General features: G+C 38.7%; 7 protein-coding genes across 20 annotated transcripts in view; 5 read left to right on the top strand and 2 right to left on the bottom strand.

Annotated features, from left to right (window-relative positions):
- Positions 1-11,471, top strand: part of nadka (NAD kinase a) — a 32,103-nt gene extending 20,632 nt beyond the window's left edge. For 2 of the 4 annotated variants that reach the window (XM_053624643.1, XM_053624644.1), the window contains exons 4-12: positions 672-801; positions 1,022-1,130; positions 1,218-1,303; positions 2,794-2,896; positions 3,986-4,116; positions 4,646-4,745; positions 4,873-5,030; positions 6,261-6,343; positions 9,013-10,893. In XM_053624643.1, the coding sequence (XP_053480618.1) occupies positions 672-801; positions 1,022-1,130; positions 1,218-1,303; positions 2,794-2,896; positions 3,986-4,116; positions 4,646-4,745; positions 4,873-5,030; positions 6,261-6,343; positions 9,013-9,160 (1,048 nt within the window). In that variant the 3' untranslated portion in view covers positions 9,161-10,893. Of the gene's footprint in view, positions 1-671; positions 802-1,021; positions 1,131-1,217; positions 1,304-2,793; positions 2,897-3,985; positions 4,117-4,645; positions 4,746-4,872; positions 5,031-6,260; positions 6,344-9,012 lie in introns of all 4 variants that reach the window. The other 2 variants (XM_053624642.1, XM_053624645.1) reach the window with 2 other exon arrangements.
- Positions 11,472-14,527: 3,056 nt separating this feature from the next.
- Positions 14,528-26,620, bottom strand: LOC128607628 (uncharacterized). 2 transcript variants are annotated; one of them, XM_053624641.1, is made up of 9 exons: positions 26,399-26,620; positions 24,716-24,809; positions 24,461-24,629; positions 23,515-23,657; positions 22,788-22,964; positions 19,634-19,750; positions 19,261-19,347; positions 18,915-19,062; positions 14,528-16,335 (listed from the first exon to the last, which is right to left on the bottom strand). In XM_053624641.1, exons 1-9 carry the CDS (start codon positions 26,428-26,430, stop codon positions 16,313-16,315), a joined length of 990 nt encoding a protein of 329 aa, XP_053480616.1. In that variant the 5' UTR covers positions 26,431-26,620; the 3' UTR covers positions 14,528-16,312. The 2 variants fall into 2 exon arrangements, with proteins under 2 accessions (XP_053480616.1, XP_053480615.1); XM_053624640.1 differs by lacking the exon at positions 26,399-26,620 and adding an exon at positions 26,058-26,331.
- Positions 26,621-26,859: 239 nt separating this feature from the next.
- On the top strand, positions 26,860-52,679 carry LOC128607627 (solute carrier family 35 member E2A-like). 3 transcript variants are annotated; one of them, XM_053624638.1, is made up of 10 exons: positions 26,860-27,219; positions 29,782-29,865; positions 33,309-33,753; positions 38,293-38,428; positions 39,548-39,675; positions 40,458-40,578; positions 40,695-40,748; positions 42,714-42,786; positions 45,762-45,907; positions 49,635-52,679. In XM_053624638.1, exons 3-10 carry the CDS (start codon positions 33,462-33,464, stop codon positions 49,861-49,863), a joined length of 1,179 nt encoding a protein of 392 aa, XP_053480613.1. In that variant the 5' UTR covers positions 26,860-27,219; positions 29,782-29,865; positions 33,309-33,461; the 3' UTR covers positions 49,864-52,679. The 3 variants fall into 3 exon arrangements, with proteins under 3 accessions (XP_053480613.1, XP_053480614.1, XP_053480612.1); XM_053624639.1 differs by lacking the exon at positions 29,782-29,865 and having other exon boundaries at positions 26,860-27,086; XM_053624637.1 differs by lacking the exon at positions 29,782-29,865.
- A 3,656-nt stretch (positions 52,680-56,335) lies between these two features.
- Positions 56,336-81,360, top strand: cdk11b (cyclin-dependent kinase 11B). 7 transcript variants are annotated; one of them, XM_053624629.1, is made up of 20 exons: positions 56,344-57,311; positions 58,981-59,111; positions 59,698-59,813; positions 60,005-60,132; positions 60,210-60,357; positions 61,603-61,751; positions 61,926-62,063; positions 65,183-65,272; positions 65,373-65,507; positions 65,765-65,842; positions 66,438-66,634; positions 68,160-68,372; positions 68,510-68,615; positions 68,731-68,852; positions 69,176-69,283; positions 69,438-69,554; positions 70,591-70,739; positions 74,637-74,826; positions 75,172-75,265; positions 80,148-81,360. In XM_053624629.1, the coding sequence occupies exons 2-19, from the start codon at positions 59,001-59,003 to the stop codon at positions 75,262-75,264; spliced, it is 2,388 nt and encodes a 795-aa protein (XP_053480604.1). In that variant the 5' UTR covers positions 56,344-57,311; positions 58,981-59,000; the 3' UTR covers position 75,265; positions 80,148-81,360. The 7 variants fall into 7 exon arrangements, with proteins under 7 accessions (XP_053480608.1, XP_053480604.1, XP_053480605.1 ...); XM_053624630.1 differs by lacking the exon at positions 80,148-81,360 and adding an exon at positions 75,852-76,512; XM_053624633.1 differs by lacking the exon at positions 80,148-81,360 and having other exon boundaries at positions 56,336-57,311; positions 58,981-59,027; positions 75,172-76,512.
- Positions 77,104-95,613, bottom strand: mmp23ba (matrix metallopeptidase 23ba). 2 transcript variants are annotated; one of them, XM_053624635.1, is made up of 8 exons: positions 95,322-95,613; positions 87,437-87,576; positions 87,042-87,181; positions 83,068-83,235; positions 81,435-81,599; positions 81,007-81,117; positions 77,809-77,935; positions 77,104-77,611 (listed from the first exon to the last, which is right to left on the bottom strand). In XM_053624635.1, the coding sequence occupies exons 1-8, from the start codon at positions 95,427-95,429 to the stop codon at positions 77,437-77,439; spliced, it is 1,134 nt and encodes a 377-aa protein (XP_053480610.1). In that variant the 5' UTR covers positions 95,430-95,613; the 3' UTR covers positions 77,104-77,436. The 2 variants fall into 2 exon arrangements, with proteins under 2 accessions (XP_053480610.1, XP_053480611.1); XM_053624636.1 differs by having other exon boundaries at positions 87,437-87,572; positions 95,322-95,415.
- A 7,048-nt stretch (positions 95,614-102,661) lies between these two features.
- Positions 102,662-107,498, top strand: ubiad1 (UbiA prenyltransferase domain containing 1). The gene is made up of 3 exons (XM_053624627.1): positions 102,662-103,108; positions 103,616-104,183; positions 105,742-107,498. The coding sequence occupies exons 2-3, from the start codon at positions 103,631-103,633 to the stop codon at positions 106,227-106,229; spliced, it is 1,041 nt and encodes a 346-aa protein (XP_053480602.1). The 5' UTR covers positions 102,662-103,108; positions 103,616-103,630; the 3' UTR covers positions 106,230-107,498.
- A 7,105-nt stretch (positions 107,499-114,603) lies between these two features.
- The window catches only part of mib2 (MIB E3 ubiquitin protein ligase 2), a 92,106-nt gene continuing 71,001 nt past the window's right edge, over positions 114,604-135,708 (top strand). The window contains exon 1 of the mRNA XM_053624623.1: positions 114,604-115,316. Coding sequence (XP_053480598.1) covers positions 115,304-115,316 — 13 coding nt within the window. The 5' untranslated portion in view covers positions 114,604-115,303. The remainder of the gene's footprint in view (positions 115,317-135,708) is intronic.

The raw sequence follows: 135,708 nt of genomic DNA, 5'->3' as shown, positions 1-135,708 counted from the left end.
CATATTTAGGGATATTTTCACATTTTGCATTAATCCATATTTTTATATTATTTTATATTTTCATATTTGCATTAATCCAGTCTGTTGTAAAGTTATTGCTGAAATCAAGTGCTGAACATTTTCACTCAGTCTGAGGTAGTGACTTCTAGGCTGCTTCTAAGGGCTTAGGCGTGCTAAATTATTTACTAAAAGATACAATGGACAACGTGCTAGATTCTTTAATTATGTCTTGTAATCAGTAAGAGCTGGTGGTTATAGAATGTTCTTGCTTGAATTAAAACTATCATGAATTCAGAAATGACTCTGATTCTCATATTCATAAGTTGTTTGGTTCCTGGTTACACAACAGCACTTTTTGACTGTATAGTATACAGTTATAGAAGGGAAATGATTTATAATCACACTGTCTGGTTTCCCCCAGATGAGGATGGGTTCCTTTTGAGTCTCGTTCCTCTCTAGGTTTCTTCCTGAGGTCCTCTCAGGGAGTTTTTCTTTACCACCCTCGAATCTGGCTCGCTCATTAGGGATACATTTATAAATTTAAAATTGATATCAGGAACGTTATACGTTTATATAAAGCTGCTTTGGTAATGTCCATTTGTTTTAAAAGCGCTATACAAATAAAAATTTTATTGAATCGAAGTGTGTGTGTGTGTGTGTGTGTTTCACAGGCATATCCAGGACCCAGCGAGTCAAAGGTTAACCTGGAACAAGCCACCCAAAAGTGTCCTTGTAATTAAAAAGATTCAGGATGTTAGTCTTCTGCAGCCTTTTAAAGAGCTTTGCATCTTCCTCACAGAGGTCTGAATCCTTCCTCACACTCCATAGATATGCAAAGCTGTTTGTGATTCTGAAAATGCAGTGTGTGAAGTCCTACATGTTGAAGTCCTTTTAAGTAATTTCTTATATCTGTAGAGACATCATATGCCATTGGAACTGGCATGTATTGTGCTGCTGCTGTTTTTTTTTTAATTCATCATAAACTAATTTGTTGTTCTGGTCATGTATTGATGCATTTTAGGAGAAAAACATGATCGTTTACGTGGAGAGGAAAGTCCTGGAGGACCCCGCCATTGCTAACGACGAGAGCTTTGTGGCCGTGAAAAAGAGTTTTTGCACTTTTAGAGAAGGTACACCATAGTTATTGGTTTGTTTGTTTTTTGTGTTGTTGTTTTTTCAGTGGTTATGTAATGCCTGACCTGCTTTACTTGTCGCAGATTATGACGACATCTCCAATCGGGTAGACTTCATCATTTGTTTGGGAGGAGATGGAACTTTGCTGTATGCTTCCTCCCTCTTCCAGGTACAGATGTAGGACTTGATTTATAAAGCAAAAGGAAACAAGCTCAGGTTCATATGTTATGACAGAAAGATTGCTCTACAGGAACATTGCAGATTCAGATTTGAGCTCGTGCCTGTAAATGTTGTGTGTGTTTAAGGATGGACAAATTACTACATTGCAAAAAAAAAAAAAGATAACACTTCAAAATATCTTGAATATATGCAAATTTGATATTTCTTATGAGATCAATATCAAGTAAATATAATAATAATAATAATAATAATAATATTAAATCACAGCCTGCTTTTTAGATGCTTTTACACATTTCGAGCTTTTTCTCATTCTAGTGGGAGACGATTTATAGAAATAAGTGCTTAAAATTAGGAAACGTCTGCCATTAGAACAAAACTATTTATTTTAAGCTTGAAATTCGTATACAAAACTTCTAGAAATAGGTTTAATAGTCATATGTTTAGTTTATTGTAATAAATAAAGTAGACTATTTTCAAGATATATTTTCACTTGGTAATGTTGTAATGTTTTGCAGTGTAGCCTGGATGCCCAGGACAAGCAGATTCCAGCTATCAGTTTTATTAAGTATAAAATTGAAGTAATATAGTATGCTGTCAATATGGGTTCTCCCCCTCTTTTTCGCTCATTAGCCAGAGGACAGTTACTGTCTTTTGGCTTTTGCAACTAAGCAAATGTTTTCATTTTATGCCAAATTCTGCAAAAGTATAAACCTATTTCATCATGGTTTACACAACATACAGTGCTGTGAAAAAGCATTTGCCCCATCCTGATTTCTTCTGTTTTTGTTTATCTCATACTAAATGAAAACAAAATGAGATAAAACAAAGGCATCCTGAGTAAACACAAAATGCATTTGCCCCCGTAATTACTAATTCCCCTAAATCTATGAAACTGCATTCGTAATGGAGTTCAGCTGGACTAGACGTCACAATAACACTATTGTGCATGTTGAACAATGCACAGTGTATGTGTAACTTCCTGGGTACTGCTATCAAACTGTTGTGTACATAGGGCTGGGCAATATGACAAATTTCATAATATGTATGATGATTGTATCATTTAGCTAAAAAACTGCTGGCAGAAGAGAAGCACTGGATTAAGATGTTGAAAATTAGTAACCGTGAAAACTGAGTAATGGCTTGCACTGACAAGGGGGAAATTTGTTATTTAAAACGTCACAATTAATTAAAAACATTGAACAAGAACAGCTTTTATATAGTTCCATTTAATTTGTAATAATAATTTTAAAAGAACTAAAGCTTTTTACTACATTTATATCATATTAGCATATCATAGCTTTATATGTCAGAGTGAGGGTCATATTATGATGTGGTGCCTTGGATATTTTTGCTAACACTCAAACAGATTTGCTGCCGAATTTACTGTACCTACATCAATGTAAAGAAATACTACAGGGCAAAATCTGAACGTATCGCTTCTCCAACATTTGCATTGCTGTGTTTTTGTGTTCATTCTAGGAGAGCGTTCCTCCAGTTATGCCCTTTCATTTGGGCTCTCTGGGCTTTCTGACACCTTTTAACTTCGACACCTACCAATCTCAGGTTACACAGGTTATTGAAGGTGAGTGTATAAGGATGTTGCAGTTTTTAATATTAACAGGAACTGACTTTATCTGTTCCAATTTTACACACTTTGCTTCCCTGTTTGTTTTAAGTCCAGGAAATTTTTTTGTTTTTGTTCCTTTTGCAGCTCCTTTCCCATCAGCCAAGCCCTGATGTGTGCACTCGTTTATATTATATTACACTTTTACAGAGAAGTGGAGATGTTATTGAGAAGTCTAGTCCTGAAGTGACCTCAGCCGGGGAACTTTCCCACTTGATTGTGTCATAGTCTTAGGGCCAGGATTAATCTGTGTGTGTGTGTGTGTGTGTGTGTGTGTGTGTGTGTGTGTGTGTGTGTGTGTGTGTGTGTGTATATATATATATATATATATATATATATATATATATATATATATATATATATATATATATATATATATATATATATATATATATATGTGTGTGTGTGTGTGTATATGTGTGTGTGTGTATATATATATATATATATATATATATATATATATATATATATATATATATATATATATACACACACACACATATAATATATAAGTATGTATGTACGTATGTATATGCATGTCATTTAAAACAACATCCATCAAATATTCTGTAATTGAGAGAAAGTCTTGTAGAATCACTAACTTAAAACCTTATTTTTTATATAGTCCAGTTTTCCCCCACAACTTTCTTCTTTTGTTTTGTTTTTTTGTTGTTGTTGTTTTGGGGTTTTTTGTTTTTTTTTTGCATCTGTGATGGTGTCAATTCATTTCTGATTACCACACATGAAATGGCATATGGTCGGAGCATGCAAACACAGTATCTATGATTCTATGACCGTTTTAATCAGTATATTGTGCTGCAAATATGTTTTCTCATGAGGTCCAGTAGCTGTTTCTAGCAAGCAGCCAGAAAGAATTATGGGTGGCTCAAAGAATCAAAGTGTCACAAAATAAATAGTGTAGCATATTCCAAATGTGTTACCTTTTGACAGCCCTCAGTTAAAAAAAAATATATTATTATTGTCTGCTAGGGGTTTTACTCATTTGCTTGGAATCCAATTTTTACTGGTCTGTAAATGTTTCTGCAGGCAACGCAGCCATAATCCTGCGGAGTCGACTGAAGGTAAAGGTGGTGAAAGAGAACTGGGAGAAAACCAGACCAAAAGAGAAAAATACAATCGTCGCAAACGAGTCAGGCCGCAGAACTATGCAATATCAAGTGAGTGATCGAGCATTGAGAGTCTCAGGGCAGAGGGTTGTCTGTGTATGTGTTTGTATGAAAGAGGATACTTTGTTAAATTTCCTGTTGGTTGGGTTTCTAAAAACGAATGTCACAATGCCTGATTACACTTATTTGAGACATATTTGAGATGTGTGTGAAGAAATGTATATTCACAAACGTGTGTGTGTGTGTGTGTGGTTATACCTAGCCACCATTGTGCTTTTCTGGTTAGTTAATGTGTACCTGCATTTTTAAAAGGCCAGTGTTTGCCCCACATAGGTGATCTGTTCATGTGGTTTGTTAGCATTAGCCACAAAATGTTGTATGTAGCACTAACCACAAATTCCCTGTGGGTATGTGACTGGATGTGTTATTGTGTGCAGTCATTTAGTAAAGCCATGTAAGAATTATGCCTAACCTACAGTGTCTCTCTCTCTCTCGCTCTCTTTCTTTCTCTCTTTCTCTCTCGCGCTCTCTCTCTCTTTCTTTCTCTCTCGCGCTCTCTCTCTCTCTCTCTCTCTCTCAGGTGCTAAATGAGGTTGTTGTGGACCGAGGTCCCTCCTCCTACCTCTCTAACGTTGATCTTTTCCTGGATGGTCACCTGATCACTACTGTACAAGGCGATGGTCAGTACTCATATTAATAGCTGAATTCTGTTATTGAATATTATTTCTGCTATAAAACCTGAATGTGCCACTATTTCAAAGCTCAGCAACAATTTCCCTAATCTCCAAATTATCTCCACCTTGTCAGGCGTGATCGTGTCCACGCCGACAGGCAGTACTGCGTACGCCGTAGCAGCAGGAGCCTCCATGATCCACCCCAACGTCCCAGCCATCATGATCACCCCCATCTGTCCTCACTCGCTCTCTTTCAGACCCATAGTAGTCCCTGCTGGCGTCGAGCTCAAGGTAACGCAAGACGCCCGAGACAAATGTAAAGCACTTTACCAGAGTTTCACTAATAATGGATGAGTAATAATCTACCAGTATGCAAAGGGAACTGAAATATAAACACCTCTATATAGCAAGGCTTGACTAATGGGAAAGCAGTGGCAAAAGGAAAGAAACTTCCAGGAACAGGAAAGGATAGTGTATAAACGAAGGAAATCAATTCATGTGATTAGATTCATGCACGTAGCTGTAGAACAGAGTAAGAATAAACTCCCTGTTTTTGTGTGTTATATGCTTGGTATTGTGCCATGCAGCCTGATTATAGTGAAATTTAGGACCTTACTCCTGTAGTGTTTACTGTAAAACCCAAAGTTTATGTACCTGTCCTTTACTTGTTACAACTTCACTATTTAGCATATTTCATACTGTATAATATTATGTCATATTCATGATTATATACACAGCACTGTTGGATTCTCAATTCTGATTGGTCAGAAGGAGTTGATTAATTTTCTCGAACAGCAGCTCTGACGATAGTTCTGACTGTAATTCACCTAAACATTCTCATTCACTTGTATTTGCGGATGCGTTGTTATTTTACAAAGAAGAACGTCTATTTGTTGATATGGTGACATTTTCAGTGAGGACACGTTCGTTTAACATTTCTGGAAAGTGTCTCCGGTGTCACTGTCTTATATGTATCAGTATTACGTTTTTGGACACAGGAGAGTTTCAGGATTCTGCACTTCCTTGTTCTCTAACCTGACAAGCTGCTTTTTTTGTGTTGTATCTAACTTCAAGAAAGAGAGGGGGAATAAAAGAGACAGATGAGGACATAACAGGGTCGAACAAGTTGTTTGACAAGATTAAATATACATTTTTCCCCATTTATATTCATGACGTTGTTCTTTAATAAATAAGAATGGTCATCCTGGCTTAAGTGCTGTTGCAGAAGAGGAGTCTCTGAACTTAACTCCGCTTTACATCACACCACCCCATCATTGATTATTTTCTTACAATGGCACACCTTGTTGCATTTTATTCCTTATATAATTTACCTTTGACCTTTTATATATGTGATAAACAGTTTATTGTATATGTAGTAAAGCGTAGCGTCATGTCTTTGTCTCCACCATCATGTTACCTGCCTTTAGTTCACAGCAAGCCATGATGGTACATTTGAATGTAATATTTCTTGAGATCTGGTTGAAATATGACTGACAATGCACCATGATATTCTGCCTTTAGATTATGCTATCATGTGAGGCCAGAAACAATGCATGGGTTTCCTTTGATGGGAGGAAACGGCAGGAGATTGGACATGGAGACAGGTGAGCGTTTAAGATCCTTGCAGTTACTGACTAAACCCCACTGGTAAAATGAACAGTACAAGTCCATATGAAACTCTCCATACAATGGTGCTTGAACGTTTGTGAACCCTTTCGAATTTTCTATACCCACCGAAATACACACCTGATTGTCGTCCCATTGACTGAAAACACCCGGCTCTAATTTCACCTTCAGATGAACTGCTAATCCTAGAGCTTCACATGCTTTTGCCACTCACAGATATGCAATATTGGATCATTTTCCTCAATAAATAAATGACCAAGTATAATAATTTTGTTTCATTTGTTTAATTAGGTTCTCTTTGTCTACTTTTAGGACCTGTGTGAAAATCTTATGATGTTTTAGGTCATATTTATTCAGAAATATAGAAAATTTCTAAAACAAACTTTCAAGCACCAATGTATGTGTATATATATATGGATGGATGGATGGATGGATGGATCTCATGATGGACACGTATAACAACTGAAAAGCAGAACGGTGTGTAATTATAATCACATTCTGTCTGGTACCCAAAAACGTACATACATCCCTGGCCCCCAGGAATACCAGTGTCAGATTTGGGATACAATGGAGCCAGAACGTTTATGTTGCCAAAAAAGGTCAGGGTAAACGACAATTGATCAGGTGTTGCACCAGATCCTAGAACATGAGCATTTGAGACGTGAAACTGATCCTGTAGTCATAAAGGATGTGAATAATTCAAATAGGAACATGGCTTACTTATTCTTACACTAGCCTTGTAGCTCCCATGCCAATCTAAAGAAGCAATGTTCACAATGGACATGTGTTGGCTAATTGACTGCATTTGAACTAAGAGGAGGGGAAATATTTAATTTTTTTCACCGAACAAGTTCTTTACAGCCTAAAGTAGTTTAGCAAAACAGTGTAGACATTTTCACTGCCAGTCTTGAGACATACTGCCCTTGAAATACTGGGTTTAGGAGTTTTTCTTTCTTCACATATACAGATCAAGTACATTCCTGTATAGTAACTTCAGCTTTCCTGAGCTCTGTACTGTTCCACCCTGAATGCTGAAAGAATGCATTGTAAACAGGGGGGAGAAATGATAAACTCATTAGTTAGCCCACAGGGGAAATGGAAGCTCCAGTGTGCTGGCCAGTCCCATGTTCTGGTTGCCTGGACACCTAATTAACTAGGCGAAAAAATGAAGACTGGAGGAAATGAACGAGTATATGATGATGAAGCACATCGTATTTTCTCTAGACCTGCCACAATATACTGTTCACACCGGTACGGTATCCCTAGTTCAAACCGGTAATACATTTGTATTAGCACTGGTTAGACACTAGATGACGCTATGGGGTAATGTTCGCTACGCAATGGCCTACAGTACACAATAACGCAAGGCAGCTTTGATTTTTATTTTTAACAAAATATGAAACTGGAAAAAAAAAATTTAATCAAATTAAAATTCTGTTGTTTACCAAACCTCTACCAACACACCAAACAACAAATATATACACGTTTGTGCTGCCCCTCTGACCTCGCACAGTTGTTCCTGTCAGTTAAATATAACGTCTTCTGTCCGTGCGCATGCTATGCTCCTCTGTAATTTTGATGCGTCGGTAAATAACTTTCGATGCGTTCATTTAATTTATTTCATCACACACACTCTTCATTGTGTGACTATACATTATCTAATGCTGTTCTATTTGCTAAGATATTGATTTTATAGGAACTGTTGTTATGTAAGTTTCATTCAGAATGTTTTTCCTCCATTTTAACCGGTGTAAAATTTCATACCGGTATCGTCCCTCATGACTGGTATGACCGTATACCCAGTCTTTCCACATTCCTCTGTTCCCCTGGCTCTGAAAAGATTGTCTTGTCATCTGTGCAAGCTAGTTAATCTGACCAGTGAAAATCCTTCTACGGTTAAGCAGATTGGCTGATATTTGTATCGTAGCAGGCGTCGGGATTCAGAACAGGTTGGTTCCGAGGTTCCCAAATGTTTTGGACAAATGACCCCAAATGGACATTATGAATTTTCTCTGACCCTAAGCCTTGACATTTTTAGCTTCTCCTTTTTAGGACATTGTCATGTTTGTTTTCTTGTGTTGATCCACCAAGTCAGTCACGCGGTGGATCGATGGAGAAATTCTTTTTTGTTTTTTTTTTTTGTTTTTTTTAATATATATAAACTGCAGAACTCCTACACTAGTACAGCGCATCAATTGCACTAGCGTAGGAGTTCTGCAATAAAACTAGTTGAATACACAATCTGTTTAGATAGGTAGAGTGATCAGTTGTAATATTAATTTGTAAAATAAATGAAATATAAGGGGACTGCGTTTGTCTTATGACCCCATTTGTAAATCAACCCCTGGTTTGAGAACCGCTGAGTTGTTTATAGTTCCAGCATCAAGGTGCATCGCATCACCATGAAGTGCATTAAGCTTACCGTAACGTACCAAATGCCTACATACTGTACCAAAGGAAACATTTTTCTGGCTGTTCAACCTACCTGCCTTTTGTGGGGTTTTTTAAGAATATCCTGGACTGCTTGCACCGGACACCTGGGCTACTGAGTGGTCCGTCCCTGTTTAAAGTTTTCCAATGTTTAGACTGAAATTTGGGTTGCATGTTATAGAATTAATGATTTACAATTCTCCTCTTCTTTCTCCAGCATCACCATCACCACGTCGTGCTTCCCCGTCCCATCCATCTGTTTCCGGGACCCAGTGAACGACTGGTTTGAAAGTCTGGCTGAGTGTTTGCATTGGAACGTGCGCAAGAAGCAGAGCCACCTGAGCTCAGAGGAAGAGGAGTTTTGAGCATTTCCTCAGAAGCACTTTTGTTTCGTTTTTCTTCTTTTCTTTTTTTTTTTTATGCCTCTCTGGGACATGACATCCCACTTTTGACCACAGACTTTTGTGAAGCTGTTGCTTCTTGGTCAATTTTGTGTGCTAGTAACCATTTTAAAAAAAAATAATAATAATTAAAATATACAATTCTAATTTGTAGATGGTGTATGACATAACGGTCATAAAGTGCCAGGAATATTTCAAAGTAGTTTCATGATGACGCACTATGAGGAGTTCGAGTGAAACATCAGGTCTTGTTAGCTCGTGCATGAGGAGCATTTAAGCACCACAGCAATAACTGGATATCAATCAGAATCGTGCCTTAAATTACATAGAATGTTAGAAATCCTTCATGGGGTGTGTAACGACGTTTTACATTTGTGTATCATAGTTATAGATATTCTATAAATAAATGTCAGGCCAGAGGGACTCATTTGTGCAGAGCCCTGCACAAACATAAAAGCTAGTACATTCATATTTTAGTATATTTTGATCTAAGAAACTACTGTTTAATTTTACGAGTCTTTCAGGTAAACATCCACCATGAAGTATTTGATTCCTAAGATCATAGTTCATTCCAGGTCTGTTGGGACCACTGTTTCTTTTTTTTCTTTTTTTCCCCCCAGATTTAAGGTTTTGAGCAATATTTTATTAAGGAATTCTGGCTATCGGTTATTGTTGTCCCATTCCATCACCTTTTTGAGTTTCTAGTTATTTATGTATATTGAGTGTTCAGCAGCGTGCCGTTTCAAGTGTCCTTCTCACTGAACTTTAGCTTTACGTGTCAGAATATTTAACAGGCTTCTTTACCACCGAAAGACTTCTCGAAAGGACTTATTTCATGTTACTATGTTGCTCTTCGTGCAGTCATGTGCACTTGGTCCAGTTTACTACAATATTATGGCTATCGGAGGTCAATTCAGCCACTTGTGCCCTGGTATAAAAGACGAGAAAACGAGGAAAAATCTGTTTACATTCATTCTCCCTCTCGGACACGACTGATCTTTTTTTATTTAATCATCGTTCAGATAATGTAAGAAGAAACTTGCATTGTCATTAATAATGTCATATTTATGTCCTCTACCTGTTAAATAGCTTCGGTAAGTAATGTGTTGTCCTGGTATATGTTACTTTGGAGCCACCATCTTTATTATCATGAATTCATGTTCTCTTACCTTTTTTGACCCACTGTATAACCAGGTGAAGTAAAGCAAAATGTCCAGTCTTAATTACTCTCAGTGACATAATTTATACAGTTGATCATCTGTGAGTGAGTAGATACAACGCTCAGGAGAGAATTCATTCGGCAAAGCCGAGGTGGCAGCGTAATGAGGGGTCTTATTCTTTCTTTCAAATCTGCTTAAGACGTGACTAATTAAAACATTACGTGTGTTTTTGTTGGAATTGTCTAAATCCTTTCACGCAACCCTTTTCATCAGGTTAATTTTTTTTATTTTACACACTTTTTTGTAATGTATCTTTTCAGAACGTATTCTAAATGGGTCTTGAATTTTTTTTTTTTTGTATAGCACTTTAATAAATGATCTACAGCTGATCAAACTCTCAGTAAGATAAAGGTTTGTGTACTGTTGTTTTATGACCTCGACATTTATTACTAAAGCACACTACAGTTGTGGATTTTATTTAAGGTTATATTTTGTTTTAAAAAAAAAACAAAAATTAATATTACATGGATTGAACTGATTAGTAATGATAACTGAGATCTGTTGGAGATGCACAGAAGAAAGTCTTATTTGTCTCACAATTTTTATTTTTGTAAAAATGTTTGGGGACGGTGTGGAGATTATGTGCACGTTCTCCCTGTGTTAACATGGGTTTCCTCTGGGTTCTCCGGTTTCCTTTCACCTCCCAACAATATGCCAGTAGGTGGTTTGGTTATCCTACAGGTGGGAACAGATCCACCATGACTAGGATAAAGGAGTTACTGAAAGTGAGTAAAAGAAATGACACATTGGGGGTTTTTTGAGGGCGAGAGAGGGAAAAAATGTTTATCACGGCTATAACATAAGTGATCAACTAACTTGTCTCTTGAACCTTCAACAAAGTCCCTGTGAAGTGTCTTAAAACATGTAGCATTATTTGATATGTTGGGGTTATTTCCACTGAAACAGGGTGGGACATATCGGGTGGTCCCGCCCCCTTTTTTTAAATAGCCAATAGCATTTAACTTGCCTCACAACCAGGAAACTTACAACTGTTGGGGCAGGACACTTCAGATTCTGATGAGAAGTAGAAATGCAGAATATCAAAATTGTCGATCCGTATTGGTGGTAAAGAGAGACGGTACATAAATTTGAATGTGTGTGTGTAATAGCTATATCTCTATCTCTCTCTCTCTCTCTCTCTCTCTCTCTCTCTCTCTCTGTGTGTGTGTGTGTATATGTGTATGTGTGTGTGTGTGTGTGTGTGTGTGTATATGTGTATATGTGTGTGTGTGTGTGTGTGTGTATATATATATATATATATATATATATATATATATATATATATATATATATATATATATATATATAGAGAGAGAGAGAGAGAGAGAGAGAGAGAGAGAGAGAGATATATAGAGAGAGAGATATATATATATATAGAGAGAGAGAGATATATATAGAGAGAGAGAGAGAGAGATATATATATATATATATAGAGAGAGAGAGAGAGAGATATAGAGAGAGATATATATATATATATATATAGAGATAGATATATATAGAGATATATATATAGAGATATATATAGAGATATATATAGAGATATATATATATAGATATATATATATAGAGAGAGAGAGATATATATATAGAGAGAGAGAGAGAGAGAGAGAGAGAGATATAGAGATATATATATATATATATATATATATATATATATATACATACACACACATACACACACACACACACACACACACACATACACACACACACACTCTAAATGTGAATTTTGTCACTGTTTTGGAGCACAATATATTCATACTAAAAGCCACAAAACTTCAATTTTGATTTCATGGGGACTTTGAATTGAATTAATAATCCATTAAAATATGTCATGTGTCCTTCATTAATCGATTAAACAATGCAATCAGTGGTAAATCGCTGTATTATGAACAGTAACACACTCCAGAACCAAAACAGCCACTGGTTTCAGAATAAAGTTGTTACTGACAGTGCCACCTCTTGGCCAAATGGCCACAGTATGGTTATGAAATAATGTGAAAAAATCAGAACGTTGCTGAATAATGTGGGAAAATCAGATCATTGTAAAAAGATTAATTGTTAAAACATAATGTGGAAAATGAGAATTGTCGATAATTTATGCAACGTTTTATGAACAGGCAAAATCTTGTTGGTTTGGGCCTGTTTTGCTGCATCTTGGTCTGGTCGGCTTGCCATCATTGATGGAACAAATAATTCTGAATTATACCAGCAAATACTAAAGGAAAATATCAGAATATCTGTCCTGAATCTGAATCTCAAGAGAAAGTGGGTCATGTAGCAAGGCAACGACTCTAAGCACACAAGTCATTCTACCAAAGAATGATTAATAAAGGATAAAGTTAATGTTCTGAAATGGCCAAGTCAAAGTCCTGACCTTAATCCAATAGAAATGTTGTGGAAGAACCTGAAGCAAGCAGTTCATGTGAGGAAACTCACCAACATCCCAGAGCTGAAGCTGTACTGAGCAATGGGCTAAAATTCCTCCAAGCCGATGTGCAGGACTGATCAACAGTTGCCAGATATGTTTAGTTAGTTATTGCTGCACAAGGGGGTCACACCAGATACTGAAACCAAAGGTTCACATACTTCTGCCACTCACAGATATGTAATATTGGATCATTTTCCCCAATAAATAATATTATTGTCTCATTTGTTTAATTGGGTTCTCTTCATCTACTTCTTCCGATGATGTTTTAGGTCACATTTATGCAGAAATATAGAAAATTCAAAAGGGTTCACAACCTTTCAAGCACCACTGTATGTGTGACCCTGTTACTGAAACCCATTTACCTGACTAAAAGAAGAGTAAAACCAGTAAGTCACATTTTTCATCAAGACCCTCTCTACCAGGAGAAAAGTATGTCCCCTCAACTCATATTATTCAAATATTATTATTACTTGACTTTGTCCAGCTCAGCAGCTCAACTCTGTTACTAAGATTGAAGCTACAAATGCTGACAACTCTGTTACCCAACTGTACTGAAAGTAAATTGAATGTCCTTGATGTCCTCATGCTACTAGCTTGGATGCTACTTCACCACATGTTCTTTATTTGCCAATTTTATGCTTAAAAAAACCCTAAACCATTAATCATTTAATTGCAACATGCCGTTACTGTTAGCAAAGAAACCTTATATAAAAAATTAGATATTGCTGCCAGAGATGAGTCAATACATTTTAAAATAAAACACTTTTAAAGGCTAAATCCTGAAGTACCCTTCATATTTTGGTGTGTTTTCCTTCTCTAACTCTGTTCAACCTAGTTTCTGGTTTATTGAGTGGCTGAGGAGTTGAATCATGTGAGCTGGGAGAAGAGAGAACACTTATATGTGCATTGTCTCACTCCATGGTTGAGAAACACTGACTCCACTACTTCTTTTGAAAATGTGGAATATTACTTCTCATTTTTTACACATGACTGAAAATGTTTTTCTTCCCTCAGCTGAACACTATCTGTTTAGTGAAGTGAATAACATTGATTATCTCGTTACAATCCCACCTGTCAAGAGCAGCAAGTGAACAGACAGTTTTCGAAGATGATGTGTTGGAAGCGGGAAAAATGGATCTGCAGCATCTTTAAAACATCAGGTCTTGTGAGCTGTTCCCAGTATGCAGTGGTTAGTACCAACCAAAAGTGGTCCAAGGAAGGACAACCAGGGAACCGGTGACAGGGCATTGGCTTACAGGACTTAAAGGATCTGCTGCTAAGGTCTTGGTGCCAGGTACCACAGCACACCTTCAGAGGTCTTGTGGAGTCAGAACTGTTTTGGTGGCACAAGGGGGACCTACACAGTATTAGGCAGGTGGTTTTAATGTTATAGCTGATCGGTATATTTTATTCATGCTCATAAAAAGCAGTACTTGTTCAATTGAGGATCTTGCGCAGTTTAAGAGTTTCCAAACCAAAAGAGAAGAAAGTGCTTGCCTTGCAATAGCTTCTTAATTTGATACACCGCAAACACCCTATAAAGTTCCCAGTCTTTACCAACCGTTCTTAAAAAAAATATATATATATATTCTGACACTGAGTTTGACACATTGCATACGGCAACTTCAAACACAAAGAGCATCTAAACATTCAGGATCAGTTTTGAGCCTACAAGAGAAGATTGTTTAAAATATATTTATAAAAATTTTGTATCACAAATACATGTTTATGAAAGTAATAAATCCATGATATCAAAAAACAGACAACAATACATATTTTTGTACAACTCTTACAAGTGCTCTGACGATTACAGCATAAAGTAGAAATAGTGCTGGAATCTAAAAACAAAACAAAACAAAACAAAAAACATTGGTTATCCAAGTAAAAGAAGGATATTATTTTTACATAGTCAATGAACTTTGGTTTCCCTACATGGGGAGTGGAATTAACTTTTGTTCCCCTTTGTTCAAAACACCTCCTTAACAATGAGCTCATTGTCTGTGTGACATTAAAAGATAAAGCATTCTGAGGTTAGTGTATAAAATCATAAATCAAAAAGCATGTAATATTCATTGGAAAAATGTGCTTTCAAAAGAATAACAGTGGGGGGGAATCACAAACCTGCTTAAACTTAAAGTGACTTAGAAATTGTACAACAATGTCAATACTGAATCGTCAAGATAGTGCGCACACACATTATAGATCATACATACATACACATTCACACACGGACACTATGGACATGCCAATCAGCCTACCATGCATGTCTTTGGACTTGGGGAGGAAACCGGAGTAACCAGAGGAAACCTCCGCAGCACGGGGAGAACATGCAAACTCCGCACACACAGGGCCACGGTGGGAATCGAATCCCAGACCCTGGAGGTGTGAGGCGAACGTGCTAACCACTAAGCCACCGTGTGCCCCAAATGTACCTTCATTAGGTATCTTTTTCCTAGAATTGTGCATTTAGCTACCTTCAAAGCTTTCCTCTAAAAAGGTCATTACGGTCCAATTACATACTCGTATATATCTACGGTTCCAGGTGATGAATATATGTTGAAACTAAAAAAGATAAGGCTACCAACCCAATGACAGTTTAGTGCCCTTTCTTCCGAGAGTGAAATCTACCTCAAACGAGTGGCGCGACATTCAGGAAACGAAACCACAAATCAGAATGCCTTGTTGTTACTACTACACAGCTGGATTATTAATATAAAAGAATGACAGCTAACACACACACACACACCTCTGATTTGTTGGAACCCTGTTATCTGACGTTAAAACTTTATGATAGTGATTGTAAGTTCTTCCTATTCCAAAATAGGATGCATCCTCATCGTTTGTTCAAGATATTAGATTGATATTATATAATATAATATAATCGGAAACTGTATACATGTTTCGACTACACAACATTTTAAAATGGAGTGGCTGAATCACGTTTTGCATGGGCACAGTGACTGCTGCTGAAATAGATAAGACATGCAGTTTGGTACATACTGACACTTTCTGATATGTATCCAAACTTAAAATAACATTTAAAAGAAGCACGGAGAATAATCATGAACAAATACTTCAAACATTTTGCAAAGCAAACATTTTAAAGCATATATAAAAAAAAAATAATAATAAAACAAACAAATAAAGATGTAACGTATGAATGTCTAATCACTACATGAATAACTTGGCATTTCCATGTACAAAATAAAATCAATCTTGTCCAAAGCAAGAACTGGATTTCAGATGACTTTCAAATAAGCTAAACGGCAACGATGGCTTGCCGCACTCACTTTATGTCCGAAATTGATTTACGGACATCTCTTCCGGGTCGATGAACCTGCTTGACTGAAGTTTTGTTCAGCTGTAAGTGCATATTTAAACACTGAATTGAAGTTGCATTATTGTACCCCTTGCTGACTCTCCACAATGCAGCGCGTCTCATGCTGCTCCTCTTCATAAAGACCTTTACTGCACATCTGTAGCAAACACTTTGAAGAGAACGGAGAGAAAGAAAAACAAACGTAGACACTCAGACACAGCAATATAACAAAAGGCAACATGTGGGTTTTAGTCAAAAGTAGAACTGTACAGAATTATACAAATGATATAGAACAGAAGCAAAGTTCAATTCTGAGCTGAAAAGGACAACTCTCACCCTACTGTAGCACTCGCGGTTATCCAAACCTTTAGTGGCATGCAAGCATGCTTTCACACCAGTCTCTTTGTTTGCTTCGGTTTCACGCTGTACATAATTAAACCAAAGACAAACAAAGATTGCCTGATGGGTATGCGCTTGTAAGTTTGTTTTCATTCAATAACTATTTGGGCACGTGTGCGTACTAGAAATCACTGCCATCAGTCAAATGTGCAGAACGTAGAGCTGCAGCTAAACAAAGGATTCGATAATTACAGTTTAAAACATTTTGTGAATCACATCCACTGTTTATTTACTTCTTGTTTGTTAAATAAGTATTCAGACAACACCGCAACATTCTACAGCACCGCAGCTCTGCCCTTTGTATCGGTTTACATTTTGCAGGTCATTTTTGCTTCACTTCCTACAGTTGGATTGATTCAGAGTTTAATTTATTTACCACTGCAATCAATCCACCATCTGAAAACGTTATTTATTTTTTTTTAGGCCTACATGCGCTTCAGGCAATTTTTTTGTTTGTTTGTTTTTGGCTCATTTAATTATGTGCAGTGTAAAACTAATCCAAACCAAAGAACAAATGGATTCAGGCTCCGAGTCAGACTCTGCCAAAGGTGTCAAATCACTCTTAAAACAACTCGTTGTCATTGCTGGGTTGAGAAAAGCCCGCCAACCAAAAATACGTAGCTGACAACTGTGCTGTGGACTAAATCGGGCACCGAGTTAGGAAAGGATGAGCACACAGTGTGTATGGGAAATTTAGCTGTACTGTATATATATCAGTGGTCACCAACCCTCTTCCTGCAGGTTTCATCTCCAACCAAAATCTAACACACCTGTTTTAGTTGACCAAGAAGTTCTTAAAGCAATGATTACATGGTCAGATGGGCACGATTATGGTTGGAGCTGAAGTCTTCAGGAAGGTAGATCTCCAGTACCAGGTTTAGTGACCTCTGATCTACAGTATCCTGTGTATCTATTAGCTGACCAGCAAGGACGATGTGCCTAATAAAAGTAGCCACTAAGTATACACACACTGGCCAAAAATCCCAGCTTTGCCTTTGCTGATTCACTCGTACTGTGTACCTGCTGGGTTTATAATGGGTCATAAAGGTGGTTGTAAAGAAATCAGTCAATATAAACCAGCAATACGGTAGATATATCTAATAAACTGGCAACTGTGTTAAACATTAATAGAACGTTTAATGTTTACTTCACAAATATTTTATGATAATATATGTTTGGGTAAAAAAAAAAAAAAAAGTGAGCCTTTTTTAAATTTTTTTTTTTAAAACTCTGCAACTGTAACATGATCATTAAAATCAACCAGGCTACCAAGAGGATGCTGCTGGTTACTATGGCAACCAGGCTTCTCATCAGTTCAGTTCAAAACGTAAACATCCTGGTTTGTTTCCCTACACATGTACGCAAAGCGATGTAGGCAAGTGTCACTACAGCTTTTTTTAATCAGTAGATTAACTAAAATAACTCAAACATTGTCAGGAAGATAACTCGGAGTAATTTCAACGAGGCAGCTAAGAGTAATGCAGGAATACAAGAGGTTTTTTTAAAAAATTTTTTATAAATGTTAACACTTTTACTGGGACCACTTTTCCTTTACAGTTTTATTTTATTTTCTGTTTGAGTTTGGAACAAGGACGAAAGATGACAAAACACAGTCTATAAATAGTTAGTAAGCTAACCTCCTTGTGTTATAATGTCACAAGGCTTTTCACTACAGTGTTATAGTGTTGTGGTGTCATATACTCGCTGTCCAATTTCTGAGAAATACCCGTGCACCTGCGTATTCATCAATCCATCCAGACAGCTAATCATGGGTGCAGTGCATAATCATGCAGATACAGGTCAAGCGCTTCAGTTAATGATCACATCAAATATAACAATGAGGGAAAAAATGTGATCTCAGTGACTTTGACCGTGGCATGGGTTGTTAATCCCGGACAGGCTGGATGGAGATTTTTAGTTTCTAGAGTTTACTCAAAATGGTGCAAAAAGAAAAACAAAGCATCCTCTGACCGGTGGTTCTGTGGGCAGAAATGTGTTGCTGATGAAAGAAGTCAGAAGAGAATGGTCAGAGTGGTTCCAGCTACGGGGACTCAGCCACTCTTTACAACCGTGTTGAGCAGAAAAGAAACTCACAGTGGGCAAACTGGACAACTAAAGATTGAGCCAGGTGCCGTTTTTCTAATCTCTAATGATTGCATCCGTTGCTCTGCTGCCACATGATTGGCGGAGTTGATAACAGCATGAGCATGCACAGGGGTACCTATTAAAGTGCCCAGCGGGGGCAAGTGATAGCACTTTTTTTAACCATCCTGTAGTACAGTAAATCAAAATATGTTGTTTTCAGTGATAAGTTTTCTTTCTTACGAAAACAAAAACAGCAGCCCTTACATCTCTCCCGCAGACCCTGGCCGAAGCTGCGGTACAGACGGAACAAGCCCCAGAACAGCACACTTTTGATGGTCACCGAGATCACGCAGCCCGTTATGGAAGCAGCCTCTAGGATGTATGTTTTACTCTGGCCCCACTGAGTAATGATCTATGAGGAAAGCAAAATGGGTTTCAAATCCTCCAGTAGGCTTGTGATTGTTCACTCGCATCCAGATTTCTACCAAGATGTATTTTCTGTCTTAGCTGCAGCTGGACCATATCCAATGATGTACAGTGTTTAACAGAATCATGTACATGATGTAAACAAGACTGTAAATAATAAAAAAAGGTGCGTTTCCAGACTTACCGTGTATAGGAGGTAAATGAAATAGGCCAGCTGAGGTAAGTTCTGGAGAACAAAAATCCAGACCAGTGGCTTCACTTCTTTTAAAACCTGAAAAACAGATTGCATATAATCAAATCAGATCTTTAAACGAGCATACAGCAATCCCACCGTTTCCTTATTTATTGACTTCATGTTGCCATATCTAAACAATTAAACCAAAGTGCACAGGGATTCGTCCAGGGTCTCTTGGAGGTCTGCAGTCCACCACAGTTTAGTATAATACTTACCATAACATACATACTTTACTTCTCAGTTAAGAATTACATGTAGGAGGTGCATTAGAACAAAGAAAATCACAAATCCTGTGAAACAGCTCTGATTTATAGTGACTTACAGAAATGGCTCCAGTCACAGCAGTGATTATTGCCCAAACGAGTCCAATTCCCAAAATGATGGAGTGAGCGAAGGACACAGTGGGGCCTGACGTCAGGATTAGGATGCACAAGCACAGCTGGTCAACAGGGCAAAACACATCTGAACAGTCAAAAGGAGCCCCAACCAAGTACTGAATGCATAAATGAACATACTTTTCAGAAGGTTGACATTTATGTACTATAAACTCTTTATTCTAATATATTTTGAGATACTGGATGTTTGATTTCCATGAGCTGTAAGCCGCAATCATCAAGATAAAAAAAAAAAAGGCTTGAAATATTTCACTTTATGTGTAATGAATCTAGAATATATGAAAGTTCCACTTTTTGAATTAAATTACAGAACAAAAATGAACTTTTCCATGATATTCTAATTTTTTGAGATGCACCTGTATAATATAAACTTTTGTCTTCAACTGAATCTCAATTATTCACTGTTCCCATTAACCAGATGCCTATAGCCAGGAGAGATTTTTTTCACATTAAACAACTTCCTTTATTCTATTTAACACTGCTGTTCAAAGCAGACATAAGTACAAAAATCTCCAGCATTCTCTGTAGTAATAATGTTATCCAGCCATCAGTAACTTTATGTAACTATGATGAACCCATTATGGTTGAGCCTTATAGCGTGGGATCTCATCACAGGTACACAACATCTGCCATTTCTCCCTTCCTGTGATTTGTACTTTGACTTGACTATGCTTGCTTAAACTATTTACTTCTAGTTTCTCTATAAGCATTTTGAATCCTTCTCAGTCGCTGTTGAGAACATTTTACTGGTCAGGAAAGCAGGCTTAAATAAATTAGCCCCAATGTAAAATCAACCTATGGGGTGTTTTACCAAGTGTAGTTGACAATAATATTGTCTAATTCTGGGGTAGAAATAAATCAGACCTAGCCTCTACTTTATAGCATGCTGTTGTTCTCCTCGCTGCAGAACTGAAAGTCCAGGGGGTGGAGGCAGGACCTGTTCCAACTCGTCCTATAAGCCTAACCCGAAGCCCTAACCCACACAACAATGTACAATGCAAAACATCACACTTAAAACACTTATCCAGCTTGAAACACACCGAGCTGTCACAACCTCCTGGACTTTTGTCTTGACTCAGCCCAGGTAGGAAGAGCTAGATCAGGTCCAATTCCACCCCACTGACTCTATATTCTTCAGGGAGATACTGCTTGCTCTTGGTATCACAAAAGTAAAAAAAAAAAAAATCCACTTTAAGGCTTTTTTTTTTTTAACAGAAAATACATTGATGTGGATGGCAAAAATTGAGCCTTATGATTATGTGATTTTTTCCTTGAAAGAGAGTAAAGGATCATCTCTGCTAGTCCATTTACACTAGCCAGGCCTGATCTTATCTCACAACTAGCAAATTACTTTCTATCCCAATAAAAAGGTGTTTATAAAATTTTTACCACTGTAATACAGGAAGTGAACAGATATGAACTTACAACCAAGGTCAAAGGTTTACAGTGGTTGTAAAAAGTCTACACACTCCTTGTTAAAAAGGCAGGTTTTTGTGATGTAAAATAATGAAACCAAGATAAATCATGTCAGAACTTTTCTACCCTCAAGGTGAAATTACAATGTATAAAAATTAAGTGAAAAGCAATCAAAAACATTCTGATTGTGAAGGTCATTCCAAAATCTTAATTTTAGCCTAGTTTAATCATTCCCCAACAAGTTTTGAAGTGTGTTTTGGATCACTGTCCTCTAGGGACAGTAATCTTCATTCTTCATTATTCCGTCCACATCAGTCTGTGTGCTGAGTGGAAACTGGTCATGCTGTGTCACGGGGCAATGCAAATTGAAAGGGGAGAACTGACTGGTGAGTCCAGAGAGCTCTCAGAGAGCACAGCCTGCTTTATTTTGCTCTATTGGACTCCCAGCCACGGATGGCTGTGGCATCGTTGAGATACAAATCTCTGGACAAAAGGGTGAACACTTTTCTGTTGTCCGCTTCATGCAGTATGTCAGTTCTACTGGCAGCAAAACAGCCCCAAAGCTTAATACTACCACCAGCATGCTTCTCCTTTTCTCCTAGAAACACAAATCTATTCATTGTGGCCAGTGTCACGTCGCGAAACGTAAGGGAGCAGAATACGGAAGCAAGCGCAGGTAAAGACGTTCTTATTTAAAGGAGACACGCAGATAACTCCAAATCGTGAAACAGATGCATAGTCAAAAACAGGCGGTGGGTCGGGCTATTGGCAAAAAGGCATAAACGGGGCAAAGCAGGAATCGAAGCCGCGGCCATAGAAAACAGGGTCAAAACACAAAACAGGAAACATAAAGCTATGACACGGAACTGAGAGCGGAAACACCAGCGTGGTCTAAATGAACTAATCTATCGTGGTAAACGAACTAAATCTATCAAGGTACGTAAAAATGAACTAAGACGATGAACTATACTATATCTAATACCCCGCGAGGTGTACAGGGAAGCGAGCGGTATATATCCCAAACATAATCAGAGCTAAGCGCTGGCAGCTGAGAACAATAAAGCCACCCCCCCAAACAACAACCAGTAACAGAATGGGGAGGAGACAGAACAGAAACAACACAAATGCACGTGTCCATAGTAAACAATGTTACAGTTGTCCACATTCGAAGAGCGGGTGCTCGCGCACCTTGCTCGTGCACGCGCTTGCCCTCCGGCTCGACAAGTGCACTGCCTAAAGGGGAGACCGTGACAGCCAGGTAATGTCTCCTCTCCAAAAGGCTTTTTCTTTGTTAATGTGATGAGCAAAAGCGCAAAAAACAAAAAAATAAAATAAAAATAAAACAGTCAAGCCTGATGGTGGTGATTTTGGAGCAGGGGCTTCTTTCTCGTTTCCACAGTGCTCACAGTAACGCCTGTGTTCCAGCAGGTTTTAATTCATGGCAGACCTGACAGTTGGATTACATGTGACAATTTCCTTTGAACCCACATTTGTATGGATTTTTTTTTTTTAGTTATGATGTCACAGTTGCAGAAATCACTGAAATCCAGGGATTACCATGTCCTACACATCCCTTATAAGTGTATGTAAACCTTTGGCCTCAGTTATACATAGACTTTAGTGCTTCACTTGATTGTTACATCCACAATTAAAGGAAGAACTCACCTGTGCCTGAAGATCAAAAGTCACCATTGAGAAGCAGAGATTGAGCAGGAAATACTGTTCCTGCAGGCTTTCCAACGCTCCACCCACCCTGAAGGCCATCATGTTGGGTCTTAGAATGAGCAGCAAGGCACAGATCAGGTGCACCACACCCACACATATGATGCACACAAACCGCACCTGCAAAACAAATAGTCATAACCTGCGGAGATTCAGATTCATAAGATGTCAAATATCTGCTGACACTCTAGATTAGATTCCTATTGCATCAATCACACTTGTAAACAAATTGAAATCTCTCGAATATCCGGAGAAACAAATTTTTACTAATTCACCCAAACAAACTTCCTCGCTTGGTTAATCCTCCTTGTCATCGTGAATCCTTAAGGTAATTTTATGCAACACCAATCTGTGCTTCGCATTAGAGGACGATTAAGGTCTTGTAATCTTGTACTGTGTGTAACCATGCCATATGATTTGTTCTTAAGTAACGGACCTCCTTTTGTGTAATCTCATGTATCAGTGTTTCTCAGTATGTTCCTGTTTTAACTTCTGCATTTGGAAAGCCCCAGATGCTTTGGTTGAGAAGCTTGCCAAAAAAAAGATCTTGTGCAAATTCCATCTTAGCTGCAAAATCTGTGGCGTTTACATGCCTACAACTAGACCATGCCAAACAGCTACACCCAAGGTGTACTGTGGTTTGTTGATGTTGAAATAACGGCTAGCATACCATCAGCAGCATTCCTTTCTCTTCGAGTACGCTGAAGTTGACGATAGAGCGCACCATGACCACGAGCACACACACCGCAAAGATAATCAGCTCCTGCCTGTTTTCCTGCAGCACGCCTCGCATGATGTAGTAAACACAGAACACTGGGGAAACATCACGGACACATCGTATTTTATAATAATAATAATAATAATAATAATAATAATAATAATAATAATACACTGGCTGATTTGTACACGATTCATCTGTATAAAGCAGAGGAAGCACAATGCCTTATTATTCAATCTCAGTTGTTGTTTTTTCCCCTCAAAAAGCATCACTTAGCAGGAGAAGTTGTAATTGTATGTGAGATCTGTCTACACTGTGTCTTTTGACCGTAATCCACAGCACACCACAAATTAAAAGATATCGACCATGGCCTATTACATGAGTACTGCAAAACACCAAAAAGGGTCAAACATTCTCTCGTGTACAACAGTTTGGAATTTGTGCCATACGGTCATGTATATTCGAGTGTACCAACTGCTGAATGTTTACAACTGCCCTTAGACCTTTACTGTAAGTGAGATTTGAATGAACATTTGCCATTCTTTTTTTCAGTACAAGAAAACTCATTTTTGTCAGTGGAATATTCCTTTACGTTTGTTGCTGTTCGCGTTTCAGTTTTCCTAAATCACTGCCGCAGCATGTTTCCAGGACTTGCACAAACTTCTCGTAACAGACCAGATTAACTTGTCAAAACAATGTGAAACTGAAACAGAAAAAAAAAGTGAAAATGAACTTTTAGGATGGTTATATCGGGCCAATGACGGAGACTAGTAATACTGAGTCTAAATCATTATAAATGGCACAGAACTGCATCCTGGTTAGTGTGTGTGTGGGGGGGACGGGGCTTGGCCCTTACCATTTTAAAAGATATATATTTGTTGCATATATTGTTCCTTACCGATGCCCACAAGCTGGATGATAGAGACACTGAGGTCATCATCGTCGTCCACTTTCCTGATCTCTTCCGTGATGTTGACTATAGTGAGAATGAAGAGCACCACCAGGGAGATGATTGTGAGGCAGAAGTAAGCCTTCACAAAGCACTGGAGCTCTGACAACCTCTTTATCTAGACAGAAGAAATGAGACAGAGTGCTGAATGGGATGTGAGAGAGTGAGTTTAAATGAATCATGCCCCAGAGGCAGACGACCTACTGGTCCACATGGTGTGGGTATCAGCTCCCCGTGCCTCGGCCTCAGGTTTGGTGAGCGACCCTCTACACTCTCCTGGCGCTGAGGCAGCAATGGACTGCAAAGTCAAGAACGAACACACATTTTATATATATATATATATATTACACACACACACACACACACACATACTACCATTCAAAAGTTTGGAGACACTTGACTGAAATGTTTCTCATGATCTTAAAAACCTTTTGATTTGAAGGTGTATGATTAAATTTGAAGATTCCTTTAATACTGTTTAAAAAGCATTTCAGGGAGTTTCGTCAAGAAATTGGATGAAAATGCCAAAAATACATTTCTGGAAATCCTAGGCAAAAGGTGTCTACTTTGAAGATGCTAAAATACTAAATTATTTTGACATATTTTTGATCACAACATAATTCCCATAGTTCCATATGTGTTACTCCTGAGTTTTGATGACTTTATTATTATTATTCTAAAGTGTGGAGAAAAGAAAAAAAAGAAACAGTGTGTCTAAACTTTCGACTGGTAGTGTGTGTGTGTGTGTCTGTATATATATATATATATATATATATATATGTACACACACACAGTCAGTACTGTGCAAGTCGTAGGGACATGCAAAGAAATTCTGTAGAGCAAAAATGCCTTCAAAAACAATTCAATTAAATGTTTCTCCATTAAAAATACTATAAAGGGCAGTAAATAGTAATAAAAATGAAACAAAGGCAATATTTGGTGTGATGACCCTTTGCTTTAAAAAAAAAAAAAAAAAAAGAGTAGTCTCAGGTAGAATTAGTGCAGTTTTATGAGGAGCATCTTGCAGAACCAGCCACGGTTCTTAAAGAGACTTTGACTGTCGCACTTGTTTCTTATTTTTGCAGCAAACCGCAGCAGCCTTCATTGTGTTTTTGTTTTGTTTTTTTGTCTGAAAAGTGTCTCATCACTTAATATGCTGCTTTCTTTACTGACATACAAACATTTTTCTCTAACATTTAATTTTGTGCTAGAAAACTAATGTTTGTGAATCGAAAATGTTTTTGTACCGACTCGATAATGTAGAAGTCATAAACAAAAATAGACTTTTGAACAGTACTGTATATGTATTATTATTAAGTCAATGGATGACGTACAGTCCTTTTTATTCTTTTATACATACATACATACATACATACACATTTTTATATTTATATATATATATTATATATATATATATATATTATATATATATATATATATATATATATATATATATATATATATATATATATATATATATATATACACATTTTTATATATAGGTATACACACACACACACACACACACACACACACACACACAAACCTCACGCTCTGCATCCTGATTATCCCACATGTTTCACCACTCATCATAACTGATGTCCACTAGCTAGACCACTATTTAAAAATATTTTTTTTAAATGCTATGATGATAATCGGTTATTTACTATTTAGTTATCAGTTTTTCCCCCAGTACCCAAAAACTTCTTCCGAAGAATCGAATCCAAATGGCTCCCACATAAAACTGGTGTCAAATACCACCATCTGACACCCTACGTAGTGCACTACGTCTAAAAGGGAGGTATTTGTAACTAGACCCTAGTTGTTTTTAGCTTACTGCTAACATCGACAATCGTAACAAGTGGATTTAGCTAAGTGAGCCCTTACCGAATCTCGTCCATTGCGCCAAATTCAGCCATAACACGGATGCCTTTAATTGTACATGAGTTATGTACTTTCGGGTGTTACTGCACTGTCTCTACATTAAAAAAAAAAAAAAAACATTTCAAGTAGTAGGAGGGGCTGAGTGATGACAATACGCCCACTTCCGCTTTTACATCTTAGCGGTTTTCTTTCCATCAGTAACGCGTGCTAAAAGTGCAATACATTTATATTCATCTACTTGTTTGTTTTTTCTTAGTCTCGCATTTGTTCTGTATACACGCTACATAATATAGCAGAATATTCTTCATAATTAATGTCACACAATATCATATTTATACATCAATTTAAATAACATTTACTAGGAAAGCAGTCTGAAGGTGTACTGCGCGATTTTACGCAGTTAGGAACCAAACAACACTTTTTTCTAACGGGCCAACCACGGCTAAAAAGGTGGGTTAAATCCCAAAATAACTTCACAGAGTATACGTAGGGCACTAGAAGCAGTTGTTTTGCACAATTTGGAGTGCACTTATGTAGGAAGTAGGAAGACATTTGGCATTGGGGACTTGATAGGACTATCGACACGTTGTGGCGGAGCAGAGGGAAGTCTTGCGGCGTAAATTTTCAGGATCCGTGTTGAATAACAACAAACCCACGAGAGGTTATCTGGATTCAGGGTTTTGGTGGACGTGTAAGTGTGTAGTTTACAGGCTCCGATGTTCTGATGTCAAGCTGCTCTGGTATTGTAGGCGTCTTAGTGTTGGTGAAGTGGTGCGGTTTGTTGTTGGAGAGCTAATTTCAAGAAGAAAAGCACTATGTGGCAGGTAACGTGCTCTTCTCTTCTCTACTATGTGCGGTTAATACACTGGAGTTTGCATTAATGGACAATTATGATGGATGTGGGGTTTATGGTCAGATCGTAAACAGTAAATTGTCGCCTCTTTGTTGTGTTGTCGAAGTATAATGAAACTACCTGGCTATGCTGTTGAATTAGAGCTGAACCTAAGTGCTGTAGCTCAGGACTGCTGATCATTACTCACCTCCTTTTAAATGCTTTATAGTTTCCCTCCACACTAAACTGTACGTCTTTACGACACTTGAGGAAACTACTTTTGTTCAGGTTTGCTATTCTCCTGGTTACAGAGTACTGTGTCAGCTCCAGAGGGATATTTCACAAAAGCCAGCTAACTCAAAAAGGCAGGGGTTTTATTTCAACAAAAACAAGGCTAATTTCCCTCCATGTCGTTTCCACGAAGGAAGCTAATCTTAAACCCCGCTCAGTTGCTATGGCGACATGTAGGACATAGCTCATTATTTATTAAAGAAAGAAAGAAGAATAAAATAGGCTACTTTTAGCCTATTAGCACCCTGAAGTTAAACGTTTTCCTGTAAACACATGTCCTGAAGTGTTTTATTCCTCTTATACTACAAATTAACAAATATTAGCTTTAATGAATGTCATGTATTTGAAAAAGGTATAGTTATACTTATTGTTGTAGTACCTCTTATTACCTCTCTCTCTCTCTCTCCCCTGAATTCAACACAACTTAAAGTGCAAACTCCTCTGTCCTGAAGGCTTTATCTGGCACAAAATCTGCCAGCTGCCACTGGAGACTCCTTCCATGAATGCTAGTTTTTTGTTTTATAATGCCACATGTGAACACATCTGTTTATTATTGGTCTTGTGCTGCGTTCAACTTGAGTTTGCAACTTGTAATGCCACATCCCGACTAGCACAAGCCAAAGAAAGCGTCCCCCTCAACTCGAAATTCTTCTGGAAGTCTCCTCGACCGCTGGTGCGTTCAAGTCATGTCGGAAAGATCGTATTTTACGAGTCAAACGCACAAGAACGCCACTACAATGTCGTGTTTATGAGTGGGGAAACTCTGGATTTTGTTTGAGCTTGGATTTTCCAAGTCAGGGGGCGATTCAGTAAGAAAACACAGTGGAATCAATGGATGCAACGTCTGTAGTTGACTGTAAATTTGTAGAAAATTGAACGTTTACTCGTCTCAGAAGCTGATTTCCATTAGTACGTGTCTGCTTTTTAAATTTACATTAAAACAAGCTAATTGTCTACACAAAATATGATAGAACTGTACAATTACTGTATAATAGGTAATGATAATATAAAGCCACTGTAAACTTTGATTAAAACCATAAAAAAAAAGCAAACCACACACCTGATGCACGTTATTTTTGTTCTTCATTTTCTAGAAGTAGAGTTTTTAAAAAAAAAAACATGGTTGCTGTTTGTTTTTGTTTTTTTATGGAGTTAATTAAGGCAAGGTACACCGCCATCTTGCTCCAACCAAAGTGACTTGAACACACCTGACGTCGTAAATACGAATTTCCCAGGAGCACTTGAACGCACAATACGAGTTCCTTTCCTCTTTACAGAGTGACGTCAAATCAACACAGCCGCTCACAGCTTTAACAGTAAACATATTAGCACTTTCCCCCTTTAATGAGTTTCACTTTAATTGAGTCTATATACTTGGAAGTGTTTGCTTTAGATCAGTGGTCACCAAAACTGTTCCTGGAGATCTACCTTCCTGAAGACTTCCGCTCCAACCATAATCGTGCCCACCTGACCATGTAATTTTGCCTTAAGAAGTTCTTGATGGTGCAGGTGTGTTAGATTTTGGTTGGAGATGAAACCTGCAGGAAGGTAGAGCTCAAGGAAGAGGGTTGGAGACCACTGCTTTAAGCCTTTATAGACCTTTGCGACTGTTGCTTGTCAGACCGTACGAGCATGATCCCCGCTGTAAGCCATGTCCCACTGTAGGATCTCAGTTGTCATTAATGTCAGACTGTACGACAGTCAAGACGCGAAAAACGGACGCACGCAAGAAGACTCGTACGGAGTAGGAGAAGCCACATTACAGGACTGGGCCTCAGATCTTAGGAAAAATTTGATCGCAACGGCCATTAATCGGCTGTCGGGGAACACGTCAAACTAGCAAACAAAGACTACAGATTTTGGCCTAGGATTATAGGAAACTTTTAAATTCTCAAAATTTGTCTGAAACGACCAAATCATGGCCAAAATTGTACAGTGTGAACCCAACTTTAGATCAATCAGTATATACTCTTGAGATTACAAATACTGCGCTTTTACAATAGTAGTTCCCAGAGTGGGTTTTATGATCGAAAACGTAAGTGGTTTTGCGTGGAATCGTATAGATTGGAGTTGATTTTAGACAAGCATTTTTGTCAGTTATCTTGGAGGGTGCCAACATATCTGGAGATGACTGTAGCTCGTTAATTAAGAAAGAAATCCATCTATTTTGTTTTATTGTATTTTAGTCTTTAGTCTGGGGTCATGTTTATTTTCTTTTATTTTATTCTACTTTGCTTAGGCTAGTGCTTTCCAATGCTTTCAGGTCTCCTTTGTGAAAATTTTCATGAACAGATGCGTTTGGAGACAAGACTGGATATTTAGATTTTTCCTTATGACTTCACAGAAGGTCAGTACAGCATCATAGCTCGTCATTTGTCTCGGGTATAATGCAGCACCATCATCATGTGTGTCTATACACGGTATAACTGGACATGGTGATAAATGAAGGTTCTTGTTCTAGAACAAACATGCAACAACATGGGCAGGGTCGTTTAAATTTTTTTATTAAGTAAACTGAACAAGCCTGAACAGAGCTGGCACATACACAAAGAACTTTAGTCAGGAAACCTTAAACATTAATAAGAAAACCAATTAACATGGTGAAGATTATTTTGTTTTGTTTTGTTTTAAAAAGAGAGCCATTTTTAGAGCCAGGTGACTCTACATTCCTTTCTTTAATTGACATGAACAATGTGCATCACTTATCTAACATTCAGTCAGACACATGTGTTAATCATTATAATTGTGATGATTACACAGCTTCAAGCTGTCTCAGTTCTTTTCCCAGATTAGACTGGGCAAGTACTGTAGCAAGCTGGAGTCTGCCTTCATTGTTGAGACTTGCTTGTGTAGTTTCGTCAGATCATGTGATATTTTTGAACACGTGTAATTTGGGTCTGGCACATCTACACGTGTACCAAGAAGTAAGGTTGTTATTTTGTGTAAGGATAGTGCAGAAGTCTTGATAAGGTTCGTACCTTGTACCAAGGCCTAATTAACTGTCCATATGAATATGGTGTTCAGGGCCAGATTAAGCGATTTTAAGACAGGCCATGACAGCTTTGCCCTGAATAAGTTATTTCACATAACAGATGTTTGCATGTAGTCCACAAGACACAATACTAACTGAATTTGCAGGACCTGGAGGATTTTTCTGAAGAGCAGTGGGCAGTTTAACTGCTCAGGTCAAACAAGGGACTCATGAACAACTATCACAAAACATAAAAATAGTCGTGGATCATCCAGGTAACGACACAGAGTATTAAGAATCAAGGGGATGTAAACTTCTGAACTGGTTCTTTTGTGTCAGTTCAGTTATTATTGTGACTTGTGGACTAGATGTAAACATCTGTTATGAGAAATAGCTTATTCAGGGCAGTACTAAATAAAAAAAACACCATGCAATTTTAATGGTCCCTCTTTTTTTTTTTTTCTTTTTAAAAAAAAATATATGAACATTTTGCAGATTCTGCAAGGCGTACAGTGCATCTGGAAAGTATTCACAGCGCTTGACTTTTTCCACATTTTGTTATGTTACAGCCTTATTCCAAAATGGATTAAATTCATTATTTTCCTCTAAATTCTACAAACAATACCCCATAATGATAACGTGAAAGAAGTTTGTTTGAAATCTTTGCAAATTTATTAAAAATAAAAAACAAAAAAAGCAGTGAAGCGCTGTGAATACTTTCTGCATGCACTGTATGAGCTTTTGACCTAAACTGTATATTAAATATATCTGAGAGACAAGTTAGTCTTTTTTTTTTCTCCCTTTTTTTTTTGATCATAGAATTTTTATTGGAAATTTGCATTTTACACATTATAACACCACACCCAACAACCACAGCCAAAACCAAAAGAAAGGGGGAAACAAAAACAATAACAAACAAACATTCAAAGAAAAAAAAAAAAAAAGGTAAGATGATGACCGTCTGCCTCTCCTCAAGCCACCTCCAGGGTGCGTTCATCATTGAAATAGGTAATAAATTGTTGCCATTTTCCCAAAAATGAGTCACCCCTGCCTCTGATGTTGTACTTGATTTTTTTCAAGTTTCAAAAAGAACATTAAGTCTTTAAGCCAGACTGATATAGAGGGGGGTTGTGGAGAGGTCCAAGACAACAGTATTCTGCGCCGAGCAAGTAACGATGCAAAGGCCACAACACTAGCTTGTTTATGGTTCAGAGGTTGACGCTGAGATGGAACACGAAAGATGGCAATTAAAGGACAGACATCTAATTTGATTTTAAGAACGTCGGACATAGTTTCAAAGAAAGAGTTCCAAAAGTTCTGCGGTTTAGGACAGAGTGCAAACATATGACCCAGGTTACAGGGCGAAAGTTTGCATTTTTCACACATGTCAGGAACATTGGGATATATTTTAGACCGTTTACTCCTAGAGAGGTGAGCTCTGCCCTTTTTTTTTTTAACCCATTTGTACAGTGGTGGTAATTCAGACCATGCATTTGTTAACTCAGAACATGTTTATTTATCATTTGCATAGTATGTCAGGAAATCTTTGCATTAAAATACTTGTGGTGGGGCTTAGGTAAAATGTGTCAATTGTGATGCACAAAACACACACCACACAAGAGCAACATTTTCACCACTGAATAGAATAGAATACAAAGTAGGTCTCCAGCCAGCATGCACCTATCATTGTAGGAGTCTGGCACAACAAGTTTAAACTTGATAACAGGTTGTCGCTGTCTGACAGCAGCACTAGCTCTATTAGCTGCTCTATTTATTTTCTGATTTTTTTGTAAGTTTCACCTAATTGGGTAATTCTCTCATACCAGTTAGGTCTCCCTTATCATACGACAGCTACCTTCTGGGGAGAGCGAACGCTTTCATGTGTGACCTTTCATATCGAGTCAGTGGCTTGTGGTTTTTTGTGTTTTTTTGCTTCTAGTCAGCATATCTTGCAGTTTGAATGTTGAATACGTGTTGTTTTGTTTTGAGCTGTACTGCTATGTGCTTGTAGAGCTGCACTGTCCATTTCTTGTGTTTCATGTTTGTGTCTACTGTTCTGAGGTTGAAATATTTCCTCTTTGTAAGTTTCATGTATTTGTTCCATGTACTAGTGGTTCTAGTACTAGTGGAAATCACAACCCACCATTATCAAAGTTGTCTTATAGTTATTAGCTGGTTTGTGCGGTCACTTGAATTGGAATTACAACCCACAGAAAAACCCTCAATAACTCCCAAAAAAAAAAAAAAAAAAAAGACGGCTTGTAAGTAATGTCATGGTGTACCTAATGTGCTCTGTTGGTGGAAAGTTCAGGGATCAAACACTCCGATAAATAACCAATATATTCCACACATTTGAATAGTGAACGTAATATTTAAATACATGGATTGTTTATAATAAGAAAATATTTCTCAGCTCCTGTCAGACAAACCTTATTAATAGCATAATCCAGCCCTGGGATTCTAGACAGATGGAAAACAAGAGTGTTGAAAAGTGTATTGAAATCTTGAGAAATCTTTCACTTTTCCCTTTCATTAGTCATGGTGAGGTGACTGGATCCAGCCTAGTAACAGCTACAGAAGCTAGCTGAAAAACAGTAATTAGCATACACCAAGTGTACGCAGATGATAGAACATAGAGCACAACTCCTGCTTTGTAAGACTTCAACATAGGCAAGGAATCTCAGCATGATAGAATAGTATAATTGTTTCTGCTCATTAGTGTTACTGACCTGTCTCAGAGCAAAAACGTCCTTGTTCTAACTGTACTAATGATCTCACGCTGTTTACCTGAATGCACCAATTTCTGCTCTTTATTACAGAGAACGTCCGACTTCTACTACTAGACTCTTCAACATGCTCCTCTACACCCACTGAGTGACATTATACCCTTTACGATGGAGTAGAGACGTCTCTTCACTTTCTCCCCCCTGCTTCCCAAAGAGCGGGTGCTCCTTGTAAGCCCCGCGCTCACTATGTGCGCCCTGCCGAGCAATGGTCGAGCGGGGAGATCCGTGTTCTCGAAGCTTCTTTTGCCATTCAGGAGGCCGCGTCAGGAGCGGGTGATCTTGGCGCGCAGCGAGAGCGTACCCAGTGAGCACGTCTTGAAAGTCACCATTACCGAGACGACAGTGATCGAGGCCGACTCGGGCGTGTGGAATTCCAGAGCGTTGGTATACCTCGGCCTGTGGTACTTCTTCAGCTTCTGCACGCTCTTTCTGAACAAGTACATCCTATCCCTGCTTGAGGGAGAGCCAAGTGTACTGGGTGAGTGGTCGGCACATATGTAGAATTCTTGTACGCATGAATGAAGTTATTGTCAGCTTTGTTTTGAATCACCAAGACCACTGCACTTTGTCGCTACAGCATGTTGATGTCAAGTTTCTTTTATTTGTGTACACGAGCTGTTAAAGCCGGCAGAGCTTAAGGCAAACGACTGAGGCTCTATTCATAACCTGACATTTATCAATTACATGTGGGTCAAAAACTGGGTGTGTTGTTTCAGCAGGGCTTAAGTATTCAATTATTCCACACCTACTTCCTTGGTGTCTTGAAAAAATGTGTTTACAGGTGGGAAAATATATATATATATATATATATATATATATATATATATATATATATATATATATATAAGAATGACACACAGCACTGTTGAATTCTCAAACCTGATTGTCCAAAGGATGTTGAAACCTTTGAGGTCACCTTTGAACCATTTGAGGTCATTTGTCTAAAAGTGATTTATTCGTCTTATACCACATGTATATTTATTCATCATATATATATATATATATATAATATTGCACACAGTATCTCACAAAAGTGAGTACATCCCTCACATTTTTGTAAATATTTGATTTATACCTTTTCATGTGACAACACTGAAGAAATGACACTTTGCTACAATGTAAAGTAGTGAGTGTACAGCATGTGTAACAGTGTAAATTTGCTGTCCCCTCAAAATAACTCAACACACAGCCATTAATGTCTAAACCGCTGGCAACAAAAGTGAGTACACCCCTAAGTGAAAATGTCCAAATTGGGCCCAAAGTGTCAATATTTTGTGTGGCCATCCTTATCTTCCAGCACTGCCTTAACCCTCTTGGGCATGGAGTTCACCAGAGCTTCACAGGTTGCCACTGGAGTCCTCTTCCACTCCTCCATGACAACAACACGGAGCTGGTGGATGTTAGAGACCTTGTGCTCCTCCACCTTCCGTTTGAGGATGCCCTACAGATGCTCAATAGGGTTTAGGTCTGGAGACATGCTTGGCCAGTCCATCACCTTCACCCTCAGCTTCTTTAGTAAGGCAGTGGTCGTCTTGGAGGTGTGTTTGGGGTCGTTATCATGCTGGAATACTGCCCTGCAGCCCACTCTCCGAAGGGAGGGGATCATGTTCTGCTTCAGTATGTCACAGTATATGTTGGCATTCATGGTTCCCTCAATGAACTGTAGCTCCCCAGTGCCGGCAGCACTCATGCAACCCCAGACCATGACACTTCCACCACCATGCTTGACTGTAGGCAAGACACACTTGTCTTTGTACTCCTCACCTGCTTGCAGCCAAACACGCTTGACACCATCTGAACCAAATAAGTTTATCTTGGTTCCAGTAATCCATGTCCTTAGTTATTTTGAGGGGACAGCAAATTTACACTGTTACACAAGCTGTACACTCACTACTTAACATTGTAGCAAAGTGTCATTTCTTCAGTGTTGTCACATGAAAAGATATAATCAAATATTTACAAAAATGTGAAGGGTGTACTCACTTTTGTGAGATACTGTGTTGTATACACACACACACACACACACACACACACACACACACACACATATATATATATATATATATAACACGTACACGTGTGTGTGTGTGTGTGTGTGTTTATATACGTCCAGGGTGTCCCCCGCGTTGTGCCCCGAGTCTCCTGAGATACACTCCAGGGTGTCCTCTGCGACCCTGTGTAGAATAAGCGGTACAGAAAATTGATGGAAAAGAGACTTCATAGCATTTTGCGGGAAAACTGTTCCTTTATGTTTTAGCATGATGTTTATTACCGATTTTCCCACAAGTGGATTTGTCGGTTACACAGTTTGTCTGTGCACACTTCCACTTATCGCACTCCCACTTACCCGCATTTGCAGCACCATGCTAAAGTTGTGGCATATTCTCCAGTGTGTGTCCCTTGCGTATCAGTGATTAACAAGGTATTGTTACTGTTATTGTACTGTCTCTTTATACAGCTATGATTAATTTAGAGGTGAATAATGTCAAGCTTTAAAAAAAAAAAAAAACAGAACCGCTCTCTGGGGTTGTATGTATCCAATTTCACCAAATAATGGAGTGTATATCCAGTGCTACTTCTTATTCCAGTAAAATGGATAGTATGGGGTTAAGAATGCTAATCTATGGACTAGGGCTGCACGATTATGGCCAAAATGATAATCCCGGTTATTTTGATCAATATTGAGATCTCAATTATTTCTCACGATTATTCATTGATTTTAGGGACAACATATTTTTATTGTACTTTCACATTTAAATAAAAAGACCGCTGCTTTCACCTCCATGTTTTGCTACATTCCTGCTAATGTACAAATCTTTGCATCAAATTAGACTGATCCTTAAAGTGCATCATCTCGTAGAAGCAAAATATAAATAAAATTCTATCCAAAATATAGGTTAAGTACAAATAAAAATGCCATCAACCAAATGAAAATATGCATCAAATATAACAATATGTAACCAAATGAAAACAATTCAGGCGTATGCAGAAAAGGCAATAACAATGTTTACAGGAGGAGAGACGCAAGACAATTTCTTTTAATTACAAAAATTTAGGAGCACAGTTTGTTTATTTTTTAAAAATTTATTTATTTATTTATTTAATTATTTGGTAACATTAATGTGCCGCAATATAACACACAAGTAGGCATGAGAAAACTTGAGCTGGTCAATTATGACAGAATTTAGGAACATAGTGTGAGTCATGACAAAATAATTTACCTTCTGATAAACTAAATGTAACTGTCATGGTTCTGGGCTGGAGTCAGTTCTCGAACCGCTCTGTGTATATTGTGTATATATCTGAATAATCTCATATAGGATGTGATTGGGTGAGTTCATTTACCTGTCAGATGCAAAACCCTTTAGTTTAATGGTGTTCATTACTGATGCTCCGATCAGGATTTTTACGACCGAAACCGATCCAGATACCAATCTTTTCTTGTTTAAACTTTAATCAGGAGGTCATAAACAGTTAAAAGTAAGCTCTCTGCTCATGGTCACTGTTAATTGAATTAAAATAATAGCAATGAGATACTGTTGGTTAATTGATAAATAAACAAGCATAAAATATTTATTTTTAAATATCTTAAACAATAGTCCTAATTAAAAGTAGATTAACACAGGCATGCTCCATATTAGGAAAAAGGCTAATAGCCTTCTAAGGAGATAGCTTACTAAGCTTAATGTCAAATTGATATTAAATGCAACCCATAGTAATGAAACATTATTTCATTTCTCATTTTATTTATATTTTATGAAGTTATTGTAATATCTATTTTTTATATTAAATGATTTATTTATAACTAAGCACATTTTCTGTCTTTACATTTTATTAGTTTTCTGTTTGTTTATCAGTTATTCCTTTTAGATCGGTTCCCCAGTACAGTGTTGCCATGTCTGCTGATAATATTATTTTTGGGGGGATTAAATCAAAACATGGAAACTTGTGCTGACTTTTCTAGTGATATCTGGCAACCCTAAGTTTAAATGAAGTGAATACGCTATGTATTTCAGTTAGTGAAGAGTGTGAAGGAGAGCAGCAGTGTACTCCTTCTGAACAGTTGCTAATCTTGATTATGATTTGTGAGTAATTATTTAATAAAGAAGTTTGAATTATACCCACCTTGTAGCGTTAGCATTATTATTAATTTACTCCGCCCGACATCGCTGTGTCTAAACGAGCAGGTGAAAGTTCGGGTCATTTTGGATCCAGGATCAATAAAAGAAGGCGGTCTGTGAGATCGGGAAGTTGAGAGAAGCAGATGATGTTCAGTGTTACTCTTGTCATCATAATGGCTTCTCTGCAGTATTTAAACACTTGTTTGGTTCACTGAGGAGATTAAAAGCAGTGTGAAAGTAACTGTTGCGTGGTGTAGATGCATTTTGGACTTCCTGTAGCTTTTAATCTGATTGTATTAAACAACTCCGAACAGGTCACTTGCCAGTGCGATTAAATATTTATTCATAGTCGCACAAAGTACTTTTTCCCGTTCGGCATGATGAGGTTTAATGTCCGACAACCTCTGTAGTGCCATTTAGAATCATGTTAGTATCATGATTTCCCCTCGCGCTGGAGCTCGCAGCGAAACTGGCCGCTCGAGGGCTAAAATGCTAACACCGTTTCCGGTTTTGGCATTATAAAACGATGTCATCACTGCACCGCTCTATGTGATTGACTGCAAGTTTAGGAAGTGCTTGATTTGATCTGCAGCGGCGTTTTCTATGAGCAGAGGACGAAAACGTCAATATTGCAGTCGATCATGTTCATTTAATCGTGGGCAGTCAAAATCGTAATTGCAATCGATATCCGATTAATTGTGCAGCCCTAGTATGGACCCTTTAACGTTCATAAACAACGCACCTGTGTGAACCTAGTCATTTGTGCTTTCTGTTCTCTTTTCCTTGACAATTGTTGAGTAAATTTCAACAGAAGCTCTTTAGCGCTATGCAAAAAGCTGTCTCAAATACTCTAGTGCATGTTCTTTGCTTTATTCCCAGCTCATCTTATGTTTCAGGTGCTGTACAGATGCTCTCCACCACAGTGATTGGCTGCATCAAGATGTTTGTGCCTTGTTGCCTGTACCAGCACAAATCCCGTGTTGAATACCCTCCCAACTTTATCATGATCATGCTCTTCGTGGGATTAATGAGGTGTGCCTCGCTGTTGCCCTTTGTTTTTTTCTGTCCATCAGTTTTATGAGGCCTTATCGCCCAGCAGTTGACCTGGAAACTCGTATGATGAGCGCCAGTGTGTGCTATTAGAAGGTTCCATCTGCTTTGCTTATGAAGCTTCATGTGCATAGATTCAAAACAAAGCTGTACTGTACTGAAAACTCCTTACAAATCACGTTTTGAAATGATCCATGTACCTTCCATACTGAAAAAAATATTCGATTCGATTTCACGATTGTGAAATTATAGAAATTTATAAATTTATTTAAAAATTTATTTATAAATTTATTTAAATTTATTTATTTTATTTATTTAAATTATAGAAATTAGTAGATTGCGCTAGACACGGCACAGATTTCTTTTATGGACATAATCCAACTGTTCAAATATAAAGCTCATTATGCAAATGTGTACATTGGAAATTCAGCTGTTTAGCAGTCCTTCCAGGATTTTGAGATTTTTGCGATCACAGAAATGAACGCAAAATCAAGCAAACGCTGCAGTATTCAGAGGAGCTTGCATGAGTACAGTTAATGTTTACCAACAAACATCACTGCTAAAGACCAGGCAGAACAATTTTGTGCAATTGCAACTTCGCAAATTCAAGTAGTTTTCTGAAAAAGGCACACAAAAAAACTCTGCAAGTTGCATCGGAAATTTTGAAGAAAATAATCGGCAGCAAAATCGAGCATTTTTGGCCGAAATAATCACAAACTCTGCAAAATTCTGTACGGAATGATATATTAGCGCCAAAGAGCATTTTATTGTTTATTAAGTCTCTGCCATCAGGACACGTTAGGTCCTGGATTACAATATCAATGCAGGCCTATTGTTTGTGAGTTACAGAGATTTGAATTAAACCCATTCAATTAACACGTACAATACATTCACTAAAAATTAGATTAGTTCAGTTGTACTCTAGACAGTAGAATCCAATTTGGTACTATAAACTGAAAAAGCATTAGGTTAAATTAGCAGTTTGTGTTCTGTTGTGATAATAACATGCAAAATATTAAACCTCTTTCCTAGAATAGTAAGTCCTGGAATATGATTATGGTGATTATTTTGTTCATCTTTTCCTCTTTGCTTTCCTGTCAGGTTCACCACTGTGGTGTTGGGGCTGGTTAGCCTGAAAAGCATAGCCGTGTCGTTTGCTGAGACGGTGAAAAGCTCCGCACCCATCTTCACCGTCATAATGTCCAGACTGATATTGGGGGAATACACAGGTATCATACAGACTTGAATCATCCTGGAATCAGTCATGATGCTCACGACACCGAACAGGGTGTTTACTGATTGTTTATTCATTTCATACTGCAGTTGTCTGTCATATCAGCATTGCTGATAAGTCCTGCATTAAAGATTAACAGGATATTGTGCAGTAACTTTTAATGTTCTGATTTCTATTTTCATTTCAAGGCTAGTCGTTGAGTCAATAGGACTTCCATAGGTCCAGAGAGAAATTTCTGGAGTATTTGTACAGCTACTTTCAATAGAATCTATTAAGCTCTTAAAGTAAATTTTGTGTGTTTTTGTTTTTCGAGAGAGAAGAATTATAATGCGAATGATTACAGGAACTCGTCTTGAGGACATTACACAACACTGAGTGTAATTATCAACAGCGTGAATAAGTAAATAATTGGAATTGTTGCAAATTGCTGTAGTATAAGAGGAATAAAACACTTCAGGATGTTCTTTCATAAGAAAATATGAAACTTCCGGGTGGAGTCAGTTAACTCCCATTCATGTCTGACTGCACCACACCACCCCGGCTGTGATTGTTTTCCTCTAACAGCATACCCGAGTGTTTTATTCTTTACGTTTTGTTCTGAATCGATACTTTTCTTTACACGCCTAAGCTGGGTTAGTGAGGAAGCCAGAGACAGCAGTATCTCAATAGATCTCGGACCTTAATGGCACAGTGGACTTTCAGGAACGTAGCAAATAATCATCATGGCATGCATTTGAACTCATCCATTAACAGCACGTTGTGTGTTTTGATCAACAGGTCTTTGGGTGAACTTGTCTCTGTTCCCAGTAATGGCCGGTCTTGCTCTCTGTACAGCCACTGAAATCAGTTTCAACATGCTGGGCTTCTCTGCTGCTCTCTCCACGAACATCATGGACTGGTACATGTCATTAATACACATTTATGTTTATTGCACTTGCTTCCAGTAGCTTGTTATCTAATTAACATTTAATATTTGATTTACTGTTGATTTTTCTTTTCTGTTTTGCGTTGTAGCTTACAGAATGTATTTTCTAAGAAGCTGCTAAGTGGGGACAAATATAAATTCAGGTGAGTGTTTTGTGTTCTCCGTGGTGCATCCTTTAGGGCTTTTCACACTTGAAATCATTAAACCTGGGTCGTTGTAAACCCCGGCGATACGGAATCCTGGGTTATCTTGTTTCACGCTGCTCATACTTTTAACAGTTAATCCTGGGTATTCATAATCTGAAGTTTCACCCTGTACATTCCTAAACCCTGGGTTAACCACCTTCTTTGCATATTTGCAGTGTCAACAACCATGATGGATAAATACAGCACGCGAGTGTTGTTTAAATAAGAGCTTGTCTCACGCTTTCGCCTCAGTGAGGAAAAAAATCTCGCCACGTAAATCCTTCATGGGTGTTTTTAAGCCTCCCGAGACGCGCAAAGTCGGAAAGACAAACGAAAGAAAACAGAGGAGTGTATTATTTGAATTTTTTTTTTTTGGGATTCCTTTTAAGCGTGGAGAGTCCTGTGTTTACTTTACAGTAGCGGCATTGTTATCTTTTTGTCGCGTCGTTGACCAGGCGTTTGTTCCTATCCAGCTTCAACGTCAGTTCCTTAAATACACTGTTATTTCTGACTGTGCCGTCCATTTTGTCCTGAAGAGACTTTTCTGAACATAGCTGTAGAAAATAAAATCGTCTCCTATTTTCTCCAATTTGACGTCACCATTTGATTCCCCCCCCACCTTCCCTCAAACGCTGCCAGTATTGTCTACACACCCTGCACGGTTTCTGTATACGTACAAAGCACGTGATATGAGACATGCGCTGTTCAATTTCTGATTGGGTGTCTGTTGCTTAGCATCTACATTCTAACAAGGCATCGCTTCACACTGTACACGTTTGGCACCGCAGTGCTTCGGATCAGGTTTTCATAACCCCGGGTAGAAAGCAGTGCTAACCCCGCTTCTAAATTTCAGGTGTGAAACATTCCTCTACCCGGGGTTAAAATCGGGGTTTCGAGTGACAGTAACCCGGGGTTAAGCACAGTGTGAAAAGCCCTTATACTAGAATTATCCAAATGTCATTCTGTATGGGAATTTCAGCCATGGAGTCATCTAATCTATTTGGGCAGAAGATGTTCATTTTCTCTAACAACGGCTCTGTCAGTAGTGTCGGCTCCAGGTTTACATTAACGAGCTCGTTCTAACATGTTCCCTTTTCTGTAGTAAGAAGTGCAGTATTAACAGTATTATCCTCTCCACACACTATTTCACTTCCACAATATCCAGTGACGTTTATCACCAAGTATATTAAGACCTATATAGACCTGCTAACTGTTATGCATTTTGCGTAGGTGCTCCACAAACTCATCGGAGTACACTCGTACAAATTTCTGCCAAAGAGCATTCTTTTTCTCTCCAATAAAATGAAGGAAATTAGATATACTATCTGGAATGATTTGTGCAGGTGATTTTGAACTCTCCAACATTAACAGACATTTCCTGCTTGTGTGGGTTCTCAGATTACAAGCTGAACGCGCGTGTGTATGCATATTTTTTCCTTCCAACTCTGTGCCTTATGAGGATACATCTAGTTTTACAGAAGTGTAAACCAATATGAAGCAAACAGAGATTACTTAAACAAATTTAGTCACAGTAATATGAGTAAATAATGTGCCATATAATATATTTGCTTTCATAACGAGGCGGAATGACTTTTGGACTGTAAAGTATGTTGTCAAACATGTCTTTAAAACCTCGGTCATTATCATGTCTTAACTACGTCTTAAGTTGCACTGAACTTTTAAGCAACAACTCCCTGAATGCCAGTTTGAAGATATTAATCAGATGTGCTTTCTTTTGTCTAATTCTCTTTACTCTACAATGTTCCACAAGCCTTGTCTTCTCAAATATATCGGTTAAAAAAAAGGTATTCTGCTAAATATGCAGTGACGTGTTATTAAACGTGAATGTAGCATGGAATTGGAAGTTGGAATTGCTCTGAAAGTGACTCATAATTTGTAAATGTGTATTTTTCTCCTATGTAGCCCTCCAGAACTGCAGTTCTTCACTAGTGCAGCTGCGGTGGTCATGCTCATTCCTGCCTGGGCCTTCCTCATGGTCAGTCAGTGCTTTTGATGAACTATAAAAGTATTCTGTATATAGGGTGTGTGGGTAATTGGGGTTTTTTTTTTTTGGTTTTGGGGGTTTTTTTGGACTCAGCATGCGATTTTTCCTCACAGACACTCTTGTCTCCACTCTTACTCTTTCATTTTATAATGACAACATGGTAAACATTGACAATGTAAGAGATTTTATGGAAGCACCGCTCTCAAAAATATATTATTTCTAGTCACATCTCTCTCTCTCTTTCTCTCTCTCTATAGAGAGAGAGAGAGAGAGCGCCTTACTGGCTTGAATGTGAGCGTTAATTGAGACTGAAAGATCATCTTATTTCTCTCAGGCTATTGTAAACAATCAAAGAAATCCCAGACACTTGTTCCAAACCATAAACAGATTGCTTCAAGTTAATGCTGTTAACACCTTACCTGTTTCTCAGCAGCTATTTAATTCTTTTCAGTTTTTTAATTCTAAGACTGATAATGTTCGCAAAGAAATTTCTGTTACACCTGACTCTGCCTCTTCACTCCTTCATCCATCTGGGTTCACTGGTGTTTCTTTCACTCATTTCTTACTGCTTGATTCTGAGGCTCTCACAAGGGAGGTATCCAGCATGAAATCAACCACTTTCTTGCTGGATCCAATTCCCACAAACCTATTTAAATTGTGCTTTGATGTTTGGTGCCCTACTATTCTCAGCATTATAAATGAATCATTGGAGACTGGGGTCGTTCCAGCAGTACTAAAGACTGCTGCTGTTATACCTGTACCAAATTTAAAAAATGCTGCCGTGGATGATTTTAACAATTTTCGTCCCATCTCAAATCTTCCATTTTTGGCAAAAATACTTGAGTGTGTTGTTGACTCTCAGTTGTGTAATGTGTATTCATCTTACAATTAATAACCTCTTTGAACCCCTTCAGTCAGGTTTTCGTAAACTTCACAGCACTGAAACGGCGTTGGTCAAAGTTACCAATGACTTGTTGATGGCCTCTGATTCTGGAGCTACTTCCATTCTTATACTTCTTGATCTTAGAGCTGTCTTCGATACTGTTGATCATGGTCTTTTACTTACTTGCCTTGAAAGTGTTTTTGCTGTGTCGGGGACAGTTTTAAATTGGTTTAAATCTTATTTTACTGACCGTTCCCAGTTTATTTCTATGGGTGGTTACAGGTCTGACACCAGTTCTGTGCTCACTGGTGTTCCTCAGGGATCAGTTTTAGGCCCTTTACTTTTCAATATTTATTTATCTCCACTTGGGCATCTGCTGCGATCGCTCGGCCTCCGTTATCACTTTTATGCTGACGATACCCAAATCTACATTCACTCAAAATCTGGTGAAAACCTTGATGTTTGTTTTCTTTCTGACTGTATTTCTGAGATAAAAACATGGATGAATAATAATTTTCTGTGCCTGAATAGCGGGAAAATTGAAGTTATGCTTATAGGTTCCCATCATCAAATTCTCAAAGCTGGTCCTCTGTCCTTGTTTGCTGATGGTTCTGTTCTAGAGACTCAAAGTAAGATGAGGAACCTTGGAGTAATTTTTGATACCAGCCTTACATTTGATTCTTTTGTTCAGAGCACTGTTAAAGCATCCTTTTTTCACCTCAAAAATATAGCAAGACTGCGCCCTATGCTAAACTTCTCTGTAGCTGAAAAGCTGATTAACTCATTTGTTGTCACTCGGCTAGATTACTGTAACACCGTTTTAGCCGGAGTGTCTAAATCCACAATCAATAAACTGCAATATGTACAAAACTCTGTATTTCCAGGTCCCAGTCAGGATCCTGGCAGCAATCATATTACACCTGTTCTGGAGTCCTTGCACTGGCTCCCAGTCAGGTTCCGTGTCGATTTTAAAATTAACATACAAGGCATTACATGGCTTGGCTCCTCATTACTTATCTGCTTTATTGATTCCTTACACCCCAAATCGCAGACTGCGCTCCTCACTGTGTAATTTGTTAACTGTTCCACAAACCCGCTTAAAATCTATGGGTGACGGGGCTTTTTCTGTCTCTGCTCTTTCCTTTGGAACTCTCTTCCTCTCGAACTTAGGGAAGCTCAGATCTTTGGCATTTTTAAAGCTCAACTCAAGACATACTTTTTTTTAAACTTGCATTTGACTGTTGATGTCTACTTTTATTATTATTGTTGTTATTCTTATTAACTTTTTTTTTTCCTGTGTACTGCTTATTTTGTGCACAGAGCTTTGAGAATCTGCTTTAAAAGGCGGTTTATTAAATAAAGTTTATTATTATTATTATTATTATTATTATTATTATTATTAAATATAAACCTGACCGCCTCTGCCAGAAAGTTTCAAATGGGCCATGGTTGGGTCTTCCAGCAGGACAATGATCCAAAACATACATCAAAATCAACTCCCAAATGGTTTACTGACCACAAAATCAAGGTCCTGCCATGGCCATCCCAGTCCCTTGACTTGAAACCTATAGAAAACCTGTGGACTGAACTGAAAAGGAGAGTCCACCAGCGTGGACCTCAAAATCTGAAGGATCTGGAGAGATTCTGTATGGAGGAACAGTCTTAGATCCCTTGTCATGTATTCTCCAACCTCATCAGGCATTATAGGAGAAGACTCAGAGCTGTTATCTTGGCAAAGGGAGGTAGCACTAAGTATTGACTAAAAGGGTGCCAATAATTGTTGCACTCCTATATTTAACTTCTTATATATATATATATATATATATATATATATATATATATATAAAAATCTGTGTTTTGTTTGCAATAGTTTGATATCCCTGAGAGCAAAGTATTTTTGTGAATTTTTTTAACAAAAGATCAAAAGGACAACAATAAAGACAATTTTTCACAGCCTTCTTTGCTCATATTTACCAAGGGTGCCAATATTACTGGAGGGAAATGTAGGTATAAAATATGGACCTCTAAGCAAATTGTGGATTCACAATGTCACCTGTAGTGCTTCTCCATCTCATACCCTCAGGATATCCATTTGTTTGGGAAAAGTGGGCGTGGCTTAAACCTGACCCAGGACATTGTGGTGCTGTTGCTGTTTGACGGAGTCCTGTTTCATCTGCAGAGCGTCACGGCCTACGCCCTCATGGGACGCATATCACCTGTCACTTTCAGGTAGGAACAGCATCTGGTCATTCAGTCTCTGTAGTTATCATAAAACAGTTGTGTACTTGGAATACAGACTGAGCACCAGAACTGAAAGTACATTGAATATGAAAGGAATATGAATATGTCTGGAGATTGTGTGAATAATTGGAATGGGTTTAGTAGGTTAAGTGGAAGGCTTCAACTTATCAATCAGCTGTGTTGTGTGAGTATTTGATGGATAAAAGTTAGATTGATCGGATAGTTTAAAGGATGATGTTGGAACCATTTTGCTTGCTCCTGACAATTCTTTCCTCCGTGTAACACGCACAGCCTCCTTATAATGTTACATGAGTCCTATAATGAGTTCAAAATGGTGACTGGGTGTGATGTTCATAACCGAGGTATTTCAGCTAGTGGCTGGCAACTGGCAGTGACAAAACTGGCAGAAATCCTTGCTCTATAACCATACAGGTGACTAATTAAAGGAAAAACCAGAAGCTTTGTTATTTTCTGGGAGGCATTTTACTGCCTTGGTTTGTGTCACTTGTCCCTTTAGAGTTAGGAGTCTTTGCAAATCAATAAAAAGTTATTCTGACTGATCATCTTTTTCCTATGGTGAAAGATACAGTGGTGCTTGAAGGTTCGTGAACTCTTTAGAATTTTCTATATCTCTGCATAAACATGACTTAAAACATCACATTTTCATACAAGTCCTAAAAGCAGACAAAGAAAGCCCAGTTAACTAAATATTATACTTGGTCGTTTATTTATTGAGGGTGGATTGATTGATTGATTGAAAATGATCCAATATTACATATCTGTGAGTGGCAGAAGTATGTGAACCTTTGGTTTCAGTATCTGCTATGACCCCTTGTGCAGCAATAACTGCCACTAAATGTTTCCGGTAACTGTTGATCAGTCCTACACGTCAGCTTGGAGGAATTTTAGCCCATTGCTCAGTACAGCTTCAGCTCTGGGATGTTGGTGGGTTTCCTCACATGAACTGCTTGCTTCAGGTTCTTCCACAACATTTCTATTGGATTAAGGTCAGGACTTTGGCTTGGCCATTCCAAAACATTAACTTTATTCTTCTTTAAGCATTCTTTGGTAGAATGACTTGTGTGCTTAGAGTCTTTGTTTTGCTGCATGACCCACTTTCTCTTGAGATTCAGTTCATGGATAGATGTCCTGAGATTTTTTTTTAGAATTCGCCAGTGTAATTCTGAATGCATTGTTTTATCGATGATGGCAAGCCATCCTGGCTCAGATGCAGCAAAACAACCCCAAACCTTGGGCTGTGACAGTGGCAGTTTTTCACCATGACCAAACCACCGCGGTGAGCAGTTGTTTGGGGAGGGGGTATGGAAGAAATGAATAGTTATCACTATTTAATATAATTTAATATAATGTAATATAATATAATAAAAATTATATATTTATATATACTATTTTATAGGCTTAAATTAAATAAAACCCTAAATCTAAAAAGATTAAATGAGGCTTTATTTTAGCACTTTCATATGTGAAACAATTCAATGCAGCCTTGTTGTGTCATGTTGTTGCAATGAGAAACAGCCTGAGGGTGCTGTGGGATACGGTACTGTGTTTGCAAGGGGAGAATAGTAAGGGGAGTGGATAATAAAGCGATGGAGTACACGGTCACACGTTTTTCTGACAAATGCTTTATTTCTTTGAAAGAAATACCAGTAGGATGGTAACCTAAATAATATATTAAAAATCTAAATATTAAATAAAAAAATTTAAAAACGCAGCTGGGTAACATGCCTTGTCGACATATGGCTTCATCCAAATTTATTGGTTCACCTCTCTCATTGGGCACAAATCCAAAATGTTCCCAGATCGCCGATGTAACATTTTCCCAAATGGGAAACCATCTGGTCTCCCAACAAGGTCCATTGCAGCAACAGAACCCGAAGTGTAATAGCAGAATTTGCCTGACTGGATTTTGCCGCGCTCAAACAAACCCGCACCAAACTAACAGACAACACCATATAAGGTTTGATTATGATTACGTAATTTGTGTATTAATATAAAATCTCCCACTATATGATAGGCTATAAATACAAATGAATATTGCAGCTGCTGCTGTTGTTGTTGTTGTTGTTATTATTATTATTATTAATATTATTATTATGATTACACTTGTATACAAAACATTGTACTTTCTACTTGTCATAGTGCCCAGTCAAGCAGAAACATTAACGTGCCGTGTGATTTGACACCACTGCAGGTGGCACTCCACCACCAGTGGTGCAGTTGTCATGGCCACCGTCACAGCCCTACCCAAACCATGATACTACCACCACCATGTTTCACAGATGGGATAAGGTTCTTATGCTGGAATGCAGTGTTTTCCTTTCCCTAAACATAACGCTTCTCATTCAAACCAAAATGTCTCATCCATCCACAAAACATTTTTCCAACAGCCTTCTGGCTTGTCCACGTGATCTTTAGCAAACTACAGAAGGGCAGCAGTGATCTTTCTGGAGAGCAGCATCTTTCTTCTTGCAACCCTGTCATGCACACCATTGTTGTTGTTGTTCTCCTGATGGTGGACTCATGAACATTAACATTAGCCATTGTGAGTGAGGCCTTTAGTCGCTTATAAGTTACCCTGGGTTTCTTTGTGACCTCTCAGACTATTACACTTGCTTACATTTGCTATTGGAGTGATATTTGTTGGTTGACCACTCCTGGGAAGGGTAACAGTGGTTTCCCATTTTCTCCTTTTGTACACAATCTGTCTGACTGTGGATTGGTGAAGGCAAACGTCTTTATAAATGGCTTTCTAACCTTTTCCAGCCTGGTGAACATCAACAACAACTTTTCTGAGGTCCTCAGAAATCTCTGTTGTTCATGCTATGATGCAATTCCACAAACATGTGATAGGTCCCTGTTCTGTAAATAAAACCGGTCGCTCACTCACACCTGATTGTCATCCCATTTATTGAAGTCATCTGACTCTAATTTCACCTTCAAATTAACTGCTGATCCTAGAGGTTCACATACTTTTGCCACTCACAGATATGTAAAATTTGATCGTTTTCCTCAATAAATAAATGACCAAGTATAATATTTTTGTCTTGTTTTGTTTAATTGGGTTCTCTCTGTCTACTTTTAGGACTTCTGAGAACATTTGATGGTTTTAGGTCATATATATGGACTTGTATAGAAAATTCTAAAGGGGTTCACAAACTTTCAAGCACCACTGTGTATCTATCCTGATGGGAGTGGTCTCTTCCAGGTGGTCCCCATCCACAGGGCACAAGGGCTCACTGAATGGTTGGATTAAATTGAAAAATGTTGCATCACCAGATCCCAGCACAACTGAACATCAGTGGGAGCTTTTGGCCTAGAAGCTCACTAAGACAATTTATGATGGTTGTTCTTTTAATTTGTCTGTACCAAAGAGATACTTGATTGGCCCACAGCACTCCCCAAGTGTCTCATTTCTCTTATACTACAGCAGATGTTCCTGTTAGAATGTCTGCCATGGAAAACCCTGTGAATGAGTTACTATAGAAAAGACAACATATTAGCCTGAGCACATTAATATAAACCTGTGATTTGTATTGCACCAGGAACTACTGTCAGAGCTGCTGTTCTATCTTCTGACCAATTAGATGCAAGAATTTAATAGCGCTGTGGTATCAACGTAATTTTTGCAACAACTTAAAGCATAAAGCGTTCACTTCTTGTATACTAATCTTTTCGTGTCATTTTTCTTTCTCAGTGTGGCGAGCACAGTGAAGCACGCTTTGTCCATCTGGCTAAGCATCATCGTGTTCGGTAACCCCATCACGCTGTTATCTGCTGCGGGCACCTTAATGGTGTTTGTTGGAGTTTTGCTGTACAACAAAGCCAAACAAGCGCAGAGGAATACTCTGCAGTATCTCGCCCAGTCAGCAGATTCAGACCACAGACCCTTACTTCAAGAGTCCAACATAAAAGCTGCTGACTGAATCAGATGGGACTTAAATCCTCCAAGGATAGAAGTTTTTATATTTATTTCAGTTTTCCAAGAGTTGGAGAAAAGTATTCTTCCAACTATCTTTTTTTTTCTTTCTTTTTTTCCCCCCAACACGTCCTCATCGAATTCCTCTTCTGACTTATTAGATACCTCACATAAGTTGTACACTTGCATAGCTAAAGGTAGAGGGTCTAATAAGGAGCAGATTATTTGTTCGGAATTGACCAGAAGCAAAATATACTTTGGTGATTTGTTCAATTTCTTTTAATTTAGGTATATGTGCATAGGCACGTTGCTGTCTTAATTAGACGACTTTGCTGATTAGTTGGCAGGATATAGTTTCAATATGTTTAAATATCCGTTGCTTCTGTACATTTAAAAACCACTTCACCATTTTTGTACTTGCACATATACAATTATATAGACACCTAGGGACGATCTAATCAGCATCACACGAGTAAATAAAATAGTGGAAATGTGGCGAGGGTAGGGCTGGGTGATATGACAAAAATATCATATCACGATACTTGAGGACATTTCTATGATACACGATGTGTATAACGATATATAATTTGGCTAAACAACAGTAGTAAAAAATTGTTAAACTGAGTCTGACAATACTTTTCTTTAATGCCTACAAAAACAAACAAGATTAAGTTGTTTTTTTTAAAGTATGTCAAATCAACAGCATCCATTCAGTACCATTTAATATGTAATTATTATTTTTTAAAAAGGTAAAAAAAATTCATAATAAAATAGTACATATAAAAAATACATCACTATACCAACGATATCTCAGAAAAGTGCATCACGTAATCATTTATCACAATATTGATATTCTATCGATATATCGCCCAGCCCTAGGTGAGGGAATATTAGCAAAGTTGTGTTGTAAATCTAGTATTGAAACAGCAGTTTTGTGGATGGAGAAAAGAGGAGCTGCTGTTTTAGCACCACCACCACCCAGTTGTGACGTCTGAAAATAGAGCTGGGGTTTTAACCCAAGAAACAAACTGATCCAATAGTACGCGTTCTTTGAACGCGTCTTAAAATCCACGGCCTACTTACTTGTACCACTATTGACCAATGTCAGCCTTGTAGCACAAATGCTAATATTAAATGTACCACTGTCAGTATAGCTTGGGCATTTAACTATTATGGAAAAAAATACAGTAGTTTTCATTTTTCAGATTATCTATGATTTCTAAAAATAAAAAAACAGTTAGTTATTGTGAGCACTAACAAATAAGGCTGCTATAAAAAAGACATTTTTCACAGTGAGCCAGAGACATAAAAAAAAAGATTGCTGACATTATTAAATGATCTAGATTTCAGCCAAAGTGTACGTTTTTATTAAGTCTTTTTGAAGATGTAGAAAAGACTACTATTATGGTTATGAACAAGGCCTCAAAATTACTATTGACCAAAAAAAAAACATATATTTAGGGTCCAAATCAATCCAGACCATGACTGTCCATAGGCCAGACTGACACTGTGATTGATGTCTCTGGTCAGTTTGTGATTATACATTCCTCGATCTTTTTTTTTTTTTTTTTTTGTTTTTTTTTTTTTTTTTTTTAAGTACACAAATTCTACTATAAATAACTTATCCCATTGTCAAATTTATGTCATAAGCTTCAGATTTTTTATTCAGACAATTTTGCTTCTTTCTAGAAATAAATGCTTGACTATTAACAAAATGTGCCTGTTCTTAGAACAATCTATTTAAAGCTTGAAATTAGAACAAAAAAAGTCTAGAAATAAGCTTAACTAATACATGATTTATTATAGACTTTTTTTTATCGTTTCAAGATTTAAATATACCACAATTTTTCGGGTAGTTCCTATACTTTGAATGAGCTACGAGCAGCTACGACCACTTTGTTGTATGACCGTGGAGAAGTTCGTTCTTTAAACCGTGATCCTTTTTACACTGGAATGCAACACAGCTCATCTTTAGGTATTAATGTGTGACCTGTTGATACATACTGATGTATTGTTGCATCCCTGTCTTTTTGGGTTTGTTTGGGGTTTTTTTTCCTGATTATAGAGATATTTGTTCTTTAGTCAGTAACACAGTTCTGTTTGTTATACAGGGATGATGCACTGCATTCATGATGCAAGACACTTTGATGCAGATAAATTTGCATTGTACTGTTAGTCAATCTTCATTGTACTGTTGTCTGTCGTCGGGACAATTTACAGTTTCTACCAGAGCTTACAGTCTGTCCGTCCGTCCGTCCGTCTGTCCCCGGGCCAAATGTCTGTTGCTGACAGAATACTAATAACAGAACCTGTGAACAGCCCTACGTTTCTGACAGAACCTGTGTTCCTTAGACTACTGAGCTAAAGACTGTTTAATATTCAGTCATCTATTTTACACTCAACTAAGAGCCTCAGATTTTGGTCTTTTACTTGGTCTGTGTAGCAGCGAGTTGTACATGAAGTGTTATAAACCTGTGTAATTTGATTTTGAAAATCTCTTTCATTAGCCAGATGTTTTAAACTGTAATTTAATTTCTTTCAGTTATTATAGGTGGATATATCAGTATGACTGTCTTAACAACTGGAAGGACTATATGAGATGGCCATGTTTGTTTGTTTCTATATTAACCACTAATGAAGTTCACATTTTAATACTGAAAATGTTTCATATGTATTTTTGTCTGTACAAATTGGTCTGACCTGTGTAAATGTTCAATCTGTGCATTGATGAGGTGTACAGGTGTAATTTTTTATTTAGAGGGAAAATGTCATGAATTTATTCTCAAATTTATATTAAACGGAATGCATCTTTTGATGATGTTATTTTACTCTTTCTGGTCAACTCCCTTAAAGATTCTGTAAGAAATGAGTGATAAATTGTGCGTTTGTCTGTTTCAGAAACACACATTATATGACTACTTGTAGTCAAGTGAAAAATATAAGTACACCTGTGGAAATCGTTGGCTTTTTTTATATATATATATTTGGACAAGCAAACATTTGATCCTCTTTGAAACGGTGCTTATTAATAAAGATGATGCACACTATCAAATGTAAATATAAAATTTAAGTTTTGTAGTCATTTTCACTATTTAAATGAACAAAAAGCAGATCAGTCACATGGAAAAGTAAGTACACCCCTAAATTATTACACCTTCGAAACCATAAAATTAGTATCAGGAGTTCAGGATTGGGTGCCAGTGATTAGAACCTGCTTAGGGAATGCAGGTGAAACCTGTCTTATTTATATCCCTCTCATATCTAGTGTCTGGTGTTCCCTTTGTTATTGAGGTGTGTGGTGTCATCGTGCCAAGATCTAAACCGAAATCTGAAACGGGCAGTGCATGCAAGAAAACCCTCAAACATCTTGCAACTCAAATAATATTGCATAGAAGAGTCAAAAATTTCCAGCAAACCTGCTGGACAATTATGCAAAACGCCTACAAGAAGTTATTTCTGCTAAACGGGGCAATACTAGCTTCTGAGGCCAAGGGTGTACTTACTTTTTCCACAGGAGAATATCACATCTATTGATATTTCTGTTGAATAAATGATTGAAAATGTTAAATTTTCCTCTGTTCAAGTACAGTGCATCTGGAAAGTATTCACAGCGCTTCACTTTTTCCACATTTTGTTATGTTACAGCCTTATTCCAAAATGGATTAAATTCATTATTTTCCTCAAAATTCTACAAACAATACCCCATAATGACAACATGAAAGAAGTTTGAAATCTTTGCAAATTTATTAAAAATAAAAAACAAAAAAGCACATGTACATAAGTATTCACAGCCTTTGCCATGACACTCAAAATTGAGCTCAGGTGCATCCTGTTTCCACTGATCATCCTTGAGATGTTTCTGCAACTTGACTGGAGTCCACCTGTGGTAAATTCAGTTGATTGGACATGATTTGGAAAGGCACACACCTGTCTATATAAGGTCCCACAGTTAACAATGCATGTCAGAGCACAAACCAAGCCATGAAGTCCAAGGAATTGTCTGTAGACCTCCGAGACAGGATTGTATCGAAGCACAGATCTGGGGAAGGGTACAGAAACATTTCTGCAGCATTGAAGGTCCCAATGAGCACAGTAGCCTCCATCATCCGTAAATGGAAGAAGTCTGGAACCAGCAGGACTCTTCCTAGAGCTGGCCGCCCGGCCAAACTGAGCGATCGGGGGAGAAGGGCCTTAGTCAGGGAGGTGACCAAAAACCCGATGGTCACTCTGACAGAGCTCCAGCATGTCTCTGTGGAGAGAGGAGAACCTTCCAGAAGAACAACCATCTCCAATCAGGCCTGTATGGTAGAGTAGCCAGACAGAAGCCACTCCTCAGTAAAAGTCACATGACAGCCTGCCTGGAGTTTGCCAAAAGGCACCTGAAGGACTCTGAGACCATGAGAAACAAAATTCTCTTGTCTGATGAAACAAAGATTGAACTCTTTGGCCTGAATGGCAAGTGTCATGTCTGGAGGAAACCAGGTACCACTCATCACCTGGCCAATACCATCCCTACAGTGAAGCATGGTGGTGGCAGCATCATGCTGTGGGGATGTTTTTCAGCGGCAGGAACTGGGAGACTAGTCAGGATCGAGGGAAAGATGAATGCAGCAATGTACAGAGATATCCTTGATGAAAATCTGCTCCAGAGCGCTCTGGACCTCAGACTGGGGATAAGGTTCATCTTCCAACGGGACAATGACCCTAAGAACACAGCCAAGATAACAAAGGAGTGGCTACAGGACAACTCTGTGAATGTCCTTGATTGGCCCAGCCAGAGCCCAGACTTGAACCCGATTGAACATCTCTGGAGAGATCTGAAAATGGCTGTGCACCGACGCTCCCCATCCAACCTGATGGAGTTCGAGAGGTCCTGCAAAGAAGAATGGGAGAAACTGCCCAAAAATAGGTGTGCCAAGCTTGTAGCATCATACTCAAAAAGTCTTGAGGCTGTAATTGGTGCCAAAGGTGCTTCAACAAAGTATTGAGCAAAGGCTGTAAATACTTACGTACAGGTGCTTTTTTTTTTTTTGGTTATTATTTTTAATAAATTTGCAAAGATTTCAAACAAACTTCTTTCATGTTGTCCTTATGGGGTATTGTTTGTAGAATTTTGAGGAAAAGAATGAATTTAATCCATTTTGGAATATGGCTGTAACATAACAAAATGTGGACAAAGTGAAGCGCTGTGAATACTTTCCGGATGCACTGTATATCAGCTTCATTAATAGGCACTGTTTCAGAAATGTTTGCATATCCAAATATGTCAAAAAAGGCAACAATTTCCATAGGGTGTACTTATTTTTCACATGACTGTATGTACATACATACATGCATACCTACACTACCCAAACACTTTGTTAGGAGCACCTGTACTCCTACAAATTCATGCAATTATCCCATCGGACAATCTTGTAGCATCAGTGCAATTGCATAAAATCATGCAGTCAAGAGCTTCAGTTAATGTTCACATCAAACATGAGAATGAGAGAAAAAATGTCATCTCTGTGACTTTGACTGTGGGACTGTGAGAACCCTGACCTCAGTTGCACTGAACACCTTTGGGATGAATTGGAATGCTGATTTTGAGCCAGACCTCCTCATTAGTGCCTGACTTCACAAATGCTCTTTTGGCTGAACATTCCAAAATGTTGTAGAAAGCTGTCCAAGAAGAGTGGAAGCTATTGCTTTTTTGGCATACTTTTTTATTCATATTTATAAGTATAAAGTCATAAGACATTATGTGTGTAAATTTGGAGGCAAAACTGTTTGAATACTTATTTCCCATCACTGTGTGTGTATACAGTGGGGTCCAAAAGTCTGAGACCACTAATGAAAATGCTTCTATTTTGCAATGTTTTCTAATTTAATACAACAGCATCCATTACAAATTATATTACTGGTATCAACTTGAGTGAAAAGTTTGAAATATTTATATGAATTTCAGAGTTTCTTAGTATTTGGTTTGTCCACTTTTTGCCCGAGCTGACCCAGACGCCACAAGTTTGTGCAAAACCTGATGATCCGTTTCAGATCAAATCCATTGGAGTGTCTTCTGAACACGCACTTCAATAGGAGAAATTATTTAAAATCTGACCTTTAGTACAAAGCAGTTAACACAGTCGATTTCACACATTTGCTTACATTTAAATAGGGACCTAGAACTAGTGCAGAATCTTTCAATTTAGAATCAAATATTTACTTTATTTGTTTTGAAATACTTCACAATTCTAAAACCTTTTATTTATTTCCAATTTTAAATGAAAAATTAAACAATATCCCAAATTTCAAACGTGGTATCAGACTTTTGGACCCCACTGTATATACATGATTGAATCACATAATTTTTGACGATTATTCAGCTGCACATTCTCCCCAAAGATGTTCTATTGAATTCAGGTCTGGAGACTGCGCAGGCTGTTGAGGTTCACTGAACTCTGTCATGCTCATGGAACCAGTTTGAGACCGGAAGCTCGTGGGACAAAAAAAGAGTGGGACATAGAGAGTCCAATTCACGAGTTGTTTCTATAATAACTCATGCACAGGTCCTTGTATGGTGCACGCTTAACATAATCTGAAACTAATAAACAAACAAACAAACAAACAAACAAATAAAAGGATGTGTTGGTATTTAACAAAGAAAAATATATATACATTCATATTATGATATATATTGTTATTAAGTGTTGTTTTTTTTTAATGAAGGAGGTGTTTGTTTGCTATTTATGAAAAGCGTGTTGAGTGTCAGCTTTGTTTTTTTTTTTTTTTTTACTGAAAACAGTCAATAGGTTTTCCACCACATGAAAGTCTTCAGGACTTCTGGTTCCTCTGTGACATGGAAAAGTGCCATTTTAAGAAACGTCAAGAAAGAGAAAGAAAAAGAGCCGATGATGAGGTGTTTGTGACTCTTAATAGCATGATAAAAAGAACCGGTTTCATGGGTGTTCGACAACATTAAATGTAACCAAAAATGGATAAAAAAGCAAGCGCTAGCTTTCATTATTAAATCGTAAATTGTAATTTTTGACACATTGCTGTGGTCTAAGAGGAATCAAAGGTATATTTTATGGTGTGCTCTTATGGGAAATAATCATCTTCAGAGTGGTAACAGTAACCCGTCTTTCGTTTTTAAAGAGTCTGGGGAGTAGTCTGTAGGGACGTTGCCATAGTAACATAGTAATTCCTCAGAGACAGGTTGAGGGCGCAAATAGTACGTTGCCTATCCCGGTGCATAATAGGATTAAAACTGTGCACTTGATATCCTCCACTATGATTTCGGAGGGCATTACAAAATGGCAGATTCTGAAAACAGGGCACAGTTTCGGAGTACGTAAACTTGTCCACTAGATGGCAATAACGATCTAGTAACTTGTCTGTTACCCGGAAGTACTTTCAGACTGCAGCCCGTAGTATTTTTTTTTCCGGTATTTTGAAAACGCGCCGAGTAACTTTCAGGTTTGTACGCTGTTTTGAAATAATACCGTTATACTTTTATATATATATATTTTTTAAAAATTTAGATTACTTCTGATATAGCCTAAAATACTTTATTACATGTTCACATATATGTTTGGCTGATATCCAGTTAGCGAACGACCGATTAACGATATCTTGTGAGTTAGGTTAGCTGGCTAGCCGCTGCTCCACTATTTTAGACTGGCAATAAAACGGGATACGTATCAAATAGCGTCCTCGTAGACATCTAGTGCCCTAACTAGGCTGTCACAGCATACACTGTGAAGTGCACTTGCATTGTGTGTGGAGTCTTTTGGAGATTCAGCGCAACGTTGTTTACCGTGTACTAGCTCAGCTAATGCTACTGTTGAATGTTGGATTGAAGTTAATAAAAATCAAGCTTTGGCGAGTAGCCTGGATGCTAGCTAGCTGTTCTCCGAAACATCCGGGTTATCTTTAGTAGCTAGCTGGCTAAATGAATGAATTAACGGTGGGATTTGGATTCTTATAAAATGGCACATTTTCTTGCCAGCCCTTTAAGTGTAAAATAAGCCTCGCTTACATCTTCAATTATTTAACGTTATTTCAGTGTGTGTTTACTGGAGCTGTGGAGGTTTCTGTTCGTGAACTTTCCACCAGCAGAGTTCATTACATACAAGTCCGCACTATTTGTATTACCGCCATTTATTTCACGTGTCCAGTCCATCTAGTTAATAACTATAAACTCTTAATAATAATTATTATTTGATAATGGTAGGTTGTGATTTTCACCACTGCAACAAAATTTTAAACAATCACAGATCCCTTTTTCAGAGCTAGTGAGTTAGTTAATGCTGGAAGAGTCTCTTCTTATTCTTATTCCTTATTCATTTAGCTTCCCTGAGATCTGTGATTTAGTATACTGTTTAAAACCTTTCACCTGTTTTTGTTTTTAATTTTATATATATTTGTGTGTGTGTGTGTGTGTACGTATATAACTTTATTTAGAACATTTAATTTGTCTGGTGTTTTTGCTCTTGTTCAACTATGAAAGCTTGTAATACTGTTTTACTTTCAGGAAAACATACATGTTTTTTTTTTCTTATTAAAAAGTCTTATTGAATAAAACGTAGCATTGGCAGTAACACGAAAACAGGTTTTAGTGACTAAAATGTTAGCGCTATTAGCTTGGGGTTTTGTTGTTGTTGTTGTTGTTTTAACAATTGCTTGGTGTTCTTGAACATTGAATGACCAAAAGTTCAACGAATGATTAAAAGTGTCAAATATTATACTGTGTTTTCCGTAAGGTAAAATACTCGGCCTGACATTCTCAAGTCTCACTGTCCCATATTTCTCCTCTCCCTAACTCTTATAATGAAAGGTTTAATTCAACACTGGCCCAAACCCTCTGCTGTAAGTTGTTAGACTAAACCTTAGTTGAGTTTTATGCTCTTGAATACAGTATTAAACACTAAACTGTCGAGTTATTCGTAATTACCGATAGTGTAAACATAGGCACCTGCTGTGAGCATCTCCTAATCAGTTAAGAAGGACAGAAAGGAGGACATACTATAAACCAGAGAAAATAACACGCAGAGAAAGAAGTTAAACAGCTACTGAGCACCGAGATTTTGCAACCGATACCAAACCATTTCCCATGTATCACTGGTTTTTTGCTCTTTTCTTGCAGCTGGTTGTGACTTGGAGCTGATGGGGGACGAAAAAGACACCTGGAAGGTTAAAACACTCGATGAAATTTTACAAGAGAAAAAACGCAGACGAGAGCTTGAGGAGAAGACAGAACCTAAGCGCGTGAAAAATGTAGGCTAAGTTTTGTGCTTTAGGTATAGCTTATTTATTGGAAAAATTGAAATTTACCTAAAGAGATAACTCTTTAATCTTTTTGCTCATGTTTAACAACTGCCTTGCCAGTAGTTGATTGATCATTGGATCACACATGGGTCATTGCTAAGCTTAAGTAAGCTCACGTGCATTATCTCATTTATATCAAGTCATGATTCTCCGTTATCTCAAGGCTCAGCTATCTCTAGTCATTTGTTTCCGTCATCTCAAGGTTCAGTTATCTCAAGGCTCAGTTATCTCATTTATTTAAAGTCTGCAGTCTCAAGGCTCAGTTATCTCAAGGCTCAGTTATCTCATTTATTTAAAGTCTGCAATCTCAAGTCTCAGTTATCTCAAGGTGCAGTTATGTCATTTAAAGTCTGCAATCTGAAGTCTCAGTTATCTCAAGGCTCAGTTATCTCCAGTCATTTCTTTATCTCTAGTCTCCGTTATCTCATTTATTTAAAGTCTGCAATCTCAAGGCTCAGTTATTATTATAAGTCTGACTTATTTCCAAGGCTCAGCAGAGGGCTTTAAAATTTCAAACTGTTTCCTCTTTGGGCAGACGGATGATCGGGAAGCCAAACGTGACACTCCAGAGGAAGGAGAATTACGGGACCACAGGATGGAAATAACAATACGCAACTCTCCATACATAAGGGAGGACTCCACAGAAGACAGGTGCTCCACATACACCCCTTTACTACTATGAAATTATGCTATATAATATTGCGTTGCATTTGTTTCAATTAATAATATATCTACAGGTGTTAAGTTTCTGCATGAAGAGTTATTATGTATAGTTATGTAATTGTAACTCTACTCATATTGGCAGAAACTACACTTTAACTGTTGTTCCCAATTTAATGTAGAGGAGAGGAAGATGAATCGCTAGCTATAAAACCTCCTCAACAGATGTCCAGAAAAGACAAGGCGTACCACAGGAAAGAAGAGAAACGGAAGGATAAGAGGAGACGCAGGAGCCATTCTGCAGAAGGAGGTAGCCACCGTTGCCATGATTACTACATAGTAGTTCTTCGACTGTTTCATTTTGTGAAGTAAAATGTTCTTTCCAAGCAGGAAAGCACGTCCGCGTAAAGGACAAAGAGAAGGAACGAGAGAACGAAAGGCGGAAACGGCAGTGGCAGGACGACACCAAAGTTCGCAGGGACTATGATCGACAGAAGCGCCGGGATCAGGCCAGGGCCCACTCGCGCAGGGAGAGGTGATTACACACACACAGACACAAAAAGATTTCTCTATTTGTTTAGAATAGTGAGCAACAAGCTGGATGCATTGACCTTAAAGCAAACAACAGAGTAAAAATGTTGAAAAGAAGGAAGAATGCTAGTGCTATTTGTCATAAATATCTTATTCGGCAGTGTTAGGGTTGCAGTTATTTTAAGCAAAAAACCCCAAAACAACTGATTTAAATCAGTTACCTACACATTATTTGATATGAACAGCTATCTGATGCCACGTCATTGTTTTTTGGTAAATCATTACACTTTTGGACTGCAAATAGGAAATTATTATTAAATTAGTAAAAAATAAAAAAGACGTCTAAATTTCATTGGTCATCTCAATATGTCTGAACAAGTGCTTGAGTGAGAAATAACGGCACGAATTGTTGACTCTATCTTTATACAAGTTTGTTTATACAAACATTTTGAAGGTTTTGTTGTTGTTGTTTTTTTGCTCTATGTGTAACCTGTTGTACCTCTCACCCCTGCTCATATTTTCACGCTCACTGAATTTGCTATTATTTGAACAATCTAAAAAAAACATGGCGGGTACTGAAGAGTTTCTCATGATCAATGACGTGACAGTCATGTTTTTCCTTATTATACAGGAAAATTAAATTACCCAGCCATGTGATGAAGAAAAGTTTTTAAATTAAAATATTGCTTTGTTGCTTTGAAGATTTTTATTGTGCCATGAATCCAAAATTCTTACATCAAGATAACTTCACCACAAATTCTCATTTATGTCTACTGATGGTATATTTTTAGCAGAATGTATTTTTATTAGTACTGTAAATAAATGTCCCAAAGAAGCAGGTTCTAGCCAACAGGGAGCAACAAAATGTGTGACAGCCTTTTTTTTTTTCTTTTTTGGGGGGGGGATCCAAAACTCCAGTCTTCCAAACTTGTGTTGGAATTAATTTCTGGTGGATGTATGCCTAGAGGAGGGCTACTACATGCTAATAACTTTTGTCTGGTAAAAGTGCGGGTTGCTTTATATTACATTTAGGATCTTCTATCAATTTTAACATCTTATAAATTAAAAGCTGATCCAAATTTTTATCGATCGGGTTACATTTACTGACTTAGACCGCTTAGCTTCTGGGTTTGTGATTTATTGGCTCAAGAGCCTTAGGGAGTTTTGGTTGTTAATAACGCTACACACTTGGATGTATTGGAGCTAATGAATTACAACGCACCGACCAGTTTTCCTGTTACGTCCACAGGGACCGTCTGGAGCAGCTGGAGCGGCAGCGTGAGAGGGAGAGGAAGTTGCGTGAGCAGCAACAAAAGGAGCAGAGAGAGCAGCGCGAGCAGAAAGAGAGGGAGAGGAGGGCTGAGGAGAGACGCAAGGAGCGGGAGGCACGACGAGAAGGTAGTTGTTTATAATGACAGCATAACGGCATGCACAGTTTATTTTAATTTAGTTATTTTTATAGAGCGGTTTCAACGTTATGTCAAATAATCACATTCTACAGTGCGTCAAGCCTCATAGACTAATTGCTCAATTAATCTTAGATTAATCTATAAGCACTTCCTGTTTACGCAGGTCCCCCTTCCCACCACCGGGGCGGCTCCCTGGAGGATTACGGGGACAAATCCAAGTCTAGGCACCGCAGCCGTAGCCGGAGTCCTGTTCGTTTACAGAGAGAGCAAAGACCAGAGAGTAGTGAACAACGGCGACCAGGTCAGTTAAACCAAGCCAAACACAGTCCTATTAGTCATAATGGAATGCTGTATAAAGTGAGTTTCACCGTATTCTCTCAAAGGGAAGCCTGTTTACTTGGTTTTCTTTATTTGGACATTGATTTACAATATACATCCCTTTTGCTGGCCAATCTGACGGGGGAAAAAGGACACTAAAAACCAAGGTATCCTCATGAACGGTCAAGAACAGTTATGAATTATAATGCTGGTTTTGGTGAGACACAAGAAATAAAGGGTCGCGGTTTTTTTCCTGATGGCATACATATGTCATATTCTTACAGAATAAAAAAAAAATTTGAATAGTTGAAATAGTTCTTGGACGCTTCCTGTGCTATATTAGTCAAATTCTTTGGAAGCTGTAGCCTATTAATATAACCTTTGAATAGCTATTAATATTATAGCTTCGTCAGTCAGCTTTGGCAGCAGAGATTTTGATAATATGTTGATCCAAAGCAATTCAGTCAGTGATCTGAGCCGTTGATTCCATTTTCCTAAACGCAGCCAGAAAATGTCAGTAAAAAACTATGTTGCATTAAGGTACCGTATCACATCACAAATATAGAAAAGGAATAATCACCGTTGAGAGAAAAAAAGGCCCCTTGTAATTCTTTGACATGTTAACATAAACACTCTTTTCCCCAGGGGAAAATTAGCTTTTTGAACCAGTCATAGACTTAAGAAATAATCCAGCTATGCTGTATGTGTTTTTAAAGGATTTGGACCGATTTAAGTGTTTCGTGTTCCAATAATTGATTAGATTATATTGTTGTATTATATTCAGTGCAATTGATCGTGGCTAAGAACAGTAACTGTAGTTACTTGTGTTTGCTTTATTATAAAATAAGCTTTTTATCTTCAAATAAAGCAGACTTTCTGCACCCTTTGGAGTAGTGTAGATTATTTGTTCTGCATTGTGTTTCCACCTAGGATGTTTTGCTCTTTGTATTATTACGATGCCTTTCTGATGCACGGAAAGAACTGTTGGTTCAATTCACAGTGTAAGTCTCCATTGTCCAGCCTTGTTCACCCCCTCGAACTTTTCTAAATTTTGTGGCGTTACAATTGAAATGTGTTGGAATTGAAATTGGGATTTTGCTATTTGATTTAGACACTATTTGAATGTGCAAAATATTTTTTATCGAGACACCAAGGTTTATTATACAAGAAAAAGGCAGATATTTGTTGCTTGTGTTCACCCCTCTGGGTCAATAATTGGTAGACCCTCCTTTGGCCTCAATTACAGCTGCAAGCCTTCTGGGATACGTCTCTGTTAGCTTTGTGCATCTGGATCCTAATATCTTTGCCCATTCTTCTTTGCAAAATTGCTCAAGATCTGTCAAATTAGATGGAGACTGTTGGTGAGCAGCAATTTTCAAGTCTTTCCACATATTCGCAGTGAGATTGAGATTTGGGTTTTGGCAGGGCCCTTTGGCAGTATGTTTAGGGTTGGAAGGTGAAGCTCCTCGCCAGTCTCAAGTCTCTTGCAGACTGGAACAAGGTTTCTTCTAGGATTGCCCTGTATTTGTCCTGGTTCCAGCCATCAACCATGACCACTTTTCCGAGTTCCTGCTGATGAAAAGTGGCATGTCTGGGCTATGGTTGTTCTGTGAACAGCTTGCATTATCAGAGTTGTGGATCTCTCTAATGCCTTCATTGTTACCCTTGGCCTCTTTGCTGCTTCTCTTACTAATGCCATCCTTTCTCAGTAACTGACTTTTGGTAGATGGCCTCCTGTAGGCAGAGTCGTGGTTGTGCAGTATCCTTTCCCCTTTTAATAATGGATTTAATTGTGCTTTACTGGATGTTCAAAGTTTGGGATATATACATATTTTTTTATATCCAAACCTAAGAGTCCTTTTCCAGAACTTTGTCTCAGATGTATTTTGATAGCGCTTTCCAGGAAAAACTGGTTATACAAGAACCAATTAAGATGTTTCACAGCAATGGGGGTGAATACTTATGCAACCGCAGTTTTTTCAAGTTTTTTTATTTGTAAATAGTTACACATAATATAATGGTTTTTCTATGCTCACTTCAGTATAATAGTCTAATTTGTGTAAATTCTTGATATACTTCCTGGAACTGAAATGGAGCAGTGGTAGGGCAGTGGCACTCTTCCCCACCCCTTTTTTTTCGCAGGTGCACACCTGTTAGATCCTGTCAGTCTTTTACATCCTAAAGTCATGATCTGTTTGAGATTTTTAACCATCGCGCTATCACGGCCAGAAAAAGTCTAAGACGTGAACCACGCCATATGTGGTTTTTATCAAGCCTTTTTATAAATCCACCATAACCGCACTAGTCTTCTTTTTACTTCTTCTACATAATTGCATTTCTGCAGTCTACAGTCTCCATATGGACCTTCAACAGTATAAAATGTATTTATATTAGGCTAACATTACATCACCAAAGAGCCAACATTCAGACACTGCAGGTTCTATGGTGGGGTTTGGGAACCGTAGACCATTTTCCAGACCAGATAGATATTATTATTATTATTAATAATAATAATAATAATTATATAACATATGTCCAGATAAACTGCACCTAATATTTGGTCTAGATTCAATGTATGACATCCCCAGCCTTTTTCTTTTCACTTTACCCTGTATGTTTATCATATTGACCTTGTATAAAAATACATACATGATATCAGATGAATATTTTACTGCTATTTTATTAGTCTAGTCGCTGGCTTAAAGAGTAGTAGTCTGCTACTTTTGCGACTGTAATGGTAGCTATTAATAAGTGCATATAAGGTTGTTTCCACACTGTAAAATGAATTTCGGCCAGAGCTTTTCCTCAAAGTCTTAATGGACCATTCTAGCCCGCTTGTGTGGTAATAAGACACTTTTAGTGGCGTGTGCTAGCCATTAGAGTTCTCTCACTGGCGGAGTATGTTGTGCGGTCTGCTTCTCGTAGGCCATTAGATCACCCGGTTTCCTTCACTGTTTTTGCGAGATCACTGTAAAAGTGATAAGCATCCCCAAGATTGTGCCAAGCATTATATAACAGATGTCTGAGTTTTAAATATTATTTTTTTAAGTACTAGCATTGATGGCATAAACATTTTTTTTTGTTTTGTTTTTTTGTCGTCAGTGAAAGAAGAGAAGCAAGAGGATTTACTGGCTGATCTTCAGGATATCAGTGACAGTGAGAGAAAGACAAGTACGGCTGAGTCTTCAATTGGTAAGCATATACATGCATGCACACAAGAAACTAAACTCTACAATCAATATTAATCTGTTTTGGTTGGTTATCAGCATGTTATGAACTTTTGCAATTAAAGGCTCAGCTTCTGGTTCAGAGGAGGAGGAGGAGGAGGAGGAGGACGACGACGACGAAGAGGAGTCGAGCAGCCCGAGTGAGGAAAATGAAGAGGGAGAGTCGGGATCAGACTCTGAAAGATCTGAGCAGAGCGCAGGTCAGTATCCGTCCAACCTCGGACCTGAATGCTCTCAATTACATTCTCCCAAACCCTTTGCAGGCAAACAGAGTTCAGGTCAGTTTTACGGACTTTTCCACTAACTTCTGGCAGTAGTAAGTCACATAACTGACTTACCAGATTGAACACAATTCAAATTATGGCGGTGGAAATGGTTAACAAATAATCCATATGGGTCCTATTTTTAATATTGGTGACTTGTTTTTATTAAAAATGTTTAACTTTATCATTTGTAGAAGACGTGAGTGAAGACGAGCAATCAGAAGAGGAGGAGGACGAAAGAGAGAATGGCAACCACATACCTGCTGGTGAGGGTGGGCTTACAAAACCAGACACTATATGACTCATTTCAGTCTTTCAGTTTACGGGCTTCTTTTTTTAGTCCTGGCTGCTGTGAAGGCCAATAGATTTGCTCTGTACTCTTTTCCTGAAAAGCAGCTATTACAATGGCTTAGTGCGACTTAAGAATAAAGAAATGGTCGTGCAAAAAATTTTAACCAAGCCAGATACAAATAATTGCAGGATTTAAGCAAAGAGAAAGACAGAAATATTACACTGCTATAGGGAATATGAAAATCAGTGCAAATCTGTCATGTGAAAAAGTAAGTGCGACATGTTTCTTTTCTATTGACATGTGGACATCGTTTTTTTAAATCTTCAGTATTAACAATATTTGTAGATAAGCATTATGTAATAATTAAATGCAACAGAAATTTGACTTTGCAGTCATAAAAAAAAACTGATAATTTTTATATTGAAAAAGCAAGTACGCCCTTGGCTTGAGTAACTGATATTGTCCCATTTAACAGAAGCAACTTTATGTAGGCATTACCTATAACTGCCTAAAGTTTGCTCAAAATAAGGTGGTTTTAGTGTTTTTGTGTCATTAACACGAGTGTTTCTGTACAGTCCCAGAGTCACGGTTTGATCACGACTCAGAGGAGAGTGTTGAGGAAGATGAGGGTGAGGAAGTAGACGCGGCAGACGTGACCCCTCAGTCTCACTCTCAGTCAGCCACACCAGAGGAAAATTACGTCCCAGATTCTCCACCAGTCTCACCTGTAGAGCTGAAAAAAGAGCTGCCCAAATATCTGCCTGCCTTACAGGTACGCAACAGGGCTGTCACCAAGGAAGGACTTAAAATGGAGGAATTTCTGAATAGCTATAAGGCAAAATAAATTAAACTGCAAATAACTTTTTTTTTTTTAACTATTGGTTTTAGGTTTTTACGTAATTAAATCTGCTGCACTGTACACATCAATCAATGGGATTTAAATTATTAGCTAGAATACATGTTGTTGTTGTTGTTGTTGTTATTATTATTATTAGAGAAACGATAATTAACTCTGGAATAAACAACATTGTAAAAGTGCCTTAGCTCCAAACATTCACCACAGTTGTATCATGTTAGTCAGGACTGTTCACCAAAACCAATTACTTTCATTGTTTTTTACGCTGCATTAGGGGTCTGCAATCCATGTGAAATTCATCACCTGAAATTTCACTTAATTGATTAATTTCTAACAAGGAGTAGGTGTCTAGCATGTGCTAGGGGTTTGTGGGATAGCGAGCAGCAAGAACCTCATTCACGGTGCAGCGGGAAGAGTTGAGCTGGATTCAAACCACACAGTGTGACCAATTGGACAAAATACATTGGTCTGTTGTCCATACACAGTTGCATCCATTCACATTGTACTGTCTACGTATAGTCTCGATGACACAAATGAAATATTAATAACTGCCACAACTCTCTTCTTTCTCTGATGCATGTTGTTGCTAGTTTTTTAGTGTTTCACCTTTTATTTTTTATGGGTGAAGTATTTGGTTTTTTTAATAGCCCATTTAAGTAGGGATGCGTGTCCCTAGGTGCTACTGCAGGTAGACAAAAAATTAATAATTAAGTCTAACATTGTTTGCATTTTTAGAGCCTTTAAGAGCCTGATTGACTAGTTCATTCATGCGCTGGATTGTAGGCAGACACTGCTCTAGTGGCAGAGTGCTGGTGAATGGAGCAGAGGGATGCTTCAATCTGTGGACATTTACCTTAAATTATTGTTCCCGAAACAGGAATCTAGTGTGTAGTTTAAAACCAGTTATTTCTAGGCATTGAAAATTGTAAAATTCAAGTTTCTGTGAAGTGGCAGCATAATAGCACACTGGGTAGCATTGCTTCTTCAAGGATCTGGGTTCGATCCTAAGTATGGGTTACTGTGGGTTGGTGGTTGGATGGATGGTGTGTTTGGTTGAGTTGTTAGGCTTCTGTGAAATGCCCACCTCTTTAGTAATCATGTCCCCAAAACTGCCGTACATTTTTTTAGTCGCTGGATAATACCATCAAATCAGTGATATTTAAATGTGTTTGCATTTACATTTAAATTGGCCTTGCTCAAGAGCCCAGTAGGGCCAGCTTGGTGGTGCTGGTATTTCAATTCCCAACCTTCCGATCAGTAGTCCAATGCCGCAACCACTGAGCCATTCATATCACTGCAATTTTTTTGTATCCAATGCATACAAAATATGCATGTTTATTTTGTATATATCCAATTCAAGCATTATTTAAATGTAGTGGGAATTTTATATGGCACTCACCGTAACATGCACATGACCGCTGCATCTCTGCTTTGTTTTAAGGGTTGCCGTAGTGTGGAGGAATTCCAGTGTCTGAACCGTATAGAAGAAGGTACATATGGGGTGGTATACAGAGCCAAGGACAAGAAAACCGATGAAATCGTAGCTCTTAAAAGGCTGAAAATGGAGAAGGAGAAAGAGGGCTTTCCAATCACCTCCCTGCGAGAGATCAACACCATCCTGAAGGCCCAACACCCCAACATTGTCACTGTCAGGGTGAGCTATTTAGACCTTAAGATTTTTCCTGACCTCTGTTGAATAATTACATAAAATCACAGTTGATATAGTCATTGATTAATAAGTTGATATTAGAAAGGTTTAATATCTAATTTTTTTAATCCATGTTTCTGCAGGAGATAGTTGTGGGCAGTAATATGGATAAGATCTACATAGTGATGAATTATGTAGAACATGACCTAAAGAGTCTCATGGAAACCATGAAACAGCCTTTCCTACCAGGTAGGGTACCTCCTTCAGAATTTATTTATTTATTTACTTACTTACTTACTTATTTGCCGTTTTATAAGTAACATGGAAATACAACTGTTTTCTCTCTCTCTCTCTCTCTCTCTAGGTGAAGTGAAGACTCTGATGATTCAACTACTAAGAGGAGTTCGCCATCTCCATGACAACTGGATCCTGCATCGTGACCTTAAGACCTCCAACCTGTTGCTGAGCCACAAGGGCATTTTAAAGGTGCCACTTGACTTGTACTTTAATATCTAACGTAATAATACTGTTTCATGTGTTCTAGGTAAATCCATCCTATTTAATATAGGAACCCTGTATTTCTTACACTTCAGTTGCTAATAGAAACATTTAAAATAATAGATTACTCTTGCTGGTCATATGCTGGTTAAAGATAAACTGTAATAGTTGTTATTTATCCCCTTTCCATCAAAGTGGATTAAATTTGATAATGTTGTATGAGGTCCTGTTAAGTTTTTGGACTTTGGACCATATGTGCTTTGTCAGGAATGTTGTTCTTGGATTATACTTATGGTTTCTGTGTTGTGTAGATTGGAGATTTTGGACTGGCACGAGAGTATGGTTCCCCGCTGAAGCCTTACACACCGGTGGTGGTCACTCTGTGGTATCGTGGCCCAGAGCTTCTTTTGGGGGCAAAGGTAAGTAATACATACACTGTAAAATGAATAAGCTGTGCCTAGCCTTCATGTTTATTTTTAAACTGTATACAAAATTATAGTTTTTCCACATATTGTGCTAATGCAACTTTAATTAGGACGTATATATGGATTGATATGATTTTTTTCATGACAGGAATACTCCACAGCTGTGGACATGTGGTCAGTGGGCTGCATATTTGGAGAGCTGCTTACCCAGAAACCACTCTTCCCGGGCAAGTCTGAGATTGACCAGATCAACAAAATATTTAAGGTGCACTTTTATACGGATACTCAAGTCCTCAGAAAATCTTGTACTTTGAAAGAAAAGCCATGGTTTTTGGAAGTTGTTGAGGAAATTTAGGAATTTCCATATCACTGACTACATTTACATGGACCTTACTCTGAGTAAGACAATATTGTGATTAAGGTGTTTACATGAGTCTCTTTTAGAATACTCCTTTCATGTTCCTGTTTTACAAGTTATGGAACGTAGTTCGATTAACAGCACACGTCATTACATCACCGCACCACGCTGTCTGACGTCCCTCCGGAATTTCACGTATCGACATACAGTTTGTCTTCATTATGGTACCGTATACAATTTTGGGTGTTTTTATTTAATTTTCTTACGAAAGCTTCAAGTGCAGTTAATTATTTGTCATGCTGTACATGCAAATAGACAACTGATTGAAGCCATGGGCTGTGTCCGAAACCGCATACTTACCTACTATATAGGAGCTGAGATACATGTATTTCTACTACTACAGGTCTATAGTAGTCAAGTACGCGGTTTCAGACACAGCCGTGCTCTCTTTTTTGCCGTAAAATGGATGAGCACTGCCGTGTGTGATCGTGTCTTGTCACAAAATGCGGTGAAAACTCCCACACGACATTAATAGTGTGATTAAGGTGTGTACATGTCTGTAATACACCTCGATAATGCAAATAAAACAGGAGTACTCCACGTGACTTAATTCGATTTGTGTTTACTTCGAGTGTGACTTTAATTGGATTAAGGTAATTAAAAACTGCTATTTACATGGTAGTTTCTTAATCAGAGTATTGTCTTAATCGGGTTAATATTGGATTATTGTTGTCCATGTAAACGCGCTGACTGATAATAGCAATGATTCATATGATCAGATAAGTGATTCAGTGCAGTCATGGTATTTGGCAGGTTCCCCAAACTCATTCAAATGCTGTTTATCTATTTGTTTTTTCAGGTGTGTGAACTCCCCCAAATCCTCTTAAAACTGTTTGTGTTATAAGCGAGACTGTGTGTGCAATTGGTTTTTCCTGTGTCGCAGGACCTCGGCTCTCCCAGTGAGAAGATTTGGCCAGGCTACAACGAGATGCCTGCGGTGAAGAAGATGACTTTTACAGAATATCCCTATAACAACCTGCGCAAGCGCTTCGGAGCTCTGCTCTCAGACCAAGGCTTCGACCTCATGAACAAGTACGTTCTGGATTTTCAGGTTGCTTTGAAAGTGGTACACACACGCGCACACATTCACAACAGCTCTATTCTCACAGGTTTACTTCAGAAGCCAGGTACTTTAATCACATAAATTTGCTCCTCTGTGATTTTATTTTTGTACAAATGACAAATGTTTTATTAGAATTCAATAAAGTCCAAATGGACAGGAAAAATAAGAATCAAAATCTTATGCTATGTATTGTTATAGTACTTTATACCACATACTAAGTTTCTGTGTTGACAGCAGTGGCAGCCATAATTCAAATCGCAGGTTTATATCGGTGTGCATTGAAACACGTAATCATTTCTTTCATCGTTTCTCATCATGTTGATTATTTTCCTATAACAGCACACCCCTGAGTGTTTTATTCCATACACATGCCAAGCCAACATGGTTGACTCCCCAATATGTTTTTGTTGTTTGTGGTTCTGTAGCTGAGTGACCTAAATATTTCAGTAGGATACTGCAGGTAATTTTTAAATTTCACATTTGGGTACGCATGTGTGTTATGTGCACACGCGTACATATGTGCTGCGTGTTTGGTTTGAGCAGATGACCGTGTCTTTGCATTGGTGCTTCTGTCTGGAGCAGCAGGGGATTCTGTCTGTCAGGAATCTGTCTGGCATGCTAGACACAGGACAGACAGCAACAGCAGCCAAATTACACATGCTAGTCTGCAGCCCCGATGATGTCAGGAAAAGACCCATTTACTTCTTTTCCCTCCAGCTTACTTGGATTTATGTATCGCTTTCATAAGCTGTTAGGGGTGCAGCAGTATACAAATGACATCACAAATAAACAAGACAGGGTTTTAAAACAGGCTGGACTACTGTTTATTTCTACAGGGCCTATAGAAAATAATCATACCCCTTTGCAAAAGTCACTTTTTTTTGTCTTACAACCTTATTTTTTGGTTCCAGCTTTATTTACACATTCTGCCTTACAAGATTCAAAACAACACAAGTAACGTTAAAAGGCAACAGTTCGGAAACGGAAAAAAAGAAAGAATATCAGAGTTGGAAAAGTGATCAGTCCCATGATTTAATACTTCGTAGAGCCACCTTTTGCTTTAATTACGGCCATGACTCTGTTTGGATATGTCTCTATTAGCTTTGCGCACCTAGATTGGGAAATATTTGCCCATTCGTCTTTGCAGAATTGTTTGAGTTCAGTCAAATTTTGTGGGGAGAGGCGATTGACTGCTGTCTTCAAGTCCATCCGCAGATTTTCAATTGGATTTAGGTCAGGGCAGTGAATCGGCCACTCAAGGACATTCACCTTCCTATCCTTAAGCCACTGCGTAGTTTTTTGGCGGTGTGTTTAAGGTCGTTGTCGTGCTGGAAGTTGAACCACCTGTCCATCTTCAGCTGTCTAGCAGAGGGCCGCAGGTTTTCCTCAAGAATTTGTTTGTACTTGGCAGCATCCATTTACCCTTCAATCCTAACCACCAATTGCCCAGTCCCCGCTGAAGAGAAACACCCCCACAACATAATGTTGCCACCACCATGCTTCACAGTAGGTATGGTGTGTGTTGGGTGTTGTGCTGTTTGGTTTTCGCATAACGCTTGCAGTTCAGTCCAAATAGTTCAATCTTGGTCTCATCTGTCCATAAAACCTTTTGCCACATGGCATTAGAATCTTCCAAATGTGTTTTTGCAAAGTGCAAATGAGACACTGTGTGGCCCTGTTTCAGAAGAGGCTTCTTTCTTGCCACCCTGCCATACAGGCCAGCTTTGTGAGGTTGTTGTCGCATGCACAGGCCAACCAATCTCACCCATAAGGACTCGTAAGTCCTTCAAAGTTGCCATTGGTCTCTTGGTCACTTCCCTGATCAGTATCCTCCTGATTCGGTCATACAGATTGGAGGGAGGGCCCAATCTAGGCAAGGTGTTGGTGGTGCCATATGCTTTCCACTTCTTAATAATGCCCTGAACAGTTCTCAGAAGGTTAAAGCCTTTGAAATCTTTTTTGTATCCTTCTCCTAACTTGTGCTTTTCCACAACCTTGTCCCAGAGCCCTTTTGAAAGCACCTTTCCAACCATGGTGTATTGTTTGCCTTGCCATGCACTACCAGTAATGGAATCATCATGGAACAGCCGGTTTTCTTATGAAGTAATCAAAACCAACTGCAATTGATGTCAGGTGGGGGGGCAGTTAGCATGGTGTGTGATCTGGGAACAGACTGGTTGTACCTGAGCAAGTTTGTAGTGGTTACTTTAAGGGGCTGATCACTTATCCGAACCAGGTATTTCACCAATTGCATTTCAATAATTGATCAGAATTTTTTAAAATCATGCAGATGTCGATTGTTATAATGTGTAATACCAAGATGCAGCAAAAATCATTTATTAGGGTGCTATACACTTCAATGTGCTTTTTTTTTTTTGTTTTTTTTCCCCCTCTTTCCTCTTTTTTTCCCCCTACCAAATTATCTCCCCAATTTGGTCACCCAATTCCCATCTACTAGCCAGCTCTCCTCTACTACACAACAGCTAGCAACGAGGGAGGGTGAAGGTTAACGTGTGCTTTCTCCAAGACATGTGAACCTTAGAGAAAAGCACTATCTGCACTCTTCCTCACACATGAGCTCACAGACAGCCATGATTGGCTAGTATCACTGTGATTAATAGGAGCGAGAGTACACCATCCCTCCTACCCAGAGGCGAATTTTGCTCCCTTGCCTCTGAGCCAAGGATATTATCTCCTGGATTTGAATTCACAATTTGTGAAAAGATGGATCTCAAATTCATATAGGCACTGTTGGGAAGGGGTCAAATACACAGAAAATGCTGGAAAAGCAAAGAATGTGCAGGACCTGGAGGATTTTTCTGAAGGACATTGCTGCAGTTTAGCTGCTCAGGACAAACAAGGGACTCATGAACAGCTATCACAAAACATAAAAACAGTCATTGATCATCCAGGTAACGACACACAGTATTACGAATCAAGGGTATGTAAACTTATGAGCTGGTTCATTTTGTGTCTTGTGGACTAGATGTAAAGATCTTTTATGTGAAATAGCTTATTCGGAGTAGTAAAACAATGCAATTTTTATGATCCCTCTTATTTTTAATAAATTATTAACATTTTGCAAATTCTGCAAGGCCTATGTAAACTTATGACCTCAACTGTATCTAAACACTACCTTACGTTAACACGTAGCTTTGAGTACTTTTCAAAAAGATCTTTGATATATTCAGCGCAAACTTAAGAAAGGTCAAGATGGGTTTTTTCCCCCCTGAATTTTACGTAACGTTCAGATGTTGTAGACTGTTTATTGAGAGAATGATGCAAATTGAGCGAAACGGACTGAAAAACAAAAAAATGTTTATGCAGACGCAGAAGGAAAATGCACTCGTTGGTTAAACAAGCAACCTTCGTGTAAACAGTTGTGACTGGTCATGCTGGATTCAGCTGCTGCATTGCAAAGAAGATGCTAGTGCAATGAAGATTGGTGTGCAGTACATTGGGCAGTACGTGTAGTTGTTAAATAATCATCAAATTTACATAGTCCACACAGTGTTATGCCTCACCTCTTTGCTATCATTGCACTTAACATTGCAAACATTGCCAGACCATTCTGGATTTGGATTAATCTTACTTTAAAGTAGAATTGTCGTCCATAAGAAGAGTTAAAAAGCAGTAGGGAAAAGACAGCTGCAGACAAAGTAGACTGGGCTGCCAGATTACACAAAGCTGAGTAATCCACAAAACCCAAATATTTTTGCATGGTGTTTTAAGTCAGCTGTTTTACAATGCATTTGATGGATTAGTGGCTAAAATAAAAGAGAAGCTGAAGAAAAATACGAGCTTGGGCTAGCATGCAAGCCATTTTGTCTCTTGTGTAAATCAAGCCTGCTGTCTCTCACTGTTAGATTCCTGACCTACTGCCCCGCCAAGCGGATCAGCGCTGATGAGGCATTAAAGCACGAGTATTTTCGGGAAACGCCGCTCCCTATCGAGCCCTCGATGTTCCCAACTTGGCCCGCGAAGAGTGAACAGCAGCGGGTGAAAAGAGGAACGAGCCCCCGACCCCCGGAGGGAGGCCTGGGCTACAGCCAGCTGGTAGGAGACACTATAGCTTAACTGCCAGTGTTGTGCCTGGAAGCCTTACTGTACATGTGGAACTCAAGATATCATTTATACAGTATTGTCTGACTTTGGGCTTAAGGAGTCCCTCCATGAATCTGAACTCTGTTGAAGCCAAAGCAACCAAATTTAATGTTCTTAGACTGAAGAAGTGCCAAGAAGCATTGAAGTGAGTGCTGTTTCAGCTAGCACAGATTTAAACGGATGAGGATCATGTATAAGTATAGGATGAATGATTTCATGCTGTACCTGATTTCTCTTCTAAACACCTTTCCATGCTCACAATTTTCACCTCGTTTCAATTATTTGTTTATTTTTTAGGGTGATGACGATCTGAAAGACACTGGATTCCACTTGACGACAGCCAACCAAGGACTGTCCAAGTCAGGCCCAGGATTCAGTCTGAAGTTCTGAGGTAAATGGTCAGAGCTAAGGGAATTGTTTGCTCTTTGTGGCACTAATGCCAGGACTCAGCTTAAAAGAGACTCCCTGAAAGCTGACCAGATTTTCCTCTGAGACTCCATGAAGCAAACTGTTCGAAACAGTATGAAGATGGAGAAATTCAAGTCCTATCTGTTCATCTACTCCTAGCAGTTAGAGGCAATGAACTGCTCCTGCATTGCACATAATCCCAAATTGGGGTTCTGACTTCTGATATAATTGAATCTCTCTGTCTTTCTTTTTTTTTTTTTTTTTGGATTGTCCTGTTTGTTTGTCTAGAAGTTTTAGCTTCCACTCAATTTCACTAAGTACAGATTTTGAGTTTCATGGGGTTTTTTTTAAGCACCAGACAAAGGACTGTTCAGATTCAAAACCGCATTCCAGGCTACACATAATGGATTCATAACTGGGGTTTGCCAAAACTGTCAGTTATTGACACAGGTGATATTGGGTTTTAAGAAATAAACTATTTCCAAGTCTATTTATATACTTTTACTATTTCTCAAATGTCAGTAGTGAATCTTTTTTCATTTTATTTTATTTTTTTTTTTCTTTTTTAGTTAAAGCAGCAGTTACGAAACTGACGTTTAAAACAGAAATGACAAAAAGTGGAGAAAACAGTCAGGGCAGCCTTGAAAGCAGCTCCAGCACCAGATGTCCAAAAATGATGTCATTCTTTGCACTGCACACACACTCGGCACAATCAAATCCGCCTCCTCCATTTTATTAGCAAAGAAGCCAGAGTGACTTTCCGTTGAAGTCGATATTCTCCACTTCAGTCATGGATACTTAAAGACTTGGGAGTTTAAAAATGGGAATGAGAAATAAAGTGCTTTAATTTCCCAGGTATTATATAGCATCTTGTTTCTGAAGTAGCCCTGACTCACTGGATGATCACTGTGTGGTCTGCCTGTGTTTTCATTTCTTCAGTAGTCACAGTTGCTAATTAAATGGTTGAAATGTCATACAGCTGGTAGACATTTGAAGTACAATTACTGGTCAATTTCTCGGCATAGCAGCTACTGGCTATAGGATATTCAGCCACCGCGGAACACGTTTTAAGGCAAGGCTCAAATTCATCATGGCTTATATGGATTTTAAGTGCGTAGACTGGTTAAAGTGTGAAAATTATCATTGTAAAAAACAAAAACTGTGACGCTGAAAATATGAGGATCTGAGTTCGTGCTGAGCATGTCACAGGCAAGTGTTTTCATCATAAAATAAACCAATCAGTATGCAAATTAGGGTTGTTATGGTTAGTCACAGTTTATGCTCGAACCTTCATGTACCTCATAGATTCTCAGTTTCATCTTCTAATGACAAAGTGATAAAAAATACTGACTATGTAATAGATGTTATGTGAAATGTTTTCACGCTTTTTCTTCAGTTTGAAGATACTCCAGGAAGCGCTCTTTTTTTTCCTTCCTCCCTCTTTCTCTCATTTTCACCACTAGCTTGTGTGTTTACATCACTGATTAATACCATGATAGAGTGAAACCATTATATTTTTAAATTATCATACCATCAAAACTTCAAATAATACCATGCCTAATACAAATACACCCCTTACTAACACTAAGTTCCATTTGAAGGACGTGGGTGTGTGTATAGGGTTACGGATGTGTCTGATTTGCATTCATAGCGTTTTGATCTCATGAAGAGTTTAAACATGTGGAACCTTTTATACCTTTTTCTATTGTCTGATGACTTCTTTTATGTAGAACTGCTGCATCAAGCAATTTATTCAATATAGGAGAACTTGTTTCCAAAATGGTCCACAATAATAGAGTTAATAAAGAAAAGCCACAACTCTCAAAGAATAAATTTTTATTTAGCACCTAAGGAAACAAATTTACCACAAAAAAAATGACAACAGAAAAACCCTGACATCAAAATATTGATAGCTTTATGTATGAATCTAGAGGAATATGTGCCCGAGTAAGTGAGGTTCCATGGTGCTCTTAAGCCTTTAGTTACTGGTTACATCTCATTTGTTCTTTTTCTCTTATACAGCACTTGATCACAGACTTTTTTTTCCCGTTTGTTAAATAAGGACAACACTGGCAGAGAGAATGGAACACTCATTTTGGACAAAACCAAAAAGTGATTTCTGTCAGTACTATTTCATGTTGTGGCTTGACATCCTCAGAAGCGCACCCGTAGCTTCCACGAATAGGTTGTCAAAACCTTGTTCTTCTTCCTCACGATGCAGGTGTACGTACCCTCATTGATAGCGTTAGCCACAATACTAATGTGATCGTCCTTCAGGGTGATGTAGCCAGGGTGAGAGAACTCCAGCAGCTCGCCGTCTTTATACCAGCTACAAAGATCAGAGTGGTGAAGGTTAGTGGTTTGATTGAACCTAAAAAAATGCAGTCATTTCTTAGTGGACCACTTGTTCAAACTTCCAAATTGAGCTCAGTATAGTTGATGTAAAAAAAAAAAAAAAAAAAAAAATGGACAATCCAGTCATCACTGTTCAGTGATTGGGTTACAAAACAAAAAAAAAACACTCACTCCACTTTTCCTTGCTTTGCAGCTATTTTCTTTCCACAGCGGAAGGTAAGTTTCCTTCCCTCAGCAACCAGCTTATGTTTGGTCCGCGGTGGCTTTGGAGTCGGGGCGACGGTAGGAAAAGGGAAGGCTGTTTGGGGAATAATGACAATCTCATGTCAATACTAAGCACTGACTTGCGATACTGTAACGTCTGCAACATGTGTATTTAAAACTGTTTATGGCATTCATCTTCACGTCCTGGAACCTGACCAGGTTTCTCAAGGTTTAAGCCAAACTGTTCACCAAAAAAGAGCAACCACAGACATTGTTAAGTAATGTTTACCCTGAGTTTTGAAAACGAATGGTCGTGTCATCCACGTTGTTGGATACGGAAATGTCTGGAAACTTTACCGACTTCTAACTCATCGTAACCCCAAATGTTTTGGTCCTGCTCCACACAATGTTGATCGTTATGCATCTGAAGCCCACAAGCCGCATGCTGGGATTTCAGTGGTTTGTAATCATGCAAAACATGCTCCCCGAAAGACCAGATTTCACCCTGACTGCAATGAGAACCAGACTAGGAACTGCCTTTTCATCCAAGCAAACTGAATTTCAGCTTTTCGTACCAGTCTGGCTCGAAGAGGAGACATTTTCCCCAGTGTGTTCTAGCATACAGACCTTTCCCAAAATGTTTGGATTCCTCAAGTTTATCTACTCTGCTGTTATTTATCAGCCAGCACCATGACTTAATGAGAGCCTGAAAATGGGTCTATGGTAGTTCTCAAAAAACGTCTCTCTCTTCAAAACTGACATGTATTAGTCTGCTAAAGGGCTTGAAACAAACTTGGGGGGGAAACCTAGTCTTTCAGACCAGTAGGACCTGTCCATGAAAAAACAAGGGAGCGGGTATGAACCATCGCTTCGTTGATTGTTGTCTGTTCAAAAAAAAAAAAAAAAAGGAGGTGCTTGGACTGAGATGATGTTACAGTTTTAGCTGCAAACTCATATGAGAAAGATTATAGCAAATTGCATTATCTAATTGGAAACATTAAAATGAAAGTATCATTTGAGGCTTTTGAACTTTCCGTAAGGCTCAATTAAAGCTCAACACTTGTAGAACTTCACTCTTTTTTCCCCTTTATCACGCAGCTGTTAAGTTAATCCAAGTACCAAAACACTGATTCTATATAAACAGCTCCACTACACTGACTTGAAATAGAAAGTTGCTCAAACCTACCAACTTTTTTATTAACCTGGTAGCAGAGATAAACACTGCATTGTTTCTTTTTTTTATTTTTTTTATGTGCGTCAGTCAGCTCCAAACCATGTCGAATATGTTGACTACTTGGTCAGTAAAATAACTACTAGTTAAAAGCTGCTTCCTTTAAAAGTAACAATGCTTCCACCTCGCCATGAGAAATGTACTTACACAATTGGACCAACGTTTTCTGTAATGAGTACGTTTGAGAGACGCTGTCTACCAGCCAATCACAGTGGCAGTTTGCGGGTATTTTTGAAGACTTCAGTTTCAATGAGCAACTTTTCCTGTTTAGAAGTATAACTGGGGCTTAAGCCTATTCTCTTTTATATTTTCTTCTTTTGGCTCATTTAAAAATGTCCATACTGCTTATCCTACACAGGGTCACGGGGAGCCTGGAGCCTATCCCAGGGGACCTGGGCACAAGGCGGGGGACACCCTGGACGGGTGGCCAACCCATGGCAGGGCACAACTGCATGCGTGCAGACAATTTGGAAATGCCAATCAGCTTACAATGCATGGCTCCCTGAATCATGGGGAGAACTTGCAAACTCTGTGCATTCAGGGCAGGGATGGGAAATGTACTGAGAAATGGTGTACTCAAAGTGCAAGTTTAAAAAAAGTTGCTATTTTTAAATGTACTAAGAATGGTAAAAGTATTTTTTTTTAAATTATTTAACAGATAAACTTAAGCAATGTTTTCATCTAAAAAGTATGTTTGTCTACACGAACTATGCCATTTTGCCCAAAAACATTCATTTCTGAAAGTTTACTGCTCATATTCATGATTAATACTGTGTATTATTACTGTGATAATGAATTAATCAAAAGTAAAGTATCATGTAAATAATTTATTTATAATAATTATTTACCATTAGCTAAAATCTGACTTGCTGCCAGTTACTGTATATTAGCTACTGAAATCTGCGCTAGTCTAACTAGGCATTAACAAAGAAAACAAAGAAAAAGTGGATGTTGATTTTGAGGATGTAGATTTTAGTGTTTGCAATATACACATTCATAATACTGTTATGATACCACAATACCATTTCTTCATGAGGGCAAATTCTTCTCTGGTTTTTCATGGTTTTTCATTCAGGATGCTTTGCATCTTCTGCCACTGGAAACCTGCAGCGTGTGGAAGGCAAGATGGATTCATTGAACTATCAGGTAATCCTAGGAGAAAATGTCATGCCGTCTGTGAGGGAGCTGAAGCTTGGGCATCATTGGATCTTCCAACAGGACAATGATCCCTGGAAGATCCTACAGGGCCATCACTGTCACCTGACTTGAACCCCATAGAAAAATCTCTGGTGGGATTTGAAGAACGAGGTTGCAGCACGCAAACCCAAGAATATTACTGAACTGGAGGCCATTGCTCATGATGAATGGGCTGATTCCTCAGAAAGCTGGTGTCTGGCTTTGCATCTCGTTTGCAGCAGGTCATAACAGCAAGAGGGTGCTCTACTAAGTATTAAAGATGCTCGCCATGAAGGGGTTGAATAATTCTGAAACTGGAGAAAATCATTATAAGTTGAATTTTCAGCTGAATTTGGGGAAACCACCAGTCGCATTCGTTTCAATTGCTTTTGTTTGATGTGTTCATTGCAAGCAGCTGAAAGTCTGTAAACTTTGACAATAAACCTGATTTGCAATGGGGGTTGAATAATTTTGATTGCAACTGTATTCAGTGCCGTTGGATTGCTGCTGTTGGAGATTTTCTGGCATAAACGTACTAATAAGTAGCAGATTATCTAAAACTTCCATTTTAAAGAGTTCTGATTGGGTTTGAAAAAAAAAAATGCAAGAACAGAAGTACCTTAGCTTCTAGGTTTTTTTTTGTTTTTTTTTTTGGTGCAGTACTCACAGCGCAACCAATGTAACTGACAGGTGACTGGCTTATGGCAATGCCAGATTTCACAGATTATCAATGTCTGCAGAATTTTTTAAGAACTTACTGTAACAGAAGTCACAGCTGTGGGGGCAGTGCTTTTGCATGAGCTTTCTTTTGCTTTCACAGAAGCCTTTCCTGGCCCAAGCGGGACAGATAAATAATCTATCCAAACATCCTGTGGGAGAGACAGAAGAATTAGGAAGGGAGAGAAAGATGGGCTAGAAGAAAGTGGAGATCAATGACATGTAAATGAAGCCTTAGAAATTCAGACGTAGATAGAAGGCTTCACGTAAACTCTTGCTGACTACCTTTGAAAGAATCTAAAGAATTGGTTTTGAGCACTTTTCTGAGAACATTCAAATTCCATGCCAAGACATCTCGTCAGAATCATTACTAAGCATTGAATCAGCATGCATTTTACTAAGTCCCTGTCTTGGCCAACCTATCTCACTGCTCCTGTATTAAATGAAACCAGCTGTTCTATCTGCGCACCATACAGTCGCTGGAGTCCCCAGACGTCGTCCTGCGTTACGAGTTTGCGGCCAGTCAGCGTCGCGTTGAGATGCATTATGGCCGTCGGGTTCTGCGAGTGCATCAGGCCAAGTGCGTGACCAATCTCATGAGCTGCTACATGCACCAGGTCAGTGAGCCAGACCCCTGCTCAAATAACAATCACACATGCTCATATAAGGTCAAAACTATCTTCCTGCAGTGTTAGTGCTAATCAGGTCATCATTTAATTAGCCAGTAATGTGGCAGCAACATAAAATGCATGAAATCATCCAGATCCTAGTCAGCCAAGAACAGGTACCTGAGGCTACCTTGGGCACCGGATCGAAAGTGGACAGTTGATCCTGTACCCAATGTAGCCTCAGATTCCTGTTCTTGGATGAAAGGAATGGAACCCGATTATGTCTTTTTTTTGCAGCCCACCTGCTTCAGTGTTTGGCATGTTGTGCATTCTGCAATGCTTTTCTGCTCACCACTGATGTAAAGAGTGGTTATTTGAGTTACAGTAGCAGTCTGTCAGCTCAAGCCAATCTGCCCATTCTCCTCTCACCTCTTTCATCAACAAGGCATTTCCACCTGCTCAATGGATATTTTTTGTTTTTCACACCAACCTGTGAACAAACTAGAGATGTTGGAGGTTGGTTGTTCCAGGAGATCAACGGTTTCTCAAATACTCAAACCAGTCCACCTGATACAAACAACACTGGAGATCACATTTTGGTGTTTGATGTGAATGTTAACTGCAGCTCTTGATCTGTATCTGCATGATTTTATTCATTGTGCTGCTGCCACATTCACGGCTGATTAGATAATTGTATGAATGAGCCGGTATACAGCCATTCCTCTTGGCCTAAGTGACCACTGAGTGTACTGTATATACCATATACTGTATTCTACCTTCACACCCAAGGTTGCTTAGTAATATAAGAAACCTAGACCTTTCAAATAACTGTAGACATTACACTTGGCATAGATCCTTACTGCATTCTTCAAAAAATATTTCCTGAGGGTTTTCTGATTGATCATGTTAGCTTTCTAAATCTACTTGGAAGGAAACATTCTCTTCTAGGGATTGTATATTTAACCATTTTTCCTAAGACTAAACTTAGGGTCTACCATTGACACTTCCTTAGTTTTGTTTTCATCTGTCTGTGTGATTAGACGAACTTTGACCTCTCTCTTGTATTTAGATAATAATAATGGATTAATGTGGCTCTTATTTGATGTCCAAATGCCTCTGGCTCAAATTCATTATAGAATGCTTTGATGTGTTTTTGATCATGAGCATATTAACTGCAGTGTACTTAGTTTAGTTACCCTTGACTGTCAGTGACATTTACATCATGTACGCCTACTCCAAGGCGTCTTTCCCAAATCCACACGGCCAAAATGTAGAACCGTGTCTCACACACTGTGGATTTAGGCTCATTTGGTTATCAATGTTTAACCTTTTCCTACTAGGGGTAAATGGCTTGTGCTGTAGATGCAGCATGTACAAGAAATCCTGGTAAAAATCTGGGATACATTCTGGTCAGGTTGTGGTCTTGAACTCAGCAGTCTAAACAAAGGCCAGAGAATGAGAACTTTGGGGCAGGTGGAGTTTTTGATTACTCGCCTTTCTTCCAGCTGAAGCGCATGTTCCCCAAAATCCAGTACTCGTCATCATCAAAGTGGATCTCTCCGGTAGGAGGAAAGAAAGCGTGTGCCAGTTCACCCGTGATGCCATCAAAACAGTGATGCAGGTAGGACTGCAGACAATCCGTATGATTTACTGGGTAGAAGCCTGCCAAAAGAAATGTAGCGCTTGTATTCATAACTCATAATTAATATAGTCGATTGACCTTAGATCAACACAACACAAGCTTCGAAGGCCATAAGGAACGTAAATCTAAGGAGTGCTCAAATTTAGGCTACAACTAACTTTCAGCCTCTCCCTGGAGTGCACGTACATGGAAGATAACTCTAATTTCTCTGGCATGCACTTTGAAATTCCTCATTTCATTTGGTCCAGAATGTCCCAAGTGTTGCCAAACATCCATTAAAGTAACCATTTGGGGCACATATTGTTTTTATTAGAATTTGAATGCTAATAGATTTTTATGTGTGTGAGCCTGGCACAGAAGTGAGCCGAATTTACAATTCATTTCCATGTTAATTTAGGATTTACCCAATCTGAATGAATTCCACATGGGCATAAAATGATTAAAAGATGAGGGGTTTTTTTTTTTTTTTTACAACATTCACTTTAAACCAATGTGTGGTGACATGGGAAAGCCCTTTATGTTGTCAAATTCTGACATTTTCTACTATATATAATCAACTCAACAAGAAGTATTTCTGAGCCTCATCACAGCATTGTCATTCATTACACATCCCTGTTGACGTTTACATCGGTGGAGAAATAATCACTGATTCATTGTCAGTAACGTTGACTAAATTTCTTTTAAGTGATTGTTTTTTTTTTTAATTAGGTCATTTAAGCGTTTTAACGATGATGTGCCAAGCACTGATGTGACAGTGACGTGCATGAGTATGGGCATTTTGACACCTAGTGTCTGATTAGAAATGGAATTGATTAGACTTATAGCTAATCCAAAAACTTGTTTAGATCATTAGAAAAGCACACTTACATTGGCACCCTTGGTAAATATGAGCAAAGAAGGCTGTGAAAATTTCTTTTTATTGTTTAACCTTTTGATCTTTTGTTAAAAAAGAATTCACAAAAATACTCTGCTCTCATGGATATCAAACAATTGCAAACAAAACATAGGTTTACCAAAAAAAAAAATCTTTGTTAAATATAAATGTGCAACAATTATTGGCAGCCTTTTTGTCAATACTTTGTGCTACCTCCATTTTCCAAGATAACAGCTCTGAGTCTTCTATAATGCCTGATGAGGTTGGAGAATACATGGCAAGGGATCTGATACCGTTCCTCCATACAGAATCTCTCCAGATCCTTCAAATTTCGAGGTACATGCTGGTGGACTCTCCTCTTCGGTTCAGTCCACAGGTTTTCTATGGGTTTCAAGTCAGGGGACTGGGATGGCCATGGCAGGACCTTGATTTTGCGGTCAGTAAACCATTTTTGTGTTGATTTTGACGTATGTTTTGGATCATTGTCCTGCTGGAAGATCCAACCATGGCCCATTTTAAGCTTTCTGAGTCCATGATGCCATGTATCCTAACAAAATGTCCAGGTCGGTCCTCTGGCAGAAAAACAGCCCCAAAACATTAAAGAGTGACTACCATATTTAACCGTGGGCATGAGGTAATTTTCCATATGGCTACCTCTCTGTGTGGACCAAAACCACCTCTGGTGCTTATTGCCAAAAAGCTCTATTTTCGTTTCATCTGACCCGATCCCATTTGAAGTTCCAATAGTGTCTGGCAAACTGAAGACGCTTGAGTTTGTTTTTGGATGAGATTAGAGACTTTTTTCTTGAAACCATTCCAAACAACTTGTGGTGATGAAGGTGACTTCAGATTGTAGTTTGGGAGACTTTCTGACCCCAAGATGCAACTAACTTCTGCAATTCTCCAGCTGTGATCCTTGGAGATTTTTTGGCCTCTCAAACCATCCTCTTCACAGTGCGTTGAGACAATATAGACGCACGTCCTCTTCCAGGTTGATTCATAACATTTCCAGTTGACTGGAATGTCTTAATTATTGCCCTGATGGTGGAAATGGGCCTTTTCTATTCTTATGCTATTTTCTTGTAGTCACTTCGCATTTTGTGAAGCTCAACAACCTTTTGCCGCACATCACAGTTATGTTCCTTGGTCTTACCCAGCTATATTCCTTGGCCTATGTGTTACCTCATATTTACACCCCTGTGAAACAGGAAGTCATGGTTGAACAATTTCCTGTTCCTAGTCATCCAGGTGTGTTAAAATTTTTTTTTAATATCAGTGGGAATATACTTCAAATATATTTTTCTCAAATGAATTCATAGGGGTGCCAATAATTGTTGCACGCCTTTTTTTAACAAATATCTGTTTTTTTTTATAAACCTGTTGTGTTTGTAATTGTTTGATCTCCATGAGAGCAGAGTACTTTTGGGAATTTTTTAAACAAAAGATCAAAAGGTTAAACAATAGAGAAATTTTCACAGCCCTCTTTGCTCATATTTACCAAGAGTGTCAATATTAGTGGAGGGCATTGTAACTAGCATTTAGACATCTTTATGTAGACTGACTGCATTTACCAACGCGCTTTGTTATACTGGCTCTTTACCTGATGCGATCTGGCAGAAAGCCAAGGCAGAGTAACTTAACTAAAATCATTTCTGTCATTTTAGTCAAATATATTTATGCTTTCTTAACTTAGAAAAGTCAAAGTATATTATTGGCAGAAAAACTCAATTTTGGTCAAAACCTGATTCCCCCCAAAGTTGTTTTTTTTTTTCCAGACTGCCACACATATGAGCGTAATTTAGTTAAAGTTGTTAACAATCAACAATCTCCAAGGTCTGGTGCAAATCATTTTGAGTCCCTTTGTTTAAACATAATTATGGCCAGTATTGGCCAAGGTTCTGTGTTAGTGGCTGGAGAGTCTGAAACTGGCAACTTGTGGGCCCTTGAGCAAGGCCCTTAGCCCTCATGTAAAATTGGCATTATACGGCCTCTTCTGTCCAACTTGCATTCAGGATTTTTTGCCTAACCACAAGTATTTTAGCTTTCTAACGAATAATACAACAGCAAAGATGTGGCACAAAATCTGGACTTGATCCTCTTTTCTGTCATTGAAGTGATTTAGAGTTGTTTCAAATGAATGGAACTAATTATACCCTGTTCAGCTGTGTTTGGTTGTGATAGTTTCCAGACATAATATGTTAACAAATGATGTCTGCAATCAAGGCCAGGAATTTAGGTGAACATTCCCTGGGATGAATCTGGTTTACTATTCTGATGCTTTTCTACAAAATACACTGCTCTCGGTGCTGTAATGGTTTGTTAGATTAGATTGAATTGTTATCTTGAATTATTCATTTAAAAAAAAAAAAAAAAAAAAACACTTTTCATTTTAAATGTGCAAAGAGGATGGAGGGTTTGTTCCACTTCAACTGAATTTGGATTACCTCTCTATTGTATAGCGTTTAAATATTAATGGATAAACAAATCCTAAGAACAGACTTTTAAAATGTTACATAAAAAAATACATAAATGATCCTTTTCACATCTCCAAATCAGCCCTATAATCAAGCAACATTATTGTTAATGTTCATATATTGTACAGTTCTAAAGAATATTTCTATTTTTCTTACATGTTAGGTTTTGGGGTTTTTTTTTTTTTTTTTTTTTTTTTACAATTTTTTTAATTATTTGTGTTGTCTTGAGCAAACTGGGACAAAAATGTTATGCTGGATGAAATATATATATATATATATATATATATATATATATATATATATATATATATATATTTGTTCCTCTTTTATAACATCACTGCTACTATTATAGCAAATGTTTTTGTCATTGTTAATTCTCTCCTTAATTAACATCTCTCCATTAAGTGCCTTGAGTTTGTAATTGTAACTTTTTTTTATATATGTATGGAATTGTGAATATGAAAGTCCATGCTCGTACCGATTTTGATGTCAGCCTCCTCATCATCAGGCACCTCTCTAAAGCTGAAAGGTGACACGTCGCTCCACATGCCAAAGGCCTTGGCGATGCCCCGGCGTGTGTCACTGGCGTTCATCAGGTTCCTCGGGAATGACAGCAGTCTGCAGAAGAATTGTAAACATAATATGTTTTTAAGAAATTTGGCCACATTCTGCAGAACTGATAAAGATTCTCGTAAAACCTCTTGTTCATTCAGCTTCACTACGAGACATTCAACATGTCCTGGATGGCTGAGAAACTTCACTGAATCTTTACGTAACACTACACAAAAAAAGTCCTTATTCTACAGGTTTGTGAATGACAAAATAAGATCATAAATCATGCTTTGAGCATGTTTAAACAAACAGCATGCCTACTTGTATGTTAGCTTGAATTTGTCCCATTTCAGTTTCTCCGGCGTCAGAGTGTAACGCTTGTTCCTGGAAAGGTGAAGCACGTGGGACCGGGCGTCTTTGCGGATCCCGATGATCAAAACTCCAGACATGTGAGCTTCTTCCTTGGACAAAAAAACCTCAGATTAGCCAAATGGCAAAGCCTGTGACGCGTTTGCGCCAATGTGCGTGACTCGTCTCCTGATACAGATTTAATAGTAGCATTCCTCTAATGGCTTTAATGGCCTGTTAACTAGAAACACATCTTGAAGGAATTAGTCAAATAGATTTGAATTTGAAATGTGCAAACAGACAGATGCGTTATTTAAATAGGTTACATAACCCTTTGTAAGTATTGTGTGACTTGTCTTTCTCCCTGAAACCTGCTTTATGTCCGGTTTTAGGTGCTAGCACGAGAATCTATGTGTACAGAGAGGGGGAAAAATATAATCATTCCTTTGGGTATTCAATCTGAGAGCTGAGATCTGAGTGTTGACTAACTAAAGTGACAACTTTATTTTTTTAAATGAAGTATCGATGTCCATAATGATGTATTATGAAGCTTGCAGTGGCCTCATTAAAAGTACATCAGATTGTATACACAAGGTTGAAACTGTTATCCAATATCTCCACCACGTGTATTACATAATTCCGCCCTTAATTACTACTCCCCTAGTTGCTAGAAAGAAAATGTCAGGAATAAAACACAACATGGCGTGCTGTTATAGGAAAATAATCAATGATGGGGTGGTATGATGCTGCTTGACATGAAGCAGAGCTACTGTTCCCACACTTGAAGTTGATTATTTTCTTATAACGGCATCTCATGAAGGTTTTTATTCCTCTTATACCACAGCAATTTGTCAAATATTCCATCCGTCCATTTTCTGTACCGCTTATCCTGCAGAGGGTCGCGGGGGAACCTGGAGCCTTTGCCAGGGGCCACAAGGCGGGGGACACCCTGGACGAGGTGCCAATCCATCACAGGGCACAATCACATACACTACACGTTCACACACCCATCCATACATTACGGACAATTCGGAAATACCAATCAGCCATCAACGCATTTCTTTGGACTGGGGGAGGAAACCGGAGTACCCAGAGAAAACCCCTGAAGCACGGGGAGAAGATGCAAACTCCACACACACAGGGCCGCGGTGGGGCGAAATATTCCAATATTTTATTAATTTAAGAATAACACCATTTTTTTGTTTGTTTGTTTATAGTTTAGTTTAAATGTTCACGTCCATGAAACAAGTTAGTTCCTGCACTGCAAAATAATCACATCTTAGCAAGTGACAGCATGTTGAATAAATAAATATTTCTCATTATGCGAATATTATGTAACAAATATTAGCGTTATAGACCATTCAGACTATTTCTAGACATATTTGCTAATTTTAGGCTTAAAACATTGGCAGATAATTTAGCTTCTTTCTAGAAATGAACGCTTAAAATAAGCAAGACTGCAGTATCTGCCAATAGAATAAGACAATTTCAAGCTTGAAATGAGTAATAAAAATCTACAAATACGTTTAATAATCATATATTTGTTGAAAAACAATCTAACAGAGAGAAATATTAGTTGAATTAGCATATATTGAAGATATTTACTGAGAAATCTTTTATCGTGCCATCACTTTCGTTATAGAAGTCGTTCACCGTGCTCGTTTTCTTTTCTCTGGCTTGAAGTTAATGTGACAAAAATGCAGCTTGTCCTGTTACCGTGGAACTGCAAAGTGTAAACTAAGTCCTGGAGACTTGTTGGAAAACTCAGTTAGAGCGTTACCACTGACTGTTACAAAGCACTGACGAATTTTGTTGGTTTTAGTTCCCAACAATATAAACAAACTAGTAAAGTAATTTAATCCACCACAACCCTGACCAGGCAGTTACTAGGGATGAATGAATGAATGCTGTACATTCATGTACAAGGTGAAAAATCTCCCACAAGAACAACTTTTTTGTTGTCCCCGTGTGGATCCCAGTCCTGATGTACACTTCTACAGTAGAATTCAGCCAGATGCCCTGTGAACCTTTCTGAAAAGTTTTCTTTAAAATAAATAAATAAAAAGTAGTGTAGTGTGGAACAGCGTGGAATATTTGAGTTTGTATCTGCATCTGTTCTTTATGAACAATGTATTCATATTCCGTTACGGCAAATGCATACAGCATGAATGAATGTAGAATTTCTTAATTAACGTCTGATGAGTGTACATCTATGTGAATATGCCCTGAGAGCTGTTTATTCAGACACACTGTGCATGAAACAGCAGCTTCCTTGACTCTGCAACGTAGACATGGCGACCCAGCCGTGGTATTAAATGAAGATGAATTATGAAAGGTTGACTTTGTTCAAGCTATCCAACACTAGCCCTGCTACAGTCTGCTGAAATGCAAGACATTCATAAAAGGATATTGCTACAACTGGTACATCTACTGCAGAGTTACTTCCTCTGCAGTTAGCGTGCATGTTTGTAATGGTGCTCTACACGTGGATCTTATGTAACTATCCGAGGATGACAGCTGAAAATTTGGGTGGCTGTGTCATTTCACGAGCTGGCAAGCTTAACTTTGGAACAAGCAAGGGAAATAAAAATTTTTGATCACAGTGCTCTACTGGAGTCGTCCCCACTACGGCCTCTCACAGATGCACTAGACATTCCTTAAAAGGCAAATAATCATTTGGCATTAAACTTTTACTGAGGAGGTATAAAAGCAAACAACATTTTTTCTGATATTCTTCAGGATTTTTTTAAAAATATATATTACTTATCAAAGAACGTGTGTAGAAAGTGAAGGAAATCTCCTTGATTTATTTTTGTGTAATTTTGAGATAAAGTTGTACATTGAGCAAGCTTTAAACTACTGCAGGAGTAACCTAATACTGAAAGTCCTCTACATTGGAACACACAAACACACATCACACATTATAGCAAGCCAGAAAGTGTCTGGGTTAAAAGTTTACAGACTTGGAATGAAACATCAAAACTCTTCCACATTTTCAACGTCTAGATGTCTAGAACAGTAATACAGAAACAATGTCTATATGTGTTGCAATGTGCAATGATGAACTTTCCATTGTGCTAATCCCCTGGTCAATATGACCCATCTGGATTTCTTGTAGAAACTGATAACAGCAGTTTATAGAGAAAGAGAGAAGACAGACGCCTTTTTTTTGGGGCCAGTGTGGGAGAGGAGACATTCCTGAGTGGAAACAGTCCCAAAACAGGCCATGTAGCCTGGCTTTATATCACATGCTTTTTCAGGCTTGTTGTTCTAAGCTGCACTCTTGGCAGACGCTTTCTCTTTTTTCCTAAAGAAAGTCAATGGAAAATGACATCTGAAGTCCAAGGCAAGCGTGGCAGTGTCGGACCCTCAAACGATGGCGGGCTTTAGAGGATCAGCTTGGATTGCAGCTTGATCACACAAAATGCCGTATGCTGTAGGTTTTTTTTACGTATCATTCAGACTAGTAGCATTTATTCATGGACTGTACAGAGGAACATTTGGCAAAACCTTGAATGTCTAAATAATAATATAATAAGAACAGGCGACGTTTTGTCCAGTTTCTGTGAGCCTGTGTCCAATGTTCTCAGATGATAGGAGTGGAAACCAGTGTGGTCTTCTGCTGTTGCAGACTCAAGGTTCATTGTCTTGTGCATTCCGAAATGCTTTTCCACCCACCACGGTTGTAAAGAGTGATGATTTGAGTTACCGTAACCTTCTTGTCAGCTTGAACCAGTGTGGCCATTCTCCTTTGACCTGTCATCAAGTCATTTCTGCCCACAGAATTGCCGAACACTGGATGTTTTTTGGGGGTTTTTGCACCATTTTGTGTAAACTCTAACCAGGTCAAGTTGTTGACCTGTATCTGCCTGATTTTATGCACTGTGCTGCTGCCACATGATCGGCTGATTGGATAATTGCATGAACGTACAGCTGTACAGGTGTTCCTACTAAAGTAGTCTGAGAGTGTATACATTTCAAAAAGATATTTGGCTAAATACAATAAATGATTGATTCCAGGAAAGTGATCATATTTACATCATCCGATAACCTTTGGGGTCGTCATAGGAGTTACCTGATGCCAAGTTATTGTTTGTCTAATTGTAGTAACCCGAGCTGACTGGCCTTGTATTGTGATTTCAAACACTTTTCACCACTTATCTGAAACAGCTTCGTTAGTTCTACGGTGGAAGTCGCCTTGACTTCTTATGAATTAATTTCAAATAACCACACTACGATAGGCTTCAGAACCCCATTACAGATGCAGGTTTTTACTTCTTCAGAAAGCATCCATTAAATGAATCTAGCCAACTTTAGAAAAAGTATTCTCAAACACCACCTGAAAAGCTTTTTTGTTTATGCAAGTCAAAACAGTCTATTAAAGCTGAGCAGACTCCTCATCGAAAGTAACAGAGTCTTGGCTTTCGCTGCTCAGACGAAGCCATGAACAGTGCGGCTACTTCACAGACCCTCCTGTCATAAAGTCTGCCAGGAACCACTAAACCTGAACCTGACATTACACTTGACTCGAGCAATGTTTACCGTCACAGTTCTCAAGCAAAATTGCTCAGCCTCAGCATCTGCAAAAGTCTTTCCATATGGACCTGACACTTTTCACTTTTTCTCCCAATTTGTTGGGTTTAGGCTAGTTCATTGCAAAATCAAAAAGGTTCAGTTAACATGGTTTCTAATGGAGTCTAGCTGGACTGAAGTAAGGAAAAAGTTATTCTTGCAGCATTTAAATAATAAGATGTAACTGAGAGTTCAACAATATGTACCTGTACCTATAACTTTAGTGAATTATTTTGCAATTGTTCATAACACATTAGATGCAGCAGTGATACTGTAGCCCAGGGGTGTCCAATCTTATGCGGAAAGGGCCGGTGTGGGTGAGGTTTTCCTTCCAACCAAGCAGGAGCCACACCTGATTCCACCTGTTTAATCAGTTGATCTTGTAATAGACTCAGGTTTGGCTTCTGCTTGGTTGGAATGAAAACCTGAACTCACACCGGCCCTTTCCGGATAAGATTGGACACCCCTGCTGTAGTGGTTAAGGGTCTGTGATCCAAATCCCAAAAACTTCACATACCACTATTGGGACCTTGAGCAGAACCTGTAACTTTCGATTGTCAGCTATATCTAAGCTACGTTGGATAAAAATTATCAGCCAAATGTTTAAGGTAAATGCTCATGCTATATCATAGCCTTTCAGGTTTACGCAATAAATTATGACAGTTGCACAATTAGATGAAGTTATACACTTTGTTAGTACAAATTTTTCCTGCTTCATCGTCTAAAAAATGACAGGAAACACTATGTAACAGTGTCATAATGTGTATTCATGTCTGTCACATTTTCAATTTGGTGAACTGACACCTTTGTAACTTTGACAATCTCAGTATTGTCCTTTTAAAATAATTTTTTTTGTTAATCCCTTCAACTCTTACGATCGTTTAATGGGCCAAGACGTGCATTCCCATCCTCGGTTAACGACATACCTATCCTGTTAGTGAATTATATGGTTTAAGATGAATAATTGGATAATATCCTGACCTTTTGGTTGTTTTGCTTAGTGATTATGGTTTGGAATAAAACTGCCCACCAAAAACTACACATCCCAGTGTTCAATGAACACAGCATTTACATGAGCCAGGCTGAATCTGAAGGTCATGAGAGAATGTGTTATGATAACCTTTAGCAATGGTTGACGATAATGAAAAGAATCATATGGTTCCAACTATGGAGCCTTTGGAAATGAATGAAAGATTTCTATCCTGATGGGAGTGGTCTCTACCAGGATGACTCCACCCCCATCCACAGGACATGAGGGCTCACTGAGTGGGTTGATGAGGATGACAGTTATGTAAATCACATGCTATGGCCTTCAGACTCACCAGATTTCAACCCAATTAAACACCTATGGCAGATATTGAACTACCGTGTTAAACAGCACTCTCTACCAGCATCATTAAAACACCAGTTGAGGGAATACATTTTGAAAGAATGGTGGTCAGCATTGTCCAGTACAGTTCCAGAGACTTGTACAAGCTATGCCAAGTTACACTGAAGCTGTTCTGGTGTCGTGTGGTAGCCCAACACCTTACCAAGAGACTTTATGGTTTGTACAGGATTGCACTGAAGTCAATCTTTATCCTAAGAACCATAAAGCGTTCTTCTGTTTGTCTCTACAACAGAGACTTTCACTTTCAGAAAAAGGTTTGAAAAAGTGTTTTAGAAAGCTAACCACCATAAACACATTGTAGAGTATAATGCATTATTTTAAAGGAATAACTCCTATACAAATCTTGAACTTTGGAGGTCCATGCAATGAATGTTAAGCTTTAAACATCTTACTTTTTTTTTAACATCCACTTGCTCTGCCAGCTTCAGAAAAACTGATTGCTGCCCTTATTCATCATCCCTATACTCCACCTCGTTTTAGAATGATCTACAGCCTTTAGCGTTATAGCGCCCACATTTTGAAATTCACTTCCTCATAGTCTCTGTGATAGCTACTCTATATGTATACGCCTGCTTATGTTTCTTATATCCTTTGGATTTGTTCTGTTATGTGGTCCATCTTGTCATTGAGTCTTCTATTTTGTCCCTTATTTGTCGTTATTCTATTGTATCTGTTCTGAATCATGTTTGTTACATTTTATTTAATTTTATTCTACATATTGTGTACCTATTATTTCAGATTTCTGTCAAGGAAAAATCTTAGTAGTAGCAGTAGAATTTGGCACATTCCACTCCACATATTTCACATTTTTATATATTTTTCCTCATCGTGTATGCATATTCTATATCTTGCCATTGTACCACTTTCATATTGTTCATATCTTTTAGACTGTACATATTCATAATCAGATCTGTGTATACAAATATCATTACTGTGCCATCTTATTTATTGATTACTTGACTATTATTGCATCTGGTTGTAGTAGTAGTAGTAGTAGTGGTGGTGGTGGTAGTAGTAATAGTAGTGGTAGTAGTAATAGTAGTAGTAGTGGTGGTGGTAGTAGTAATAGTAGTGGTGGTAGTAGTAATAGTAGTAGTAGTGGTGGTGGAAGTAGTAGTGGTAGTAGTGATGGTGGTGGTAGTAGTAATAGTAGTGGAAGTAGTACTGGTGGTGGTGGTGGTAGTAGTAGTAGTGGTGGTGGTGGTGATAGTAGTAGTAGTGGTAGTAATAGTAGTGGTTGTGGTAGTAGTACTATTCCATTCTACACTGAAAAAAATGTAAATATGTGGTAAATCAGATTTAAGGGAACATATTGGGTATAGTTTACATAAAATATATTAAGTTTCTCATCAAAACGTGATTTCATTTCTTATAAAATTGTTTAAGCAAGTTTCTAATTACTAGATTGAATTATGTAGAGTGAGCATGATCAATTCACATAGAATAAACATAAACCAATTATATTACGACACTATTGGGAATTGTAACTCTAGCCTTAAATTAGCACAATTAAATTAAACCTCTGTTATAAGCGCAGCGGTAAAGGGGCTGGTTGTACAACTCCAGTGACCAGGGTTCGAGTCTCAGCTCAGGTGTGAGAGGGGTGTCTGATTTTTTTTCAGGCTTTTGAAAATACATTATAAAAATATGTTGGATGTAAGAAAACAAATCATGTTCATGTAACTCAATTCAATCACGTGGACATTTTTATGATTTTCAAACCATTCCATTAATAATGCTATTTTATTTTATGCACAGAGTAGCTTCCTGACCCATGTAGTGTCTAGAGAATAATACACTACAGATGACTTACACAGAGCTTTCAATGCGAGAAAGAGGTTTTTAATGTGAAGTGACGCATTGAAGCGCGAAAAACCAAACTCACACACACCTTACCTCAAACGTCCAGGCAGGAAAAGCTGCGGCTTGCTGCATGGTCGCTAAAAACACGCCGAGCAGCCCGAGAGCCACAGCCAGAGCCAACTCTTCCTTTCCCCGCACCATGTCTCCGTCCAAAAGTGTACCCGCAAACAGCACGTGCTCGAGTCCTCCACCATCTATTCCTCTTTAACGCCTCGGCTTTCCATCTGACCTGCAAGTTATTTGTCCGACGTCCTGCTGGAGTGCTGAAGTGTTCAGAGCTTCTCCTCTCCTCCGTGCTCCAAACTGTGGAGCTGCACTTTTCCCTTTTTTTCCCCCTCGGACTCTTCAGCACACCTCCGCGGTCTCACATTACTCCAACTGAGATCAGAAGTATTTGGGAAGGAAAGCAGCTGTAGACTGTCTATAGTATGCTGTAAGTCCAGCCAGGCAGAGATGACAGTTTTATCAAGACTTCAGCCTGCAGTTTATGCTGTTTTAATTTATATCATACTGTGCTCTCAGAAACAAAATACTAATAATATATGGATATACATATATAGATATAGATACAACTTTATTGTTATTTGCATCTACCAGGACTGCAAATAGTAGCATTGTGCAAATTAACAAAGTGCAGGTTGAATATGTACATGTGTATAAGGCTATGGGCAGTACAACAGTACGAGTGGTAAATACACTACAGTCATGTAAAAAAATAAAATAAATAAGTACACCCCATGGAAATTGCTGGCTTTTTTTTTTTTTTTTTTTACATATTTGGACAAGCAAACATCTGATCATGTTTGAAACAGTGCCTATTAATGAAGTGGATATACTTGAACAAAACCACAAGGAAAATTAGCTTTTTCAATCATTTATTCAAAAGAAATATCAATGTGATGGGATATTCTTGGAGGCGTTTTGCATAATTGTCCACCAGGCTTGCTGGAATGTTTGACCACTCTTCTGTGCAATATTCTTTCTTTCAGTTGCAAGATGTTTGAGAGTTTTTTTGCATGTACTGCCCATTTCAAATCCCCCCACAACATTTCAGTGTTCAAATCCGGGCTTTGACTAGGCCATTCCATAACCCTCCATTTCTTCTTTTTTAGACATTCCTTGATGGATTTGCTAGTGTGCTTAGGATCATTGTCCACTTTCACTTCAACTTTTGGACAGATGGCCTCACATTATCTTCAAGCACTCTTTGATATGATGCAGAATTTATAGTTGAATCAATGAATGTAAGCTGTCCAGTCCCTGAGGCAGCGAAGCAACCCCAAACCATAACATTTCTACCACCGTGCTTCACAGTTGGTATGAGGTGCTTCTCCTGAAAAGCTGTCTTTGGTCTGCGCCAAACATGTCTGCTGTTACTGTGGCCAAACAACTCTGTCTTTGATTCTTCATGATTTTTCCTGGTACGCCTCCCATGCAGGTCAAATTTGTGCAATCTCTTTCTGATTGTAGAAGCATGCACTTTGACACCAACAGTTGCAAGACTTACCAGCAGATCCTGTAATGACATTTTGGGGTTCTTGGAGACTTCATTTTTCATTAGACGGTCTGCTCTTTGGCTGAATTTGCTGGAACGGCCAGTCCTGGACAAATTGACAGTCGTTTGAAATCTGCGGCATTTGTAGATTATTTTCCTTGTACAGTGTAATGATGTATTTCAAATAATTTGGAGATCTTTTTAAATCCCTTACCAGACTCATAGGCATCCACAACCTTTTTTCTAAAGACCTTACAGAACTCTTTAGATTTTGGCATGATGACTCCACACACCTCAATAGCAAAGGGAACACCAGACCCTAGATATGAGAGGGTTATAAATAAAACAGGTTCCACCTGCACCCTCTAAGCAGGTTCTTATCACTGGCACCCAATCCTGAACTCTTGATTCTAATTTTATGGATTTGAAGGTGTGAATGTAGGGGTGTACTTACTTTTTCAATGTGACTGATCTGTTTTGTGTTAATTTCAATTATGAAAATTACTACAAAATGTAAATTTATGTGTCATTTGATAGAGTGTATCACCTTTATTAATAGCCATTGTTTCAAAGAGGATCAAATGTTTGCTTGTCCAAATATGTATAAAAAATAAATAAATAAATAAATAAAGCCATCTATTTCCATGGGCTGTACTTATTTGGTTCACATGATTGTATGTTATAATATAAAACCTCCTAATAGGTATAAAGAAATATATAATATACTCAGCAAAAAAAGAAAAGTTCTCTCACATTCAACTGCTTTTATTTCCAGCAGATTTCTTAACGTGTAAATATTTGCATTAACATAAAAACAATCAACAACTGAGACATAAACTGAACAAGTTTCACAGACATTTGACGAACGGAAATGGAATAATGAGTCCCTGAACAAAAAGAATATAAAAAGTAACAGTCAGTATCTGGTACTACAGTACTATGGTGCATGTCATCCTCATGGACTGCACCAGATTTGTCAGTTCTTGCTGTGAGATGTTACTCCACTCTTCCACCAAGGCATCTGCAAGTTCTCAATCACGTCTGGGGGGACACATGTTTACATGTCATTTTCCACTGCAAGGACGATCAGCTGACCTTCCTGTCTCCCTGTAGCACTGTCTTAGGCGTCTTACATTACAGACATTGCAGTTTATTGCTCTGGCCACATCTGCAGTCCTCATGCCTCCCTGCAGCAGGCCTGTGGCATGTTCACACAGGTGAGCAGGAACCCTAGGCATCTTTCTTCTGGTGTTTTTCAGAGTCAGTAGAAAGGTCTCTTTAGTGTCCTAAGTTACTGTAACTGTGATCTTAATTGCCTACCGCCTGTAAACTGTTAGTGTCTTAAGGATTGTTTATGGTTCATTGAACAAGCATGAAAAACATTGTTTAAACCCTTTCCAATAAAGATCTGTAAAGCTCATTTGGGTTTTACAAAATTATCTTTAAAATACAATCTCTTGAAAAAGGGATGGTTCTTTTTTTGCTGAGTATATATGCAAGTATGCTCATAAATATGTATAAGAGATAAGTACATTGTATATATAACAGTACCCAGATTATATATACAGATAGTATACCAATATATAGATAGTATACAGATATATAAAGTTAACCTAGAATATATATATATATATATATATATATATATATATATATATATATATATATATATATATATATATATATATACTGGTTTGCTGTGATATATGTATATATATATATATATATATATATATATATATATATATATATATATATATATATATATATATATATATATACATATATCACAGCAAACCAGTGACGACATTTCCTATCCTGCACTGCGGCCTACAAACATGGGCGCCATGGACCACAATTCCCAGAACACTCATCTTCATTCTAATAACGCACACCTGCATCCAGTTCACAGCACAATCACAACCACAGTTTAAAAGGACCTTCTATGCATTCACTCTTTGTGAAGTATGCACTTCTGTCTCTGTCGTTACCAAGCTTTGATACCATGTTTGTTTATTCTGGTTTTGATTTTATTCTCATTTATGACCTTGTCTCTTTGCCTTGCCTAGTTTGGACTGTTGACCTGTTCGATTGGCCCTTGCCCGCCTATGTACCTTGATTTCTGCCTGATCCTTTGGACTATTGTATTAAACTACCTAACCAGCACTTGCTGCCGTCTCAGCCTCCAATACATGACAATATACAATAAATCTACAATTATATAGACATAAAACAGATGATCTGTCTTGTTGAACTATTACAAATAATCTGTTTATTGTAGCACTGAAATACTTGCTAGCTATTGGCCCTGGTTAACATATTTTAGACATGACTGGGGGGAGTTGAATTTGGCTTTAAAATGTGCCCTCATCACTCAAAGTTGATTGTAATACTGGCGATGGCACAACATATTTGCTTATTGCACCTGAAAAATTACCATTAGACAGTCCCTCCAGGATTTTATGATCACAGAAATTAACGAAAATCAAGCAAACTCCGTAATATTCGGAGGAGCTTGCAATTTTTCAAAATTAACACAGATTTTCCGCAGATTTGGGTCAAGACGCATAATGTGGCATCATCCCAACGCACATTCAGTCAAAGCCCCCTTTGATTCATGTGCGTCGAACATGAGCACAGCTAAAATGTCTCATTTACCAACAAACATCACTGTGAGAGACCGTGCAAAACAATGTTGTGCAATTGCAGTTTCGTCAATTCGAGTAGTTTTCTGCAAAAAAAAAGCACAAAAAACTTTGCAAGTTGCATCGCAAATTTTGAAAAAAGCAGCAAAATCAAGCATTTTGTCCGCAACAATCACAAAAAAAAGAACTTATTTCTTCATTGGTTGTGATCGTCTGAGATGCTGTAGTTCTGAACATAACTGTTGGTAACTGACATTTCTTCCATGTAAGAGGAAGGCTCCTGTTGTCATAGTAACATGCTAGCAACCTATTGTGTGTTCGCCTAGGACTTCTTATTTTAAATGCAACTAACCTTTTCCATTTTGATTACATCAACAAGCCGAAGACGTGCCACTTCTTCTTTTTTTTGTTTTCTGACATATATTAGTTACTTAATTTAGTTATGTAAATTGCAATTTCTGTTTTTTCCACACCATAAAGGCTTCCCCCTACAACTGCCTGATATATTAACCCGTGACCCACCAATAATAGTAAATTGTGCTTTTTGCATATTGATTTTATAAATCTCTGGGCCCCCTGGTGGTGGAACCTTAAGTGACCTGTTACAGTTATAGCAAGACATGGCCCAGCCTGTACCATAAAAAATATCTAAGGTACATAAATAGACTGTATTTTGTTTTTTGAGTAGGTACACTATGCACCTTTCTTGCAAAATATATATACTAAAGGTATAAAAGTGTATGCTTAAGGGGACCATAACAGTGACAAGGAAAGTTACAGTCTAATATATTTTTTCCTTACAGTTTAAAATTGCAGATACTGGTACCCTTAGCTTATCAGTTGTCTTGTGTAATCTTTCCAAAGTCCATTTGTTTTGAGTCCAGAAAATCTGGGGTGGGTTATTTGGCAAAAATATTATAAAACATGATATTTTTCGCTGATTTTGTGTGTGTGGGGGGGGGGGGGGGGGGGTGACAAATGTTAGGAAGATGTAGACTACAATTACACAAAAGAGGGTAATAAACTGCACCTTTCCTTATCAAGGTTGTGGTACACTCAAATGTACACCTTTTGTATGTTTAGTATGCATCTTTTACATAAAAGCAACACAGGGGACATAGCAAAAGGGAAAAGACATAGAGGCAATACAAAAAAGTGTTATCACTTATGTTGTTTCAGCTATAAAGAGATGTCATCTCAATAACCCAGCTTGCATTGTTAGGGAAAAACAAAAAAAAGTTCTCTGTCCTGAATTTTCAGCTTTCCCAAGGTGTAAAATTTGACTGACGTACAAAGAACTAAGACTGAAGACTCCTTCATTAAATGTTAAATAAACATCTTAAAGGACCCTTACCATATGAACAATCACATGCTTTTATTTGTTAAATAACTTCGAGGCTTTTAAAATGAATTTAATTATGATCAGTCTTAGATTATGACGATTACACATCCCTATATTACTTTAGAAACATTACCGTATTAAAACAAGAGGAATTGATATAAATGATGTCTTAAAGTCACTAATATCTGACCTGCTTGTAATTAATATAATCAGACTCAAGAATTCAACAGCGTTGTGTTGTAAGTGATGTTAGTTATCTGATATTTTAACAAAAATAAAACAGTAGGCTAGACTGGGCTTCTGTGCATTCATGTAATCCATCCAGTAGAAAACAAGATATGGGTTTTTTTTTTTTTTGGGGGGGGGGGGGGGGGGGGAGAAGGTGTTAGAATTTACCACCTGTGGATACAAATGCAATTATTTGTGTCTGCTTAGTGTTTGCTTAGCAGCCATGCTTGTTTTGCAGTTTGCTATGGTAGGGTTGGGTCACGTTAAGTGCGTAGACAGCACTACTGGCCATAACAGGACTACCAGATTACTGAGCATTTGTGGAATATTAAGTAATAAGTAAGTAAATATGAAGTATAAAATGAATAATTCATATTATTTCTTGAGAAAAGCTAGGTGAGTAAACCTTGACACTGCGGCCGAGTGCTCCATCACAGTCACCAGTTCTCAATCCAATGAAACGCAGATGAGAGATTTTTGGAGTAGTGATAGACAGTGCTCTCCACCACCATCAAAACACCAACTGAGGGAATTCTGATCACATGTTGTGGTTCAGCATCTTACTAAAACACTTTATGTTACTTTGTCTTTAATTTGTCACCATTTGTATATCGTCCATGAAGTCTGTGGGAATCGCATGGTCACTGGCCTTTCCTAGAGATATTACTAAAGATATTTCACTCAATCAGATATATCAATAGGAGCAGCACAGTGGTGCAGTGGGTAACGTTGCCACCTCACAGGCTGTTAGCTCACATTGGTGTTTGTGTGGCATTTCATATGTTCTCCCCATGTCTGGGTTGGCTTCCTCCAGATTCTCTAAAAACATAATGGCAGCTGGATTGGCTGTACCAATTTGCCCCTGTTTGTCAGTGTAGGTGGAAGTGTATGGTTCCCTGTGAGGAACTGGTGTCCCATCCAGGATGTATTCCTGTCTTGTGCCCAGTGTTCTCCGAATCCAGGATGAAGCACTTAATGAAAATCAATGAATGTATGTATAACAATATAACCTGTGTTAATAACAGTATAATTGCCTAACATTGTTGAACACAAACATTATGTAACAGAAGACATACTGATCCTAAATAAACAACAACATCAAAAAACTAAATTATATGTCTGAGCATGAAGTGCAGGTGATGTCAACATCACAACCATGCACAAATTCATCTTGTATTTTTCCACACATTCATAAGGGCATGAGTCATTGTTTGTACGGCATTTGGCAGATGCCCTTATCCAGACTGACATTTATCTCATGTAATAGAACTAAGCAGTTGAGGGTTAAGGGCCTTGAACAAGGGTCCAGTAGTGGCAGTTTGGCAGTGTTGGGATTTGAACTCAAAATGTTCTGTACATAAGTCCAACAGCTTAACTACTGAGCTGACCAGAGTCATAACTTTCTTCCCTGAGCACTCAGTGTCTGAGACTGTATAAGGCAATGGTTCTCAAAGTGGGGCGCATGAAACATAGCTAGGGAGTCTGTGGTATATATTTTTAAAGTGTTAAGTTAAAGTAGTGTAACTCACAACCTACCATTGTGAAAGTGTTTATTAGTCTATTTGACTGTTCCCTTAAACTGAATAGGTTTAATCAAAAGCCTCCAAACTCAAAAACATGTCAGCCTATAAATAATATCAGGTTAGAAAGTTCTGGAATAAAACGTTCTATGGCTCCAGTGAATAACCAATTAAATAATGAGCCTAACTGAAGATGTGGCTTTGGTTAATAAAAATAATAAAACAATTTGTTCCGAACGCGTCGGTCCGTGGGATTGATTTATTTATTTGCTTGAAAAAAGAAAAAGAAAAAAGTTTGAGAAGCCTGTGCGGACCTTTTGAAACGTCTTTTTGTTTCCGGCCGGACCGAACACAGTGTTGTACATTAGGAGGGTTGGACGAAATGGCGTCCTTGTGCTGTGTGCTGTTAGCAGGGAGGTATTTAGCTGAACCGCTAAGCTAAATACTATTAGAATTGACACGTAGCCTGTGAGTGTGGCAGCGGGTTAGGGTTTGAGCGCCGTGCATTGCGCTGGAGAAAATCACAGAAGGATGTGTCGACAGTGTGTGAAATAGCGTTTTATCTTCTCAAAGCGGTACAGAGAAAACAGGTGAGAAATGCTAACTAGTTCTGAACTTTAAATGCGCAGGAGTGTCTCCTAATCCTCTGTAATCTCAGCCTGGCTAGCCGTTATTAGCCTCTAGCGAGTTTAACGGATTAATAATTAGCTGTAATAAACTTTGAATTGTTTAAAAAAGAGGTCGTGGTGGTTAGGGTTAGGGTGAAAGTAGTTTTATAAGGACAAATGGGGATTTATTATCTGCTCACTTCTGCTATAGTAATTAGCTACCTTGCTAACTAATCCGCTACTTGACCTCGGCTAAACTACGTGTCTCTATGTGTTATGATGATGATGATGATGATGATGATGTGCTTCATCAGTGCCCTTTACTCAACTACCGACACCTATATTTAAAGGTCTCTCTGATGGTCCTATTGTCATGTATGTCATGTCTTCTGTATGTTTTCTTCTATAAGTACAAAGCTGTTTTTCCCTCCTCATTCTGATCTCTGAATACAGTCATTGTCCTCATTTTCATATCTGTGCATGTGCCAGGTACACGGGGTAGTGATGGCAGCTGGCCAGAAGAAAACCAGCGCCGAGACGTACTTGCTGTCCGGCTCCAACGGCCTGAACGGATCAAAAGCACAAGGAGTGACTCTAACGGAGCAAACCTGCAATGGCAAGAATTCCCGGCTGGCCAAGATGGCCTCGAACGTGCAGAAGAAGTGCGCGGCGTACGTACTGGCCCTGCGGCCGTGGAGCTTCAGCGCCTCTCTGACGCCTGTGGCTTTAGGAAGCGCACTGGCCTACAAACTGGAGGGCTCTGTGGACCTTGTCATACTGCTGGTGTGCGCCGTGGCCGTTCTGGTGGTGCACGGTGCCGGGAATCTCGTGAACACTTACTACGATTTCTCCAAGGGAATCGATCACAAGAAGAGCGATGACCGGACTCTGGTGGATCGGATCCTGGAACCGCAAGACGTGGTGATGTTCGGCGCCGTGCTTTACTCGGTGGGATGTCTCTGTGCCACGTTGTTGTATTTCCTCTCTACGCTGCGGCTCGAGCATCTGGCGCTCATCTATTTCGGAGGGCTGTCGAGCTCCTTTTTGTACACTGGAGGTAAACGTGGCTCAAAAGTGCACTGGTTTTTCAGAGAAGTCGTATCTTTGGTCATTCCAAAGATTTGGTTGTTCAGCAGTATTCCTATACCAGGCCCTCTAGGATTTTGCGATCGCAGAACTTGACGCGAAATCAAGGGAACTCCGCAATATGCGGAGGAGCTTGCGTTTTTTTTTTTTTTTAGAAATTACTGCAGATTTGGGCCAAGACGCAGGCATCATGTGAACTCATCACAATGCGCGTTCGGTCAAAGCCCTCTTCAATTCACGTGCGTCGTACATGTGTACAGCTAAAAGGTCTCATTTCCTTACAAACATCACCGCTAAAGACCGTGCAAAAAATTTTGTACAATTGCAATTCCGCCAATTCATGTAGTTTTCCAGCAAAAAATGCCGCAAATTTAGAAAGAAGCCGCAGCAAAATGGAGCATTTTTAGCCACAAAAGTCACAAAAAAATCCTGTGTGCTTGGTCAATTAATTCAAACCTCTCTTTGCTCCTACTGCAGGCTGAGACAGTAGAGTGGTTGCACTGTTCTATCTCTTCTGGCTAATCTACTTTAATATGTTGTCTATATAATTCTACGTAAATCTAAGCTAAAATACTGTTGTGAAAATTTCTTGTATTTAGGTTTAGATTTGATTATTTTAACGACACGAAAATCAGCAAAATAAACGATCTTGAGCAAGCCAGTTTACCGAAGCCAGCCTGACTCCCGAGTCTTTCACCCAGCTCAGCTGCTGCTGATGAATTGTAACATGAACCCGGAGCTCTGAAACGCTGCGGCTCTTCCACATCAATATTTTTCCTCCACAGTCATCTTCAGTCACATCAGCAGCTACTGTGCCTGCTAACCCTGAGAGGTGGAGAAGGAAGAAAACATGTATTAGAATTATACAGCTCTGATATTCAGGGTGAAAAAAAAAAATCACATTCATAGATCAGGGATTCTCAAACTCTTCGCAGCCAGAGACACATTTAAGTGTAAAATAGATAAGACCATCAGAAATAATACAAGCTACCTGAAATTAATAGCCTTGACCTAAAATGTACACATTACTATTCCATACACATGCTATGGGTTGTTTTATGTGAATTTACACAAACGAACCAGTTCAGAAGTTTACATACGCTCGAGTCTTAATACTGTGTGTTGTTACCTGGATAATCAACGACGTTGATGTTTTTATGTTCTTTCAACTTTCCAACAGTGAATATATGAATTTCAGTCGATCATCCAGGTAAACGACACACAGTATTAAGAATCAAGCATATGTAAACTTCTGAACAGGTTCATTTGTGTAAATTCAGTTATTATTGTGTCTTGTGAGTAGATGTAAACATGCTATGTGAAATAGTTTATTCAGGGCAGTACTAAATAAAAAAACAATTTTTTTATGATCCCTCTTATCTTTAAAAATAAAAGTGTTCCTGCATCATAGAGAGGACGTTGTTTCAAGTACACATTTGTTGCCTTTTATTGTCATCCTGACTTGCTAGCCTTTGTATATTTATATTAATAATGAATTGTCATGTTCTGGACTCTGTGCTGTTGCGCAGGAATCGGTCTGAAGTACGTGGCACTGGGGGACGTGGTGATCCTGATCACGTTCGGCCCGCTGGCTGTGTTGTTTGCACATGCAGTGCAGGTGGGTCACCTGTCTGTGCTGCCGCTGGTGTATGCCGTGCCGCTGGCCTTGCACGCCGAGGCCATTCTTCACAGCAACAACACGCGCGACATGCAGTCGGATCGCAGCGTCGGCATCGTCACACTCGCCATCCTGGCCGGCCCGACGCTCTCGTACATCCTCTACAACGTGCTGCTATTCGCTCCCTATGCGGTGTTCTGTGTGCTGGCCACGCGCTACACCATCAGCATGGCGCTGCCGCTGCTCACACTGCCCATGGCCTTCCCACTGGAGCGCCAGTTCCGCAGTCAGCACTACACCAAGATCCCACAGAAAACAGCCAAGCTCAACCTTCTTGTGGGACTCTTCTACGTCTTCGGGATCATTCTCTCACCGGCGGGGAGCCTGCCACTGTTATAAAAGAGAGCGCCCTTTCTTGTTTTCTCATTTTAATGCTGCAAAAGAAATTGACTTCATACCTTGTCACCATTTCTTTTTAATTTTGGCAGTTTTTTTTCCAGAGTACTTGACTTTGTACCTTGCGTATAAGATTATTATTATTTATAGCAATTTTTTTTTTCATCAGTGGAAGTCCAAAATCCTGCAAAACGCACTCAAGCTTGCCATCTTCAGGATCACTTTACACCACCTGGGAGAAAAGTGAAAAGAAATCCACTGCGTTTTTTTTTTTCTTTCCTGTATTTTGTTGTACAAATTGTAATTGTGCCATTTTTTTTTTCTTCTATAGTTTAGTTATTCCTCATTTTAATTTGCTTATTAACTTATGCTTCAGGGCTAACAAACGCTTTGCAGAGGTAATGACGCTAGCTGGAAAAATCAGTATTCTTTGAAACAGCGTGTGAGCAAAGTGTTTCTGCTCAGTTACAGAGCTTTGTTAAATTTTAGTTACACACACCTGGAGAAACAGTTTATTTTCAGGAGTTTGGGGCGTATTAGTGATTATTACTAAATTGACAGTTGTCACTCAGTTACACACTGTGTAGGAATAAACAGGGCCAGATTGTATTGTGCGTTTTAACGCGTCAGGACATTGGCTGGCTTGTCACATGTTAAAGGCAGTCTGAAACCAAACTGAAGCCTTCTTTCTTTCAAGAAGGGAGAATAAAAATGTGATTTCTGTACATCTCGTATAAATAACTGTCTTTGATAAAGATTTGAACAGCATCGGGTCTTTAAAAAAAATAAACGATACTTTACAGTAAGTGACTCGACTATATTTTTTCACAATAAACAGATCAGAGACGTGTCCAAAACACTCTTGGTCAAAAGATCGCAAACTCCGCAATATTCGCAGATTACCGCAGATTTGGGCCAAGACGTGCCATGTGGTATCATCACAGTGCACATTGAGTCAAAGGCCTCTTCAATTCATGTTCACACATCTCATTTACCAACAACTTCTTGTTGCACTTGAAAGACTGTGCAAAACAATTTTGTGCAATTTTTGTGCAAATTTTGAAAAAAGCCACAGCACAATCACAGCATTTTCGGCATTTAAAAAAAAAACCCTCTGAAATCCTATACGGACTGATTATTTAAAAGATGAGGATTTTCTCAAAGTTAACAGTCATAAAATGTTTAGATAGTGTTCATAGACACTGAATCACAAAGAAACGTTAAAAGAAGAACGTCATACCTTCCATACCAGCTGTATGAACAAATTGCCACCATGCTGAATCGGGTAGCATGATTGATGCTGTTTTCATGACCAAATGGGAACTGGGAAGTTGTGGATTTCCCAGTAGGAAAGATCAGTTTGAATGGCTCTCCAAATCGTAATTCCTACTCGGAAAGTCAGAGGATTTTCCAGAGCGCCAACAGCATGATTTAAGTTTTTGTTTCAAATCACTAAATACTAGATGATACTTTGATAATTGAAACATTTAATTAATAAATTAAATGAACACATTACTTAAATGTAAATTAAAAAGTAAATTAAGTGCTAATTAACCAACTCTTTCATTCCAGTTTTTGTAGACAGCCAACAGTCAGACAGCCAACTTCAGACGGCAGAGTTCGCATGAAAGCTCCAATGCTGGAAATAAGAGATTCCATATCAGAAGGTGTCCTTTTAACAAATGGCTTAATTGTTATTCAGGATTATTGTGGAACCGAGTGCAACGGAATCATCAATGGTCGTAAGAAAAATGTGCAAAATGATATGAAGGAGTGATGCTGAGGCTGATTCCTTTCAAACCCAGACTGTAGGTTCCTGCAGCTTAGCAGTGACAGTCATGTGAGGTGAGTACACAGATCTAAAACACGTCATCACGAGGTGAGTACACAGATCTAAAACACGTCATCACCAGGTGAAGGTTTAAATATGGTCATGAGGTGGATTATTTACTCAATCGTCCTTTTATTCACCCCAAAGAAATGTCTTTTATGAACTTATATAGACTAAGCACACCTTGTTTATTCAAGGATAAACTACATAAAAGGACAGACACCAGAATTGTAAGTTTTAGGATTTGTTTTTTTTAAGTCCCTGTGAAGTAGCATTGTTTGTTTGACGTAATTTCTACTGGAACAGGAAGGCAGGGCAGGTCATATCAAGTGGCTTCTCCCCCCATTTTAATTAGCCAAGAGTGTTTGGCTAACCTCACAGCCAGAAACCTACAACTGTTGGGGGTGGGACGCTTCAGATTCTAGAGAGCATTTGACTGAACCAAAAACCTGAAAGTCATCAAAATTGTTGATCCGTATGGGTGGGAGAGAGTGAGTGTACATTTTGAATCTTCTAAATGAGAATTTGGTCATTGTTTTGGAGAACCCTAGCTTATAGATAACCTTAAAGTGCACCTATTATGGTTTTTCAAATATTACCTTTTATGTAGTGTTATAGAGCTGTTTGTGAAGGTAAAAATGTCTGCAAAGGTTCAAAAATCAAAGCGCACAAGCGGAGTTATTGACTCCCAAAAGAAAGAACCGATTCTGAACAGCTGAAACGAGTCGTTAGTAATTCCAGACTTGCTTCCTGTACTAACCTATGTAGGTTTGTAACAAAAAGCCCCGCCTCTGGTCTTCATCGGCTGCTCGCAAACAGATGGAGCTGAAACTCGTTATGGTAGTGGGTGTTTCCTTTTCAACACACACTGACAGCAGTAGACCAATCACAACAGACAATTATGAGCACATTAAAGTGTTTTTTGACCTTGGATGCATGTTAATCTATTGTATGAGGCCGGTAAAACAAATAAGGCACGTTTCAAAACCATAATAGGTGTGCTTTAAGGTTAACATATTCATACTAAAAGCCACAAAACTTCAATTTTGATTTCATGAGGACTTTAACTTTCCTATTTAACATGTTTCGTATTCAGAGGAAATGTGTTAAATGATGCTCCACATCGTTCTTATTATGCCGTCGATGAGACCTTGTGATATAATGCACTGCTTAAGACTAATAGTTTAATCAAGATGTATCCTCCCATGTAATATCATGACTGGCTGTCATGATTATTATTATTATTCATTTTTATTATTCAATTATTTAATATTTACTTTCTCTGTAGTAGTAAATGTTCTCTGCAGTGCATTATGGGTAATTCGGTCCCTCAGCCACTGAGTTTCCAACGTTCGAATATTACTATTTCAAAGCCTTACTGTTTGTATCATTTCTTAAAGCTTTTAAGCATCTTAAACTGCCTTTTATAGCTCCTTGATAAACTACCTGGCTAAAGGTTTGTGGACATCTGACCATCACACACACACACGCATCCTATTCTAGATTTAATCCATGCTTTGCTGTTATAATAACCCCCACTCTGATAGAAAGGCTTTCCACTAGTTTTGGAGCGTGGCTGTGGGGATTTCTGCTCATGAATTATCAAGAGCATTACTGAGGTCAGGCTTGATAATTTAGTTCCAGTGAAAGGAAATCTTAATGCTACAGCACACCAAGACATCCTATACAGTTATGTGATCTCAACTTTGTGGCCACAGTTTAGGGAAGACCCACATATGGGTGTGATGGTCAGCTGTTCACATACTTTTGGCATTATAGTGTACTCTGATAGAATTTTTTGTTAAATTAAAGTTTCAGTTTTATTTAGACACGTGCCTTTAGAGCTATGAATGATGATATTTTGTGCCAAGTTGTTCTGTGGTGAGAGAATTCCCCTTCTTGGCTAAGAGCTATGAGATCCAATAATCAGACAATTCTTTACTTGATATTCAAAGAACCATCGTCTTCTCATTTTTGTCCTCTAATTGGAAGATGCACAATTGTGGACTACTTCAAAGCCTTTAGGAAAAATCTGATTCCCCCACAAGAGCAAACTTTACACGGGTTTGAAGGTGCCGATTTCGGAGCAGTGGCTTCTTTCTTGGATGACAGCCTTTCAAGTTCATGGCGATGTAAAATTCACTTGACTGTAGACAGTGACATTGATGTTCCAGCAGCTTTCACAGTGACACTGAGCTTCTAGTTCATGGCAGGCCTGTGCCTTGGTGGTTCCTGGGTTTTTCCTGACCATCCGAACCAATTTCCTCTCAGCTGAGGGTGACAGTTTGGCTCTTCTTACATTCCTCGGCAAAGTGGCTACACTTCCCAATAACTTGTACTTACGTACAATTGTTTGAACTGATGATCAGTGGAGATTCTGTAAGTGTTTGAAAGACACTTTTTCTTAAAGAAGAAATGGCGTAATCTAAATATAGTTGTATCTCAAGCATAAATTTCCCACACAATTCATTGAAACGAAATGTTTATGGTGAAATGATTAAGACGAAGTGTACCTATTGTCTTGAGGTCACTTTTCTTGAGTCTTGAGTGTGAATGAAGGAAGCTGATAAAATGCTGTTAATTACAATAGCACACGACTCTGAATTTGAACAAATAATTTCCGACCACAGAAATGCAAATTAGTGCCTGGTGCCTATGCTCGCATGTGGAAGTTACGTCCTTTAATATAGTAACAGTAAGCTATGTGTGCGCGTGCATTCTCTCATGCAGGGACGGACTTCACCATTAGGCAAAGGTCAGCAATTGCCTTGGGCCTCCGAGCTACCAAGGGCCTCCAAAACGCTGCATAAACTTATGGTTAAGAAAGTTTTTTTTTTTTTTTTTTTTTTTTTACTTTTTGCTAATGAATTATGGTTTTTTTCTAGAAATCCGTACGCTAAAATGCCATCAGAATGCTTACTTCATGAGTGGCGTGTTGTGGGCCGGGTGTGGTGGTCCACTCTGGGCCACAAAGTCCCAGTCCACCTTGGATTATTGCTATTAATGCTAAATAACATATGCTGAAAATTTAAATAGCGATGTTAAAACGCTGAAACGAGGGCCCCATTCCTATATTTTGCATACAGCCCCCAAATCACTAAATCCGGCCCTGCACTCACGATCATCCATTCAGTGGTGAAATGGTTAGGAATCACTTCAATATATTGTTGACATATTGAGTGTCATACAAAATCTGTGGGGTTTTCAAACATATTCTTTTTGTTCTTCTTTCCTAAATTGTTCATGTATTGTGCTATTGTGTACAGTGGATACTGCATACTGCTGATGCCAGTGCATACATCCTGATGCCCTACCTCTGGTTGGAGTTCTCATCAATGGAGGCTATATTCTGCTACTGAGGACGACCCAAAGTGGTGCAGCCTGGAGATTGCTGAGGATGGTGCCGCTTGAAGTACCTTGGAAATGGTTTTGGACCTCAATTTCACATTTTTGCTGTGGTGCTGGAATTACAGTGTGGTTGCTGCTATGGCCTTAGGACTGCAATTACCACATACAATTCAACGTATAATTCGCACACTGGCTTTAAGCAATAAAGATCTTACCATTTTAGTAAGATCAAAATGGTGATGTGACGCAGGGAGATGTGAAGTTGATTATTTTCTAGTAACGGCATACTGAGTGTTTGATTCCTCTTCTACCACAGCAATTTACAACAATTGCATTTTTTTCCTAATGAATGCACACGTCAACTTGTACTGTGACGTTTTAAACAGAGGAAGGCGCTGTTTCCTACATTACATTACATTTATTCATTTAGCAGACGTTTTTATCCAAAGCGACTTACAAATGAGAAAATACAAGCAACGAACACAACGCCTTCGTTGTGACACCTGCAAAACTGAAGATTCATTTTCATGAGAAATTAATTCATTAATTAAAACTGAATGAGGAGTGTCATAGTCAGAAATACATTTCTGTGGAAAATGTGCTGAATGAAATCGGTGTGCAGTTATACCGATAAGTGCAATGCGCTTGTGCATTTTGGGTGGATGTCAGACAGTAACAGAAGCAATGATATCACAAATGTGTCATTTCATCATTAAGGGCTCGATCTACTGTCAAGCAAGCTCGGCCCTATAAATAATGTTGCCACAAAATGACTTTATAGCAGGTCTACTGAAAATATCACCAACTCTACCTTCCTGTATCTCCTCCTGCTGTCATCCTCCAGTACTTCACTGATATCCCTAAGTGTAGCTAGCTAAGCTTTCAAACAGAAACAGGAAAATGCATGATCTGAAATGATTACTCCTGAGAGCTGAATAAAATTGGATTAAACAAACTAGGGACTGCACTGAAGGCTGGTATACAGCGAGTAGTATTGCTGCCTCACAGCTCTAGGGTCCTCAGTTTGATCCTGAGCTCAGGTCATGTTAGCATCTGTATGGAGTTTCTTTATATGTTCTCCCTGTGTCTGTGTGGGTTCCCTCCGGGTTCTCTGGTTTCCTCCAATTGTCCAAAAACATGCAGATAGATGGACTGGCTATGCTCAAGTGCCCCTAAGAGTGAATTTGTGTGTGTATGGTGCTCTGTGATGGAATGGTGTCCAGTCTGGGGTGAAATCTCCTGCCCATTGTTCCTGGGATCGCTCCGGATCCATTGTGACCTTGACCAGTGGTTACTAGAAATGAATGATTTATTGAGACTTTCTTTCGCTCTCACAGAACTTGTCAGGGTTGGTGCCATGTCAAACATGATATCTACACTGCTTGTCAGCAGCACAGAGCGGCATGTTATTCATTAGCCACGAGTCCAATCACCCCATATGTGCTTGTTGAACATCCCATTTTAGATTTAGTACCTCTTTGCTGTTATAATAACCTCCATTCTTCTGGGAAGGCTTTCCAGTAGATTTTGGAGTGTGGATGTGCGGATTTGCCCACAAGAGCATTAGTGAGGCCAGGCGCTGATGTTGGACAAGGAGACCTGGCACATAGTCAGCATTCCAGTTCACATCTTCATGGACCTCGCTTTGTGCACAGGGGCGTCATGATGTTAGAACATCCCTGCTGAAAAAAAATATGGTATTTTTTTAATAATACCATACCAATATGGTACAATACCAATAATACCATAATAATGGTATCCACTAGACATGTTATGTCTAGTGGATACCATTAAGGACTGGTAATGATAATGGTTTTAATGGTTAATAGCTGATGGATTGTAATGGTATTTCTAGTGGAAACCATTAGAATTTCTGTGATGGTTTCTATTGTTGGTTTTTTTCAGCAGGGATGTTTGGGTCCCTAAGTTCCAGTTAAGGGAGATCTTAATGCTACAGCATACAAAGACGTCATTGACAATAGGGCTGCAACAACTAATCAATAAAATAAAATCGATAATAATCATCAATAACTAATAACTCATAATAAATAATTAATAAGTCTGACTAAAATATTAATTTTGATCAAATATGTTGTTTGATGCTATATTTACCTATATTTAGAAACAAAAGTAATTGTGTTTTTTATGAGAGCAGTTTTTTGTTCTTCATTAGTTTGTGCTTTTGTTTTTCTTTTTCTTTTAATATAGTGATTTAACTTCTGCTTTGAAGCTTGTGGACAATCAGTTGTTGTTTTTTTGTTTTCAAAATGTTAATAATGTTATAATTTATTTATTTAATTTTTTAATCCTTTGCACAATGTATAGCATAGCCCATGTAGATACATTTCATACCTTTTCATAGCCTTCAGTTTGCACAATGTTTGAAGGACAGTGTTGGACAGAATGTGAAATAACGTTTTTTTTTCCCCCGAAAGAATACAGAAAATAAAAACTGGCCTTTTAATCCAAACCAATCGATTATCGAAATAATCGTTAGTTGCAGCCCTACTTGACAATCGTTTGCTTTCAACTTCCATAAACCTTTCTCTATATAGTGTATAGTTTATTTTAATATCTGTATATGATGTATGGTATTCATTTTAGCATCCTTTAAGTATTTGTATTAGTCAACTCTGTTATTCACTGTCAACTTTACACAGAGTAAACCTTTGGGACAAAAATGTGCACTTGATAGCACATGGTACTAATACAATCAAGAAACCAGTCCTTATATAAATAATCATTTATCCCTTCCCTGTGAGTACATGGTTAACAACAGTTATGACATCACAAATATGTGTTTAGCATAAAATGTGTTTAGCATCCAAGATGTAAGAACAAATCCCATTATTTCCTCTCACCTACAAAGCACTGAAAAATAAAAATTAATAAACAAGAATTACATAAACAAGATTACATAAACAAGAATTACAAGGTCGTAACAAGAGTTAAACCAACCCCGAAACCCCTTATGGACTCTAGAGAACAGATTTGAACACACAGTCAGTTGTCTATGTGTGCTGTGAACTGCAGAGAGCGCACGCGCGCCACGTCCGGCCACCTTCACGTGCTGCCATGGCAACAGTGCGTTCACGCTTTCTGAGTATTATTTCTAAATCAATCAATCAATAAATATTTCAAAGCTCACACGCACCTTAACATCTCTATAGCACGTATAGCAGAAAACAATAACCTATCATTTTAGGTCAGCGTGAGATAAAAAATTAAATTAAATTAAATTAAATTAAATTGAGGAGCACTGATTACAAAACGTAACGTGAAGCACCCCGCGCATGCGCACTAACTCCAATATTACCAAGCGGATGACGTCCAGCTGTCAGCTGAAAAGAGCGCACACTCAATGTTCATCCATTACTGTGAAACTACAGCTTGTCCTGTCATTATATCTACATGAACCCCCTCAAAAACCTTTTTTTGTTTTAAATTTATTTAACGTTTTTGGTATTACCCTGGGTATACACTGCGTCTGGGGCCAAAACGAGACAAAAAAACAGAAGTGAAAGACGACGTGCGGCGCGTGGGAGTGTCAATCCGAAACCCCGTTAGCATAGCACGCCTCCTGTGTTTTGACTTCCGTCTCTACGGCTCCGCTAGACACGGGCAGAGATGTCGACTTTTTGACGCTGTCGTCTCCAGTATGGAGTTGAAAGAAAGCCGATAAAAGAAGGCAGGTGAGGTTTGGGAAGCGCTCACGGAAGATATCTGGGGACGCGGGTGACGCCGAGGCTGGTTGCTGCTACTGCTGCTACTGCTGCGGGATAAGAGCTGTCTGTAGTGGGGGACACTCAGGACTGGTCCGTTATGGTCGCGTTTATCTCAAGCTTGGCCTTTAAACACGTTCACTAGCTGGGAAGGTGAAGTTTTCGCGGCGCTATTAATGCTGTCGACAGGTAAGCGTACAGGATTTTTATTTTATTCCTCTAATCTCATCGCGATATTGATAGTGGGCGATGGCTTGATGATTTTTTTTTTTTTTTTTTAAATGAAACCTTCTGCTCAATGCATTGTCAATAAACCGTATGGAATTCAATGCAGCAATCTCAGCACTCCATTGTTCCTTAGTAACAGGTACATCAACATTTGGGATGTTACTCGTAGGGGGAAAAAATACTAAAACACTTTCACAGTTTTTTTTTTTCTTCTTCTGGATAACAAAAAAAAAGAATGTGAGTGGAATACTATGAATGTAGCTAGCTAGCTATTTTTATGTTTGCAAGGTGTTGAATGAGCAGAACACCTTGGTGTAAATGGTGTTAGTGTTATTTTTTTCATTATTATTATTATTATTATTATTATTATTATTGATTGTGAACCAATCTAGGGAATATTCCTTTTCTGCACACCTTTAAATCAGTACTCATTACCACACACACAGCCACACAGCCAGGGGTTGCAAAGGATGCATGCAGGATATACGGTCTGTGCATTACATCTCAATGCCTCTTCTGTCAACCTCAAAAGTGCAGAATAATAATAATAATAATAAAAAGCTTTGTATATGCATATGAAGATGTCCAGTGTGATTTCTGATCGCCTGGCTTTCAAAACCCCATTTGAATGAACATGATCTTTTATGCTCTTAAAGCTTTTGGGGAACCGTGACCCAGAATGCCTTTGGGTTTCAAGAGACTGTCCCTGAATGGTGTCTGCACTCATGTTGTCTCATATTGATGTATTTATTTGCATCAACTCTGCCCGTGTTTCCCTGTAACACTAATATGGGTGTCAGGTCGCCATCGCCAGCTGTCACTTACAGTTTAGGACATTGTTTTCATATGAGTGTACGGTTCTATGACAGGATCAAATCTTCACCACCTGACTGCGAAAGCGGGATCAGATATGCAGGCCTTGGGGTTGCTCAAGATTTAGGAAAGTGCAGCGAAACAATTCTTGCTTTATCAGTTCCTCATCATCTGACCACCATCTTTTATGCTGAGAAGATTTACAGGAATGTAATGCGTGTGTGTGTGTGTGAGAGCTGGTTTCGTAGTTTGTCAAATGGAAAATGAAAAAATAGTTTGCTCATACTTTTACTGCATTTTAATCATAGGCAACATTTCATTGTTCAGCAGTTCAACTTGGCTTGCTCATGCAACTGGTAAACAACTTAAGTAAGCGTTGATAAAATATTGACCTGCATGTTGCCTGTGACTAATAAAAGTGCTTCTTTTGTTCTTTCGGGGTTTCTTCCGTGTACTGTGGTTTCCTCCCCCAGTCCGAAGACATGTGTTGTAGGCTGATTAGCATTTCCAAATTGCCCGTAGTGTGTGAATGGGTGTGTGAGTGTGTGTGCGATTGTGCCCTGCGATGGGTTGGCACCCCGTCCAGGGTGTCTCCCACCTTCTGCCCCGAGTTCCCTGAGATAGGCTTCAGGCTCCCCACGACACTGTGTAGGATAAGCGTTACAGAAAATAGATGGGAGAATGACGTCTTGCTTTATTTTTTATTTTTTATTTTCATTAAATGTTGTAGAACATCAGCAATACAAGTTATTTCCTGTTCTCAAAGCAGCTATAAACAGTTGTTCCCTCACCAGCCTCTCTTTTATTCTCTCTTTTGAAGCGTATTATCAAGATCCTGAAGAGTCCTCTGTTCTGAAGACTTTCCCGTGGTGGAAAATGTAACTAGGGTTTAAAGTTCTGCCACTGGACATATTAATAAAAGTCGCCTTATAGAAAGCGCCACCATGTCAACGATTATACACTTGTCTTTGTTAAATAACTTAATCTTTTTTTTTCCTTTTTTTTATGTGGATCGTCTACCGTTCAAGTCCTTCTTAATGCGCTGTTATGATAGAAATGATTATGTATTAGAAGAAGATTATTAATTGAATTACAGCTAACACTATTGTCAGAGCTGCTCTTAGAAAACAATTAATCAGCACCTTATGACCAATCAGATTAGAAGATTCAACAATAATGGAATAAAGTGGTATAATAACATGGAATAGAAAGTTATGGGGTCAGTGGGTACTGCTTGTGCTCGCATTGTGTTAGAAACGCAATAAAGCACTGTGATGTGAGGTGATTAATTTGTCATATATGTTGTAGTCACTCATTATTATTATTATTATTATTATTAATAATTTAGCATATTTGAATTTCCTAACTGTACCCAGTGTACATTCAGTGTTTCCTCCCAGGCCAAGCCCCAAAATAAATACACTTGTGCTGCTTAGGCTAAGCCTTCTCAATTAACAAACAAAATGATTTACAGGAAGTTATATGCGTCTCCCTGTCCCGATCGGATGAACGTTCGGTTTTCCACACTGCTTGTTTTGATTCGGCATTTACAAGGAAAGTTTCTTTTCTCCTAGCAGATATTTTATCGACAGCTGCCGTAACCAAATATTACAAGAAGTAATTTGACATCGAAGCCTCATTGACCTCACCTTTTAATTGTTCCATAACCTCAGGTGGGTTTTTTGGTGCTCTGTGCAGCTCATTGCTAAGACACATTTGAACCCTTTAAGCAGCAGCGACACCAGCAAACAACGTCAGCCACGTGGACATTAAACAACCAATTTGCTAAAGGGTTATGTCAAAAAGAGTGCTGGTGTTTTTCATTATTTACAGCAGAATCATCTAAAAACCCAACATCTAGGCCATTTTTTTTGTGAGGAACTGCCAGCAAGCAGTTCCTGACCGCAAAGCTGATTTTATTCCGCTCTCCTGTGCTCGCTAAACCTGAAATGGTGGATTGTTTTTCTTGGCTGTCATTTGCGGATGAGTAAATCCTTTATTGTCTTTTTTTTTTTTTTTTTTTTTTTGGAAGATTGGTAAATCGTGAGCAGGGAAAAATCAATATCGCCGAAGCCTAGAATCCATATTTCCCAAAGCCTATGGGCCTAGCATTTTTATAGCAGTGTATACCCCCCCTCCCCACACACACACACTCACACTTACACTCACCCACCTCTGTTTCAGCTGTGAGCTGTGTGCTTTTAGGATCTTTAGACATGAGATACGGATCTCGATGGCAGATCCTTTTTCATAAAAAAATAAATAAATAAAAAATCCCTGAGCTTTAAGGCCATTTCTCACTTTTATTATTCTCCGTGAGTCATTTGAGAACACATCCCAACCCCCCAGTCTCCTTAATATGACAGATCTTCTAAGCTCATACAAACACATGCACGTACACGCACGTAAGCACATACATACACAATACATACGGTACATGCATACATACATTGCAACAAACCGACCAACTTGCAACAGGAATTATAAAGTGTAGGATGTATGTACATTACTGTGTGTGGGGGGTGAGGTGTGGGGGGTGTACGACGACTGGGGTTTGCCAGTACTAGAAATAGCAACGTGTGCAACAGAGCAGTGGGCGCTGGAGCCGTCAGCTGAAAGCTCTGCGTTCGTTTCCACCGTGCCCTCCTGCCTAATCCCTGCTGATAAGGCACACAAAGGACTAAATGCCGACCGGGTCCTCCAGCAGCACACACCAGCTCCTGTAACTTTTCTCACACTCACAGAGCGGGAAATATACTCAGAAAGGCCTTGGTGAGTAAGTGCCACTGATTGTTAACGCTGCTGATCTTCTTGTCTGTCGTCACTAGCCTAGGCTGTGATAGTTAGCTCTATAGATAGATCGATAGTGTGTTGTACTGATGACACCAGATTTCAAGTGAGTTTGTAAGTCACTTGCAAGAAGTGCACCAGTGTATAGTTTTGTACCAGGCAGTCGATGTCTACCTCGGCAAGCTGCCGTCATACCATAAGACAATTCTGCATAATATTAACTTTCTGTAGGTTGTCCTTTTTAAAAACAAGTTTGAATGTAAAACAGACCCAAAAGCAACGGTAATGTATTCATTTAAAACGTGTATGGGGGGGTGGGTGTGATTTTTCTATTAAGTTTCCAGAACAGGCTTATGATTACGTCATCGTCATTATCAGTGGTACTTCAGAGGATCTCGCTTGCAGTATGATGAGGAGATAAGTCCTCATTATCCGTACAGAGGAGAGCTTGTCTTAATCGGACCAATGGGAAAATGCAGAGTTTAAGCAAACTCTGACCCATTCTAATCATTGCGATTAGATAGTGAGATGCTTAAATGGAACGTTCACAATGGCCCCAGGTTTGAAAAAAAAAAAAAAAAAAAAAAAAAAAAAAGGACCTTTGTAGCAATGTGGAACACCAAGAAATTGGCTAAAACTGTGTGTGTGTATAAGCTAGTTAGACGTAGGGCTGGGTGATATATCGATATAATATGATGATTACGCTGAATACACTTTTCTGAGATATCGTTGGTATGGTGATGCATTTTTTTCGTTTTTTAATAATTGTGAATGAAATGGCACTGAATGGTTGCCATTGATTTTGACGTAATTGTTTTAAAAGTCAGTCTGCTTTGACTTTGTAGGCATTAAACAACCGTCAAACTCAGTTTAATGTATTTTTGTTTGTTTATTTTAATCCTGTTTTGCAGACATTTTGTTAGATCCACATGGTGTATCGTAGAAATGTCCTCAAGTATCGTGATATGATATTGTTGTCATATCGCCCAGCCCTATTTTTCTGTCCGTTTCACGGAGACATTTTGTTGAATCTAGTTGTAGCAGCGTGTGCGTGTGAGTGAGCGAGTTCCATCACAATGGGGTTCATCAAGGTTAGTAACGCCTTTCCTAAGACGATTCAATTACGAATCATGAAAAATGATTATTGACCTAATGACCTACTCCCAGTGCACGTTTTCATTTCTCATTCAGTATGTTTACATGGACAACAATAATCTCATATTAACCCGATGAATACAATACTCTGATTAAGAAACTAGCATGTAAACAGCGATTATTGATGACCTTAATCCCACTAAAGTCATACTTGAAGTAAACACAAATTGAATTAAGACATGTGGCGTATTCCTGTTTTAGTCACATTATCGACGTGTATTACAGACATGTACACACCTTAATCACACTATTAACGTCGTGTGAGAGTTTTCACCGCATTTTGCAACAGGACACATACACACACGGCAGTGCTCAACCGTTTTACGGCAAACAAGAGAGTATGGCTGCATCTGAAACCGCGTACTTACCGACTATACGTGTATTGTGGCTACTTCAGACGCAGCCCACGGCTTCAAGCAGTCGTCTATTTGCACGTACAGCATGACAAATAATTACCTGCACTTAAAGCTTTCATGAAATTAAAGATGAAAAACACCCGGAACTGTATACGGTACCATAACGAAGACGAACTGTATTTCGATACCTGAAATTCTGGAGGGAACGTCGGACGCGTGGCGCAGTGATGTAATGGCGTGTGCCGTTAATAGCTCTATGTTCTGTAACATGTAAAACAGGAACATGAAAGGAGTATTCTAAAAGCGACTCCTGTAAACACCTTAATCACAATATTGTCTTACTCAGAGTAAGGTCAGTAATTAGATTACTGCTGTCCATGTAAACGTAGTCACTGTCATAACTACACACCTATTTCCCATTAGTCTCAGTGTAGTTACTGAATAATATGTTTAATGATGGTAGTGGTATAAGTTGTGCTCCATCATACCTGTGTATTTTTAGAGCTATGTATGTTTAGGTTTTACCATTTCAGTTTGACGTTGTTTTTGTGTCTGCTTTACTATTTATAGTTCTGTAAACTAGTCAGGAAAAGCTTTAAAGCAGTTTTTTTTGTTTGTTTTTTTTTTTTACTGTTTTCCCTGAAACTGTAAACCTCAAACTGCCTAAACTGTCTAAAAAAACCTCTGAAAAGCAAAGCCCACTGTAGTATTTTAGGGATAATCAGCTGACTCGTTTTTTTCCACTCAACTTTGACTCTTGGTAACAGTTAAAGGACATTTGATCTAATCAGATAACGCACAGTTGATGAAACTGTGAAGTTTATGTTAAGAATATAAAGCAAGCACAATCAGCCATGGTTGAGGTTCCAAAACCTTATATATTTCGTTTTTTTTTTTATAATAGGTTGTGAAATCTAGCATAGCAGAACACACATGGACCACAACAGGTGTCTATTATCGCCGGTTTTAATTGCTAGCATACCAGCTGTAGCGATGGGTATCACCCCATAAACTGTAATGAAGTGACCAACATAAAAGTCGAGGAAGTGGAAAGAATGCAGTTATTTGTTGTGGAAGATATGATTAAAATAGAATGTGAGTCGTATCTAAGACACTCGTAGCCGGAGGTAAAGTTACAAAACGGTCTGGGAATTCTTCAGCTGTTTCAGGAAGTGGGTCATTTCTCCGTTGGCTGGGTGAGGAATTCACCTTCAGTGTGCAACCAAGTCATGTTTCATTCTGGTCTTCCCCACATTAAGGGTATGAAAGAAGAGCAGAAGTGTTTATGTTGAAGGAAAACCTGTGGATTTAATTTATGGGAAGGTGTGGCAAAAGCCAGAATCGGGGGGAAAAAAGCAAGCAAAACCTGTGTATTTCATCCAGTTGTCAACATAAACCACGTAAAGTCTAGTTTTGTCAGCAGTGAGCCAGTACTTATGCTAAAAAAGGCACATGTTTAGTATTATTATTATTATTATTATTATTATTATTATGATTATTATGATTATTATTATTACCTATTATTATTCAGTGAGCCAGACTTTTAGCCTGACACTACAGTACAACCATTACATTTACTCACCGCTAACTAGTCCAAGTAAAAATTCTCATTTTCTCCTAACTGACAGTTAACTAACAATTTTCCCCCCCATAATCGATTAATCGGTCGATTAATTTTTCCGAATAATAAGTTAATCGGTGCTTTTCAAACTTTAAGGCGAGAATTTCAAACTTTACAAAGCGGAGCGCAACAGCATCGCGGCCATGCTTCCGTGCTATACAAGCTCCGCTTTGTAAAGTTTTAAATGCTCTCACACCTTGACTTGGAGGACTTGGAGGGCGCACACATTTTTCCTCAGTCACTTGATGATTTCGCCTCCATCTGATGGTGACTGAGGCCATGTTGGGCATAAAAGGTAACACTGACATATGACTCTGTAAAATGAAGAAAGTCATTATCGTTGATTCCGGGTTTTCTACTAAAGCTAGCAGCGTGACGTCACGCGCGTTTGACGTCATGTGCCATCGACTGGCAACCGGCTAATGCTTCCAGTTAGTAAAAAACCTTTAGTGTTACATTTGAGACGATACTACCTTTCTAAAATCCATACACTAGGCGGTGGAGTACATGGTGTAAGTGCAATAGTGCATCATTTGGCACACAACTTTGGTCTGTACTCTGTGCCGGGGCATGTTTTCAAAACAAAAGTAACACGCTGAGTAAATGTTCCCCGTGCCGCGCACAGACCGACTAATCGACAATGAGATTCGTTAACAAAGATCTTCATAATCGATTATTATCGATTAGCTGTTGCAGCTCTAGATTTAACCGTGAACACACTCTTTTTGACCGCTCTAAATCAAAGCGCCTCATTAAATGTTTTGTGTGTGCTTGTAAAATTATGATTATTATTATTTATTTTTTATTCTTATGCTACGTTAAAATATGCCGTCTAGTTAGACTTCTCAACAGTTTTCCCCTTTCGACCTATTAACTAATGATTGTTTTCAGCAGGTTTCACAGAAGTGATTAACTTGATACAGATTTGCCTGCTAATCTGACAATCCCATCTGAATAATATTGATTGTTAGTGTCTGATGCTGGTATGTAATCTAATTATCTTGTATACAGTATCTGATGCCCTATTCGATGTTTTTAAGCACGCTGTCTTGGAATATTGTCAGCATGTGAATGTCTGAACGTTCGTCCTTTTTTCGAGCGACACATTTTGGTCCAGAAGAGCACAGTGTGGTCTCTGAACAGAGAGCAAAGTTCACCCAAACCCCCCCCCCCCCCCCAAACCAAACAACTACGGAGGAACGCAACAGGCCGAGTGATTTCACGAGCCAGACACACCACAAGGAGAGCAAGGCAGAGAAGAGCGAAGATAAAGTTCTCACTGGAAATTAAACCACAGAAGATGCTCAGACTTGAGGTTCATGTGGTGTAAGTTATTTTCTTTCTTGTTGAAGTAGTAGCTTATTGGTTGTATGGGGACAGTAGCAACAAAATGTAAGCATTATTATTATTATTATTATTATTATTATTATTATTATTATTATTAAGAACGGTTAGGTGGCTGTTTCATTTGTTGTAGTTGTTCTTTCCACGAGTAAAATTTTTTTCCGTTCTGGTGTTTGCCTCCGTTTGTTGAAATTATGCTGTTCGTGATAAAAGCATGTCATTTTACTCAGAAGTTATGTGATGTCACTCGATTTTTCTCGCACATCACATGTTTGTTTAAATTTTCTCAAAAAAAAAAACCAAACCCAAAAAAGATGCACGCTGCTTCAGTGAGAGGAAACGGAAAACGATCTCCCTTTGGAGTTTTTGATGGTTCTGTAGAGTAGAAGTAATGCTCTCGGTGCGTTGTTAATCCTGGATGATTATCGATTTCCCTCTGTAAACTGCAGGTCACCGTACGTGTCTAACAAAAAGCCTGTAATAAAATCCAGTTCCTGCATTTTCACCCTCTTAGTCTGAGGAACCGAGAGCCGTAACATGGAGCTAGATTTCGTTCAACTTTCCCCGCAATTTGGGAAGATATTTAGACTCGAAGCATCATTGCACTTCTGTGGATCTGGCTCAAAATACTTTTTCGCCTTAATATGCCAAGGTTCATAAATCAGCTGGTTACTTAAAAGGCGTCTTCATTGGTGGTGATTGGTCCATGAGGTAGACTTGTAGGGTTTACTTTCCAAAAAAACAAAAAAAAAACAGCTTGTTATGGGTATTATATTTTTCTTTTTCTTTTCTTTTAAAACCGATTGTATATTCATGTCGCATGGTGGTGGTATTTATTTATTTATTTTTCTTATTTCCTGTTTTGTAAACGGTTTATTAATGGTAATACTCTCTAACCTCCCACATTGACTCCAACACTTACCTCTTAAGTACACCACTTTAGTACTTAAGTTAATAGGTCACACAATGATTGTTCAAAAGGTTCCAGATTCCTCCTCCCCCCCCCCCCAGCTGTAATCCCCACTCCAGCTTTAGTTACTGTTCTCTTTAAAACTGTCCGAAACTCAGGAACTTGTCTGAATGCTGTTTACACGGGGCCAGACTACACTGAGCCAAAGGAAGTAGAAGTTCCTGTTCTAGCCTTTTCCACTTTGCTGGGTCACGCGCAGATTTGTCAGAAAAGCTCTGACGATTTGATCTGGTATATTTAATGATGTTACATTTTTGCCCGTGTTTTTTCTTTGTTTTGAGTTCAAATGTACAGGTCACACCAAAAAATCAGAACCCTAAATACAAATCTCATTAATACAAATCAGAAATACAGAACGTAAATCCCAGGGAAACGGAGACAGTTTCAGCATGTTCAAACAAATAAAGAATTGAATTTTCTACTCAAATAGCTAGTGTTCTTCAGTGATGCTGAACACTTGATGCTTAGCGTATGCCCAGCGTGACTGTTTGGTAATGTTTTAGCTAGTTAGGCTACGGCAGTGTTAGCTTGCTGGTAAAGGTTAGTAATAGGAGTTTAGCTATTTCAGTATAATGTAAAAACTTTAGACGCACTTACCACGTTATGGTTTATATCTACTGTTTAGATTCATTTAATTCTTTTCAAAGTTTAGCAAGTTCAAAACGAAGAAAAAAAACCCCAAGATCTTTAAATTATGATGTCTATACATGTCTCAAAGTATTGACGAAAAGGGTGCCAATAATTGTTGCACACCTATATTTAACGCCCTTTTTTTATTTTATTTTTTTTATAGATAAACCTGTATTTTGTTTGCAATTGTTTGATTTCCATGAGAACAGAGTATTTTTGTGATCTTTAAAAAAATAAAACATAAAGGTTAAACAACAGACATCTTTGCTCATATTTACCAAGGGTGCCAATATTAGTGGCGGGCACTCTGTGTGTGTGTGTGTGTGTGTGTGTGTGTGTGTGTGTGTGTGTGTGTGTATATAATATAATGTGTATGTATGTGTGTATATGTGTATGTGTGTATATGTGTATGTATACTATATTATATACTACATTTATTTAATATTCAGATACTTTTGTCAGCTTCCAAGTTCTACAGTCATATTGCACAGCTCTGGTTTGTAAGATTTTACTACAAACTAGATCATATTCATCATGATGTTAAATTAGGGTATTGAAAATGTGTGGAAAAAAGGCATACCTGAACTGTTGGGAGTTGCCATGGAAGTTGAAAAAGTACAATAAAAGTAATTTACAGTCAGAGCTGTTGGATTTGACAGAGATTTAGGATCATATCATTATACAGCATATTAGATATGTCATATGTCAGTCATTATGTCCAGGCTTAGAAAATTTTTTTTATTGTGAGGTAGAGGACGTAGCATCCTGACATTAGCTGGCTAGGTATAAAAGGCAGGGTAAAAAATAAGCAAACAATTAAAAAAATAAAAAATACACAGCAAAAGCAACCAGGCATTTTTTAATAGCTAAACATAGCCAGCTAGGTTGCTACCATCAGTCAGTCCCTCCAGGATTTTGCGATCGCAAATTTTGTGAATGCTGTCTCTGTGCTGTGTTGAACAGCAGCTCTGCAAAGACAGACTACTAATGGCAGAGCTCACATAGCTGGCATGCGAAGTTTATAGATAAACTACGTCTCAAGGCAAATACATCACACTCCGCCCCAGCCCCCCCACCCCCCGAAAATTTTGTTTGAACTCAATAATAAATAAACACGATAACCTTGGTTATGGTGGATTGTGATTTTCTGTACTTTAATGTTACTAAAGGGCAAAGCGAATGGCAGATTCCTTGACTATGCTTCACAGACTGCTCTTTGAGAACCTTATAAACATGTATTTTGTTGTAAAGGAATGTATCTTTAACAAGTAACTCTCTCAGATTTTCACAACACGGTTGAAAACTGCCTTTATGTACTCCTGTTTTCAAGGCAGCAGCCTCTAAGGCTTCTCTGCATTCCTGTAAAAGTGTTTGACTCCCTCTTTTGAGCGTGCATCTGTAAGCAGGTTCCTGTTTAAATCATGGCAGGAGGTGCTGTTTGGATGGCCTCCTCAGCATACCCACAGTGGCACTCTCCTCCATCTGTTTCGCCTATCTGAGTGGTTTTTCCCTCCAGTGTGAACAAGCGTGAATAAACTGGCATCAATGAGTGCTAACAGGTGGCTTGGCTGAGGAATGCAGCATGGGGGCACAGGGAGCACAGGCACCTATGTTAGTATGTTACTGTACTGGAGTGGGAGGGGCTACAACAAGGTCAGCTTGCGTAGCAGCATTTTAGGCATTCTTTTAGTTGTTAAGCTCCCTATTTCATTCTGTGTTTGGCTGCGTAACCCTTAGTGGAAGAATAAAGAATCTATGTATAATGTCTGTCTATGTAATGTAAATATAGTATGTATAGTAGTATTTTTTAAATGGCATTTTGTGATAGGCTAATATTTTTACATTTACTTGTCTCTTTATAGTATCATAAAAAGAGTTTAATTTATTTCTGCATACACTCACTGTGTAGTTAATTAGGAGCTCTATACTAATACTGGGTAGGGCCTCCCTTTGCGCTCAAAACAGCCTCAATTCTTAGTGGCATGGATTGCACAAGATTTTGGAAACAGTCCTTTGAGATTCTGGTCCATGTTGACATGATTGCATCACGCAATTCCTGCAGATTTTTCTGGCGCACTTTCATACTGCGAATCTCTCGTTCTACCACATTGGATTCGGATCTGATGACGGGGAAGGCCAATGAAGAGCACTGAACTCATTGTTGTGTTAATGAAAAACAGTTTGAGGCGACTTTTGCTTTGTGACATGCTGCGTTGTCATGCTGGGAGTAGCCATTAGAAGATGGATAAATTGTGGCTATGAAGGGCTGCACATGGTCAGCCCAGAATGGGACAAGAAAACATTCCCCACACCATTAAACCACCTGCACCAGCCTGGACTGTTGATGCAAGGCAGGTTGGGCCCATGGATTCTTCAAGATTCATCAGACAAGGCTATGTTTTTCCAGTCTTTAACTGTCCATTTTTGGTGCACCTGTGCCCACTGCGGCCTCAGCTTTCTGTTTTTGGCTGACAGAAGTGGAACCCGACCTGGTCTCCGGCTGTTGTAGCCCATCTGCCTCAAGGTTTGATGTGTTGTGCATTCTGAGTTGCATTCACAATTGTATAAGTGGTTATGAGTTACTGTAGCCTTTTTGTCAGCTCGAACCAGTCTGGCCAATCTCTGTTGATCTCTCTCAACAAGTTTCATTCATTATTCTTCCTTGTCACCTTCTGACCAAGGCTTGCTCCAGTAGTGGAGCTGACACAGTAACGGAGTCAGTGAAACATTTAAATGGTCTGAATATATATAAAATTAGTGTGTTTGAGGCCTAGCTTTAAGCATAAAGCCGTTCAAGGAATGAGCTGGAGCTCAAGTATGTTTAGATCTACACTGTTCTTTAAAAGGTTGTTTTAATTTTGAAAAGTTTCACAATTCGGTTGTGCTTTTGTAGTTCGTAATACTATAATAGTAAGATATAAGTGGATTGCATGTCTATTTTTTTTGACAACATTTGTTTGACAGTCATTGTGCATCATAAAATTATCATTGTAATTTATCAGCTAGCTCCTATGTAGCCTCATTCAGAACACAGAGTGCTCGGACAGCTACACTTAAGAGTAGACAATGTCAAGCTAAATGTTAAGGTCTGATTTACAGTGGGAAAGTAGGAACACAGGAATGTCTGTGAAAGAGCACAGACACAGGTTTGAACTCACAAAGAATATTGCTCTTTCAGAAGCACAGATCTCTAGCTATGGCATCGCAGATCTCTAACTCGCAGCCAAAATAATTGTTGTCTACTCAGAATATGAACTTTGGCTGCACAAATATAGCTACGTTTTTAAAGTTTTTACCATAAAAGGATGAAACAAAATCGAAAGATAATCGGTTTGGCTTGTGCAAGTATGCACTTGTGCAAGTATACACAAGTATTATAGAAAATTATGAGTTGGGAAAGATGAACAGTTTGGCACTTTTTGATAGCACACTCCATAAATACACTTTTTTTTTTTTTTTTTTTTAAATCCCCCCCAACATTTCATGTGAAATTGCTGACTGCAAGGTCTAAATTAAGAATTACACAGTGTAGCGAGTTGTGTTATGCCAGTACACCCCACACCTTGTGTAACTGCTAATGGTATTGTGTTGTAACCTATTAGTCTTTAAAAAGCATTGAAGCATTTTGCTGTGCTGTGTACCTGCATGTCAACTTGGTAAGTATGCAGTTGTTGGAAGTACCGTGACCATGTGGGGCTTCATTGTTTGGAGTGCTGAAGTAAAGACATTGGCATTCTGGCTTACTGCCAACCTAAATATAGCACCATTTACCAATTTTGAATTATTACCACTTGGCTACTAATTCATTCACGATGTTTGAAGTTTTGGCAAGGGGAGAAGGTGCTCCCTTACTGGCATATTTCATATCTGAAGTTGTAAATACCTTTTGTTTACTCATACAATCAGTAACATCCATAGCCTGATGAGAATATGATAGTCTTAAGTTAATTATGCAGAAGTAATAAATAACGCATGTACCAGTGATGTTAGCGGTACAGTATGACTCTGGAGACAACATCTGTTGCTAATTCTCACAGACAAGCCAGCCGCTCGGGCTCCCCTGGCCTTGGAGTGTATTTTTTTTCAGATAAAGTGTGCCATTCTCTTCCTTCCATTCACACATACCTGTAGCTGGTCATTTCGTACATTTCAGCTATTCTAGGAATATGAAGGTAATCTGACTTCTGGCTATGATGAACAGCATGAAACAGTTGTATCCTGTTTTGTGCTAGATTGAGTTCTAACTTTAGAACAGCTACTATAGGACCGAATCTCCAACGGCTGCTCCAACTCAGAGACTTGGTATCAGAACCACTGTTAGCGGTTTTACATTCTGTGTCCTAAATGTTCAGGATATAAATAAAGATAACATTCATGTATAATCATAATATTCATGATAAATAATGCACAACACTTGTAACACTTTTTACATAATGAATTTAATAATCCACATCTGCATGAACTAATGTTTATTCCATCCATCAGTTGAAATAGGTATATTGGCAGCCAGAATAAAACAATACCTTATTTAGTACGTTTGCGGCACTGGGGCAAAATGCACGAGTGAGACTGAATAGTGGGTTCCAGTATTTACACCTGGAGGCCCAGAGTTAAGTTCATTATCAAATTTAGTTAGATGTTGTATAGGGGTGTAGCGAAACAATTTCAATACAATACATTTTCAATACAGTGAAAATAAGCATTGCTTGAATAATGATAATGAGTGTTTATAGATCACATATACGTTACAGCACGGTGAAGTTCTTTTCTTCGCATATCCCAGCATATCAGAAAGCTGGGGTCAGAGCGCATGGTCAGCCATGATACAGCACCCCTGGAGCAGAAAGGGTTAAGGGCCCAGCAGTGGTAGCTTGGCAGTGCTGGGGCTTGAACTCCCCACCTTCCGATCAGTAACCCAGAGCCTTAACCGCCAAGCCACCACTACCCTCCTGAGTCCCATAGGTTTCTGTTTCCAATGAATTAAAACATCCAACATGATAAAAATGCAAATAATTGAAAATTAATAAAGATTGTGTATAGTGTTTATGTGAACAATTCAGCAGTGTATAACGAGACAAAAGCTGCGTATTAGAATGTAACAAATTTTTTTTTTTATGTCTAGCTGTTACTGGCATGACTCACAGTGTGGCCTGTGTGAAGCACGAGGCTTTTCTTGTTGTCTCAGAGTCACGCAGCTCTGTGTACTCCCTGAATCCAGTGTTCTCCACTACTGAACATGAACTTCCCAATCGCCACTGTGATCTCTTCAGCCAGGACTGAATCAGCGAGGGAAGGCTGCCTACACATAGCAGAGAGTTTGCTGTGTGTATGTGTGTGTGTGTGCACATGCACCATATTAGCCGTATGTTTACGGTATTCATGCCAGTGTGTTGCTCAACTGCTCAACATGGGAGCTAGTGCATTAGTAAACTAGCATACTATTGTATTGTCTCGTGATAATAGTGCGTAGGTTTTTGTTTTTATTTTTATTTTTTAAATCCCTGTAGCCTCTGCTGATTCAAGATTAAAAGGGAGCTGCTTTTTTCAGAGGAGGGCGTGTAATTTTATTATGCTGTCTGGCAAAAGTATTGTTCGATCTGCATATGTATTGAATTGAGAGCCTTGTATCGAAAGAAACAATACAACATATCGTAGCCTTAATGCTGTCATTTATTTGATACTAATTTGGTTTTAGTTTTAGCCACACTGAAGACTGAATAAAACTAGCTAATGCTGGTGTATTTAGTAAACATTTAGACTTAATTTGTTGCATTGCTAATGTTACTTGAGTTATTAATGCTGAAATTTGGAGCTTGTTCATGTTCACCAATGCAGTAATTGAAGCCTTGAATAGGAGGTTTCAGAATCAAATTCACCATACTTGCCAAATGGTACTATTAGGTCTGCACAACCTGGTTTGCCCATAAGGTTCCACTCTAAGCAGCACATCCGACTACTAACGATTCCCACTGAGCAGCTAAAAACATCCAACTTTGGGCAGCACCTGCATATGATCATTGGGTCCTCATGACAGTGTTGCAAGGAAACAATTGATAGGAAACAAGGAATTAAGTTGATTTAGAACCCTTTGTTTTGACCTCACAGTTCTACTCAACTCCTTATGGTGGTTTTCAACCAGTTCTTGACTGGTTCTTAATATTCCCTCCCTTTTCATATGCTAAACTATTCAGATATAGTTCAAGCATGCAACTACAGGACTGGTTCACATCATTGGACTTGTGCAATGCTTATTTTCCTGCCTCCATCACCTGAGAACACACGTGCTTTCGAAGGTATGCATTCCAAAGCTGAAATCTTTGGTCTCTCTAGCGATGGGTATTTTTGCCGAGCGCCCATTCTGTCCATTTTTTTTGTGTTCCCCGAACCAAGGAGCAGGCCTTTTGGGAACTCAGTACAGCACAAGGTCTCATGGTGAACTCTCTAACATTGAAGCAGGCCACATGATTCATCGGCATGAGGCTAGATTTACTCTTTATTTTTGCCAACCCGGCAGCCCAATTTGGGCTGCCGGGCAGCAATTTGGCAAATGATTTGGCAAATGATGCTTACCAATATGCTATGTGTGCTACCGGCTTCTGTTGAGGATGCTAGGATTGATGATGGCAGTCACAAGAGTAATTCCCCTAAGAATGCTGAAGCTACAGGCATTTCAGACACACCACAAATGGAAACATGTACTGGTGTTAGTGAGAGGGACCCATGTGGAGATGCAGAAGTCTTTTCTAATGAAAGGGTCTTCCCGTACAGGATGGCAAGCAGAAATGCTAACTTTTTTTCAGCAACTGCCAGACAAGTTTCTATGTGAAAGGTATATTTGGCTGCCATATTAGTAAACCTCAGCACTATGAATGGCATCTCTCTGTGGTCTCATAAACCTTTTACAGTGTTTTTGAAAGGGGCATATGTTTCCGTACAAGCTTGGCATGGGATCTCCCCTTGTGCCGGAGTCCCCTAAGGCCCCTACTTATGTCGTGGAGATTAGACAACACTCGCAGACTCGTCCTCTGAAAGTAAAAAAAAAAAAAGGTTTATTACAGAAAGATGGTTAATACAGGATAGAATAATGAGAGCGCTCTAAAGCGCTTGTGCTGAACCACTACTATATATATGAAACGCAGAGCATGACACACTTCTGTGTACCGATAAGAAGCAGTTTGAGGCAGTTCAGACAGGCTTTGTTTTAGGGTCTTAGAAGATGTGCAGACGAACCTTGAACAGAAGAACATGTTTGTGTCTCTGTAAGCAGATAAACATTCTGTACTGATCTCAGTGACATGACCTGGCCTTCTTAGGTGTTATCCTCAGATGAACAGAAACAAAATTATTACAAAGTAAAAATGAATAATTACCCTCACATTTCCCCCATTTTATCATTACAAAATATGATAACTAAAATTAACAGAGAAATTAGTATGCTGTGAGTACATCAGAACTTCAGAATCCTTTCAAGGTTCAACTGAATTCATCATGAAATAGACATAATGAATGCGCTAAGGCTGTTTTTGCAGATGTAAAGTATCCTGTAGTCAAGCAAGCTCATTTTGGAGTGAAATGAGAGTCGTCATGATCAAAGGAATATTTAGAATAGGTGTGAAATGGACGTCAATGAGTCGTCATCGTCGCTGGGAGGATCTGATACCCAGTCAGGTTTAGGATACAAGTCAGGTTGGTCATCATAGGGATCGTACTCAGTCTTTGTCAACATCAGCGTTTGGTCATTAGTGATTTCAACGAGAGTGAGAGACTGCTCCGAACGAGAGAAACAGTACCAGGCAAAATGAGCAAGACAAGAAGAATTATTGCACCTATTGGTAGACAGACAGTTAATAATCACGAGCCCCATCCCCCGAGTACTGAGTTCAGCCAATCAAGCCCCATCTCACTAGTCTGCGGAGGGTTGCGTATCGCAGACCGCCTGTGCTCAATGATGGAATAACCATTATGTGTCTGTGTGACGAGGGGACGTGTGACGTTGTGTGGGTAGCACTGTTGGCAGTGATTCTTCTGATGAAAGGCGATACAGAACGGTTTACAGAGGCGGCCAATATCTTGGCATATGGACTTTTAACTACTAATTGTTGTCCAATCTGCAGCAATAGTCTCCTAAAGAACTTTGCGGGCTTATGTGGGACCTATACAGTGAGGGGAAAAAAGTATTTGATCCCATGCTGATTTTGTACGTTTGCCCACTGACAAAGAAATGATCAGTCTATAATTTTAATGGTAGATATATTTGAACAGTGAGAGACAGAATAACAAAAAAAAAATCCAGAAAAACGCATGTCAAAAATGTTATAAATTGATTTGCATTTTAATCAGGGAAATATGTATTTGACCCCTCTGCAAAACATGACTTAGTACTTGGTGGCAAAACCCTTGTTGGCAGTCACAGAGGTCAGACGTTTCTTGTAGTTGGCCACCAGGTTTGCACACATCTCAGGAGGGATTTTGTCCCACTCCTCTTTGCAGATCTTCTCCAAGTCATTAAGGTTTCGAGGCTGACGTTTGGCAACTCGAACCTTCAGCTCCCTCCACAGATTTTCTATGGGATTAATGTCTGGAGACTGGCTAGGCCACTCCAGGACCTTAATGTGCTTCTTCTTGAGCCACTCCTTTGTTGCCTTGGCCGTGTGTTTTGGGTCATTGTCATGCTGGAATACCCATCCACGACCCATTTTCAATGCCCTGGCTGAGGGAAGGAGGTTCTCACCCAAGATTTGACGGTACATGGCCCCGTCCATCGTCCCTTTGATGCGGTGAAGTTGTCCTGTCCCCTTAGCAGAAAAACACCCCCAAAGCATAATGTTTCCACCTCCATGTTTGACGGTGGGGATGGTGTTCTTGGGGTCGTAGGCAGCATTCCTCCTCCTCCAAACACAGCAAGTTGAGTTGATGCCAAAGAGCTCCATTTTGGTCTCATCTGACCATAACACTTTCACCCAGTTGTCCTCTGAATCATTCAGATGTTCATTGGCAAACTTCAGACGGGCATGTATATGTGCTTTCTTGAGCAGGGGGACCTTGCGGGCGCTGCAGGATTTCAGTCCTTCACGGCGTAGTGTGTTACCAATTGTTTTCTTAGTGACTATGGTCCCAGCTGCCTTGAGATCATTGACAAGATCCTCCCGTGTAGTTCTGGGCTGATTCCTCACTGTTCTCATGATGATTGCAACTCCACGAGATGAGATCTTGCATGGAGCCCCAGGCCGAGGGAGATTGACAGTTCTTTTGTGTTTCTTCCATTTGCGAATAATTGCACCAACTGTTGTCACCTTCTCACCAAGCTGCTTGGCAATGGTCTTGTAGCCCATTCCAGACTTGTGTACGTCTACAATCTTGTCCCTGACATCCTTGGAGAGCTCTTTGGTCTTGGCCATGGTGGAGAGTTTGGAATCTGATTGATTGATTGCTTCTGTGGACAGGTGTCTTTTATACAGGTAACAAGCTGAGATTAGGAGCACTCCCTTTAAGAGTGTGCTCCTAATCTCAGCTCGTTACCTGTATAAAAGACACCTGGGAGCCAGAAATCTTTCTGATTGAGAGGAGGCCAAATACTTATTTCCCTCATTAAAATGCAAATCAATTTATAACATTTTTGACATGCGTATTTCTGGATTTTCTTGTTGTTATTCTGTCTCTCACTGTTCAAATAAACCTACCATTAAAATTGTAGACTGATCATTTCTTTGTCAGTGGGCAAACGTACAAAATCAGCAGGGGATCAAATACTTTTTTCCCTCACTGTAGAAATCATGTCACCTTAGGCACATGGTCCCGTCACCACGATCAGCTAAATACCAAATTTGGGTATAAGTGTGTGCATCATGCACTCTTTCTGCTGCAACGATGCGATTGGCATGATTGATCATTAAGTTTTCCACCCAATAAACTTCAATATTGCACTTTGGTTTATCTTTCCAGATTAAGGGTCTACCCCTGGACCCCCAATGTTGTCGGGAACGGTCCCGGTGATTTGTGAATTTATTTCTGTGACAGGGCTTACTAACAGATACCACCTATCTGTTAAGAGAAGAACTAACACTAATTTGTTAGTGTGTGCATCACATTTGCATACTGCAATAGTTTTTGGGAGTAGGACTGCGTCCAGCAGCTCAGAGACTAGTTTGTGGTGGGCTATGTATGTTCCTGAACTCATCAGGAAGTTCCTGTGTTTCCAAATTGTCCCCAAATCATGTACTATCTCAAAGGCATGTCTACTGTCTGTGTAGATATTTACTGACTGTCCCTCAGCATGTCTTCATGCCTCTATGAGGGCATACGGTCTCGCTGCTTGTGCTGAAAGGTTTGAGGGGAGACTTCCTGACACGATCGTCTCGTGTGTGGTTACTACTGCATAGTCCACTCGATTTTTACCTGTCTGGGTCACGTGACGCAGACCCATCCACAAAAAGGATCAACTCTGGGTTTTCCAATGGGACATCCTTCAGGTCGACTCTAGGGGAGCAGAGTTCATTAGTTAGTACGACACAGTCATGTAGTTCCCCATCTTCCTCTGTTGGAAGAAGAGTAGCAGGGTTAAGGACAGTACATCATTTTATAGTGATATTTGCCATATCTAGTAGTATAGTGTTATGGTGCAGCCACGGTTGGGTGGACAGGTATGAGGTTCAAGCATGAGTAATAATACTTCAC

Source organism: Ictalurus furcatus, chromosome 5, assembly GCF_023375685.1.
Source record: "Ictalurus furcatus strain D&B chromosome 5, Billie_1.0, whole genome shotgun sequence".
Taxonomy (NCBI): domain Eukaryota; kingdom Metazoa; phylum Chordata; class Actinopteri; order Siluriformes; family Ictaluridae; genus Ictalurus; species Ictalurus furcatus.
The sequence above is the reverse complement of the archived record's forward strand: the minus strand, read 5'-3'. Positions and strand labels throughout refer to the sequence as shown.

What these genes read in the sequence shown, in the direction of transcription:
- cdk11b (XM_053624629.1), top strand. Translation starts at nt 59,001, where the DNA reads ATGGGGGACGAAAAAGACACCTGGAAGGTTAAAACACTCGATGAAATT. An exon ending in GAGGACTCCACAGAAGACAG is followed by an intron (nt 59,814 to 60,004) that starts GTGCTCCACATA and finishes AATTTAATGTAG; the next exon opens with AGGAGAGGAAGATGAATCGC. An exon ending in AAGATCTGAGCAGAGCGCAG is followed by an intron (nt 65,508 to 65,764) that starts GTCAGTATCCGT and finishes TATCATTTGTAG; the next exon opens with AAGACGTGAGTGAAGACGAG.
- LOC128607628 (XM_053624640.1), bottom strand. Translation starts at nt 26,104, where the DNA reads ATGATGAGTGGTGAAACATGTGGGATAATCAGGATGCAGAGCGTGAG. An exon ending in CTTTTGATCTTCAGGCACAG is followed by an intron (nt 19,751 to 22,787) that starts GTGAGTTCTTCC and finishes CCTGTTGACCAG; the next exon opens with CTGTGCTTGTGCATCCTAAT. An exon ending in TCATTTACCTCCTATACACG is followed by an intron (nt 19,063 to 19,260) that starts GTAAGTCTGGAA and finishes CTTTCCTCATAG; the next exon opens with ATCATTACTCAGTGGGGCCA.
- mmp23ba (XM_053624635.1), bottom strand. Translation starts at nt 95,429, where the DNA reads ATGGTGCGGGGAAAGGAAGAGTTGGCTCTGGCTGTGGCTCTCGGGCTG. An exon ending in TTCCTGCCTGGACGTTTGAG is followed by an intron (nt 87,577 to 95,321) that starts GTAAGGTGTGTG and finishes TTTTTGTCCAAG; the next exon opens with GAAGAAGCTCACATGTCTGG. An exon ending in GCAAAGCAAGGAAAAGTGGA is followed by an intron (nt 77,612 to 77,808) that starts GTGAGTGTTTTT and finishes TGATCTTTGTAG; the next exon opens with CTGGTATAAAGACGGCGAGC.
- LOC128607627 (XM_053624639.1), top strand. Translation starts at nt 33,462, where the DNA reads ATGTGCGCCCTGCCGAGCAATGGTCGAGCGGGGAGATCCGTGTTCTCG. An exon ending in CTCTTCGTGGGATTAATGAG is followed by an intron (nt 38,429 to 39,547) that starts GTGTGCCTCGCT and finishes CTTTCCTGTCAG; the next exon opens with GTTCACCACTGTGGTGTTGG. An exon ending in GGGGACAAATATAAATTCAG is followed by an intron (nt 40,749 to 42,713) that starts GTGAGTGTTTTG and finishes TCTCCTATGTAG; the next exon opens with CCCTCCAGAACTGCAGTTCT.
- ubiad1 (XM_053624627.1), top strand. Translation starts at nt 103,631, where the DNA reads ATGGCAGCTGGCCAGAAGAAAACCAGCGCCGAGACGTACTTGCTGTCC. An exon ending in CTCCTTTTTGTACACTGGAG is followed by an intron (nt 104,184 to 105,741) that starts GTAAACGTGGCT and finishes GCTGTTGCGCAG; the next exon opens with GAATCGGTCTGAAGTACGTG.